The 101863-nt window shown below is 35.1% G+C and overlaps 2 protein-coding genes across 2 annotated transcripts; one reads left to right on the top strand and one right to left on the bottom strand.

Moving 5' to 3' along the window:
* The first annotated feature begins 28548 nt into the window (after window positions 1-28548).
* LOC127730475 (polypeptide N-acetylgalactosaminyltransferase 5-like) lies at window positions 28549-51718 on the top strand. The gene is made up of 11 exons (XM_052238900.1): window positions 28549-28925; window positions 32177-32330; window positions 33833-33999; window positions 35513-35677; window positions 36135-36348; window positions 36771-36888; window positions 39330-39521; window positions 40961-41089; window positions 42960-43064; window positions 43255-43383; window positions 51433-51718. The coding sequence occupies exons 1-11, from the start codon at window positions 28640-28642 to the stop codon at window positions 51571-51573; spliced, it is 1800 nt and encodes a 599-aa protein (XP_052094860.1). The 5' UTR covers window positions 28549-28639; the 3' UTR covers window positions 51574-51718.
* A 10615-nt stretch (window positions 51719-62333) lies between these two features.
* Window positions 62334-86098, bottom strand: LOC127730468 (uncharacterized). The gene is made up of 5 exons (XM_052238892.1): window positions 85985-86098; window positions 69931-69960; window positions 68867-69179; window positions 66590-66685; window positions 62334-65232 (listed from the first exon to the last, which is right to left on the bottom strand). Exons 1-5 carry the CDS (start codon window positions 86009-86011, stop codon window positions 63035-63037), a joined length of 2664 nt encoding a protein of 887 aa, XP_052094852.1. The 5' UTR covers window positions 86012-86098; the 3' UTR covers window positions 62334-63034.
* Between the last annotated feature and the right edge of the window lie 15765 nt (window positions 86099-101863).

Raw genomic sequence — 101863 nt, 5'->3', positions numbered from 1 at the left:
TCGTTGCTAGCTTTGGTGCCTGTATGTCACCTTGCTATTGATCTGTACCATATCATTTCAAAGATGCCTGTAGGTCACCCTGATGCTAATATGTAACATATCATATCAAAGGTACGAGAGGTCACATTGTTATTGATCCGTAGCATACCCATTCAAAGGTGCTTAAATGTCACCTAGTGGTTGATATGTACCATTATATAAATAACACATAGCTGAGAGGGTGATGGGGCAGATTGTTTCCCCGAGAAAACATTGTCAACTGAGGCGAAGCTTAAGTCACCCTGTTATCTTACATATCCTATCATCGGTGCCTGTACATCACCATGTTATTTTCCATAGCATATATATTATAGGTGTCTGTAGGTCACCCTGTAATTATACATGTCCTACCATAGATGAAAGTAGGTCATCATGTTATTTTCCATACCGGTATTATATTATAGGTGCCTGTAGGTTACCCTGTTATTTTACATATCCTTTCATAGGTGCCTGTAGGTCACCATGGTATTGATCCATATCGTATTATAGGTGTCTATAGGTCACCCTGTTATCTTTTTTACCTATCATAGGTGCCTGTAAGTCACGATGGTATTTATCCATATCGTATTACTAGATTCAACCTGCATGCACCTATGATACAGATCTATATGGTGATTGGATCTGAAGTCTCCTATAATGCGCAAAAGTATAGATAAATATCAGTGTGACCTGCAGGCACATATGATAGGCTATGGTATAGATAAAAGAATGTGTGATCTTCAGGCACCGATTATAGCCTATGTTGCATATACATAGCAGTGTGACCACCTGCAAGCTCCCATGATGGGCTTTGGTAAAGATCTATGAGGATACGACCTGCATGCACTTATGATTCAGATCTATGATGACGAGACGTAAAGTCTCATATGATGGGCTATTTTTCAGATACATATCAGTGTGACCTGCAGGTACCTATAAAAGGCTTATGTTACATATGAATAAAAGTATGACCTGAAGGCAATGATGGTAGTGATAAATTTGGTGTGACCTGCAGGCACCTATGATAGGATATGGTACTTAAAATAGCGGTGTGACCTACAGGCACCTATGATTGGATATGGTAAATAAAATAAAACCTGTGTGACCTACAGGTACATATGATAGGCTATGGTATAAATAAATAGCAGTGTAACCTGCAGGCTCCTACAAAATGCTTAGGTACAGACATATGGCGATGTGACCTGTAGGCCCATATGATAGACTATGGTGCAGATCTATAGTGGCCTGACCTACTTGCACCTTTGATAGACCCAAGATAGACTATGGCACATATCTATGGTGATGTGACCTTGTAGGCACATATGCTAGGCTATGGTACAGATAAAATGTTGTATGACCTGCAGGCACCTATGAAAGGATATGGTGCAGATCTATGGTGATGTGACCTGCAGGCACCTTTGAGAGACTATGATACAGATCTATGGTAATGTGATCTGCAGGCACCTAAGATTGACTATAGAACAGATAAATATTAGGGTGACTTGCAGGCACCTATGATAGTCTATGGTACACATAAAAAGTTGTATGACCTGCAGTCACATATAGACTATGGTACAGATAAAACGCTCTGAGACCTGCAGGTACCTATGATAGTCTTTGTTGCAGATATATGGTGATGTGACCAGCAGGCACCTAAAATAGGCTATGGTACAGATAAATAGCAGTGTGACCTACAGGCACCCATGATAGGATATAGTGCAGATATGTAGTGAAGTGACTGACAGGCACCAATGATAGACTATGGTGCAGATATATGGTGATGTGACCTGCAGGCACCTATAATAGGCTAAGGTACAAATAGATAGCAGTGTGACCTGCAGGCACCTATTATAGTCTATGGTACAGATAAATATGATAGGATATAGTGCAGATCTGTAGTGAAGTGACCAACGGCACCTATGATAGGCTTTGTTGCAGATATATGGTGATGTGACCTGCAGGCACATATGATGGGTGATGGAACAGATAAAAAGCTGCGAGACTAGCAGGCACCCATGATAGGCTTTGATCTATGGTGATGTGTTCTGCATGCATCTATGATAGGATATGGTACAGATAAATAGCAGTGTGACCTGAAGGCTTCTATGATAGGCTATGGTGCAGATCATAAGTGAAATGACCTACAGGCACCTATGATAACTGCGAGTACTCTCAGATCTGTACTGATTGGTTTTTGTTTTGTTATTTGCATGTACAAGTACCCATCCACGTCCACTTTGTGTTTTTGTTAGATCATGATGTATTTCTATTTGTATCCATCTGATGAGTTAAGGGCAGACGATACAGTTACAGGGGAGGTAATGACGTTGCTAACGTAAAATGTTATTTTCGCGACGTCAAACTGTGACATATCGGGAAAAGATGCATTTGTCTACTGCTTTTTGTGATTTAAATTGATTTAACCTGAAAATGAGTACATATAGACCCCTCTTTTTTAAAATGGCATTAGTTTGGTTACGTTTGAAGATAATTTGTACCAATTTAATGAAAAAGTTAAAATTTACATTTTTTTTTTAATTTGATTAATATACCGCAAAAATGCCGTTTTTTCCTAAAATCCGGAAACTTTGTTTTAACAATTAATCATTTCCAAAGAACTGTTGAACATATTAAGACCATATTTATGTAAAGAAGATTTTCATAATGTTTCTATAAAAATCCGCTTGTGTTTATCTGTGGAAATAAAAAAATTAGGTGTGTCTATCCAAAGGATAGAAATGTCCAAAAAAAACGAAATTTTGAGTAAAAGTCTAACATTTCTACCTCTGTTATCTCTTTAAGTAGCACATGAAGGTATATTTGAATTGCTAAGATGAAAAATAGCTTGTATGCAAATTTTCGTAAAAAATCATCATCGGATCGAAACTGTATCGTACGCCTTGAAGCCTTTTTCAACTAATTTGTATAGTCTGTTCTTATGTTGTACTGTTACACCACTGTCCCAGGTTAGGGGAGAGTTCGCGCCTTCAAACTAATTCTGTATGTGCCTTTCCCAAGTCAGGAACCGGTAATTCAGTGGTTGTCATTTGTTGCTGTGTTACATATTTGTTTTTCGTTCATTTTCTCGTTTGAATTGTTTTACATTTGTCATTTTGGAGCCTTTTATAGCTTACTATGGGGTTTGGGCTTTGCTCATTGTTAAAGGTCGTAAGGGGACCTATAGTTGTTAATTTCTGTGGCATTGGGTGTCATTGGGTCTATTGTGGAGAGTTGTCTCATTGGCAATCATACAACATCTTCCTTTTATATATATAGTTCAAATCTATAGTGATGTGCCCTGCAAGCACCTACCATACACATATATATATATATATGAAAGTGTGACCTGCAGGCACCTTTAATATCATATAGTGCAGATCTATGGAGATGTGACCTGCAGGCACATTTTATACAGATACATTTTGGTGTGACCTACAGGCACCTATAGTATTGTTTATGATTATACGCGTAGGTATATGCAGCACTACTTTTTAATAAGTGGCGACTGGCAGTAACCCTTCATATTAGCTTTTATCCTCGTGCTGTACGCACCTGTCACCTAACCTGTACGTTCCGCCTCTGTCAGGCGCACCACCTAACGGTGTATTTGGAATTTGCTTTATACACGAGTCATAATCACACCTGAACTTCGTCATTATACAGGGATTTACACTACTAAATTCAATCATTGACCAAAAAAATATATCTACAAGTAGTTTCCGATTGTAGAAAGAAAACCAGAACGGATTCAAACACAACGAGTTTGAAAGCAGAGAAAACTGTGCACCTCATAATCAGCATGACTTTATCAAAATTAATGACTATACGAATGCTAAAAATCCAGGCTGAAAATAAGGCGAATTTACTTTAAATCAGTCACAGACCCGTGATGTCGAGGGTGTGTTCTAGTCTGATTAAAATTATTTGCAACTTTCATGCACAGTTGTTATGGGACTATTTGTCTTTAATTAAAAATGATTTGCACCTTTCATGCACAGTTGTTATGGGACTATTTGTCTTTAATTAAAAATGATTTGCACCTTTCATGCACAGTTGTTATGTGACTATTTGTCTATAATAAAAAATGATTTGCACATTTCATGCACAGTCTACACAGTTGTTATGTAGAGTTGTTATGGGATTATTTGTCTTTAATTAAAAATGATTTGCACCTTTCATGCACAGTTGTTATGGGACTATTTGTCTTTAATTAAAAATGATTTGCACCTTTCATGCACAGTTGTTATGCGATTATTTGTCTTTAATTAAAAATGATTTGCACCTTTCATGCACAGTTGTTATGGGACTATTTATCTTTAATTAAAAATGATTTGCACCTTCCATGCACAATTGTTATGGGATTATTTGTCTATAATTAAAAATGATTTGCACCTTTCATGCTTAGTTGTTATGGGACTATTTTTCTTTATTTAAAAATGATTTGCACCTTTCATGCTTATTTGTTATGAGACTATTTGTCTTTAATTAAAAATGATTTGCACCTATCATGCACAGTTGTTATGCGACTATCTGTCTTTAATTAAAAATGATTTGCACCTTTCATGCACAGTTGTTATGGGATTATTTGTCTTTAATTAAAAATGATTTCCATCTTTCATGCACAGTTGTTATGGGATTATTTGTCTTTAATTAAAAATGATTTGCACCTTTCATGCACATTTGTTATGGGACTATTTGTCTTTAATTAAAAATGATTTGCACCTTTCATGCACAGTCTACACAGTTGTTATGTAGATTTGTTATGGGACTATTTGTCTTTAATTAAAAATGATTTGCACCTTTCATGCACAATTGTTATGGGATTATTTGTCTATAATCAAAAATGATTTGCATCTTTCATGCACAATTGTTATGGGATTATTTGTCTTTAATTAAAAATGATTTGCACCTTTCATGCACAGTTGTTATGGGACATGGGACTATTTTTCTTTATTTAAAAATGATTTGCACCTTTCATGCACAGTTGTTATGCGATTATTTGTCTTTAATTAAAAATGATTTGCACCTTTCATGCACAGTTGTTATGGGACTATTTGTCTTTAATTAAAAATGATTTGCACCTTCCATGCACAATTGTTATGGGATTATTTGTCTATAATTAAAAATGATTTGCACCTTTCATGCTTAGTTGTTATGGGACTATTTTTCTTTATTTAAAAATGATTTGCACCTTTCATGCTTATTTGTTATGAGACTATTTGTCTTTAATTAAAAATGATTTGCACCTATCATGCACAGTTGTTATGCGACTATCTGTCTTTAATTAAAAATGATTTGCACCTTTCATGCACAGTTGTTATGGGATTATTTGTCTTTAATTAAAAATGATTTCCATCTTTCATGCACAGTTGTTATGGGATTATTTGTCTTTAATTAAAAATGATTTACACCTTTCATGCACATTTGTTATGGGACTATTTGTCTTTAATTAAAAATGATTTGCACCTTTCATGCACAGTCTACACAGTTGTTATGTAGATTTGTTATGGGACTATTTGTCTTTAATTAAAAATGATTTGCACCTTTCATGCACAATTGTTATGGGATTATTTGTCTATAATCAAAAATGATTTGCATCTTTCATGCACAATTGTTATGGGATTATTTGTCTTTAATTAAAAATGATTTGCACCTTTCATGCACAGTTGTTATGGGACATGGGACTATTTTTCTTTATTTAAAAATGATTTGCACCTTTCCTGCACAATTGTTATTGGATTATTTGTCTTTAATTTAAAATAATTTGCACCTTTCATGCACAACTGTTATGGGGCCATTTGTCTTTAATTAAAAATGATTTGCACCTTTCATGCTTAGTTGTTATGGGACTATTTTTCTTTATTTAAAAATGATTTGCACCTTTCATGCTTATTTGTTATGAGACTATTTGTCTTTAATTAAAAATGATTTGCACCTATCATGCACAGTTGTTATGCGACTATCTGTCTTTAATTAAAAATGATTTGCACCTTTCATGCACAGTTGTTATGGGATTATTTGTCTTTAATTAAAAATGATTTCCATCTTTCATGCACAGTTGTTATGGGATTATTTGTCTTTAATTAAAAATGATTTGCACCTTTCATGCACATTTGTTATGGGACTATTTGTCTTTAATTAAAAATGATTTGCACCTTTCATGCACAGTCTACACAGTTGTTATGTAGATTTGTTATGGGACTATTTGTCTTTAATTAAAAATGATTTGCACCTTTCATGCACAATTGTTATGGGATTATTTGTCTATAATCAAAAATGATTTGCATCTTTCATGCACAATTGTTATGGGATTATTTGTCTTTAATTAAAAATGATTTGCACCTTTCATGCACAGTTGTTATGGGACATGGGACTATTTTTCTTTATTTAAAAATGATTTGCACCTTTCCTGCACAATTGTTATGGGATTATTTGTCTATAATTAAAAATGATTTGCACCTTTCATGCTTAGTTGTTATGGGACTATTTTTCTTTATTTAAAAATGATTTGCACCTTTCATGCTTATTTGTTATGAGACTATTTGTCTTTAATTAAAAATGATTTGCACCTATCATGCACAGTTGTTATGGGATTATTTGTCTTTAATTAAAAATGATTTGCACCTTTCATGCACAGTTGTTATGGGACTATATGTCTTTAATTAAAAATGATTTGCACCTTTCATGCACAATTGTTATGGGACTATTTGTCTTTAATTAAAAATGATTTGCACCTTCCATGCACAGTTGTTATGCGATTATTTGTCTTTAATTAAAAATGATTTGCACCTTTCATGCACAGTTGTTATGGGACTATTTGTCTTTAATTAAAAATGATTTGCACCTTCCATGCACAATTGTTATGGGATTATTTGTCTATAATTAAAAATGATTTGCACCTTTCATGCTTAGTTGTTATGGGACTATTTTTCTTTATTTAAAAATGATTTGCACCTTTCATGCTTATTTGTTATGAGACTATTTGTCTTTATTTAAAAATGATTTGCACCTATCATGCACAGTTGTTATGCGACTATCTGTCTTTAATTAAAAATGATTTGCACCTTTCATGCACAGTTGTTATGGGATTATTTGTCTTTAATTAAAAATGATTTCCATCTTTCATGCACAGTTGTTATAGGATTGTTTGTCTTTAATTAAAAATGATTTGCACCTTTCATGCACATTTGTTATGGGACTATTTGTCTTTAATTAAAAATGATTTGCACCTTTCATGCACAGTCTACACAGTTGTTATGTAGATTTGTTATGGGACTATTTGTCTTTAATTAAAAATGATTTGCACCTTTCATGCACAATTGTTATGGGATTATTTGTCTATAATCAAAAATGATTTGCATCTTTCATGCACAATTGTTATGGGATTATTTGTCTTTAATTAAAAATGATTTGCACCTTTCATGCACAGTTGTTATGGGACATGGGACTATTTTTCTTTATTTAAAAATGATTTGCACCTTTCATGCACAGTTGTTATGCGATTATTTGTCTTTAATTAAAAATGATTTGCACCTTTCATGCAAAGTTGTTATGGGACTATTTGTCTTTAATTAAAAATGATTTGCACCTTCCATGCACAATTGTTATGGGATTATTTGTCTATAATTAAAAATGATTTGCACCTTTCATGCTTAGTTGTTATGGGACTATTTTTCTTTATTTAAAAATGATTTGCACCTTTCATGCTTATTTGTTATGAGACTATTTGTCTTTAATTAAAAATGATTTGCACCTATCATGCACAGTTGTTATGCGACTATCTGTCTATAATTAAAAATGATTTGCACCTTTCATGCACAGTTGTTATGGGATTATTTGTCTTTAATTAAAAATGATTTCCATCTTTCATGCACAGTTGTTATGGGATTATTTGTCTTTAATTAAAAATGATTTGCACCTTTCATGCACATTTGTTATGGGACTATTTGTCTTTAATTAAAAATGATTTGCACCTTTCATGCACAGTCTACACAGTTGTTATGTAGATATGTTATGGGACTATTTGTCTTTAATTAAAAATGATTTGCACCTTTCATGCACAATTGTTATGGGATTATTTGTCTATAATCAAAAATGATTTGCATCTTTCATGCACAATTGTTATGGGATTATTTGTCTTTAATTAAAAATGATTTGCACCTTTCATGCACAGTTGTTATGGGACATGGGACTATTTTTCTTTATTTAAAAATGATTTGCACCTTTCCTGCACAATTGTTATGGGATTATTTGTCTTTAATTTAAAATGATTTGCACCTTTCATGCACAACTGTTATGGGACCATTTGTCTTTAATTAAAAATGATTTGCACCTTTAATGCTTAGTTGTTATGAGACTATTTGTCTTTAATTAAAAATGATTTGCAACTTTCATGCACAGTTGTTATAGGACTATGTGTCTTTAATTAAAAATGATTTGCAACTTTCATGCACAATTGTTATGGGACTATTTGTCTTTAATTAAAAATGATTTGCACCTTTCATGCACAGTTGTGATGGGACTATTTGTCTTTAATCAAAAATTAATTGCCGCGTGACTATGGAACGCCATGACTATTTTCTGATGTTGATTGTTAACTATGTTCGGTGCTTTATGCATTACGTTCAGTAGTATATATATTTTGTTCAGTAGTTTTCATATTATGTTCAGTAGTTTTGACATTATGTTCAGTAGTTTTGACATTATGTTCGGTGCTTTGGTTATTATGTTCAGTAGCTTTATTATTATACGCAGTGGTATTTGAATTATGTTCGGTACTTCTGACGTTATATTCAGTGCATTTTTCATTATGTTCAGTACCATCGACATTATGTTTAGTAGATTCAATATTATTTGCAACACATTATGTATTACCTTCAGTGGTCCCGGTTTCTTTATATTCGGTAGATTATTCATTATGTTCAGTAAAAGCATCAGTATTATACTCGGTTCAATGAACTATATGTTCAGTAGTTGTATCATCATTATGATGATGCAGTGAAAGTCGGGAAATCAATAACGGAAATTTTCAGAAAAAAAACGAACGCGGATATTTTCGACGGACGTTTTCTTCATGGACACTTTTACAGGATCAGGAATGAAAATGGAAAAAATGGAAGCAGTATTAAATTGGTTTGGTTTACGTTGACACGTTGGCAATTTTCACAAGGAAAAAAAAATACTCCTGACTTAATTTGTAAGATGTCATGATTGATTGATTGTTTGTTGTTTTCTGAACGTACAGTGGCAAATATTTCACGCATATTTATGACGGAGAGAAGAATTTTCAAACAAGAAATAAGAAGTTGCATGCGTTATCGTTGATACACCATGACCTTAGAGAGACGACAAAAAGACAAACAGCAAATAAATAAAATATAAAAACATATTCTATAGCTTTTGTATTCCTAGTAGGTAACCTTTTTGTTGGTTGGTTGTAGCATATTAATCTCATGCACCGACTTTTAAGAGACCACGAAAAATCTCCTTGCAGATACTCCTGTAGTATTCTGCATCCTACCCCGCGCTTAAATATCAGATATTTATTTGAAATAACCCAAGATAAATGAGGTTGTGGATGAGGTTCACAGAATAGAGAAAGTTGATTCATAAATATGACCATATCAATGATAATTCATGGTAACACGGATTAGCCTCGAACCTGTATCTGGATATTGTCAATCTATTCCTCTTCATTCTGGCTATCTTTGGTGGATCTAGAGACTAAATACAGAAATATGTTTTTAAACGCTCTGTTCATGAACAGATATTAAGTTATTGGTTTGGGAAGTTACTAGTCTCTTATTAAACAAAAGGGGTCATGTTTTATGCATTACTTAAAAATAATAAGAGCCATAACTGTACAGAAATGATGAAAATTTGCACATAATTAAAGTTTTGCACTTTGTATTTTGATATTCATTACCTGTCTAATAGACAGTCTATGGTAATCATATTTACACTTAGACCTAGTTAGTTTTTGTGTATACAGCTTGAATTTGGAAGATTAAAAATCTTAATAAATGATTTTAAAATGACAATCATACTGATACTCAATGTTCATTTTTTGTAGCACTTTGTACAATATTTCATTCTATACCCTTGCATACCAGCATACATTTCAATGTAGCTCTTTGAATGTATGAAATTTATGACTAGTTGTTTTCTGGTTTTTCTGCTACTGCAGAGCTTTTTGCTGTCATTTTTGTCTGAACTCTATCACGAACTGTTTTATCTTTGTTGTAATAATTTCTGACACAATGCAGGAGAAGAATGTAAGATTATCTTTGTCTGCAATAGTGGACGAAATAGTACGTCAAGATTTGTTTTCTCGTGCAAGATCGTGATTTTCGAGGAAAATATCGAATGTACATAATTTGCATGGTAACATCAATTAACCAGTTCTGATTACGACCAGTTCAACATTTCATTCCATATCAATAATAAATTCGGTATGCAGAAAAAGTTTAGTTATTCTGTTTATCATTTAATTCTGTAATCACTTTTTTTTTAAACCTTTTTCCAAAGTTTTAAACATTTTTTTAAAGCACCCCTTTATTCTCTATACTTTATTTTTTGCCCACCTTCTCTTTTTTTGGGGTGTAGGGGCATTATTCTCTATTCTGTAAACCTCATCCACAACCTCATATATCTTGGGTAATTTCAAATAAATATCTGATATTTAAGCGCCTATTAGAGGGATAGGATGCAGAATACAATAAGAATATCCAGAAGGAGATTTTTCGTGGTCTCTTAAAAGTCGGTAAGTCGGTGCATGAGATTAGTATGCTACAACCAACCAATAAAAAGGGTTACCTACTAGGAATACAAAAGCTATAGAATATGTTTTTATATATTTTTTGCTGTTCGTCTTTTTGTCGTCTCTCTATAGTCATGGTGTATCAACGACAATGCATGCAACTTCTTATTTTTTGTTTAAAAATTCTTCTCTCCGTCATAAATATGCGTGAAATATTTGCCACTATACGTTCAGAAAACAACAATCAATCAATCATGACATCTTACAAATTAAGTCAGGAGTAATTTTTTCCTTGTGAAAATTGCCAACGTGGGAACGTAAAACAAACCAATTTAATACTGCTTCCATTTCTTCCATTTTCATTCCATCCCGTAAAAGTGTCCATGAAGAAAATGTCCGTCAAAAATGTCCTCGTTCGTTTTTTTTCCCGATAATTTCCGTTATTGATTTCCCAATTTTTAATGCATCATCATAATGATACAACTACTGAACATATAGTCCATTTAACCGAGTATAATACTGATGCTTTTACTGAACATAATGAATAATCCACCGAATAAAAAGAAACCGGGACCACTGAATGTAATACATAATATACTGCAAATAATATTGAATCTACTGAACATAATGTCGAAAGTACTGAACATAATGCAAAATGCACTGAATATAACGTCAGAAGCACCGAACATGATTTAAATACCACTACATATAACAATGAAACTACTGAACATAATAACCAAAGCACCGAACATAATGTCAAAACTACTGAACATAATGTCAAAACTACTGAACAGAATATGAAAACTACTGAACCTAATATAAATACTACTGAACATAATGCATAAAGCATCGAACATATTAAACAATCAACATCAGAAGACAGTCATGGCGTTCCATACGTGACCTTTCATGCTTTAAGTTAGATGCTATGGGACTATTTGTCTTTAATTAAAAATGATTTGCATCTTTCATGCACAGTTGTTACATGTATGGGACTATTTGTCTTTCATAAAAAAAAATATAACGATATCTATTATCTCCGTATTATAATAATTTGTAAATAAATAAGTATATTCGATAGAAAAATCTTAAATTATAAGGTTGAAATAAATTTTTGATTGCAACAGAAACACACATATATACAAACAATACAAATGTCACGTCTTTGCCATTTTTACCGCCTTAAATACATTTAATTAAATTTATTTAATTTCAACTGGATATCTGCCTGTAAACAAAATGAATATAAATTATGGATGTATATTAGTGTTAGGTTTGTTGAGAATGAAAATGCCAAGATACGAGACAAAGTCGGTAGTTTTAAACGTGTTCAACTTTCTTTAAAGGGAATGCATGTTTAGTGAAGACAAAGTATGAAAGTTTTTATCAAACTTCGTATTGGTAAGTTTGGTTTCAGATTTATTTAGAGTTATAAATGTTATCAAAATCTTATTTTATCACAGTTTAATTCTATATCATTCTTCAGTAACTATGTTCAAACCAATTCAAGATATAGAAATTGTACACATCGGACAGTGGTCGTGGGATAAAACATCGGACAGTGGTCGTGGGATAAAGGTAAGTTATATATAAATACTTATGGACAATGGAAACGTAATTGCAGAAGAAAAAAAATACAAAAATTTAATTTTGCAGCTCGATATAATATACATTATATATGTTCAGAAACCATCGATAAAACTTCAGTCCAAGTAGTATGAAAGGGCCGATTCTGCCGCAATCGCATTTTTAAGGGGAAATCTAGCATAGGAACCCCAACCCCAAACATAAAATGCAAACGCAATACGTTTCAATTAGCCTAAGGGTAAAAACAAGAATGTCTTTCAGTTTAGCACAAAACCCAAACACCTTAGAAGGATGTAATCCTAGGGTAAATACAAATATGTCTTTCGTACAAAAGATGGAGGAACTCAGAAGTCCACAAATCGTAGACAACGATTTTATGAACGATAATGTTTTCGAGGAAAAGGCAAAGGATCAGAGCCTGGAAACCCTGAAATGGAAGGAACTCTCAACCGGTGTGATCTATAAAATCCTGGAAGTGGTGGAAGTAGATGGTAAGTTTGGAAAGAGTAAGATCCTCACCTTGAAAAACAGAGAAGGAGAAACGAATAGGGTGTGGGCCTGCAGTGGACTGAACAGAGACAGGACCCATGGTAGGAGCCTTCGTGAGAAGTACAGGCTTTAAAGTCAGCAAAAAGACCAAGCAGGAGTACTTCTCTTACGACCTTGTGAGAAATTAAGTCCAAAAAAAAAAATAATGGGCCGGGTGGGGTACAAAAAATTTTTCCGATCCGACATTTCTGCCGGATTGGAAAAGTTTTTTTTTTTTATGCTTGAAACGGAGCACATCATGAAGTGAAGCGGAATGGAGCACATCGTGAAACGATGTGTGGAGTGAAGTGTAACGGAATGATGTGTGACGTTTTTTACGGCGCATGCGCATTTGATACGCACAAGATTTTAGTAATGCCCTTATTGTATAGCCAGTACGTCAATAGTCCTTTTTACGCGGGCTTTAAGACGTTATCGTTTTGCAGTGTTGCTAACTGCCTTTGTGACGTTGTTTTGTTTGGATTATACAGAAATGAACGAAGAAGACTGGAAGGTATTTTGTACAATCATGGATGATTTCAGAAACTACGTATGCAACGCTTATCCTAGCGATCAGGAATTGAACGAGTACTGGACAAAACTCGAGCGCTTTGCTGAGCAATCAGCGAAAATATCGAAATGTGAAAAAGAGAGGAAAAAAAATGCACAGAAACGAACGAAGCAGGAAGAAAGGGAAATGTTCAAACGAAAATTGATGGAAAGTTACCAAGAACAAGAAGATGATGATTTAACAGAATTACCGCCTGATTTGCGAAATGAAAAGGACTGTATCACTAGAATTAAAAATCTACAGAAGAAAATCGATCACACAAGACGAAATGTACTGTTCTATACGTTCGGACAAGGAGAAACTATTTTTGTTTTGAAACAAAAATTGAAGCTACATAAGGATGAGTTGTGTCCCTACTTCGCAAAGCACGAACTTGTGTATTCTGCTAGTTATATTTATAAACTGGTCAAATTTTACCAGATTGCTGATCTACATCAGAAAATATTGAAATGTAACTTACCAGTAAGAGACATTTTCAAACATCTCGACATGTTACATGAAATATGTATTGAACTTGAATGGTGACTTTTGATTAAATCAATACATGAATATCTCGGTCCTTTTAAGGACCACCCACATTATTAAAAAAGAGTCTAAATCTTGTATCACAGGTTTTTTTTTTTTTACAGCGTGAAAATAGTATTACGGTGTGAGACTTTTTATAGCGGGAAAGTAGTATTACGGCGTGAGACTTTTACGGCGGGAAAAGAGTATAACGGCGTGAGACTTTTTATGGCGGCAACAGAGTATTACGGCGTGAGACTTTTTATAGCGGGAAAAGAGTATTACGGCGTGAGACATTTACGGCGGGAAAAGAGTATAACGGCGTGAGACTTTTTATAGCGGGAAAAGAGTATAACGGCGTGAGACTTTTACGGCGGGAAAATAGTATTACAGCGTGATACTTTTTATAGCGGGAAAAGAGTATTACGGCGTGAGACTTTTACGGCGGGAAAATAGTATTACAGCGTGAGACCTTTTATAGCGGGAAAGTAGTATTACGGCGTGATACTTTTTATTGCGTGAAAGTAGTATTACGGCGTGAGACTTTTTACCCATTGGAAAGCCTTTTTTGGGGATTAGGAAGCACACTTCGAAAGCTCCTCACTGAAACTGGATAGGGGTTGTCGCAGCTGATCTTTCTCATTGTAGTAGTTCTTGAGGCAGGTAACGATCTTCCCAAACTCAGCATTATCGATCTGTTCATCGTCAGCCAAAGCAGTACTGATACGTTGTTCGACCAAGGATTTTGTGGACTGTACCAATCGCAAGGTGTCGCGGTGTTTCTTCTTCTTTTTTATTATACGCCTTGAGATCAGTGTGAGTACCATCACGGCAGTGGCACTCAAGCAAGCTAGGGATCCTAGGGGAAGGGAGGCTATAGCACCTATACCGGTCAAAGCTGAACCCATGGTGCAGCTGGTCAACATCAAACTGGCTACGGAACACGCACCCTGTAATATAGACACTACTTTGTCGAGTCGTTTATAGTTGTTTAAGGTACGTTGATACTTATGAATATCCGCGTTGAGTTGATCTTCCATACATTCGACTCTGGTCTGTCGGTATCCAGAATCTAAATCATCCATTTATTTATAGGAGCATACCGAGGAGGGGAATATTTTTGAAGGGGCTGTTAGCACCTAAGATTAGACCAGCTCCGTCGTGGAATTGCTGACCACGCTTCAAGTAGAGTCCATCACCATAGGTGATCCGGGCGTTTGAAGGTTTGAGGTAGAGACCGTTGCCACTAGGTTTCACGGTGCAAACGCATCCACCACGTTTCAGGTACAATCCAGACCCTAAGGCCTTGTTGACGGCTACACCACCAAGACCACTCAAGGCTCCAACACCCAAGGCGGGTAGAATGGTTTTTGCTAACATGGGGAGTGCCCTCATTGCCAGCCCCGCCAACATGGGTAGGAAGCCACCCACCTTCTGCATGTTTTCCTTTAATTGGGTCGCACTCAACTCTAGGACCATGCCACCAGTACCCTTCTGTAGGAGCTTGGCGATCTTTTGAACCTGGCGGGTGGTGAGCAACATCTTGTGTTCACCTTGCAGGTTTGCGTGGGACAAACGAATGGAGACCGGACAACCTTTTTTGGCAGCCCGTTGTAGTTTATCAGCTTGACCTTTTGTCAAACTCAAACCATGTTCGTGATAAGTCATTTATTTATACCTCACGAAGATGAAAGCGGATGGTGAGATGTTCACCCCTGAAATCGATGGGCCTACCATCTTGATCGGTGAGATACGTTTGCATGCGATTGATGGTTCGCAAGGTCACCGGCAAGTATACTAGATTCTTTGGGGTTTGAATGATCTTCATACCAGGACCGTCTGCGGGAAAAAAGCTGTAGATGGTAGACTGCTGTGTACCATTTACATAACTTCCATGGATGATATCACTATTCACCAGAATGCTGTTGATGCTGATGATATTTACAATGTGTTCCCCTTCCGTATAGCCGTTTGTGATCATATCGAACGTGTAAATCTGCCGCTCGAATCCCAAGACGGTGTTGATGCTATTGACAACGTTGAAGTCTACTTGATAGTGTCTGGCGAGGGTCAGCGTTGCTCTTAGGGTTGCCCGGTTGGCATCGATGATGATCTTCGTTTTGTGTTTGTTGAGCCGCAGCCGCCGCTGGATCTCATTGTTGATGTCTTCGATGTCATAGGAACCTGTGCTTAGTGCGATGGGAAACCAGTTGGTACCATCGTCGGGGGAGTAGCGGAAGGAATTGTTACCTGTATGAATGTTGGGGATGGAGTTATAGGTTTCCAGGTTTACTAATGCCATTTCGTAGGTCTTAGATTCCTTGAGTTGTAGTGGGGGGTTGAACCGGGTAAGGATTTGGTTATCGTTTCCAGAGACGATGAAGGAAAACCCATGCTTTGGGTCGGTGTTATTAGCAATTTGCTGCAACAATGTGTTATCCATTTATTTATGGTAGACCATTGTCACATATTTTTGCTTCCACTCTTCGATACCGTCATACTGCTCCTTGAGTTGTTTACTAGCCTTCACTACGATCGCATAGACTTCGGCGGGGTGACTGGCAAAGAGGAGTTGTAGGTGAATTTTATCCATTTACTTTTAGTACACAACGTTCATCTTTTGACCATCGGATTCAAACTGTAGGATTCTGTCGGAAATGACAAGTGCAAACGCCTCGGTGTTGGCTGGAACATTACGGGCGAATTCGGCTCTGATCTGAATATCCACCGTGGATTCTTTGAGACGCTCAGACTGATGACTCACATCAATCACAAACAAGGGGTACAAGTCGATGAAATCGGAGGGATTAATCCCACCATTACTGAGGAGACTGTCCATGTTATGGAATTTCTTTCTGAAGTCGGAGGCCTCTTTGAACACTCTGGCGATCCTATTTTCGTTGAAAGCTGCATTATAGTCGACTGCTGGATAACGTTCAGCGTTGAGGGTGACATGGATATTTCGCAATCGACAGTGATCGAACACGGCAGCATTATGGGTTTGGTCACCACTTTTGTCGGTTTGGAAGGCAACAATGATATATCTAGGCTTTTCGCGACCACTCTTGGCAGCTAGGCGCCAGTTAAACTGTGAGGCTTGGGGAACGGCTATGGAATCACACTGTCTCATGCGAAATCCACAGTGGATCTTGGATTTACTTTGGATGGTTTTGTACAGTTGCATCTTATTTTCGTCTGAGGGGGTGATGTGAGGGACGAACCACGATAGTTTATTCAGGACGATCTTTGCCGGATCGTTGACGGCAGCTGCTCTCAAAATGGCATTAGCATTTGAATCGCGAACGAGTGAGAGTTCGTGTCTGAACCCGTACACTATTTTGTTGTAATCATCTGCGAATCCAAAAATATGTTTTAGGGGGATGGCAAACGAAAACGATCCTTTGTTGGTGGGCTTGGTGATAATGTATCCATGGCGGGCTGCAAATCCAGTGTTCTCAGCCTCAGCATCGATGGAAGAATCCTTATACCACAGTTGGTTGAGACCCTGCGATTTGGAGAAGTCGTCGGGGTAGGTTAATATTCCCAGCATAGTGGTGGCAATGCCGGGGTCGTTAATATGTTCGATCTGCTGACCGGAAAGCCTGTAACTGATGCTCTTGAAGAGATACATGATACCATTATGGGTGAGCGACACAAGATCGCCATCGGCATATGCTGTGTCATCATTCTTGAGAAGTCGACCTTCTACCACGAGATAACTTTCGGCGGGGTGTAGGAACAAATCCTGGGTTTCGATGTTGATTCGGATTTCAGCACCGGGATTGTTCAGCTGGGCACCGGCTTGTGGTTCGTATTCTCGAACCTGATATTCCTGGAGACTTTCGTCGAAGGTCAACCCTTCGGTGATTGTAAGAATGTTAGACATAATGTATTTATTTATAGCGTTGGACGAAGTCGTGGATGGTTTTGATACCAGAGCCGGAGATTAGATTGTTTAACCGAACTTGCTCTGGCTTTTTGCGTTGAACACTAGGCTGTTGAGGGGTTTTACTGCGTTTTCTGGGGCGGGTCACTTTATCAACCACATGGTCGACGGCTTTGGAAGCCCCTTTTTCAACACCTTTCAAGGCTGCATTGGTGGCAGCGTTCATGGCCTTACTTCCTAGGGTTTGTGCGGCAGAGGAAGTAAACATGCGTCCAGCCAAACTGGCGATTGTGTCAAACAGTCCTTTACCACCGTAGGCGTACTTTCGAGCGTAACCTTTCTTGATTTGCAACATTTATTTATAGGATGCTACGATGCAGTGCCTTATATTCCTCGATGCTGATATGTCTACCCCTTTTCATAGCATCGATAATCGACACAATTTCGTTGCGCACACCATTGTTTCCTGCTCGGTATGCTGCAGCACACAGTTCCAAGCGATCGAGAAGCTGCTTGAAGTTGGAAGGAAGAAACACGGTTTGCAGCCCACTGCCAAACTTATCCTTCTTGTAGATGTGGGATACGATTTCCTTCCACTTGTAACTCTTATTCGCCTTCGGGGTTCTCGAGAGGGTGGAATTGCCTTGATACATGGCACCGGAACTTTTCAGGATCTCTGCATAGTCGTAAAGGTCGTCGGGCTCAAACGATTCTGGTTTCTTTTTCACCATGAGTTCCCAGAGGCCAAGGGTTCCTTTGTACCTCACACCATCTACGAAAATATCATCATCGTCAAAAGTAACTGGTGAGCTTCCGATGAAGATACCATCGTTTTCAGATCGCAATCCAAAGGTATGGTCGGCGGAAGGAGTCATACTGAGTTGCAAATACTGCTGTGCTCGAGGTCCGAGGACGGTGTCTGTAGGTGGTGCGATGGGTAGTGGGTCGGCAAACTCGGGCGGTGGAGGAGGGAGGGCTGGCACTGCTGCAGGTAAATCTTCGATTGTTTTGGTGATTTTTGAAGCTGCTTCCCGCTGAGCCTCAACCACAGGCTTGAACACCCTGGAAAGGTCTCGGCTGAGTCCAATCTTGTCGAGACGATGCTGCATATTACTGGCTTGAATGCTCCGCTTAGTTTCATGCAACTCCTTTGCGAGCGCCTCACGCTGCTTAGGGTCGGTAATCTTGATAAACGTCATTTATTTATAGGAGCGAACGCTGTTGAACGCCCCTAAGCGTTGGTGTGAACGCCTCTAAGCGTTGGTGTGAACGCCCCTAAGCGTTGGTGTGAACGCCCTTAAGCGTTGGTGTGAACGCCCTTAAGCGTTGGTGTGAACGCCCCGAAGCGTTGGTTCGAACGTCCATACGCGATAAATTGCACATGAAGGTATTACACAGCTGATACGGATCCCTTTTCTTCGAAAGATTCAAGTGTCTTAGGCAAAGGTCTTTACGCGATAAATTGCACATGAAGGTATTACACAGCTGATACGGATCCCTTTTCTTCGAAAGATTCAAGTGTCTTAGGCAGAGGTCTTTACGCGGTTGGCATGGGTTTGTGCACTGGTGGCCTCGAATCGTCTTGGCAGGGCATTGGGGTTGTGGGGGACGCTGCACCTTACCATACAGACGGTCAGAGTTCCATGCGTCGAAATCACCTCTACTGCTATCGATCGGGCGGATGATCGTGCGACCGCATTTCCAACACATACTTGTCATATCGACCGAGTCCCACTCGTGCTTGCATTCAGGGGGTGGTCGTGAGGGCTTGGGAGCATTCTCAAACTCCCGATCCAAGTCCCGTTGATTCTCCAGGAAAAATTCCTGCAAGTAATCCATTTTTTTATTTTATACCTCATAGAACTCTTCTAATTTGCATCGGTATTTTCCTGCTGACTTGGGGCTTGTAAGATCGATGGTTACAAATCCATAGGGTTGGGACCAGCAATGCTTACACAGAGCGTCAAATTGTTCCTTGGTAAGATCGTTGCAGTGATCGCGCCGAATATGGTCGAGATTCTTTGCGTCCTGCTGGAAGAGGCAGAGGAAGTTTGCATTTTCTCGGATCGATTGTCGGGGTAGTTTGAAGTAGTTCTGACACAGGTAGAAACAATCGACGTTGTTGTGGCGACCGCGCACGTAGTAGTCTTCACACGTGTTCTGTTTGCTCAGCATCAAGTCGTCGAACACCATGAGGTTTTTTCGGCTGGGATCAAGTTCCTGGGGGTCTGGTACATCGCTCCCTTGCTCGAAGAAAAAAGTGTTGATACCACTCGGGTGTCGTGGTGGTGGTAAGGCGTCGACCACATCGATCAACGAGTAGGGTGAATTGCTCTTACACTGTAGGAGGTCTCGGATATCTTCCTTAGGGAAGCCTTTTCCCAGCGCTTGCTGCAACAGCTGGTAGATGGGCTGGTGAAGCGATTTTCCGAAGACGTACAATCGATCGTAGTCGAGCCATCCATCGCGCAGGAGTAGGTTGTTCAACAGCGTTGTTTTACCACAGTCCGACTTCCCAATGATCAACCCTCTGATCGACCGCTGCGGTAGGAGGTAGTGATTGCTCCTCTTGGGGGCGTTGGCACTGTAGGAAATGTCTTCGACGTTCATTTATTTAAATAAAATAACGATGATCTTCTGCGTGAAATGTCGTAGGAAGACGGACACAGTTAACCCTGGTGAAACAAATACCATCAACGGGCGACGGAGGAAGGTTGGCAACTGCAAGGTGTGCGGTGCCAAGAAGTCTCAGTTTGTTGCTACAACCGGTGCAGGGTTCATGAACAAACTAATCAACGGATTACCCATGGAAATGCATCTGCCCGGACACAACTTTACCGGGCCAGGGACTAAACTTAGCAAGCGACTACTCCCCGATGGCACCCCGAAGGCTTGGTCAAAACCCATTAATCGAGTTGACCAGGCTGCCTATCACCACGATCTCTGTTATGCCCAGCATAAGGATACCGCTTCACGCAACTCCATCTGTGACAAAGCTATGCTAGCCTCGCTTAACACCATTCCCAACCCTACCACACGCGAACGCATGGACCGCAGCATCGTCGGACCCATCATCGGTACCAAAGCTCGATTCGGTCTGGGTATTAAAAAAAAAAGTTCGCTGGACTGATGATTTAGCTGAGGAGTTGCACAAACCAGTTCGACGTAAGTTTCAGAAACGCCGTGTGGTAGTGGGTGGTGTGGATGAGACCTGGGCGGCCGACCTTGTTGATATGAGTGCCTTTTCCAGGGACAACAAGGGAAATAAGTTCATCCTGAGCATCATCGATGTCTTCTCCAAATATGGCTGGTTGATACCACTCAAAAACAAGAAGGGGGTGACGGTGCGGGATGCCTTTCAAGCGGTGTTCAAGGAGCGTATGCCCAAGAAGCTTTGGACAGACAAAGGCACTGAGTTTTACAACAAGGATGTAAATCAGCTGCTTCAAAAGCATGATATTGAGCTCTACTCCACCGAAAATGAGGAGAAGTCGAGTGTGGTTGAGCGCTGGAATCGCACCATGAAAGAGCAAATGTTCAAATATTTCTCGGCCAACTCTACACGCACCTACATCAATGTTTTTGATAATCTTGTTCGCCAGTACAATACCACCAAGCACCGATCCATCAAAATGACCCCTGTCGCCGCAAGTCACAAGGAGCATGAAAACAAGGTGTATTGGAACCTTTATGGCAGCATACCTCCCATGAAACCACCACGATTTCGTGTTGGCGACAAAGTCCGAATCACCAAGAAGAAAGGTACATTCGAGAAGGGATACACACCCCGCTGGACCGAGGAAGTATTCACCATTTCCCTAGTGTTGAACACTCAGCCGCCCACCTATCGCCTCAAGGATTTTAGTGGTGAGGAAATTCAGGGATCCTTCTATGAGCCCGAACTTCAAAAAACTGATCAAAACATCTACCGCATAGAGAAGATCCTCCGCAGGCGAACCAAGAACGGGATTAATGAGGTGTTTGTGAAGTGGAAGGGTTATCCTAAGAATTTTAACTCGTGGGTCCCACAATCAGATCTACAATAATCCTCAACAACCTTTCCGGTCTCAACCTTGAGACTGGAAAGATTTGGAAAACTAAGCATGCTTCAATTCGACAAAAACCCTCAATGCATCCAAATCCGACTGTAGACGATCGTAAAGGGCTTTGGTGACGGGTTCATTGTCAGTTTCTGGGAGTGGGAGATTCAGCACGTGAAACTTTTGCATATCCAGCTCAGCGTTTATCTTACCACCGTTGGTTAAGGCACATTTTGACTTATCGACTTTACTATCTTTTAGAGTCATCACCTTTTTTGTGAGTTCTCCGATTGATGAGTCATACTCCTTTTGCATTCGCTTGATGGTCCTCTGCATTTGTTTACACTCAGAATCTAATTTATCAATATCTTTCATACCATCTTTCAACTCTTGGGTTACCCACCGTTTTGTCACAGCATCCGAGCTGTCCTTGGGATGTCCTAGGCTAGTAATGCGATTGTCGTTCATATCCAAATCCTGCAGCATTCGCCAAAGGGATGCGCGCTTTCTTGCATGAGATCCAAACTTATCCATTTATTTATAGAGTGAGAAGACCGCGTCCTCTAGCGACTTCCCCGCCGACAGCATATTCAACACGTTCAAACAAAAGTGGCCACACACCACCGAGCCTCGCTGCTGTAATTCATCGGTGCTATATCGAATTTCAGGCTGTAAGTAGTTCACCATCTCGTCAGGCGGTGGCAATCCATAGGAGTCAAAGTAATACTTTACCGGCCCACGTTTATACCAGCAGGTCCAATGCGTTCCAGGACCTTCCCAGCTATCGTGATTCAAGATTCCACATTCGATGCGGCGCGGGCTGGGTGGTAGGGTATCTCGCATGAATACCCCTCTGAAACATGGGATTCCTAGGTCCTTGGTGGCTTTCACAAGGTCTACATTCGAAAGAGGTTTATTGGGAAGGGTTATGTTGTGCACGCGAATGATGCTCATTTATCTAGGTATGGGCCAAGTGCGGGATGGGCATCCGCACCCGTCAGAGTCTGCTAAGTGCCCTTACCCGTGAGTTATTCGATAGTGGCCGTGCGAGAGGGTGCTGATGCCGTCGGGGAGGATGTGACGCTTATCATCTTTGGCGGAAAGAGCGATTTTGTTGATCTCCTGCGCGTAGATCTGATGGAGATGGCTCCGGAGGATATTCATCGGTCGATGGATCTCTTGCAGGGTGTCCAGGCATCGCTTGTAGTCCTCGAAGGCGATGCTGCGCTTGATGACGCTCTTCGTGACTCCCTTCGCCTTCTTGGTGGCCTTACCGTCATCCATCCTGAAGGCGTATAGCTTCGCCCGGAGCCCCACGAAATCGGTCATGGTCTTACCGCCGCACTCGTCCTTGAACATCCCGAGGACCTTCTTATTCTTGCCGGTGGGGATGCCAGAGGGATGCTCAGGAGGATAGTTGGAAGTGTCGAATTTAGCCTCAACGTGCGGGGTGATATCCTGGTAGAAATCGTCGGTCTGGATCTCATAGGCCAAGCTGTCGGTGTCAGTGACGAGCAGCCGGGCCTTACTGCCGTAGGTCTTCCTCACGAATCCGTAGTGGAAGTCGTACATCAGGAGCTTCGAGATATCTAAGATGCAGGCTCCAAGGTAGATCGGCTTATCAAACTTCAGCTTGGTCTTCTTCATGTGGACGGCTGCTAGATTCTCGGTGAAGACGACGCGGCGATCGAAGTTGGGCTTGGCCACGAGCTTCAGGGCCTGCTTCTCGGTGGTGACCAGCCTAACGTCTACCCGCTTTCGGATATTCTCAATGGTCTTGCCAAAGACGGAGTTGACCATCAGCTTGAAGAAGTCTTTTTCGGAGTCGGTCTTGGCCTTGGCGCGAAGAGCAGTATTCAGATCCACGTAGTGCTTGAGCCATGGGGATTGTCTGAATCTGATGATACGACGGCATTTCGTAAGCTTCATCCCCATCTCCAGATACATCTTGAGATTTCTGTAGTGGAGGGTATACTTTTCGCGCTTGCCTAGATGGGGCACAAGCTTACGCACCTTACCGATCTCCACGTTCTCGGGCGCGAGAGGGTAGTCATTGTGGGCGTCGTGAAGATCCTGCGGATATTCGAGATCGCATTCTACCATGGCGCCATATTCATGGTCGTCGGGATAGCTCAGGATCTCGTCGATCTCCTCCGGCTCCACCCACTCAAAGTCCCCCGTGGGAAGAGGCTGCGCCATCGCCCACCCGTAAAGATTATTGGCATCGAGGTAGGTGAGATACTTGGTGGGCTGGGAGCGATCGTAGGTCTCCATGTAGGGGTTGTTGGCCTTACCTTGACGATGAGAGATCATGGCCACCCCTCCCCTTGTCCCGCTCTCGAACATCATCAGCATATCTGGATCGGAAAGAAGCTCCAATCTAACCCCGGTGGTTTTTAGCATGGCATCGAAGGATAGCCCGGGGGAGGAGAAGTAGTGGACAGGATCGAGTCCATAGTTGGCCATGCAGATATCCCTAAAATTCTCGAAGATGTCGACTAGCAGTAGCACGTCAGTCTCGAGATAGAGGTCGTGATAATCGCGTAGGGTCTTGCACTCGAAGGTCTCCCAGACTCTCTGAGCGTGTGCGTAATCCTTATCACTGATATGCTCTCCGGAGAGCGTGCTGAAGAAGGCTTCTTTAGGTGGGAGCTGAGTCTCTTCCAGCTTGGCTGGTCCATCCATATAATCGTAGGGAAATACCCCCTTCCGAATCATCAGCTCGTGGCGATCGCTGAATCTCGTCTTCACGGTCGCGAATTGGTAGGGGGTGAGATTCTTAGCTAGGGTATCCAGGCTGTTGAGCATAAACCTACACGAGTCGATGAACCTCATCTCCAGATCACCCACCTGCTTGGAGAAGCTGATGTACTTCTCGTCGGTATTGGGGATGCAGTTGATTTTACCCTCAGTGTGGCCAAGCTCCTTGACAAAGATGTGGGCGTCGTACCCGCTCAAATTATGGAAGAGGATGGGGACGTGCTTCGGAAGCTGGAAATCCAGATTGCACTGGTTGTGCGCTGCGCCGCGATATTTCCCGGTGAGATGGTCGTGGTCCCGGACCTTATCCTCTCCCAATTCGTCTCCGCAAATGTAGCAGTGCGTGCTTTCTGCGAAGCTCACCTTATCGTCGTCAGTCAGCTCCATGGGCTTATTCTCCTTGTATAGCTTGGCGATGGCCTGCACTTCTTCCTCCACGCACTGCACGAATTTCTTTGCCGCATCCTCCCCGCAGTAGACGACCGGATCCTTGTAGTCTCCGTGAGCATATTTCACGTGATAGCAGAAGCCTGAAGGTCGCTGAAGCTGGTAGGCATTCGTGTAGGAGTGGGATGGATCCGGCTGGCAGGTGTCGAGCTTCTCTGTGAAGCACTCGAAATCCGCGTAGATCGCGAAGGGGACTCTCATCATCTTTTTGATACTATGGAAGGCTATGGTGGTCCCCTCTTCCGGCATCTCGATCCTGACTGCATCTTTCTTGCTGCAATATTCCATATGCTCGTCCAAGATATTCTGCCTGGAGAAGTGGGAAAGGCATCTGCGACAGAAGAAAAGCTCATGACCGTGCTCAGAGATTTGAGAGCTCAAGAGTCGTGAGAGGCTCTTGATCCAGCAGTAATGCTGCTTACCTTCGCGAGTCAAGAAGAGGAGATCTACGTGGGTGGGGCCCGTATTCTTAGATATCCTGAGGGGGTAAATCTGAAGATCCTCTTCCTCATCCTCACCCTTCTTTACGCCGTTGAAGCCATAGACGTTGACGTTGATTGCGGGATTCTGCCTCTCAAATTTATCGATCGCCCTGAGCGAGACTGGGAAGTCGATGCCTTCGAATTTTAGCTCTTCTTCCCATTTCTTGTACTGCGATACGCGGTTGGTGGATTTCTGGTCGACTTCCTCATGGTGAAGGGCTGCCAGCACTGCCCACTGGAGGCAGCGATCATCCTCATTTTTCACATTGACGATCGCCTTCTTTTTCACGAGAGCCAATGGGGTTGATATGAAGGAGCCCCCCTTGAGTGGCTTGAATTGGTTGAGGTGGATTTCTAGCTTCTCGACGCTGCTGAAAGTCCACCCGCTCCCTTCCCGCATGTACTTTGCCATATTTTCCTTGACCTTCTCCATCATGAAGGCAATCTCCAATTCGAGGTCGTCAGATTCCGTGATCATTGTCGTGCGTGATCTGAAGGTAGGGGTGATGTAGGTATTTTCTCCGGTCGCGAGGTTGGTCTTCACCAGCTCTGCTAGAAGCACTAAGTGCACCTTCAATCCCTTCTTTTGAACGAGTGCATTCGAGATGGCGCTGGTGATGGTGCTCCGACTTACCTTCAGAAAAGTGGTCATATCGTGCGGCTTCGCGGGTTCGATGACGACCGTGCCAAATACGCCATTCAGAGCTTCCCGCCTATCGATGACCTTGATCTCATCCTCGACTGGAGCGTTTTTGATGTCCTCTTCCACCAGCTGGATCAGATCGTCTCTCTTGAGCTGAGAGTACTTGGTGAGGCCACGATTCTTTGCTAGCGCTTTGAGCTGCTTCTTGCTGAAGACTTCCTGGCGGGCAAATTTATGGGTGGTTTTCTCCTCGATGAGCTTCACCAAGGCCTCCTTGTTCTTCCTACTGACCCCCCTCAGACCCTCATCCCTAGCTATTTGACGGAGGGTCTTCATGGTCTCTTTTACCACCATCTTACCCTCGACTGGGATGGTCTCCTCCTCCTCCTGCTGGCTTGGTTGCTTGCTATGTCTCCAGCAGAGACCATCCTTCCCGGGCTTGCTCTTGCAGAACTGACCCTTCTTCCTCTTGAGCGGAACATTGCAAGTGGTCTTCTGCTCCCCTAGTTGATGATGCTCAAATCGCGACTTAGTGGATTGTGAACCGCATTTTTGACACTGCTCGGTATGCTCATCCATCTGCACTATGTTTGGAGCATTGCAGCACTGCTGCTGCCTTTGGGGGGTTGGGGTGCTATCCTCCAAATCTTCTTCATTCTCCAGAAAGAAATCCATCATATTTCTTTCGGATGTCATATCTTTATTTATTTTAATCTGTGACATCCTTTCCTTTAAGGTATCCTTATCCCCACTATCCTCTGGAGCGACTTTTCTACCATCGAATACATATGCCATTCTTGTATTTATCCTATGCTCAATAGGGATGCCGTCCGTTTGCATTTGGCCGTCGGGGCTGGGGGTCCTATGCAGGATTTCCCCTTGAAAATGCGATTGCGGCAGAATCGGCCTTTTCATACTACTAGTCCATAATATCAAATCCACGGAAATTTGTTTTCGTTTTCGTTTTGCTTTGGATTCTCGAACTGTGGTGCACAATCAGAATTAAAAAAAAAACATTCAGCTGTTGCATTTCACAAGAGCCTATTATTATCAAATGACTCCATAATGTCAGAGGGGATGACTTTAGATATGATTATCAAATGACTCCATAATGTCAGAGGGGATGACTTTAGATATGATTATCAAATGACTCCATAATGTCAGAGGGGATGACTTTAGATATGATTATCAAATGACTCCATAATGTCAGAGGGGATGACTTTAGATATGATTATCAAATGACTCCATAATGTCAGAGGGGATGCTTTAGATATGATTATCAAATGACTCCATAATGTCAGATGGGATGACTTTAGACGTGTTTTAAGCCGGAAAACGTTGTTCAATAATTTTGATGGAAAGAAAACTCCTTTTTTATTTTCATTTTCTGATCGTCTATTATTGAGTTGACTATGTACGGACAATCGTAAATATGCATATCTGTCGCGTGGAACTAAATGTGCATCATGCCATAATTCTTATTTATGTCAATGATCTGGACGATTTTATGTTCAGCCATGTGATGGCAACAAACATATATTATTTTTAAACCGTAATTATAATAATATTTTTCGAAAATCAAACTGAATTGCAACATTTATATTTCTTTATTCTGGATAATAGAAAAAAGCAGTTACAAACATTAAATTAAGTCATAAGTCATCAGGCAGTTAGTTTTCTAGTTTAAATTGCATTTTACATTTCGAAGCCTTTTATAGCTTACTATGCGGTATGGGTTTTTGCTATTTGTTGAAGGTCGTACGGTGACCAATAGTTGTTAACTTCTACGTCATTTGGTCTCTGGTGGGGAGGTGTCTCATAGGCAATCTTAACCCATCTTAAAAACATGTTTTACTTCAAATTGTTTATCTTGAAACTCCGGATGTGAAGCAGACAGTGAAAACATTTATTTACTGAACATGATATAAATGTTGCATCTTTTAATGTAAAAATGAGAAGATTGGGTACGATTGCCAATAAGACAACTATCTCCCAAAGACCAAATGAAGTAGATTTAATCAATAACAGGCCACCGTTCGGCCTTCAAAAGTGAACAAAACCTACACTGTATAGAAAGCTATACAAATGTAAGTGTATTTTCTACATGTATTGTTTTCTATGTTTTTCTCTTTGGGAATGGTGTCAATTATATATATGCATATATATTTTCTATGTACGCAATGTGTATACATTGTAGTAGTATGTATATATTTCGTATTTGCATTTAATTTTGAATAAATGACATTGTAGTTGTTTACCTTGCACACATTTGATACTCTTTGTGTTATTCCTTCTAATTTATTTTTTAGGATTATGCCAGGAAAGGATAGTTCATTTAAGTGTTACATCACTCGTGTTCTTTCCTTCGTAAAGTAAACAATTTAATTCATTGCTTTGATTTGCAATTCAGTTACATGATGCGGAGATCTGAAAAGCGGTTTCTGATAAACTTTACGTGTTTATTTTGTTTAATTTGGATATGTGTCACATTCTTAATCAGTAAAAAATACAACTTACTTTTAAGTCAAACATGGATGGAAAGAAGCGCAAACTATTTCAATGTTAAAACTCTACGAAATATGTCGAACAGATCTGAACGTTTGGATTATATCAAAGAAAAAGCTGGATTCAAACATCAGTTAGCAGATCAAGTAAACATCCCTTATAGATGGGCTACAAACTACAGTAACTCCACAGTGGGTAGGTAATACATATGAGACAGTTATGTTTTTTTTTAAATCAATACATTTTTGTGTGTTTTACTATATATATATATATATATATGATACATTTAAAAGTAAACTAAATTGGTAATATCAGAAATAATAGTTTCCTCTGTCCCTTATTAAGAAAAGCTGTTCCAAATGTCGCAATTTTGTACACGAAGAAAAAAGCAGTGTGTTATTTGAGAATAAGTTTCACTCGTTGCCAAATATAAGTGGAAGTTTGTCTCGATGCTTTCTGTAGATCTTTTTGCCTTTTAATTTTTTTACGGGTGAATTTGAAATTCAAAAGGTACTGAACACACTGAAAACGATTTAGTACAGATCTAGACTGACCATACCAGGGGTGTCCGAACAGCATTCGTAAATATAGTTTTATAAATATCTTAAAATTATCTGAAAAAGTTGACCGCGTATTTCCTCTATACTTGTTTCATGTGCTTGTACTTTGTTAAAAAAGGAAGAATGATTCCTCGTGGAATTTGCACATAAAAGATTTGCGACATTTTTACAAATATTTGTTAGATCAAAATTTGATTCATACCCTTCTTGAAGACAACTTTGATAACTTGTTGCATTCTACATTTTTGGAAAGCTAATCGTGTATGAAGTGACGTGTAAAGCACGAAATATAATAATTTGTTAAGAAATTACTAAGATACTTCTGTTAAAACGTTTGTCTTTGTTTTGTATGTTCTTATCATTTATCTGTAGATTTTGAATTAATACTCAAAGTCCGACAAAAACTAAATAGTATATTAACACTTTCTGTACAGGGTCATGTCCAGAATCTTTTATACCAGGGGTTAAGATAAAAAAGAAAAGGTTACAATGAGGGTGTATAGAAGCAGTAGATAGGTGTCAAATAATATTCTCCCGATGGTACCCTGGGGTATAGGAAAAGGTGCAAGTTTTTCCATTTGAGGGGTATAGCTCATCGTGCAAGGAGCGTCAGCTTTACTGTGTTTGATACTTTTAAAATACAAAGTCATGTTTACGGTTTGAATCCGATGCCTTGTGGAGGAAGAGTATGGTGATCTCTGCACGTTAAAAAAACACCTGTAACAACTCTTTGAAGTGGAAATCAGTATGTACATAAAGTGTAAAGTTGTAAACCCGAAGTATCTTGACTGAAAGTACTCTCGAGCCCCTACCCATCCCGCTAATTATATAAATCTGCGTCTGTTTAAGTTTGATTAAATATTTTGAAGAAATAGTAGAAAGTTGTCAAAACAGCATCAATAATCGTAAAATCAAGATATTATACTTTGAATTTTAGTAAAAATTTGTAGGTTCTTCTTGAAAAATATGTAGTTAGTCCCAGATTTTTCCATTCGGACTTGTCATATCGGGTCAGCTCAAGATGACCGTTTTTAAAGACAAAACTTTGTTTTTAGTGTATGCATACAGAACATTGTAAGTCTCTTAAGGTCATGTGTTCATTTTAACAACTCTGCAATTGCTGGTTGTCAATGTGATATGCACCCCATACTAGCTACAATATTTTATGGTGAAATCTGCATTGTACTGTGAACTGAAACCTGCGCATCAGGATGAGCGAGTGGTTAGACGACCGAGAAGAAGGATTATACAATCTATTTATAATGATTATAGCTACTGACTCGCTATGCACTCTTTGCTTAACCAAAATGAAAGAGGTAATACTACATGATCATTATGAAATTAATAAATAAAAAAAAGTTACAGAATAGGTTTGAAATGATAACCAAGCAGCAATTTATAATTTGTAACAACACCAGCAGCTCAATAAAACTGCAAGTATGGCAGTGACAAACACAAAATAACGGCTAGTCGCCAGACACAGCAGACCATTCCAGATCTTTTTTTAAGTTGAACTTCGGATTTTGGTTTGGTTCATGTAGTTTAATTTTGTATGTAGTGTTTTGTGGACGATTGTTTTACTTATGAGGAGTCGATTAATGATTTTGGCCGTGTTTGATTTTTGTAGATCTTTTCTTTCCTGTGGTTTGAGTTATTAACATTTCTCGTTGTCTACTTTATTTTTCAAGATAAATAGCTAAAAATGCAAAGTGGAACGGTAATTAAAGGGCAATAACTCCCATAAGGAGTCATTAACATTTCAGTCAAGTTGATTTATTTTTAGATGCATCGATTATCAAAGTTCCTCCCTGTCTATTCATCTTTTTTAAAGAAAAACTTGTCTTTAAAGGAAAATAACTCCTAGAAGAAGTCGACTATCGATTTGGCTTATTTATAGCACTTGTCTAACTGATTGTTTTAAGTTATTCCATCAACTATAGTTTTCCTGATTATAAAAAACAAATAAGAAACCCAAATCTTTTCATGACAATAACTCCTACATGTATAAGGAATCAATCGACTTATTTCTGCCATGTTTGACTTATTTGTAGTTTCTGTCCTGCTGGTCAGTTTTGCTATTTAAATTTAAGTGAATGGACGACGACGGACGCCAAGAGATAACAATAGCAGTTCGCGCTGGCCATTTGAGCCAGGTGAGCTTAACAGCAATACAGTATGCTCTCAGCATAAGGCCGACAGAATTGTTATTTGAACAACTTAAACAATTGAAAACAGAAGATGTTTTTCAATATCAAAATATGCTATTCACTCTATGAATCCATCTCACATGTAATTTCATTTTCCTGTTTTGTATAATTCTATAGTACATAAATACTAAGAAAGAAAAGTCCTTACTATTGTCATTTGCCTTGTTTGATTCTCAAGCCGTTTAAATATGTGTTGTTTCAAAAAGAAGATATACTTCTTTTTCGAAAAGAAAATCGAGCACACGCAAAGAATAGGTAAGCCCAAATCATAACCTCATAGTTTGAATAACATAAAAAATGAAGATAGTTCAATGAGACTGCAACCCAAGCAAACGACACGAATCTCAAAATACATCTAGTTTAAGAGGTCAACATACGTTTTTCCATAATAGACGAAAGTCTACACAATATGTCAAAGTGTGAAAGTCTAGAAATGTCGTGACAGATACTATCAGGGATCTACCACCGACATTAAATTCCCTAAATTAATAAACATAAGACATAACTAAAGACAACCACATACGAGATCTTGTAATAGGAACATAAACATCAACTTTTTTCTATTAAATCTTGAGTGTGTTATGACTTAACAGTGATTTTTACGCATAATAATTTAGTAATTTATTAACAACATGTATTCGGAGTTTTAATTGTATACAATTTTTATATTATTTTTAAGGATATAAAGGTGAAGGTGTAAGTGTTGATGTAAGCCGTCTGTCACCTGAACAGAAACAGAGATATGACGACGGATGGAAGAAAAATGCTTTCAATCAATATGCTAGTGACATAATACCAGTTAATCGATACGTCGGAGATCACAGGCACGATTTGTAAGACAAAAATACGTATAATACCGTATTCATGTGCATGGCACGTTTAATAACTTTAAACAGGTTCGCTTGATTTTAAAAGCTCGGAAAGCCAATAATATGTGTTCGAGAGCATAGAAATATTAAGGTTATATACTGTTAGCAAATTCGTCTCAAGTTAAAATGAATCATTCCGAATAAAAAAGGTAGTGAATAAATGATACTATCCGATCTGTCATCAAGGACAAATTCCTTAAACGACAAAAACTTTAAGATATTACAAAAACAACCGGCGATGTTACGCGTGTGGGGAAATGAATTTTCTAGATGAGTATAACTGTATAACTGTTACATGTGGAAGTTCAAACTAGTTTTTTTTATATTTCAACCCTTATCTTTATAATCCTATAAGTGGAAGTTAAAAAAAAGTGTACAATAAAAATCAGGTACTTCTATAATAATGAACTCATCATAGATACCAGGATAAAAATTTGGTACTCCAGACGTGCGTTTCGCTTACAAAAGACTCATCAGTGACGCTCGAATCAAAAAAGTAAAAACGGCTAAAATAACTGTACGACAGATCACAAACACGTAAGTGCAAGCAACGCAAAAATAAATTATACGATATCGTATATCAAGCAATGCTCACAGTTGCTTTTTACAAGCTTAAGGCACTTAATCTGCTGATATGAAATAATGCTTTCCAACAGTATCGGCGGGTGTAATTCGGAGTGGATTTCATACAGCAAAGAAGCAAAAGAGACATGGACAATATAAATTGAATCTTCTGCAATACCCAGAGTAAATCTGTTTATAATTTTATGGCAGAAAAAAAAAAAAAAAAAAAAAATATTAACATGTTTCAAACTATAATTAAGCGAAATGATGTTAATATAAAAAGAACACCTGACGCAATGGTTGGACAACACCAATATAATTTTAACCCTAAGCAAAAAGTTATTAAGCCAAAATCAAATATCTACAAAACTAAAGTCAAAAATTATTTGCTTTGCAGATAACTTAGCGTAAACAAATAAATTTCTGATTTTATCAAATTCGCGCATATAAAATCATATTTTTTGTCAATAATAAAATTGAGAATGGAAATGGGGAATATGTCAAAGAGACAACAACCCGACCAAAGAGCAGATAACAGCCGAATCTATATATTTATGATATATAATCAAGGAAATATTTTGACCAATTCATGATATTATCTATATACCTAGCTATTTTAAAAGATATAAGCAGTGAAAGTGATACGTTCGTTGCCATTGAGACGTCACTGCAAATACGTGCATGTCTAACAAACTGAGAAATGTACACTCCATAAGAAAGAAACATCAAAATTTCATCATCAATGAGAGAAAAAAATAACAAAAAGAATAAAAACTCGTCACGTTTGTTAAAAAAAAGGGAGAAGTGCCAGGGAATGAGGATAAAAAAAAAACATTAGTTAAAACCAACAAACAAACATTGAATAACATAAATTATCTTTTGTAGTTTGATTATACTTGCAGGTGTAGAAAGATGGTTTATAAGGAAAATTTACCAGAAGCATCAGTTGTAATCATATTCCATAACGAGGCTTGGAGTGTCTTATGGAGAACTGTATACAGTATATTAAACACATCACCTTCACATCTATTGAAGGACATCTTCCTAGTTGATGATGCCTCAACACAAGGTTAATATGATACTTAAAGAGTAAATATGAATAGAAGGGGTGATACTTGTAGAATAAATGTTATTGGAAGGATATGCATATATATGTGGGGTATTCACCAAACAGCAACCCAACGAAACAAATACACATCAAGGGGACAACGCGGTCTTCAACAACAGACAAGTACATGTATGTATACCATAAAGGTTAAACTCTCTTTACGTCTGGCATAGATCATTAAGGGGATGACACATGTTTTTTTCGATAGTTAACAAGCTGCTCTTTCTCCCTCTCATATCTGTATTATTTAAAGTAGCACAACCGTCTAATTCAGAACAATTTGGGTGATTGTATTTGAATAATTATAATTTTATAATTTTGAAGAAGTATCATGTTAAAGAAGAGATTGTCAGTAACCATTTCCAGAAGAGTTGGTAAACCCAAAATTACATGCCAAATTGTTGACCTAAATTATTATTTACACTATTTTTTGTTCTAAGATTAGCATTGTCAGCTTTTGAGATGTTCCATATATGTCTATTTCATCTACAAATAATTGAATGCGTTTGGTCCGTTAGAATTACTTCCCTTTGTTTACACTCGTAGCCTTTGTTGCCGAAATTACTTTGTTAACAAATGTTAACACTATGTCGATGTTCATGCGTGATACACATAGTAGAATCCTGGGGTTCCTAGAAAGTTGAAATTAAAAGAAAAACAATAATCATTGTTTGGGTTGAGAATTATAAAGAGTAAACACATTTTCTAGAGGTTATTAATCAATGTGTTAACTGGGCCTCTGACTTACAAACTTCCCATACCCTCTGACTTTGATTTAGTTTGTGATTCAGCGTCATGATTTACACTTCAATAACTTCTAGATTTTTTTTTTTAAATGCTACAAAAATGTCTCACATATTTGCTATACGATCCTGTTAAAAAAAATATTTATTTTGAATATTATTGATTTTGAAGGTACTTGGTTCGAATAAAAGGTCTATAGGTCATAATGTAAGAAAACTACGACACGGTTTTAGCGCTAGTTTCAGGTGCTTATTTATGCAAAATAAAACTTCTAAATATGGCACCTATTTAAGAATGTCCTTATTTGTAATACGAGTAACAGTTTAAGCAGTAGCTCATTTTCTTGTAATACCTCATCTGTCTTTATATCTCTGCAGATGACAAAGGTCTAGCATTTAAAACATAAACAGCTGCAGATTGACGTGCTACTTTAATTTATTATTTTACTGAATCGTCTATTATCATTGTCATTTAAATTATATATTTTTTTCTCGTTTTTTTATTGGTCGAAACGAAAGGATTACATTGAGAATATAAAAAAAAACATTTGTTACCCGCTGAGCCATGTGTTAGAGCAGACATTTACCCTCGTATTAACCAATAAGTTTAAAGCTGCCGTTTGGGTATGAAGTATAATAAGGACATCAATTGAATAAGACGATCCTCGTTGTAGCCAATCAAGAACCTTTATTATTATATTCCTATTAAGAATGTGAAAATTCTATTTTAGGACATCTACATCAGAGGCTAACCAAAGAAGTTGATAAATTTTGTAATGTTCATCTGCTTCGAACTGGTGTCAGATCAGGCTTAATCAAAGCTCGATTATTGGGCTTTTCACATGTCAACACAACAGTTGCCATATTTTTAGACTCTCACTGTGAATGTTCGGATGGTATGTAATATTTCATAAACAAGATGGTGATTATTTTTGTCATTTTATGTAGATATTTTATTTACTTTGATAACGATATTCCCATTTCAAAAATGATAATTTATTTACTTTGATAACGATATTCCCATTTCAAAAATCCTATATGTATTTTTTTAAATGCCTTTCCCACGTTGGCATTTACTTGGCGTAAAATAAACATTCTTTCTCAATGTGTCTGTGAAAACTTTAACAATTTATACACATGATTTAGTTAAGTGTTGATAAGGAATGCCTACCTTGAGTGCTTAGAGTAATTCTATAACATTACTCCGAGATAAAATGAGAGTTTACTTTCAACCTATTGTATTTGCTCAAGGCATACCAAAAAGAATTTTTCAACAGTATCCTTCCCCACAAAATAAAATGTGATTAAAGTTAATATACATTGAACATGTTAAATATATTGTATTTGTTTTAGGCTGGCTGGAACCTCTTTTAGATAAGATAGAAAATTGTAACAGAACAGTTGCTGTTCCCTTAGCTGATGAAATCTCAGCAGAAACATTTCAGTTTAATCCGGTAAACATAGAATATATGCACATGGGAGGATTTGACTTCGATTTAAATTTTAACTGGAGACCTGTACCTCAAGAAGAATTGAAGAGGAGAACCAGTATTATAGACTCTGTAAAGTACTCATCCTCCTTTAAAGATAGTCATATATTATTTAGGGGAAAATATATTTGATAACTGAAAGGTTTTTCGAAAATGCAAGATATTAATGATTGTTAACCATAATCTTTTAGGTATATACATTTTGCTTACAAAGATTTGAAATGAAGATGAAAAGCAGACTAACTTGACTGTGATTAAAATTACAAACATTAAATATTCTATTACTTTTTCTAACTTTGCAAATTTTTGTGGTTTTGCCTTCAAACTATTTTGATTCGAGCGCCACTGATGAGTCTTGTGATGCCGAAAAACGTGTCTGGCGTACCAAATTATAAGCCTGGTACAGTTTTATCTTTGATGGGTGTGTGGTTTATAATCGTTAAAGACAAACAGTTCTGACATTTTGTCATTATTTAACAAATCTAATTATCATTTTCAGAACTCCAACGTTCCTTGGGTGTTGTTTTGCAATTAGTGTGGATTTCTTCAAACATTTAGGAACATACGACCCAGGCTTCCAGATATGGGGGTCAGAAAATTTAGAACTATCTTTCAAGGTATGTTTTATATGAATAATTAAAATACACAGTAATTTATAATATCAAAAGGAACATACAAATTCAGTCAATATATGTATAAAGCATTCTTTTAGACCACCGTGCCGTAGTTGTCTATTAAACTTATCATTTTTCAGAAATCACTAGATTGGTCAATCTGTATGCAGTAAAGAAGACAAAGGTGATAAATTTTCTATGTGTACGTATATTAACAAAGTGCTTCATCTTGAACAAAAATTGAAAAATTATTTGTTTAAATCTGAAATATTGGAGTTTAACATAATCAATATACGCTGTTTTCAAACCCAAAAATCTACTATGGACTCAAAAGAAATAATCTGATATTACATTCCTCAATTTACAGATTTCACGAAGTATTCTCATAAAATTAAGTCGAAAGTATGTGTGAGTGTCCATTTAGTATTTAAAACGTCTGACCTTCAGAAGTGAAAACAATTTTAAATAGACTAAGTGTTGTCTACGGCTAACCATTTAGCTGATTAATTGTAGGAAGGTCCGAATATTGAAAATTACAAAAGTTTACCGGCAAATCAGACAGACCTTTTCCCTTCAAATAGATTTGATATACATATATATTAAAATAAAGTATAATGAGATTAAATTTTAAAATGATCATCGTGGTACTTAATTGGAAAATCAATTGTCCGGTACAGTGCACATAAAGTTTAAGCTTCTTTTTTCTAACCTGTAACACGAAAAGGCATTTGCGCTCCAGACACTGTGGACATTTTCGCTTTAAACTTTGATACACCTGTACTAAATTACCCGGACATTTGCACTTGTTAACTATAAAAGGGTATCTGTACTATCAATTGTGAACGATCATAGAGAAAACGGACAACATATTTTTTACATGTACGACAAATTTAGTGTGATTGTATTATGTAAAAGACACTTTTATAGATGGAAGATACTTAAATTATTCCAGCAGCTTTATACCTTGATGAATTTTAAAACGGAAACTATATTCGTCTAGTGTTCATCCGTTTACATGGAAAGTCTATCATCATGATTGGTATTAAAGATTTATTTCAATACATACGCCTTCTTGAAGTATTGTCGTTTTCGTTCGGATCGGGCATGGTGGCGAAATACTCAGTCGTTTGGACTCTCTAAGGAACATGTGATGTAGAAAACTGGTAACATACAACATGTACAATTTTCGAGCTGTCGTTTCTTCCAGATAAGAATGTTGAAGATTCCGTTATAGATGATATGATGACTGAAGCTCCCCAATAATCTTGATGTTATCAAATTTGCAGATTATATAACAGAAATTACGTAACCGTTGACTAAAACTCAGATGCTATGTTGATAAAGAGCAAACGTCCTACAGAAAAGGGCAAATGTCTTAAGTATTGAAGCGTGAATGTTCATTAAAAAAGCACAAGTATCTCGCCGTCAGGATATAATTGATAATTTGATAAAAAAAAAAAAACAATTCAATTTTACAAAATCAATTAGCATGACATCACACATGTATGTCTATTAGCTTGGAGCAAAATCCAATTCAAAAGTTAGCACAATGTGCACATTGCTGAACTCAATGTTAAGCTGCAGAAGTCTTGTGTAATTGCAGTTCGACTGCTATCTCATTGATGTTCATTGGCATTTCGTTTTATTTAGATATCTATGCAAAAGAAAGCTTTATTTTTGTTTTTATAAAATTATTACAACAATTTCGAGGATAACGACAAACTGTAATTCAAGGTAAATAAGAAAAAAAGCAAAAGGAACTTGCATTTGGACAGAGATACATTTGTAACTGTGAATGTCCGAACAGACAACATAACTAGGTTGCCAATATTTATGACCACTAATCTAAGACAATGAGTGTTACATGTAGATGGTAAAGAATGAATATCAAAGCGATCAAATGTAGATACGGAGCAAATTCCATAGGAACGATAAACAATGAAAAGATGTAGCTTAAATATCATTATGATAACAACCCAATAGTAAAAAGGTCTAAAGGTCAATGTGCGATGCACATGTGCACACATCATATCTTTTGGATACATTGAAGTTATTTCAGTTTTAAAAAAAGTTCAATTTGAGAAAAAGGGAAAAGCATTTAGTACCCATTTTACAAGTTTAAAGGTGTGCATTAGACTGATAAATCTGTTTCAAATATGATCGATGTAGTAACAAACCTGGGACCTAAGACAGCATCTGCCAGTTTAAACGTATGCTTTAAGAAATCCGAATTTAAATGGTTAAACCTTATATATGTGTCATCTGTACTATTATTTGTCTGTTTGTCTTTTTATTTTTGGCCATGGCGTTGTCAGTTTGTTTTCGATCTATGAGTTTGACTGTCCCTCTGGTATCTTTCGTCCCTCTTTTATATACATAAAAATGATTTTTTCCTGTGCATACTTAAACTCAGTTTTGTATTGACCTGTGTTTTTACAATGTAGACCTGGATGTGTGGTGGATCACTGGAAATTATTCCCTGTTCTCACATTGGTCATATGTTCCGGAATACCATGCCATATTCCTGGGGTGATAATGGCATGCAAATATTGATAAAAAACAGTCTCCGATTGGCTGAAGTTTGGATGGATGACTTTAAAAGGTTTTATCATGACAGAATATTTTATAACATAAAAGTAAGTAAGCATAAAAAAATCTACAAATTAGAATATGGTGATTTGAATAAGGACAGAAAATTCTTACATGCACTTGACATAACCGCCGGCAAAATACAAATGTGACAGAGATTGTATTGCTGGTCTCCACTTTGAAGTCACAGAGAGAACTCTAATGCAGAAAAAAGGTCTAACCTCCCTAATGGTACAATGCGGTCTCTAGAACCTGATTGTGTGTTAGTGTGTTTGTGTACGTGTCACCAAACGTGTTTGCTCTCTGATTCTGAACACCTTTTCCTCAAATGTATGATCCGTAGCTATCGCGGCTGTTTGATGCCTTAGTATGCCTATGATCATATCTATTACTTAATTGTGTTATAATAAACAACTGCTTCTGCCTCTGAATTCATTTAAGTAAATATTATGATAAAAAATAAAATGTATTACCGATTCAATGTTCAAAGAAAATTCAATCATTTTCCGTAAAATAAAAACCACCCGTGTTCAATAACATAGTATTTATCTTTTCGAATCATATCCACTTACTTTGCAAATAGGCGTTTGTCAAGGAATAACTTAATAGTTTTTTCGTTTCAGAATATGTTATGATAAATTGAAGTTCAATTTTGTGGTTATTATTCTTTTTGTTTAGTATTTCCAATTTAGAATTGGCATGTAAAGCTAAATGGTAAAAATATAAATATCAACTCCACTTTTTCATATATTTTTCATAAAGATGTTTTAGATGTTTATTTCAAAATACAGCTCAGCCGCAGTAACTGCGTAACAAGAGCGACAATATATACATGTTTGTATATAGCAGCGCAGTTTACTTAATCCTTCATGTTATTTGTTTTCGTTTTTATTATAATTTTAAAAAAATGCTCACTTAAAGCTTAATAAAAAAGACCATAATCTTAAAGCGCTCAATCCATTTTCTTTTGCAATTTAATTATTCATTTGTTTTCATTTTTATTTTCATTTAAGAATAAGTACTCATTCAAAATCAAAACTTTTACAGTCTTATGCTTTTTTCGATTTTTTTTCATGTTGTTTTTTTTTTTTACTAAAACAACATCCATTACCTAAAGCAACAACTATTCGATCCTTCTTTTTTGGCATTCAAGAAATATGTATTTCATAAATGTGAGCATTCCAGGAAGGCATACTTAAATGGGATCTGTGTTAAATATTTGAACAATTATTTGCCAAAAAATAAACTTGATATTGTGTAACAAAGCGTGGTGAAAAGTCAGCTTACAGAAATATCATATACACTCTATAGCCATGTCAATTACCTGTATGGTTATTAATTACATCATACATGTCATACTCAGCGAAATATGTACAGGCGTTATAATCAATTGGGGGGAAAATATTGATAACTTAGACATTTACGTTAAAGGACATTATTTTTATATCTAAGAAATTATATATTGAAAGTTATTGCATTTTTGTAGTTTGATATCGGTGACATTACAGACCGTAAAAAATTAAGAAGGTCTCTTAAGTGTCACAGTTTTGACTGGTATTTGAAAAACGTGTATCCAGGATTATTTCTTCCATATAACAGTCAGGCCACAGGACATGTAAGTATCACACATATGATAAAACATTGGTTTTATTTATTACCTAGCCCTACGGGTGCCATCTACAAAAAATAACTGGTGTTAGTAACTTTCGTTTTCTGCGTGATAACAGACATATTCCAACCAATCTGTCTTCGAATTCCATGCGATATTGATTCTGCAAATACTGTAATCAGTATGAAGATTAAGACCCATATGTGGTTTCTTGTTTATCATAAAGCTATTCAAATTTCTCAGAAAAATATACCTCATAGCAATTAAAATGATTGTACAGTACTAATTGTACTTTTCTCAAGCATACTAGCTTGACAACATCAGACTAAGGAATATGAAACCAATGCCTAAAACAGCGTCATAATAGCGTTCAATCTGAAACAATGCCAACCATATCAAATGAAGACGCTTCTTCTACTATTGTAATGTGACTACAAATGTAAATGGAGCAAATGTTTGATCTTAAGGTATCTAGACTGACCCTTTTGAAAGCTGAGAAAATTTAATTAAGATTTTTTTATACAAACATGTACGTATTACGCTCACTGTCGTATGCATGAATTTTTTAAGACAAGACAAGACAAGACAAGACAAGACAAGACAAGACAAGACAAGACAAGACAAGACAAGACAAGACAAGACAAGACAAGACAAGACAAGACAAGACAAGACAAGACAAGACAAGACAAGACAAGACAAGACAAGACAAGACAAGACAAGACAAGACAAGACAAGACAAGACAAGACAAGACAAGACAAGACAAGACAAGACAAGACAAGACAAGACAAGACAAGACAAGACAAGACAAGACTAGACTTATTTAAGTCTCACCTCTTCATTTTATAAAACATTGAAAATAGTTAATAACACATAATCATTAAACATACAAGAGCCACATTACCTACACTATTTAATTAGCAATATAAAATACAACTTATTTTCAATAAAATGTCATTGCAGATTTTAGCAGTATAAAAGTAAATGTGAATAAAAATATAAAGGAGTAGGTCCAGTAAGACCCCTTTTTGGCCCCAAAATATAGCAGTTTTACAAAATTGTTAAAATGTAAACTTTAAGTTATTTATTGGTAAGAAGAATGTTTCTGCTACATAAATATGGGCTGTTTTTGACAATAAAATGCACATATATCGGGTACTAGCATCCTTTACTCAGGCTAAATTACTGAAATCTTCACAATTTTAGCATTTTAGTTAAATTTTAGACGGTTTCCGTCTAAAATGAAAGTGGCCGCACTTGTGTTCATTCTTAATATTGAAATGCAAGTTGTATTTGATGATAATACATAACATATATAAAGGTTGAGGATGAACACGGATGCGGCCACTTTCATTTTTGACAAAAACCATCTAAAAAGTGACATTTTTGGCATATTTGATATATTTTTCATATTTAAGCTTGAATCGGAGCTTTTGTAATGACTAAATCAGTTAAAATCTTTCACATAAACTAATAGAATCAACTGAAATAGACACTTTAGTGTTCAAAAAGTGTCCAAAATCCTCGTCATATGAACCTGAAATTTGAGGCCAAAATCGGCCCTTACCGGACCTACTCCTTTATCGTCATCATTCATTACAAGTGTTGGTAAAACAAATTTTTTTTCAACTAAAAGACCTTCATACCTTCCAATCTCAATTTGCAAAGAAAGCAGTACCACTTCTAAATTTTTCAAATGCTCTTCTGTATTTTCCAGGTATGTTTTCAATAATTATTTTTCTTCGTAAAATTCACTATGATAATCAAAATTTTATCCGGCTTTCAATTGTCATACATTGTCTGTGTTGATTCGGAGCTTAAAACAACTAAATATCTTTTGATCTATTTTTTGTTTTTGTTTGTTTCTTTTATAAACAGATACGCAATGCAGCTACTGAATTGTGTATAGAATCTCCAGTGATGGGCTTTATGATGTACAGAGAAGTTAATCTTAAGCCATGTAGCGATTACGCGTTCAATCAGGTATACTTGTTTCGGTATAAAATCATTTAATTTTGAAAGAACTTAAAAAAATGGTAGTTATTCGCTAATTAATAACTGAATGTCTTCGTTAAATAAATGATGTAACCTAATGTCATACTTTATTCTTTTTTTTTTTTAATCTACATAAGGTAATACGGATGTGTAAATTATTGTATTTTGTTCACTTCAGCACTGGACGTTAACAGAGGACAACACAATTAGACGAGATGAGGGATGCCTTGGTTATCAGGGACTTCACTCTTTTGTAGTCATGCCATGTAACCCTCTCGCCTCACAGATTAAATGGACATATTCACAAGTATAGTCATTTGTTTCTTGCATAAAATATAACAGTTAAAACTCACAAACACACAAAAATACACAAAACTTAATCGTATTTAAGTCTAGTTAACAATGCAACGAATCAAGCGAAGTTTGTGCTAAATGTCAACGAGAAAAACAAAACAAATATGTATGTCTGAAGTTGTCCATCAACCAAACTTAAACAAAATGACACTATTGACCATAATAGCGTAAGAATTTATTGTTCATTTTCCTATTTGTTATTAATTTAAATAGTTTTGTAACCATTTCAAAATGTCTTCCACTAATTCGCACAAAAGGAGTCCCCGAATTTTCTATGATATAAAATAGATGTCTCATTAGACCCAAGTATTGGGTGTTATTCAGGATGTTTATAAATGTGCATTTAAAACTTATTCAACCACATCTGAGTATAAAAAGGAAAAATTAAGCATTTCTTCCAAAGAAACGACAAATAAAAATGTGTAGAATAATTCTATAAATGTATACAATGCACGTAAATATGACCCAACGATATTTATGTAATACGAATAAAGACCATAAAAGGGCAATCCCACAGTTAAACTCATTGAAAATTATATTAAATAACCTGGTTTTATGGTGTCTTCAATCTATTCAAACATTTGAAAAATATATATTCAACCTATGCCTACAAACAAAATTCAATAGGTGTTGTTATAACGATTGATAATAAATTACAGTCAGTATTTTTTAGCCTTAAAAAATACTCATTTAGAATAAGAAACAACAGTTAAATACTTGTAAAATTATGCTGTAGTAAAAATATGAAATTTGAAGATAAAAATAGTCAAAATAATGCAATAGAACACTTCTATATGGAAAAAAAATGTGTTGTTCTAAATACAAAATAAAAAATAAACCTAAACAAATATAAATCAAAAAAGTAAAAATAAAGTAAAAATATATTTTATTTGTGAATTTATTAATATACAAGATTTGTTCACTTATGACATGTTGCCGAGTCTCGAAGCTAAAAAGTGCATTAAATCTAATTTATGTCTTCTATTTAAATTTAAATTTTATTTTGAAAAGTTGCTTAATTATCTTTTTGGTAATAACATAAAGACAAATTGGCTTTTTAATTACTAGTTTTGAGAGTTCTTTGATGAAGTATGATTTCTACGTGTTTGAAACATAATTCCCTATTGAATTTTACAATTATTTAAAAAAGAATAGTGCACTAATATTTTTGTCAAATAAGTTCTACATTGCCAAATTCAATACACAGAGAATTACATTTTGGTAAGCACATATGAGTAGCGGCATTATTATATCAATGTACATAAAAGTATGAACGGTAATACGTCAGACGGCTCCTGAAACTTTCAGATTTTGAGAGGCCAGATATGTACTTTCTAGAATATATGATATTCACAACAAATAATATGTCCGTTTATCAGACTATTTAAGCTGCATATATGTATACAGTAGTTTTCATGTAATATACCAAATCTCAATATTAAAGTGATATGTTTTTCTAAAAAAAAAACCCACTAAAGTATATGTATATATATATATATATGTCTTTTGTATGATGTAATACTAATAGTGAACGTTGTAAATTTGTATTTAATTCACGTGTAAGTATTGATAATTTACGAAATATGTGCTTTGGTATATTACAATACATGGAAATGCTGAATATATCACTATTGTAATAAGAAGTAACACAACCATATACAAAAACACAATTATTTCAATTATACTGAACTGTGAATTAAATACACTTTTCAATGTAAAGCAGATTTTAGATAGTGCTTAACACTCCTTACTTTCATGCATTTCTACATCGGATCTGTGTTTTTGTTAGAAGTATTTCTGCTTTGCATAGATCTGATGAGTAAAGCCCTTTTCAAGTAATTTTTATAGTTTGTTCTTATGTTGTACTGATACATGTAAACCACTGTGCCAGGTTAGGGGAAGGTTGGCGCCTTCAAATTAGTTTAACCCCGCCACATTCTGTATGTGCCTGTCCCAAGTCAGAAGCCTGCAATTCAGTGATTGTCGTTTGTTGCTGTATATCATATTTGTTTTTCGTTCATTATTTTGTGCATAAATCAGGCGTTAGATTTCTCTTTTGAATTGTTTTACATTTGTCATTTCGGGGCCTTTATAGCTGACTATGTAGTATGGGTATTATTCACTGTTGAAGACCGTACGGTAACCCATAGCTGTTAACTTCTATGTCATTTGGTCTCTGGTGGACAGTTGTCACATTGGCAATTATGCCCCTTTTTTATTTTATATTTGACGTAATTCTACTTAAAATATCAACAAATATGTTCATCATATATTGTATGGTATCCACGTGATACTGGTATACATGTATATAATATGTTTATAAACGAAAATCCTTAATTTTCATTGTTTTATTATGTTACTTCTTAATACAATGAGATCGGCAACACATAGAGTTGCCTCCATTTTCACTATCACAAGTATCAACAATAGTTTTGAGTACACTTAAACGCTAGTTTTAAACTGGTTGTAGATTAATTTTCCCCAAATCATTTTTTGTTTTCATAACAATTAATCTTTTACATTCTATTCAACCTATTCCAACTTTTTTTCATATCATTTTATACCTAAATTTCAAAATGTTGGCATCGGTTAAAGGCATAGGTTTTATAGAGGTTTGCGAGATTTTCAACCTTTTAGAAGAAACGCCAGATTCGTCAACTAATTCAATAAACCCTGTATATAAATAAAATGATAAAAATAAGACAAAGAAATAAAACTATTATTGGAATTTTGGTAATGAAATGAATGCCCTGCTTCAGAGAGAAAAAAAATGTGTATGATAACGCTTTCCTTGGGGGAAAAAATAATTGTACAATGTTAAATTGGTACGTAAATGTATTTCTTTTTTAAGAAATGTCCTGGAAGTCTCATTGAAGTGCAGGAAGTTTTAGATGGATTTAAGGAAAACATGGACGATTCACATTGTAATTTAACATGTCACCATTCTTCCAAGTGTACTTCTCTTCTACCGTATTTTGTTTTTTGTATAAAATATAAACTGTAGCATGAATGGAACTACTACGTGCAGAAACAGTAATTAAAACTTCACATTTAAACAGATAAGTTATACAATTAACAAAATTCAAAAGCGAGTTAAAAAGTGCTTGGAAGAAAAATGTCCAAGTATCACTCTGCAATGTCTTCAAATCATATCTACTAATCGAAACTGTTAGATACTGACATATGATATGAAAGAATACTATCACTTGTTTATTACAATTACTAAAATCTAGTGAATTGTTACAAGTAATTTAGCTCAAACTAAAATACCTTAGTGATCCAACTCACCTTAAACCGAAAAATTTATTAACAGCGGGTTCAAAAACCGCATGATGATATGTCCATTACTGCTTCCTGTAATTAAACCATGTTATAATGCATTTGTCAAATGTCACATTAATTAAGATGATTTATTTTGTCAAATTTCACTTTATGTTTATTTTAATTTTGTATTAATATTTTAAAGTCTATCACGTTTGTTATCTCCAACATGTCTATTCGGGAAGAAGAAAATAAGGTTCTATTTTTTTTTTAAATATCAACAAATATTTTCATCATATATTGTATGGTATCCACGTGATACTGGTATACATGTATATATGTTTATAAACAAAAATCCTTAATTTTCATTGTTTTATTATGTTACTTCTTAATACAATGAGATCGGCAACACATAGAGTTGCCTTCATTTTCACTATCACAAGTATCAACAATAGTTTTGAGTACACTTAAACTGGTTGTAGATTAATTTTCCCCTAATTATTTTTTGTTTTCATAACAATTAATCTTTTATATTCTATTCAACCTATTCCAACAATTTTTCATATCATTTTATACCTTTCTTTCTTTCTTTATTCTCAATAAACCATATACATAGGTATAGAGAAGACATTTATGTACAGTATTTACAATAAGACAGAACAAACAAGACAATTGATAAGACAATGTATGAAATAAATTTTAGCCAGGAGCACATATACCTGTGTTGATAATCTTTATAAATTTACAAAGTTTAATCAGTTTTGATTTGTGTTTTGAAGACATAATCTGCTTGTATTTTACAATATTTGCATTTTTAAAATAATAATGTGACATACAATGTTTCCTGTTTTCTTCAAAGTATTTACATTCTAATATGTAATGAAATTCATCACCAATGTCATTTTTATTACATAGAAGACACAGTCTATTATTTCTAACTATATTGTTCCATCTACCCTGTTCAATAGGGAGCTTGTGATTTGTGGTCCTAAATCTACACAAATCAATAGATAGTTTGTTCCCAAGAATTTCAAAATAATCTTCTTTTCCAAAAAAATCTTTAAAAAGTTTATAATTAAGTGCTTTTGGTGAGTTTTCAAGCAGAGAATGCCAGACTTGTACAAACTGATCTTTAAGTCTGAGCTTGATGAATGAAACTAACCATTTGCAATTTATAAATGATTGTGTTTCCCATACATTTGGGATACCACATTCATTTAAAATAGTCTTTACTCTGTTTAACCATGAAAAATTCACATTGTCATTAATAGACATGTGATAACACAATTTATATAAAGTATATGATAGTTTCGTCACTTTACCAGAATTTAATTTCCCCCAAAATGAGATCAATCTAGTTTTTATGTCCAAGTCTATAGGATATTTTCCAAGCTCCCATAAATCATGTAAGAGGGTGTTGATGTTTTCAGACCTAATAATAATTTACAAAATTTCAGTTGTACCCTTTCAATTATGTCATTATTTCCAATACCCCATACTTCACAACCGTACAGTAATATTGGTTTCACCATTTTATCAAATAAGTCCAACTGACTACATATAGAAAGATTATGAAGACGACCTAGTCTTAACACTTCGTAAAGAGCCTTAGTGGCCTTTTCTACGTTAAATTGTTTTGTTTTATTAAAATTGCCTGTTCTTGTTAGAATAATGCCCAAGTAGTTAAATTCATCAACGATATCCAGTTTTTTTCCATTAAAGAAAAATTGAAAATTACATGATGGTCGTCTCCTTGAAAAAACTACGACCTTTGTTTTATCAACATTTACTTTTAGCCTCCATACATCTGTGTAATCTAGAAAACAATCTAATAGTTTTTGGAGTTCAGTTGCGGATTCGGCCATCAACACAGTATCATCAGCATACAGAATAATAAAAAGTTTTAAAAATATGTCAAGTTTTTCTTCAAGCTCTGTTGACACTGATTTAAGGCCCTCTATATTACATGTTTGCAAAAATGAATCAAGATCATTTAAAAATAGAGAAAAAAGAAAAGGCGATAAATTTTCGCCTTGTCTAACCCCGTTACTACATGGGAAAAAATCAGACATGGAATTGTTATATGAAATACACGACTTAGTACCTTGATACATATTAACAATTACATTATAAATACATCCATTCATATTATTCAAAAGCATTTTGTACCACAGTGCGTCTCGCCAAATCGTGTCAAACGCTTTTTCAAAGTCGACGAATGCACAAAATAATTTTTTCTTTTTTAATTTTAAAATTTCAAACAATGAATGAATTACAAATAAATTATCAATTGTTGAATAACCCTTTCTAAAACCACATTGGTTTTCGTTTAAAATCATAAATTCTTCAGAGAAAAGATCTAGTCGCTCGCATAAAATTGCGGTAAAAAGTTTCCCCATACAACTCAAAATGGTAATAGGTCTAAAATTTTTGGGGTCCAACTTGCTACCTTTATTTTTATAAACAGGCTTAATGTAACCAATTAACCAACTGCCAGGAATAGTACCAGTGCGAAATATAACGTTAAATAATTTTTCGTATAATTCAATGAATAAGCCAGATGTCGACTTGATATATTCATTTATTATATGATCATCCCCAAATGCTTTATCATTTTTCAGGTTTTTAATTCCCTTAAGAATTTCGTCTTTTGAAATTCTCGTGTTTAAATTTTCGTTAAGTCTGTCAACATCATTCGGATTTAGAGTTGGAATATTTGTATTTTCTTCATCATCTGGGGCCGCGTTCAAGTTTTTGAAAAAATCGAACAATTTAGTAATAGGGATGTCGGGTTGGTCTCTTTTTTTTCTACTGTTCAACAATTTCCAATACTCTTTTGAGTTATTGGATCTCAATACGTTTATTTTTTTAGCCATTTTGTTTCTATGTGCAATAATTGCTTTATCTAAAGTTTTTTTGTATTGTTTCGCCGAAGATTTCATAATTTGGCAGTTTTGTTCTGATCTATTGTTTTTAAATTTTCTTTTGAGCTTGCGATAATTTTGGCGAGCAAATTTACAGTCACTGTCAAACCATTCTTTATCAAATTTTACTGGCTTGTTTTTAGATTTCTTTGAACCACTAGTTTTAGTAACCCCAAATGTTGCCTTGGCAGAGTCCAAAAATAAGTCACACATGTTATCTACAATCATGTTCAATTCATTTTTTTCAAAAATCGCATGATGATATGTCCATTACTGCTACCTGTAATTAAACCATGTTATAATGCATTTGTCAAATGTCACATGAATTTAGATGATTTATTTTGTCAAATTTCACTTTATGTTTATTTTAATTTTGTATTAATATTTTAAAGTCTATCACGTTTGTTATCTCAAACATGTCTATTCGGGAAGGAGAAAATAAGGTTCTTTTTTTTTTAAATATTAACAAATATTTTCATCATATATTGTATGGTATCCACGTGATACTGGTATACATGTATATGTTTATAAACATGTCTATTCGGGAAGGAGAAAATAAGGTCCTATTTTTTTAAATATCAACAAATATTTTTATTTCCCCACAATAAAAAAGACACTAAATACAGATCGGAGAATACACGAAGTAAACTGTTTTCTTATATTCCGGCAAACCTTATCATTAACCATCAGGATAACCGTTGTTTAGAACTGTCTACTGATAGGACAACAGTTATATTATCTTTATAACCGACCGGAGGTCTAACTACGACATATCAGCGGAGATATTTTCTTAAAGGATTGCACATTAAATTTTACCTATGTTGTTATATAGCAAGATGTTTTTTTTCTCGGAAATCATATTTTACGAGCAAATTCTGATATTCTGTACTTAAAATGTTCATTTTTATTAATAGAATGGTTCTTTTTCCAATATTATCCATACAATATCTGACAATTTTACACAACCTGTAACTAGAAAAAAGTTCCTTGTTGATTACTTTCATCGTAACTGTTAAGCTCTCGACAGCATCATCTTTATAGTCTTTCATACAAATATGTTTATTGTAACGGATATGACAACCGAATTAAAAACATAAAAAAGATTTTTAGTTTGCTGTATATTCAAAACCTGACCATAAAAATTTTGTGATTAACAAATAGGCTAAATGCATCGCTGTGCACTTCTTGTTGCCCGTCAAAGAAATTTTTTTATTTAAATAAAATCAAAAATATAAAGACTAGGTCTTCAACATACCAAAAAGTTGATCCTAGAAATAAGAAGAGGGGGTATAATCACCAATAAGACAACACTCCACCAGAGACCGAATGACATAAAAGTTAACAAGTATAGGTCACCGCACGGCCTTCAACAAGGAGCAAAACCCATATCGCATAGTAAGCTATAAAGGCCCCGAAATGAAAAATGTAAAACAATTCATACGAGAAAACTAACAGCCTGATTTATGTAAAAAAAAACAATGAACGAAAAACAAATATGATATACAGCAACAAACGACGACCACTGAATTACAGACTCCTGACTTGGAACAGGCAAATACAGAATGTGGCGGGGTCAAACATGTTTGCGGGCGGCCAACCCTCCCTTAACCTGGGACAGTGGTGTAACAGCACAACATATGAACTAACTATAAAAATCAGTTGATAAAGGGCTTAACTCATCAGATCGGTACAAAGCAGAAAAACAAATATCAAAAACACAGACAGGACGTGGCAGGGTATTGATACATCACCACAATAATCAATAAACAATATACAGATCGGAGAATACACGCAGTAAACTGTTTTCTTATATTCAGGCAAACTACATCATTAGCCACCAGGATAACCGTTGTTTAGAACTGTCTACTGATAGGACAACAGTTAATGTGAAACCTTGTAACGGTGGAAGTGAACAAGTATGGGCCTGGCCTCGTCGGACGCTTAAGAAAAGGTCGTGATTCGAACTGATAGTAGACCATTTACGTTAACATCAACCAAACATATGGGCACTAGATACACGTAGCAGTCTTCTATTTGTTATTAATACAATGGACACTTGTGAACTATAAACAATCATAAAACTCATTTATTTACATTGCTGAATCTTTTTGCTTGTTGGTTTATACAGTGGATTAATTTAAAACAAATATTCACTGAAAATTGATTTAATTGTTTTTTAAACCCTTTACACGAGTAACCCTCATTCTTACGAACAGAAAGACCGACAAACCTTGTTGCATATATAAGGACACCGCAGATACAAATATCTTATTTTAGGAGGGGACAAAGATTGTTTGGAAAAACACTCTGATTCAAACGAAATTGTTTGTCGTTTTCTGAAACTGATGATATACACAAAATAACTGATGACGATAAATCCAGAAAAGCGCTTCGATCACTTAAAACGCATACAGTGTTATCATTATTTATATTTTTTGATTATGAGTCAGACTTCAAAAAGACGCTTCTCAGGAGAACTAAGCATTACCCTTTAACATTACAGTCTGCTCTTTAGACGAAGTCCTCTCACTGAACAATTCAGTTTGTTAACTATATAGATCTCTAGATCAACATGGTCAACAAATTTGAATTATTAATTTCGAAGACTTCATCTGTATATTTTAATGTTCTAGCTTCTTGCATTTAGCAGACTCGTCTGGAGGATTTGTTTTTTGATAATACCAATGCAGTTTCTTCATACGAACAAAGGGAAGGCAACGAGAAGAATTGAAAAGTTTGTTCCAAATTCCGACTGCCTGGTAAAAACAGAACGTAACAAATGTGTAAACAACCAACAAGATATCAAAACAATGATTTGCACTTCTTTGTCACCATTTCGCAGAGCTACTTAGTAAAAAATGACTGATTCAAATTAAATAGGCAGATATCATGGGAATTATTAAAATGATAGGATGGTAACTCTTGCCGTTTTTAAAATTCTGAATTAAATAAAAAAAAATATATGATTCCAATGGGAATATGGCTTTACCTTGAAAGTTGACTTGTTTCCTATGGAGGATAATCTCTAATTAGAATTAAAAACCGCAATGGAAGAAGGTATTACCTATGGGAGAACACTAATTCCAATGGGAAATACAAAAATTGGTCTCACAAAGATCTTTTAACTAAAAATGGTTCAAGTCTTGTTTATTTTATCTTTTATAGATTTTAATAGTTAAAGTGATATAAATTATTATTCATTTTGTGCTAAATTAACATTGATTAGATATATCAATAAAATTGATGATATAGAAATTAAATACACAGGGGCGAATACATAGTCGTTTGGGGTACACAAAGAGATCTTCTCGTGAAGGGGGGGAATGCCACGCTTTCTGCATATGAGTGCCCTTTAACACCCCTTTCAGGGACCCGTCGTTGGTCCATTGCAAGGCAAATGATTGCCATGTCCGAATGTCGTCCTTTTCCAGAGCAAGTCTAAATATCCCGCTTTTCATTGTTGTCTTCCCATTTCGTATATATCTGTTTTAATTTTTTAACTCCAAATATTTGCCATTGGACGTTCAGCCGAAAACAGTCGTTGTTCAGTGTATAATATTAAAAAATAAATTTCTAAAAATATATTGCAAATTGTTTTTCAATGCAAAGTATGCCTCTATGTCATCAGTGTAAAAGGTATGTCTCTGTTGATTGATGTCCGTTCGCTATTGCTATTACTATTGCACGAGGATAATAACTTTATATATTAAAACAAATGGATTTCCTCTCTAATTCAGTTCAGCAGAATATATTATTCTACATTGCTGGTAAACAACAATACGGAATAAGGGGTCAGCATCCATATTCCTTTTCATTTGGCCCAAGAATCGCACGTTCTGGACAGTCATTATAATCACTCAGACACTTTCTGCCTGCAATTCCTTTGTTCAGAAAATCGAGAGCTTCATTAACGGATAATTTTTCTTTTGTTTTATCTTAACCAATTATTACCATGGGATTTGTTTTAATAATAAAATATAAACAATGAAATGTACTTAGATTGTGGTTTACCATCTACGTCGTCTGGTCTGCTAAGTACCGAATGTGACCTATTCTCGAATATGATTGTTTTGCCGAATGTGAATTCTCATTGCTATTAGACGTGTCTCGGTATTTATACGTCCACCATTCATGTATTTAGTTATGACGATCTATGATGTTTCTTTCGTAAGTCTGGTTGAATATTGTGTTATGTCTTATCGTTTGCGGTTTTAATTCTATTTCTATTTTCTATATGTATGTAACAGTTAAGATAATTAATCAGCTAGTTCATTTATATGATTTTTAGTTTAAAGCAACTATATAGTTAGAAAATACAAATAATTACACCATTACTAACACAATTCTATATTAATATTCTTGTAATGGTTAGAAAATACATAAAATAACACCATTACAAACTTAATCCCAATTTTATATTCTATTTTTATAAATTTACCTGTGACGTCACTTTTTGAGCCGTTGATACATGATTGTGACGCACAGTTCATAATTCCATTGTGTTGTACTCGTTTAATGTGAATTAATGGAAGTTTGTCCGTTTTAATTCTGTGGTTTACATGTTGTAATGTACTATTATATTATTTATTTATGTATTTGTCTGTCCTGATTGTTTTTGCGTTTATTTGTACTGTATTCCTGGCACGTAATGTTGTCATTTTAGCGGTATTTTTAACATTGTCATATAAGCGGGAGGTTTGTCTAGCCATAAAGCCAGGTTCAACCCACCATTTTATTCGTAAAATGTCCCGTACCAAGTCAGGAATATGGCAGTTGTTATCAAATAGTCCGTTTCTATGTATGTTAGCGTTTGTTTTTGTAGCAGTTCAATGTTTCTGTTGTTCCGTTGTTTTCCTCTTATAGTTGATGTGTTTCCCTCGGTTTTGGTTTGTGACCCGGATTTGTTTTCGCTTTATCGATTTATGACTATTGAACAGCGGTATACTACTGATGCCTTTATTTATAATGATTTGTTTGTTTGTTGTTTCATTAATTGAGGTTGATTGTCTGAATGGAAACGGGAAATGTGCCAAACAGACAGTAAGCCGACCAAAGTGCAAAAAACAGCCCTAGGCCACCAATAGTTCTTCACAACGCAGCAAGAAAATCCCGCACCCGGAGGCGTGCTTCAGCTGGCCCCTGATGAATAATTATACTAGTTCAGCAAAATGGACGCCACACTAAACTCCGAAACATACAAATGAACTAATAATTCAAAAAAAACAGACAAGACTAACAAAGGCTGACTTGTGATTGGCGAAAACATGCAGCGGGATTAAACATGTTTTGTGATATCTCAACCCTCCCCTATACCTCTTGTCAATGTGGAATAAACAAACACACAGCAACACCCATAGTAAAACTTAGTTTAAAAGAATTCCGAGTCCGATTTCTAGAATAGGTAACAGAAGAAACTAAGCAAAATGACAATGTTTAACATAAATTAACAAAGGACTACTATATATATAGCAGTTATCGACATGCCAGCTCCAGAGCTCAACTAAACTGATCGAAAGATTATGTCTTCATCAAATGAAAATCAAGAACAATTCCTCCCGTAAGGGGTTTAGTATCATGCCATCATAAATTATACGAGAAGAGCATAATCCGTATCATACCAACAACTGGTTTTAGAATAAAGACCCTTTGAGTGAATCAATATTGATTTCTTACGTATAATTCAACTATTTAAGGCATTTTCTCAATGTTGATATGTTTAAAATGTTTTCTGAATTTTATGCTATTCACCCAATTAAAATGAATTTAGAAATCTCTTAAAAAGCGCCAAAGAAGAACGTTTTATTTTGATATATTTTCAACCATACTATCATTCTATATGTGCCTGTCCCAAGTTAAGAGCCTGTTTGTCATATTTGTTTTTCGTAAAGTGTTTGATTATAAATAAGGCTGTTAGCATTCTCCATTGAATTGTTTCATATTTTTCATGTCGGTGCCTTTTATAGCCGACTATACGGTTTGGGTTTTTCTCATTGTCGAAGGGCATACGGTTGCATATAATTGCTTACATCCACTTCATTTGAACTTTGGTGGATAGTTGTCTCATTGGCAATCATACCACATTTCCTTAATTTTATAGCAATGCATGGATGATTTTTAACTAGATTGCTTATGTCTCAACATCTTGTACTTTTTCGGTTTTTTATTAGCATTTATTTATTACAATTGAACTGTGTCCTTTTGATCTCGAGATAGAAGATTGCAGCATTAAATAAATTATGCGATAAAAGAGGGACGAAAGATACCAGAGGGACAGTCAAACTTATAGATCGAAAACAAACTGACAACGCCATGGCCAAAAATAAAAAGACAAACAGAAAAATAATAGTACAGATGACACAACACAGAAAACTAAAGACTAAGCAACACGAACCCCACCAAAAACTGGGGGTGATCTCAGGTGCTCCGGAAGGGTAAGCAGATCCTGCTCCACATGTGGCACCCGTCGTGTTGCTTATGTTATTACAAATCCGGTAAATAGTCTTATTCGGTATGTCACATTCGTGAAAAGGGAAGGGTATTGTAGTTACGACATAAGGAACATATCCGATATCATCTGTGAAACGGTTATTCCATAACCGTCAACCAACTCGTGATGGCGTCCATAAAATTTACGAAGGGATGTTTTCAACTTCACCATTTGGAACTCTTGGTTTAATAGCTTCCTTGTGAGCAGTAATCCTCTATCAAGGAAATCATGATAGGAAATACAAGCCCGGGAATATCGTATCAATTGGGAGATATATACTCCGTATGCAGGCGCTGCTGGAATGTTGCTACATAGAAATGGAAAGTTCACAATTGGGAAGCTGAAATCATCTCTTTTGTCGTAAAGTTTTGTTTTCATCCGACCCTCATTGTCAATTTCTAGATGTAAGTCAAGATATGAGGCAGATTTAACTGCATCTGTAGTATCCTTTATCTCTAGTTCGATGGGATAGATTCGTTCAACATATTTACCAAATTTTGTATTATTTAGTGAAAGAACATCATCTATATAGTGGAACGTAAAGTTAAAGGATATTGCTAACTTCTTATCTTTCTTCCTAAGAAGTTCCTGTATGAAGTCAGCCTCATAATAATAAAGAAACAAGTCGGCAAGAAGAGGGGCACAATTGGTTCCCATTGGAATTCCGACAGTCTGCTGAAAAACACATCCTCCAAACGTAACAAATATGTTGTCAATCAAGAAATCAAGCATCTTGATAATGTCAGTTTCAGATAATTTTTGTTTTAATCAGAGTGATTCTTAGTAGGATTTATCCCTCCCCAGGACAAGATAATTGTATCTACGTTCGCAATTCTTTTTAATGAAACAAAGTAATACAAACTCTTTCAATTTGTCTTTAAGTTTGGAATGGGGAATACTTGTGTAAAGTGTAGAAAAGTCAAATGTTTTAATACTATTGCAAGATGAGAGAGTCTTAGATTGTATGTACTCTAAAAGATCTTTGGAACTTCTTAGTATCAACATCTGATTCACGCCACCTCTAGAATAGGCAGTTTCACAATAACTTTGGAGACCGGCTTTGATTGCTGATAAAATAGATGTTAATAATTTAGAAAGAGGTGTCGTCGAGCACTTGGAAGACCCAGCAATATACCGTTGTTTGTAAGGACACTTATGTAGTTTAGGTATCCAATACAGTGATGGAAGATCCAGTTCTTCATCTTTGGTTGAAATTCCAAAGGAACATAGAACAGACCTATAATTATCCAGGATTTCCTCTTTGGTAAGTGTCGTGAGGATATATGTTGAGTTTCCAAGTGAATTGTCAATACCTAATTCATTTATCAAGCAGTTTATGTAATGATATTTACACACAAAAACGATGTTGTTTGGGGCTTTATCTGCGGGGACAACAACATATTTGTCATGGAGGTAGGACAAGTGTTTTGCAACATTTAGGTCTTTAAAAATTGACGTAGCGTAGGTATTGATAGGCCCATTTAGTTTCTTAATTCGGATTTGTATCAACGACCTCACAGCCTTAAACCATTCGGAAAGAGTATCTACGTCTTCTTTCTCGCGTTTAGCCCATTGCCTGGCATAATCCTCGACTGAATCCATCAGTATTTTGAAGTTGTATTTCCAATTGATGGATTTAGGTTCACGATATTTCGGACCTTTGAATACTAGTAACAAATTTCGCATGGAAGTGTTATTGACAATGTTGAGGTCTCCGGTAATAACGTGGCCAGCCGGATTATATGTGAATTGGGAACTAGCACAGTTGCAATCATGAGGTTAAGACTTGAAGTCGTCAATGTTGAGATCCTGCAAAACGTGTTTGTAATTGAAAATTTTAGTTGTAATTGGTTTGGTATAGGTATAAGAAATTATTGGTACAGACTGATCTTTAAAATAAGGAGGTATTTTCGACTGAACTAATTTATGATGAAGGATATTGCCTAAGTTGACGCCATCGAGACCTTTGTTGGCAAAGGAAAGTTTAAGAAAAGATCTTTTCTTTTTTTCATCTTTTCCAAAGCGAACTGGTTTGAAAAGTCTGTGACTTGCAATATCCGAAATGATAGCTGTAAGTTTGTATTGGTGTGAATGGTTTGAATGTTATCTGTTCCTAACTGGCCCGTTGAACGCAAAATTTCATACTCTACTTAAAACTATCTTCTTTTCGTTGAACTTAAAAGATCTATAACAACTAACATAAAACAATAGACACAAAGCACCGATATAGAGTATCACCAGCTTAGAAGTCAGTAATATTGTGTTGATATGAAATCTTTGATGAGTTTTAATAGAAAGAAATTATTAATTCTCTTAAAACCCTGCAAATAAACATTATACAATATGCAAAATAATGATTAACCAGCTTTCAAGATACAAGATCGATATGTGGAGACATTAATTAATGAACCAATTAACAAATGCCATCTTGCAAGATTAGTAAAAAAGATATACCTAAAGAACATGAAGAAGCTAGATTTCATGGTCAACATATACAAATATCACCTAAAGCTAAACATATTCAATCTCTACATTTTTTATGGCTACATAGAGTCAAGATAACGAGTTTTTATTTGTATTTTGGCATTTGATTTGCAGATTTTCTGTAGTGTTAAATCTTTTTTGTGATACCTATTATCTTGCTGGTATTGTAAAAAATATTGTTAAGGAACCAAGCAAAAGTATCGACAACAGATATGTAAATAATACACTGCACATCGATAAAATAATTGATACTTAGATACTTAACATAACCTGGCATGAAAATACATATATTGCTGTTACGAAATTTGTGAAATTATTTTAATTATTTTAATTATTGAAGAATATATCTCTCTCATGCAAAGCTCTAATTCCTTGCTCGGCTTTAATAATACTTTATAGACTTTTTGGTTTTATCAGCTCTTGAATTTTCTAAAAAGTTTTGAGTTTTCAAATATTTTGACAAATATTTTCGCCCTAGTATAGAACACGAAATGGAAGTTCATATATTGTATTATTTGCTGATAAAGCAATATTCAATATAATATAATAGTGACTCATAAAAATAAAAACGAAATAAAATACATTGATATATTAATTACTTGCACCAATTTTGATAAAACAATTCTACTAACACTCGCTGCATGAAAATCTACTTGTGACACTGCATTCTAGTATTCTGCATACTTGGTGCAGGGAATTCGGCCTTCAATAATGAGCAAAACACAGATTGGATTCTCTGAGAGTCTTCCGACCGATTAAGCGGTTAACTGGTATGAAAGTTGATAACAAAATCAATGTCTACAGTAATTTGTAATGAATTAATGGATACTAGTATATGAAGTGATGTATCAAAGTTTATCGTCAGATCCTTCCCTAAATCATTTTCTATTGTTTATGTCTTAATGTTAATAATTTTCAGTAACGCTTAGTTTGCATTTCAGGTATGTTTATTTTCTGTAAATTTACTGTTTACAAAATGCCCGTTTTGCGTAGCAAATTATACGCCTATTGTTTTTGATGAGTTTTTACAACCACTGGGTCGATAGTGGACGTCTCCTCCCCGAGGGTATCACCAACCCAGTAGTCAGAACTTTTGTGTTGACATGAAATATTATTGATATATCAATTTTCTGTAAATGCACTGTTTATGAAATGTTGAATTGTTTGTAACACTAAGGTTTTTCTACACCCAGGCATAGATTGCCTTAGCCGTATTTGATACAAATGTACTGAATTTTCGGTTTTAAGGCATTCCAATCTCGTAACTGATTTGGCCTTCCAGATGTTTTATTTCGAGCGCCACTGGTGAGTCTTGTGCGTCTGGGGAACGAAATTATACGCCTTGTATCTTTGATGAGTTTCAACAAACACTGGGTCGATGCCACTGCTGGTGGATCTTTTGTGTTGACATTAACTATTACTGAAATGCTTATTTTCTGTAAATTTACTGTTTATGAAATGTGGAATCATTCGAAACAATATGGTTTTTCAACCCCTAAGTATAGATGCCTACGCCGCATAAGCCCTGTTTTGAACAATTTTTAAATTTTGTTTGGTTTTTAATGCTCTTCAATATGTAATTGGTTTGGTCTTCCAACTGTTATGATTCGAGTGCCACTGATGAATCTTGCGTAGACAAAAAGCGCATCTGGCGTACGAAATGATATACCTAGTATCTTGGATGAGATTTTACAACCACTCAGTCGATACTACTGCTGGTGGACGTTTTGTCCTCGAGGTTATCACAAGTGTTAAGTCCAGTAGTCAGCACGTTTGTGTTGACATGAACTTACATTAATGTGTTCAGTTTATATAAAAGTAAGGAGATGTGGTATGATTGCCAATGAGACAAATATCCACCAACGTTCAAATGAAGTGGATGTAAGCAATTATAGGCAACCGTACGGCCTGCAACAATGAGAAAAACCCATACCGTATAGTCGGCTATAAAAGGCCCCGACGTGAAAAATATGAAACAATTCAATTGAGAAAACTAACGGCATAATTTTTAACAAAACAATTTACGAAAAACAAATATGACCAACGACAACCACTGAACTTCAGGCTCCTGACTTGGGACAGGCACATAAAGAATGTGGCGGGGTTAAACATGTTTGTGAGCGCTCAACCCTCCCCTTACCTTGAACAGTGGTGTTACAGCACAACATGTACATTTACGGTTTGTGACATGTTAGATTATTCGAAACACTAAGGTTTTTCTACCCTAGGCATAGATTGCCATGACCATTTTGGCCACAACCTTTCAAGATGCTGGTTTTTTAATGCTCTTTAATTTCGCAATTGATTTGGCCCTTTAACTGTCTTGATTCGAAATGAGTTTTGTGTAAACGAAACGTGTGTCTGGCGTACCAAATTATGCCTGTTTTCTTTGATGTTGTTTTTGTGTAGTAGTGTCGATGAATAAAACAGAAATTTAGTAACTTAATCATATTCGGGAATGAGCGTTGTTGGTTCAATGAAATTCATCTTCATGTCATCTTTTAAATGGATCTTAACCTAGAGGGAAGTTGCTAAAGTGAAATATTAAAAAAATACTTTTCTTTTTTCCTTATTATCTTAAGGCATTGGCATAGTTCTGGAGTAATCATTCAGCTGTTGCATCCAAAGTACTGCTCGATTCCAACATTTCCCGACCGGCTTCAGTGACGTCTTCCTATGATATATTGGAGTAAAGAAAGGCAACGTCAAGCCAGACAAGAACAGAGAGGAATCACTCCTGCCTACATTATCAACAGTATTCAAATGTGGCCTTGTTCATATACATATACATCTGTTCTCATTCGATGAAAAGTTGAGAGTGGGGTTAGAGGCTTATTTGTTTTTCTTTCTGACAACAGGAAGTGTGTTCATGTCTGTCTTTCTATTTATAAATTAGGCCGTTAGTTTTCTGAATTGAATTGTTCATATATATTTTTATGTCGGGGCCTTTTATAGCCGGGTTTTTCTCATTGCTAAAGGCCGTGCCGTTGCCTCTAATTGCTTACATCTACTTGATTTGAACTTTGGTGAATAGTTGTCTCATTGGCAATCATACCACATCTCCCTATTTTTATAAGAAGAGTTTTTAAAATGATATTGTCTATATGTATATATATATATATATATATATGTATAGCTATGCCAAGACAATCCTTAAAAGCATAAAGTTGGAGGAAAGCAAGACGATACAGCAATTTGAAAACTTATTTTGTTTCTTTTTAATTTTTAGTAATATATGTATATAATTATTCATTTTTGTGTGTGTGTTATTCTGACGTGTTTATACAAAAATTCGTGTACTGTAAATCTGTTTAAAAATAGTTTTATATAATGAACACTGTGTTTACATTACATTTGTTCTCACCTCTACGTCATTTTTAAATACCTGTACTGAAGAATTGGTCACACGAGTAAACTAGAATAATTCAAATGTATATTGAATATTGAAAAAGTTATTCGTATACCATCTAAGTGCTACGATGAATAATGTGGCTTTTGAACATTGATTTTTATCGAGCAAAAGCCTATTTATTTCTCTGAAAATTTAACAGTTATTACATTTAACTTAAGATTCCGTGAGATATATGTATATCTTATTGTAACTCGTTATTTAGACTATCGTCATATATAAGATTGGCGTTGTGTTATTTAAACAATAGAAGTTGTATTATTTTTAGGGAAAAAAGGAAACGAATAAGTGAATATGCAATGAGAAAAAAGAAAATCAAATATCAGGGAAAACTACTGTTGAAAATATCATACATTTATTTTAAAAGAAATTAATATTAGTCATAAAAGGTTACATACATATTTTTTTACTACAACAAAACATTCACTATAGAAGAATGATCTAATCCATTATCTGGTCTTGGAAACATTTTTTACAATTACAATTGTTTCAAAGCAATATTTTCTGTACTACGTTTTTACTGTTAAACGAATTGCACAAAAATGCTTAAATATTATTGCAATACATATTTCCATGAAGTCCCACCACAATGGAAATTTCGGTTCTAATTTACCTAAACTTACTCAAGCTTAATATACTACGCTTAAACATTTCAAAATTCTCTATGTGCGTGTTACCTGACTTGTGTGGTATCAATTAAAAAGCGAAAACACACTAAGATGTGTTCGATAACTCTGCAATAATTATTTATTCAAAAATATTTATTGAACAGTGAAGGCATTTCACTTTGTTCGCTTTTAGCATTTGTATGACATTATACAAACTTCTGCGTTTACCTCACTTTCCCACAATCTGTAAAACTTATCAATATTCGAGTACTTTCCATGTAATTATTTGTTGCAATGTATGTCTCATGTCATAGAAGATTCAATGACTTTAGATAGAAAAGGATAATGAAAATGTATGACCGTTGTAAGATTTAAATGTAACTTCATTCAACTATTTTCACCAGAGAGTGTATAGATTATAGTATTTAACCTTAAATCCCTGCCCTCTTGTTCTTGAAGTAATTAACAACATCGTTCCATGCCAAGCTCTTTAAATCAAGGTTTTGAGTTTTCATTTGTTGAGATGTCTGAAGTGCATTTTGTCGCACTAACTGATGACCAATTATATTTTGTGTTGATTGTCTTTTGAGAAGGTGTTGAATAAATATATTCATCGTCGTAGATGAAGGAACAGGATTCGTTGTACCTGTGGTACCAGTGGTACCAGGTGTAGTACTAGTAGCTGTTGTAGGACTTACGGTAGTAGTAGTAGTAGTAGTAGTACTTGTTGGTTGTGTTACGTTTGGCTTTTTGCCAAGTTCGATCAATATTTCTGCAAGCAAGGCGTCTATTTCTTCGTCAGATTCATCGCTATCGTCCTCTTCACTTTCATTTACTTTGACTTTGAATGCTTTTATTGTTTGATTTTGTATTGCATACAAGAAATTTAAAGTTGAATTTTTTTCGTTTGACTCATCGCTTTCATCCGATTCGTCACTCTCTTCTGTTGCATTTACCTTATTGATTTTCATATAAGAGAGCGATGTATTTGCTTTCAGTGAGGCTAATCTTAGTGCCTGCAATTGCTTAAATGCCTTTCTCGTTGAGGAATCTTTTTTCCCGAGACTGTTGACGACCATCTTATCAAAATGAAGAAATTTATTCGAAGATTTTGATTTTCTTGCCTTTTTCAATCTTCTGTTGGCTTTTTTCTTCTTTAAAAATTTCAAGAGTTTCATAGCCTGTGAAGCTTTAGCTGCATTGTAATTACTTATTGTATTTCCTATCTGATTTGCAGGGTTTGCGGTTGTTGTTGCTGTCTGTGGTGGTGGTGATTGGCCTATCAACTGTAATATCTGCATCATTTGTTTATTTGTTTGTACACTTTGTGATGTTTCAGCAGTTTGTGATCCAAGCATGAGCATATTCATCAGCTGTTGTTGGTTTTTCATTTGATTGTATAGCATTGGATTTGCTGCCGCAGCATTGACAACATTACTTATTGGCTGCATTTGAGGTATCGTTGTGCTTGTTAATGGGAAGTACTGTTGTACTGGCCTTGCAGCGTTTGTCTTCTTTTTACCAAGAAGTAATTGCAAACGTTTTAATTTAGGAGCAAGTTTATTATTTGGATCTATGTTCCCTGCTATAAAACCGGGCATTACTGGAGTAGTAGTGGCTATATTGTTTGAATTTATTTTCAAATTAAACATACCACCCCCAGGCAATTGATGTTGCAAATTCACCTCACCCATGGGAATACTTTTTCTAAGCTGTGGAGATGGTGCTGGCACGGGAATCATCAGTTGAGATGCAATAGATTCTGCAATCATTGCCGTAAGTGGATCTAAAGTTGTTGTCTCTCTAAAACCATGAGATTTACTTTGACTAGCACCTAATAAAATATTGTTAGCCTGCAACGAATTCAATGTTTTCATGGTTTCCGAGTTGGCAAATCCTTGTAATTGACCCATCGCAGACATGAGAGTTGACTGTTGTGATTGTAAAACTGGAGACGATTGCCCTCTCTTTAAAGATTGAAATATCGTATGTCTGTTTGATTTTTTAGCCTGGTTGGATATCATCTGTTTTACGTCCATAATATGATTAGTCGAATGCCATTTGGTGTCCAATAATGTATTAGTGTGTGTTTGTGGGTTATAAAACAGACTCAATAATGGTTCAGTCGTAGAGGTAGGCGAGACTGTTGTACTGGTGGGACTTGGTGTTGTATTTGATTTGTTCATTAAATTATTAATTATTTCTTGTAGAAGGACAGCAAGCGCTTCTTCTTCCGAGCTTTCGCTATCATTGTCATCATCAGAATCGTCGTCGCCGAGTAAGGTTCTAGTTAAATTTTGAATTAAGCTGTTGTTCAATAATTTTGCTAGTTCAATTTCGTCACTTTCGTCGGAATCATCATCATCGTTTTGTTTTGCAATCATTGATCTTACTGTGGGAACTAAATGGTTTGGTACTTTAAATTTTCTAACTGCTTGTGAAGTTGAATTTTTCACAGATTCGTCGCTGTCGTCATCATCTTCTTCTGAAGAATCGTCTTCGAATACTTCACATCTGTCATCCTCAAAACATCTCATCCAAACTTGCATACTTTTCTCTAATGCTGCTTGATACTGACAGACAGCTGGTTCACAGCAAGGTTTGTTTACATCTCTGAAGCAGGTCATACCTGTTAAGAAGAGAGGTGATCAAACACAAGTTCTAGAAATGAGGAATTCAGTTATTTCTATCTGATAACCTATAATAATGCCATACTTACTATATTACGTTATCTTAATCACTTTGACCAATAAAAATACATTAAAACTGGTAGTTGCAACTATTTGCACATATGAATATTTTACCCAATTCTTATTTAACATAGAAGTGTTCCAATTTATCAGTAATAGATTGTGAAACCATAAAAAAGGAAGTGGTTGTAAAGCGATTCATTTCAATTTTGAATATTACACATGACAAAATTCTTTGCTGTGAATCTTATTAATTAATACGTTAGATTTACAAATTCCGAAAATAAAACTGATACTTTGGACCCAATATATTTTTATGTCTGAAACATAGCTCATATACGATGTGAAGCAAAAGCTGTTTACGCTTCCAGATTACCCCCGATTTTTGGTTCGTGTCACTCAGTCTTTTGGATTTCTATGTTGTGTTCGTAGACAGTTTGTTGTTTGTATTTAAGTCGTATTCGTTTTTTGCCATGGCATTGTCAGTTCGTTTTCGACTAATGAATTTGAATATTCCTTTGGTATCTTCCGCCTTTCTTTCATAATACATTGATAAGACACACAGGTAACTGTCCCCAGCTATTGAAGACATACCTATTTATGTATGGCAAATACATAAACTGTAGGCAAATACATGTCTATATTACATAAAACACTTTCAGGTAATATATTGAAAACATGTCGAACCAAACAACCATCAGGTGAAGTAAACATCACATTTACAAATTTATATCCGAGTCTAAAAGTAATTTCAGAGAGATATAATTGTATTGATATCTTCATATTCATTTCATGATCTTTTCCTCAATATTGACACATATGGACAACTTCAAGCTAGAATCTATGACAAACATGATGATTTCAACTTTCCATTTGTCAACTTCTCATTTTTCAGAAGTATAATACCCTCCACTTCATCGTATGCCGTTTAAATATCTCAATCGCTACGCTCGTGCATGCTCACTCTACACGGACTACATTACCTGGGGTGTGCACCTTACACGAAAAAAAACTGCCCTTACTACGTTTTGTTGAAGAACGACTGAAAATCGATACTCCATAACTTTAACGGTCACCATCACGAATTGGTTGACCGATATGATATGTCCGTGTCTTACCTCACTTGCTACATGTTTCTGCTATCTTAGGTCTTATGATACCAAAATAGTCGCCTAATCTGTCATTTGTCGGTTAGTTCTATTCCCGGTTGTGGTATTTTGACTAAGTGTACGTATAGCATGAGACGCTTACCTTAAAATATTGTCCTTATTATGAATATATATTAACATTACATACCAACTTCACAGGCACAGAAGTCATTACATCGTTCTCCAAGCTGCGCTCTGGAGTTGGAACATGTTCCATTTCTTGCAGTTCTAGATCTGTATGGACCTGAAAATTATATGTCTTTGTTTACTTTGTTAACTGTTATACATATATATATATATATATATTCTAATATGCGTCGCTGATTCCTCATTATGCAGTTGAACTAGTAATAGGGTTTTCTGATTAAAGAAGATCTCATGCATATCCATGAAATACTTGCCACGTGATGTTAAGCAAATATACTCAAAGAAAAATATCTCATTGAAATGAATAAATATTATGGTAGGCAATAAACACGTTAACCAATGGAGAACTGAGATCAAATGAATCAGACGTGAGAGAAATTATCTTTCAATACTTTCAATCATGCTATTTTTGAAGAAGAAGAAAAGTTAATCAAGTACGTGAACCCTGTCTAGAAGAAAAACAATGTATCTAAATACATCCTGCCCGGTGATGAAACCCATGACCTTCCGCGCTACCAAAAATATGATTGATTCGATATGGAATATATCTTCGACATAAAAAGAATTAACCTTGCATCTAAAGTAGCTATACACAGTTCGAAGTGTTATTTCGCATTTTGGCCCAGTGGATTTTTCAAATATAAAAGTAAATGACATTTAGATTCATTTTCAGGCATCTGATGACTAATAAAACCTTAACAGTGGGTTTATATAAACATCAATATTATTTTTTACATGTTTTATAGGTTATTTCTGTTTGACGGTCCGTATTATCATATCCAGACCGGCCAATGTACATGTACACATATGACACAAACAGTAAGCTTGTAAGAAAGCAAGGAAAAGGGGAAGGTAAAATTTATGAGGATAAATTCTAATTTTATTTCCTAAATGTGAATTGCTTCATAATGATAAACCCGATCATGACGGTTTGTACGCTATAATTTTATAATAATTGATCTATTTTTTCACAATCTTTATTTTACATGATGATTGTTAGCCTGGAAATCGAAACATTAATACGGCTGCATATATTCCATAGTGCAAGTATGTGTGCATCAAAATTAACGATTCACGCTGACAGAACATATTATTCAATTGGCAAGATTATGTTTTCAGTTCTACCAGACCAGGATATTCATTTCCTAAATCCTCCAGGCCCCAGGAAAATCAAATGCTCGGCTCCTTATAGGGTGAATTAAACATCAATACAAAGGTGGGCGAGTCAGGGTAAAAAGTAAATTACGTCATATCGAAACCTATACCAGACCAAAAAAAAACTTTTCTATTTAAAAGTTTTGCCAAATGAAGTAACTCCGATGTCTTGCTAATTAATAATAACATATTCGATCAAAATATCGGGCAATCAGGAAGTTACCACATGACCGATCCTAATATCACATAAACTCTGCAATTAAAAAGTTACCAGCAACTGTTACTATCATTCTGGCTAGGGTAATGTACAGCGTGTCGTATTTGTACCTACCAATTATTCTAACGCCTCACAGGTCTTTCTGACGTACCGGAAAAGTTTATGTGATGTAATTTGTTTACCCCGGTCAACTATTGTAACCGTTAAAACAATGGAAATGTCTCTTACAACCTTAATAGTTAAACAATTTTTCATAAAGATGAAACAGATCACCTACATACCATTAAAAGAGTTGTTGACCGCGTTCTTTGGCGTACAGAAGGCATGACATTATACTGACACAAGGATATGATTTGTTTCCACGTGGCTGTGTAATGATACATTCCGCTCAGTCAAACGAACGAGTCCCCTCAGCGAGGATCTCATTGTCGGAAGAGAAAAGTCCAGATGAATTTATTAAAACAGATACATTTGCTAGTTCAATAACGAAAAATGTTATAATATAAACATAAACGACAACTGAAATAGATGTTGCGTAACACTCCGTTAAAAGAATTGAGTTTGTTACCTTTTGCGAATACTTCAAATATAGTTCATACGGAAGTCTTTAATCGAGAGAATAGTTTCATATTGATAAAGATACATAATACATTAGACTACGAGATGTCGACTGTTTGAATAAAATCATATCTAGTAGTCTACAAAATACATCACCGCCATCAAAGAGTGCATGAAAATGCAAGAGCAAGGGGATTCAAATTCCTTCATAATTCCAGAAGAAATCATGTTATCGCAGGACAACGATGCAGACAGTGAGGCTTATCTAATGCAGTTACAAGTATTACATTTAAACCAACGATTAAATAAATAAATATATATATATATATTCAAGCACGTTATTCTTACCTGTTGCATCAAATACTTCTGACATCACAAGAACTTGTTTGTTTAGATCTCGACAGCAAGATCCCAATGGACAATCTGCTGATGTTCTACAAAAGTTAGGAGGTAGTGTTGTAAGTAGAGGTGTTGTTGTTATAGTTGTAGATTCTGTTGTTGTACCTGTTGTAGTCGTCTGGCCAGATGTCGCTGCAGTCGATAAAGAGGTTCCGGGTGATATTATATGATAAAACATCGGATTAATGACTATTGGAGGTCGCGTTGTTTGTTGATAGGTGACAAATGGATTATATATATTTGGATCAAACAGGACTGCCGACTGAAATATACATAAAGAGAAAACAAATAAATTATTGTATCATCGTATGAAAAATGATTTTTCATACTTATACTTTGGAAAACTGTTTAATGCAAAGGTACACTATAAAAGGGAAATTTAAAATGTCGAAATTCTTTTGCAAACGACTAATCATAGTGAAAGGTGTTCATGTTAAAATTATATGGAAACAAAAACTTGTCTCAACTTAAAAACGACAAGACAGCGCTCACTGCATATCAGACAGTACAAAAAAGACAAAACAATCAAGAACAGAAATAAAGAAAGAAAACACTTGCATGTCTTTAATCATGATGGATTCAACCATCAAACAAATAGGCAATGTACAATGACACTTAAAATTGCGTAAAATGATAAAGAGAAAAAAGTAGTATTACATTTTCCCGACTTTAGGCTGGCCTTTTGTGTACAACCAATGCAGGTGAAGGAAGTCAACTTAGAAGCACTCTGATTGGATTTAAGGGTATAATATAAGGAAGTCAACTTAGAGGCACTGTGATTGGATTTAAGGGTATAATATAAGGAAGTCAACTTAGAGGCACTGTGATTGGTTTAAGGGTATAATATATATATTTTCTTATTTAATTTATAAATAACTGCAATGTGTATATTTACAATATAAATTTGGAAACACATTGAAATATGTTCTTGAAAATTATTCGAAAAGGCTTCCAAACCAACAAACGCACTGATGAATAGAAAATAATTAGAAATTTAAGATATTAACACTTACCAATGATCCTGTTATCACAGATAGTAGTACCTATTAACACAAATAAAATATAATATCAGAGAAAATGTATAATACTGTCATTTATGTTAATAAATTCAATTATTAAACAATCATATTCCAACTTTGTTATTTGCATTAAATTTTTAAAAATAGTGATATTGCTGTTATAGTATACAAAATCATCCAGCTTAAGCAACAATATTCCGACTTATCAAAAGTCCTAACTCTCCCCGAATCACTGCAGATATAGTATGATAGCAGCGGTGTTTAGCGAAATACACCATTCTATAAACTTTTCATATTGCGAAAAAATAGAGAGGGATGTATATATATATATATATATAGAAGTCTATAAAAAGGACCAACCAGAAAATTTACTATGTACCGGATCGTCTAGAATAGACGATACTGTGCAGATAAGGAAAAAAATTATATAAGTCTAGAGATTTGCACAACGATACTAATATAAGATGGTATTATACGAAGATGTTGTTAATAAATCGTGTTGACAAATATTTCGGCTTAACAAATAGCCTTCTTCGGTGTCAATTATTTTAACAATACTGATAATATGTATAAAAATAGCTCAATAATACAGGTAAGTTTTGGTCTATTGATTTAATCCAAAATCCTGAACATCATAATATAAAACAAAACTCAATACTCAAATATACGTGACTGTGTATATTTACAACCCAAAATGAGTGAAAAATAAAACTTAGTATTTTTTATTGATGCCGTTTGGATGATGTACATTTAGTTCCTTTATCCAAAAGCTTTCCCGAACCTGTCGCTGGGCATCACTCCAGTGAATGTTCTGTTCAATCACTAGGATCTTCATGCGGTTAAAGTCATCAAGTGTGTGACCAGACTGTCTGAAATGCTGAGAAACTGGGAGAAGTGGCTTCTTAGAGATATCACTCCTATGTCCATTGAGGCGTTTGTGGAAAGGCTGCTTTGACTCACCAACATATTGGAGGCCACAAACCGAACATTCTAGAATGTAAATAACATTCATACTTTTGCAGTTAACATTGCAAAATATCTTATAGTTATTTTCGGTTGCCTTACTGTGAAAAGTTGATGAGTGATGCATCTGTAGGCAGCATTTGCAGCGTTTTTCATCACACGAACGATATTCTCCAGAAGTACTTCTATTATCAGACACTTCAGCCCGCACCAGCAGGTTACGCAGACTATTGGGTTGCCTAAAAGCTATCATGGGAGGCTCGGGAAAAATCTTGGATAGTTTGGAATTCTTTTCAACTGTTTTCCAATGCTCACGAATGACACCGAAGCTGTTTTTGAGAGATGGGTGGTAAGTAAGAACACATGGAGTCCTTTTATTTTTCTTTTTATATTTGTATTCTAACAGTTTACTCCTTGGAATAGTTTCCGCTTTCTGAAAGCCTTTTTGGATAGTTTTGTGTTTGTAGCCCCTTCTCTTCAAGCGGGTTTCGAGTTGACGTAGTTGTTTTTTAGTTGTTTCTGAGTTGGAACATATTCGCTTGACTCTGAGTGCCTGACTGTACGGGATGCTCTTAGTACAATGAGCAGGATGGCAACTTTTAGGGACAGATATTGGTGAGTGTCAGTAGGCTTAGAATATAGATCAGTGGATATGATGCCATCTGTGAGCAAGCTGGAGGTATCGAGGAAGGTGATTTTGGATTTAGATTTTGCATGAGTAAATTTGATACTTGGATGTATGTTGTTGGCATGAGTGATGAATGTATCTAAATCCTCGTCACTTTTATTCCATTTCATATCCACATCATCTATAAATCTAAAGCAGGAAAACGGTTTTTCGATGGAAGATTCAAGGAGTTGTTTTTCTAATTTGCCCATAAATATGTTGGCATATGATGGAGCCATTTTGGTGCCCATAGCAGTTCCATTAACTTGCAGATAATGGTCTCCATCAAAAGTGAAGTTGTCGTTTTTGATAACCAGCGTGAGCATTTTGACCAGGCATTCAGTAGGTGGATATTTCACTGGTCGGGAATTCCAAACTTCTTTACATCAAAGATACTACCGATTATCTTAGAAAATTGCAGGCCTTAAATCCACTCCCCTCCGACACTTGTCTCTATGGACGTCACCTCCCTCTACACGAATATTCCACATGCAGATGGCATTGATGCATGTAAAGAAGTTTGGAATTCCCGACCAGTGAAATATCCACCTACTGAATGCCTGGTCAAAATGCTCACGCTGGTACTCAAAAACAACAACTTCACTTTTGATGGAGACCATTATCTGCAAGTTAATGGAACTGCTATGGGCACCAAAATGGCTCCATCATATGCCAACATATTTATGGGCAAATTAGAAAAACAACTCCTTGAATCTTCCATCGAAGAACCGTTTTCCTGCTTTAGATTTATAGATGATGTGGATATGAAATGGAATAAAAGTGACGAGGATTTAGATAAATTCATCACTCATGCCAACAACATACATCCAAGTATCAAATTTACTCATGCGAAATCTAAATCCAAAATCACCTTCCTCGATACCTCCAGCTTGCTCACAGATGGCATCATATCCACTGATCTATATTCTAAGCCTACTGACACTCACCAATATCTGTCCCCTAAAAGTTGCCATCCTGCTCATTGTACTAAGTGCATCCCGTACAGTCAGGCACTCAGAGTCAAGCGAATATGTTCCAACTCAGAAACAACTAAAAAACAACTACGTCAACTCGAAACCCGCTTGAAGAGAAGGGGCTACAAACACAAAACTATCCAAAAAGGCTTTCAGAAAGCGGAAACTATTCCAAGGAGTAAACTGTTAGAATACAAATATAAAAAGAAAAATAAAAGGACTCCATGTGTTCTTACTTACCACCCATCTCTCAAAAACAGCTTCGGTGTCATTCGTGAGCATTGGAAAACAGTTGAAAAGAATTCCAAACTATCCAAGATTTTTCCCGAGCCTCCCATGATAGCTTTTAGGCAACCCAATAGTCTGCGTAACCTGCTGGTGCGGGCTGAAGAGTCTGATATCAGAAGTACTTCTGGAGAATGTCGTTCGTGTGATGAAAAACGCTGCAAATGCTGCCTACAGATGCATCACTCATCAACTTTTCACAGTAAGGCAACCGAAAATAACTATAAGATATTTTGCAATGTTAACTGCAAAAGTATGAATGTTATTTACATTCTAGAATGTTCGGTTTGTGGCCTCCAATATGTTGGTGAGTCAAAGCAGCCTTTCCACAAACGCCTCAATGGCCATAGGAGTGATATCTCTAAGAAGCCACTTCTCCCAGTTTCTCAGCATTTCAGACAGTCTGGTCACACACTTGATGACTTTAACCGCATGAAGATCCTAGTGATTGAACAGAACATTCACTGGAGTGATGCCCAGCGACAGGTTCGGGAAAGCTTTTGGATAAAGGAACTAAATGTACATCATCCAAACGGCATCAATAAAAAATACTAAGTTTTATTTTTCACTCATTTTGGGTTGTAAATATACACAGTCACGTATATTTGAGTATTGAGTTTTGTTTTATATTATGATGTTCAGGATTTTGGATTAAATCAATAGACCAAAACTTACCTGTATTATTGAGCTATTTTTATACATATTATCAGTATTGTTAAAATAATTGACACCGAAGAAGGCTATTTGTTAAGCCGAAATATTTGTCAACACGATTTATTAACAACATCTTCGTATAATACCATCTTATATTAGTATCGTTGTGCAACTCTCTAGACTTATATATATATATATATATATATATATATATATACAAGTCTAAATTGAAAACAACGTTCAAACCTATGATTGCGTTGGACAAAAACCGCAATTTTATATATATATTGATTCTACCACTACATCGAGTGTAATACGATATTTATCCACTCGAGACAGTTAATTTTTCAAATTTAAAACGCGAGGCTCGCCGAGCGTTTTAGATATTTAAAATTTAACTATCGTATTACACGAGATTTGGTGGTGGAATCTGTTTCTCTAATGATTTTCAAACAATACGCAGGCAAATTTATTCCTTCTTTTCGAATGATCTGCAAAAAGGTGTGTTCTTTCTATGTGACGTCATCAGGCATGGTCGCCTTACGTCATCAGGCATGGTCGCCTTTTTCATGCCGTCACAATAGGAAATTCAGGGGAAAGCAATAAAATTCGACGTCATAATCGGATTTTAACCAATGAAGAACTGAGATCAAACGAACCACACGTTGATTAAATTTTTGTTATACAATGGATGCAGAAAGGGATAAATTGACGAAGAATTAGAGAAATATAGATATATTACGGATTACAAATGTGTCGAGTTTTGTGATTGGATAACAACACAGAGAAGTCAGTATATATTCAGGAAAGTGCCGGGGTACCCCAATTAGAACCTCAACAACGTCATCATAACGAACGTTACTATGTGACGTAGTCTTAAGCTATATAGAACACTTAAAAATAAGTGTTCAAAACAACACCAATATTAAAAAAGAGGGAACTATGTGTGTTTCTTCTTTGTATCGATCTGACGAGTTAAGCCCTTTTCAACTGGTTTTATAGTTTGTTCTTATGTTGTACTGTTACACCACTGTCCCAGGTTAGGGGAGGGTTGGCGCTACCCTGCCACGTTCTGTATTTGACTGTCCCAAGTCAGGAGCCTGTAATTCAATGGTTGTCGTTTGTTGTTGTATGTACCTGTCCCAAGTCAGGAACCTGTAATTCAATGGTTGTTTTTCATTCATTGTTTTGTACATGAATCAGGTCGTTAGTTTTCTCGTTTGAATTGGTTTACATTTGTCATTTCGGTGCCTTTTATAACTGACTTTGCGGTATGGGTTTTTCTCATTGTTGAAGACCGTACGGTTGTTAACTTCTATGTCATTTGGTCTCTGGTGGAGAGTTGTCTCATTAGCAATTATACCACATCTTATTATTTTTATAATAAATATAAGTATCTATGAATATTTCGGATAACAGATATCCTTCATCAGTATGATAATGATGATGTAAAAGGAATCATATCAATACATTCTGATTTAACTTAAACAATCTTTAACGTCATACAATTTAAAACCCAAACCATGTCTGTATAACTATAAAATTTGACGCAGGTTATGTATTTACTACAGAGATTGCATAGATATGCATCCCAAAAGTATAGTAATGTGCAATATGAGCTGGTATAATACTAAAATTTCACAAGTGACGAAAGTTAACATATTACAAAAGAGAGCGTAGATATACATCCCAAACGAATAGCACTGTACAATTTGAACTGGTATAATTCTACAATTTCAAAGTTGACGAGGGTGAAGTAATTACAACAGAGGCTACGTATTTTTATATATTATATACACACACACACACACTAAAGAAAATGCAATGAAATTAACAATACTTGGAAGCACAGCTTAAACTATCGTAATTTTTTAATACTTTCCATTTCTTATACTTGACTGGAGCACTATTTTTCTACCGTTATACAAAGTATGCTTATACAATATCTATAAGTTATATCTACAATATTTATCTAGACTAATTACCAGGTCAAACTTCGCCAACTGATTTTCCAACAACAAGTAGTCTCAGTAAAAATAGGAAAAGTCAAACAGACAAAGAGTCAGCAAAACACTACATAAAAACGTGTGCAACACGAATCCTATCATAAACCAAGGTAAGCCAAGTGCTTCGAAAGGTTCGACATTTCCAGACCACTAGTGTAGCACGTCCCATTCATGAGAAGTAAAATTCCTGTAATAAGTCGTATCGTTGTTGACTTAAGTTTTTTTTTTTTTTTTTTTTTTTTTTTTTTTTTTTGAAACATTGATAATCAATTTTCAAGGAATTTCAAGAAACTTGATGGAAAGTTTCTCTATAACCAAAATATACAATCGATATTGAAATTTATATTTTGTTTATTTCTCTGTATTTTATTGATAAACGGAGGAGATAAGTTGTTTGTAACCTTACTTAACTTTGGTAACAGCATCCCTAGAGAAGATATTTTCACAGTAACATTGATGCCTGATTTTGATTGCTGATAAAAAAAGGTTGGAGCATTTTCAGAACAAGACACATAACGTTGTTTGTAGAGACATCGGTGTACTCTGGTATCCAGAAGATTGATACACAAGTTCTTCGTAATTTGAGGAAATTCCAAAATGGAACATAAAACAGTCATTTGCTTGTATGCAATAGTATATGCTTGTCTTCTAAATATAATTTGTCAATACCTTATTCTCCCAGACGTATGTATTATGTGGGTTACATATACATTTTTTTGTAAAAACAATATTGCTAAAGGCTTTGTTTGCAGGAAAATAACATATTCGCCATGGAGGTAAGACAAATGTATAACAATATTTCATTCATTGAATTTAATCGTAGCATAAATATCCATCGACCGGTAAACGAATTATCAGCTTTGTCTATTAATAAAATTTTCTACATTCTCTTTTCCGTATTAATGTAAAGGCGAGACATATCTCTGTGTCAACATTTTATGTGTTTTATTATATTCGTCTTTAATATCATTCATATCTGAGAACATTCACATTATTATTACATATTATTATGTTTATGTACAAAAAATATAAATATCAATATACTTAATATTATTCATGTCCGAGAACGTTCACACTATTATAACATATTATTATGTTTATGTACAAAAAAAAAATATCCGAGGTATGTTGTAATGTTTATTGTTATGAAATATGACCTGCACGAATGAATTTAGTCGCTCCGTTAAACCATAAACGACACAGAATACCTATATCTATCAATGTCGTGACCATAAATTATTATTGTTTGCCGTTATGGCTCTGTTTTTTATGTTAATCTATTCAACTGGACACGTAAGAATCAATATTTGGCCGAAAAATGTCAATTTTATGAGTACTTCCTTACTAAGCTAAATATGAACATAAATATGATAGCATGGTCGTCGCAAAATACACATTATTGAGGTTGAGATTAAAGTTTATGCAATTTATTGGACTTCTTCTAGCATATATTAAGAATTTCACTACTGTACAGAAAATCATAGAAGTTCTGTATCTTTTAAATTGTCCAATTTTTGCAATTTACATTATGAAATGGATCTTGATATTTATATCATTAACGGGAAGCTTAATACCAAATTTATGATAAAAGAGGTGATTTTTCATTTCCTATTGTTAATTATCCATTCCTAGATGGTGACGTTCCCTTGTCACCATCTTATGGTATTTAATCTCAACTTGTACGATTCGCTCGTGTATGTAACAACGTATAGATTTTAGCGAAAGAAATCTATGTTTTACTGAAAAATTATTACACCAGGGTTTTCGATATCACAAAGTAGTCAAAACATTTACTAAATTTTATCATCTGTACAAGGACATCATTCGTAAATATAAATCAACATGCAGACATCTTATACGTTCAGGTATTTCACATCCAATTTTTTATGGTAATATTCTTTACAGAGCACAAAAATGTCGGCATTCACCTCTAAAGCTAACAAAACCTTTAAACAGACTTATTAAGAATGGATATAGTTACGATACTGTTGTCAGGTCATTAAAGATGGCATATTTTGACTTTAATATTGATTCACTTATAGGGTCTTTGCATTGGAAATAAACACATTTATTCTAAAACCAGTTGTTGGCATGATACGGGTTATGTTCTTCTCATATATTTTATGATGGTATGATACTAAACCCCTAACGGGAGGGATTGTGCTTGATATTCATATGATGAAGACATAATCTTTCAATCAGTTTAATTGAGGTCTGGAGCAGGCATGTCAGTAACTGCTAGTAGTCCTTTGTTAATTTATGTATCATTGCCATTTTGTTTAGTTTCTTTTGTTACCTATTCTGACATCGGACTCGGGCTTCTTTTAAACTGAGTTTTACTGTGCGTATTGCTGTGTGTTTGTTTTTTCTACATTGGCTAGAGGTATAGAGGGAGGGTTGAGATCTCAAAAACATGTTTCACCTCGCCGCATTTTTGCGCCTGTCCCAAGTCAAGAGCCTCTGGCCTTTGTTAGTCTTGTAGGATTTTTAATTTTAGGTTCTTTTATATATTTCGGAGTTTAGTATGACGTCCATTATTACTGAACTAGTACATATTTTTGTTTAGGGGCCAGCTGAAGCACGCCTCCGGGTGCCGGAAATTTCTGCTGTATTGAAGACCCATTGGTGGCCTTCGGCTGTTGTCTGCTCTTTGGTCGGGTTGTTGTCTCTTTGACACATTCCCCATTTCCATTCTCAATTTTACGTATAAAGATAAAATTATAGAGCAAAGCACTGAATCAACTACGGGTTATCATTTTAAGTTCGGATGGGGTTTACAGGCTTGAAAATAATGGGCAAAAAATGCAGAATAAAGGCAAAGAAATAAAGAATTGACAAAAATAGGCAAAAAAGTTAAGAATAGAGATAGTGCATTGTTGAAATATAAAGAAAAGAAAATAATGGTCAAAAATAGAAAAGAGAAAAATTGTCTAAAAAGTTTTTTTTAAACCCAGACCCTCATATCTCTAGATCAAGAGATAGTTAACAGAAATAATTGTTAAAAGTTAATTATGTCAAAAGAGTAACAAAACATGGAACCGTCGTAAATTTGAAATGGAAATTATCAGATGTACAAAAAAGTTTCAGGTAAAGACACCTACCATTGAATTTTTTGATAGTTTTAAATATTATAAAAAGTGACGCAAGAAATATGGATAGATCTAGAAGAAGAAAATACGATTTCATGTAACGTTTCGTGATCGTTGATAAGTCAAGAAAGAGTAAATGTGGTCGGTACTGTGGCTATCATCAAAACTAGTAATTCACCTTTAAATAAACAGATAACCAATATATATTCAAACAAACGAATCGTTAAAACTCCAAAATAAACCGAGACAGAGTAAGCGTCTCCTACTATGCATGCACCAACTGTCGATTAAATCTCGGATCAGTTCAAATTTCAAAATAGGGGTCGGTATCTTAAGATATAAGACCGCGAAATCGTATGCTTTATTTACTATTGAATAAAATATGTCCACGAATGAGACATATGAATAAATAGGTCAAACTTACATCTTCAAGGCCCAAACCTAACATTTTTTTTGCAGAATACAATCTTTCACAAAAATCGAAATAAAATACACATGTGTCTCATTTGTATGTCTTAAAATTGTCACTTCTTTTTCACGAATAATGATCATTCTTTAATTTATTAATTGCTTGCTGGAATAACAAATATTACATTACGATACATCATCATTTATTATGGAAAAACAAAAATGTATTTACAAAAATACCGAACTCCAAGATAAATGCAAGAAGGGGGAAGTCTATAAAACCTGTCAGAATTAAACGCGCGACTATATTAACCAACGCAACAAATGGAAACAGCTGTCATGTTCCTGACTTGGTATATGAATTTTCCGAAGAAAATGGTGGATTAAACCTGATTTTATACCAAGCTAAACCTCCAACTTATACATTGTATGACAGTTGTTTATTGTTTCGATTTATTGACAAAATTAGGTATTGTTATAATTAGGAAAGAAATTCAACAGAGACTGAAATGTTAAGAGAATATCAAGGAGGGGATCAAAAACTATAAGTCAGAGAAAGACAGAAAACTCCATGTTTTAACAGGACGTAAACAACAAAACAAAAACACATTATATAACAATAATTCGGAAACTGAAATTGGTGAATTTCTCACGTTTAATTCAAATGGTAGTCTAAAAAACCCATGCAATTATCTTCATGATAAATCTTTAAAATATGAATAAAAGGCGATGTAAAGTATGCATGTACGTCAATGAGACAGTAACCCAACGACACTAATTACCAAAAGACATCAAGAGGGCAACGAACAACATAAAAAGCATCTCTGCTTCATTTTTGAAGTTATTAAAGACTTAAAGACAGTCATCAAATAAACTTAAGTTTATCTGCGATATTCACATTGCAGTATACAATTTTGCTATTTATAGGCTTTTCATTGAACCACTGAATGTTTGTGGTGACATAAATGGTTCATTAAAGAAACCACTTTTTTATTGGCTGAATATACACGTCAGATAAATATAGGTCTATAATTTTTAATATGTAAATATACATGTATATAATTGATTTCTATGACATACGTAAAAGGTTTGATATAACGTCGACCGTGTTCATGTTTTATTTTATTGTAGCGATTTCCTGAACACTGTTATTTGGGGCCGTTTTGTTATTTTATCAACAATAAAACATCATACCGTATAAAATAAAAATCTTAATATGTATAATAAGTAGTGTTATAAGATCCGCTTTGGTTTTTTTATAAAGATATTGACATATTCTAACATCATTTTAAATTCATTTTCATTATTTACAATTGTCTATTAAATAAATATAGCATTTATCTCTGCACGTTTGATTAAAAGACAGCCTTTATAAATATTCTAAATGTTCTGTGTTTGTGTAAAAAAAGAACGCATTTCAAGACATGCAAAACCAACATCAATTAGTTTATATTTACAAAACATATAATCTTTGTTGTCTTTATTTTTAGATGAATACTTGAATATTACCGTGACTTGGGCTGATATGCATAAAACTACTTAAGTTACGATTTGTTCCGAACGAACGGATTTTCTACATGTCCTACGATAAATTAGTACTACAATTGGATATCTTAACTTAAGTGGTTTTAGATCTCTAGTTTAAGAAATCTAATCTCGCATTAATACTATAATCGTCAAATTAAAATTGAAAATTTTTAGCCATAAATGATCATATGTAATTTAGTTCAATATTAAAATATTTCTATAAAAATATGTAAAAGAAACCAATCGAAATGTTATCAGAACCAGCATTACCTACATGTAGCTGTAGTACTGCGAATTTTAGTCAACATTATACTGTTTAGAAAACATGACTGCTGGTGAAAAAATTACAGGCAATTTGCCACTGTCGTATTATACAGAGGATTAAATGAGAAAATGTAAACCCTATATTAGGATAAAAGTCAGTTTATCACACTAAAATTGGTACCGTTAATGTTATTTTATCATAGACTTTCATTTATCTTGGTAAGATCCATTCACATAAAAGATATTCAAGCGTTGCATTCGAGGCATATGATTCCCTTTTACTGCAACAATATTTCAACATTTTCTTAACAGTATAATGATTTGTAAAACTTTTAATATAGTTTAAGACTATAAAATCAAATAATCAAAAATATGCATTTCCTTTTCTATTTCAGTGTATGTTCATTATGACCTATATTGATAAAATGGGTCAAACGTATTGTACTAACTTATATTTCTGTAATTTGAATCAATCATTGTTTCTATAAAAAAAAATATATCTGTTATGTCCACTATGAAATATGATTGTCAAAGACATACATAAAAATCGTCCGAAAATGTCAAACATGACCATTATGTCAATACATTATTTCCTCCTTATATCCTGACTGGACAGTCGACAAAAGACTTTAAATTTTACACATAGCTACAAGTATGACTTTTTAAGTTAAAACCATAACTTTAGTACTTTCTCCCTTTAACTTATTTTGTATTTTGATTTTATGATGTTTGACACCGTTTTTTGCCATGCTATATCTTTCATCATGAAGACATTTTAATTGGATGGACAAAAAATTAATAAGAACTAAAATCAAAGATATTTGACTATATTTGACTGATATATATGTTTTAACCAGAGTTTTTAATACTAATCATCCCATCAAAAATGTCGAGGAAATATGTGTTTGGAGCAAGGCTATATACAAATTACAGAAATATAAGTCTTTTTTCATATATGTTATGATGGTATGATACTAAACCCCTAACGGGAAGGATTGTGCCTGATATTCATATGATGAAGACATAATCTTTCAATCAGTTTAATTGAAGTCTGGAGCTGGCATGTCAGTTAACTGCTAGTAGTCTGTTGTTATTTATGTATTATTGTCATTTTGTTAATTTTCTTTGGTTACATCTTCTGACATCAGACTCGGACTTCTCTTGAACTGAATTTTAATGTGCGTATTGTTATGCGTTTACTTTTCTACATTGGCTAGAGGTATAGGGGGAGGGTTGAGATCTCATAAACATGTTTAACCCCGTCGCATTTTGCGCCTGTCCCAAGTCAGGAGCCTCTAGCCTTTGTTAGTCTTGTATTATTTTTAATTTTAGTTTCTTGTGTACAATTTGGAGTTTAGTATGGCGTTCATTATCACTGAACTAGTATATATATTTGTTTAGGGGCCAGCTGAAGGACGCCTCCGGATGCGGGAATTTCTCGCTGCATTGAAGACCTGTTGGTGACCTTCTGCTGTTGTCTGTTCTATGGTCGGGTTGTTGTCTCTTTGACACATTCCCCATTTCCATTCTCAATTTTATAACATTTACCGAAGTCGGCAGTCATTGACAGTTGAATGTAAGTTTCACGATAACTGGTAAAGGAAAATAAAAATCCTTTGCACATGCACATCTTTATTATCTTTATATGTTCATTTATTGTATAAAAGCAGATGCTTTGTAGACTATTTGTAAGAGTTTGGCAGACAAACTCAGTTCCTATATTAGACATTTACACAAACCTGATTGAACATTGGATATTTCCATGATTATTTGTGGGGAGAAAAGTAATAACTTGAGTGTCACATTGTATTATTTCATTTGGTAATACTGGTATCAATTAAGTCAATAAATTACTTCCATATTTTATTTGTTTATTTCAGGAGCCAATAATATCTCTTATAATACACCTACGTTCAACGTTATTCTGAAAAATGCATAAGATGGCCACAAGAAAAAAAATCTCGAAATAGCAACACTTTTGATTGAAAGGATAATTGTTATTTGTTAATGTGGTGAAAATCGCTTGAAATATATTGATGGATTCTTTCCTGATTAAAGTCCAAAATATTTTACCAATTTTCCGATATTTATCCTTTGAAGGAAACAGATACTGCGGATGTAAACAAAAACTACTTCTACGTCAATAAAAAATGGATGAACAAAAATGCTCCGACAAAAAATCGAGAACATCTTATTAATTGGTACTAAACCTATACCGTAGTGACAAAAGAATAAAAACACAGGCGATTTAGAAATTACTTGTCTTTCAAAGGTTTCTATAAAATGTCAACCCCAAAAAAGTAATGTTAAACCCCAAAAATTGTCTTTTCATTTTCCATGTCCTAGTATGCAAATATCAGTTTTCTATATAATCAGCTTAGAGACAGCCAGCTTTCTAGAGAAGATGTTGCTTTTGTGGCGTGGCACTCTCTCTACATGAGGCAATGGATTTTACGTCCCCATTCTGACCAGACGTGGCTGCGTATTTATGCATCCCGCACAGCCAAACGGACGCCCTACTTTGGCAAGTGTTTTACCGCCGACGGGAAGAAGACACCATATTTCTATAACCAAGTCATCCTTGGGAGCGAAATGTTCACAGCATTTACATAATATTTCTGAACAAAATTAGTAGGACTTAATTTCTAGAATTTGAAATTTAAAGTGAAAAGTATTATTTTTTTCAAATTTAATTGATTTTTTAACGGAAATATGTATATGTATATGTATATGTTTTTCGATACTTCGACGGATGGGATTTAATGAGCTCTAAATGAATACAACATTTCATAATTCTTATATGATTTGCATACTAGTATTAGGGAATACGTTTAAATGATTGGTCGAGAAGGCTTCCGGTAGTAGCTCTTGAGTTTATATTTATTTTTGGATAGAACTACTTTTTGTAACCAATGTAAACAAGATGGCGGCGATAGAAACACAAACCGGCTCGACTGACGTTAAAAATATTTATTTTCACTTCGCGTTCATCGTTAAGGATGTTCGCTCCTCTTGTTTTTGAATTTTTGTCAGATATTCGGAATCCTCTGGTTTTATCCATCTAGTACCCATTTAAAATTTTGGCCATTAAGCCCTACTTTTCTTTTCATAATTTTATTACATATAGTTTTAAAAGTCATATTTGAAAATCTTATAAAAACCTTGTTATTTTTTCATAGTTTTTGAAAGAAAATGCTGCCAATGTTAATTTCATGAAAAGTCTAGAGAGAATCATTTCCCGCCAAATTTTCAATGGCTTATATCTCAAAAACAAGCACACGGACCTATCATTCTGTTTTCTTCTTTTTAAGTTCCGTTATAAATAAACTATCAATTCATAACAGTCTTTTAAAAAGCTTGTCATTTTGAAACAGAGTAGCAAACATCCTTAAATGAAGTAATATAAACAAAATATTCATTTAAATGATAATAAGATATTGATTAATCAGATAGCAAATCTCATAGAGTACATTTTTTTTTGCCGTAACCAAAAAATATATATCGTCGTGCGCCAGGCCAATTCAATGACAATAATAAACACTTCACGTGTGAAAGAGGTTACGAGTGGGGAAATTAAATTCCTTATTTCCAATTTTAAAGAATTATAAGGAATAATTGCCTTTTTAAAGGAATTTATTGGTGTATAAACTGGACCAAGTCACTCACAAACATATCATAAAAGTCGAGTGAATTGGTCCAATTTATGCACCAATATATTCCTTTATAAAGGCGTTTAATCCTTCAATAAAAATCCAAAATATCGCCCGAAAGTGTATGGTTTGATTTACTTACAGAACACAAAGGAATGTACCACAAACGACCAAAATTCAGTCACAATTGAATAAAACCAAATTTGAAGCAATGCAACAACAGAAATACATCATATTTCGATCAAATGGAAAAAGGAAGAACATTTTTTATCAATTCACGACGGAAGATTAATGCACGCACATGGAAACAATAAAAAAAGATTAAAAAAAATACTAGCATACATCATTGCAGAGTGAAACTAAAATCTTTTCAATCCTGTGTTAGAATGTTCCAATGTAACTTTTTAAGTAAAATTGGACAAATCATTGACTCATTTACTGTAGATAGATGAAACATGGCAAATATGTTATCGAAGTGAGTCCCTAATATTACTGATATAAAAAGAAGATGTGGTATACTTGCCAATGAAACAACTATCCACCAAAAAAATTAACATTCAGTGGCTATATCAGGGAAAACTCAAAATCAAACTCGGACTCATGCTCTAACTCGATATTAAGGGTGAAAAAACTAATAACAGGAGATTCGAACTTTGACTTGACAAAAAAATGTAACATGAATTTCAAATCGAAGTGGACATCGAAATCAAAATTTACACTTTAAGAGACAGCAAGTGCCAATTTCTAAACTAAGTGGGCTACAAGGGTACTCATGACTCACTTCTCTTAAATTTTTTTCATAAATAATTAGTAAAAAAAGATTGTTGATAGGCTTAAAATTTGCTAAGAGTATACTGAGACGATCTTAAGTTTATTATCAACGTTTGATATACCCGATTGATAAGATTAAAACTCTGAGAGTGCCACGAGAAAGATAAGAGTACCCTTAAGGGCTAATCATTCTTAGATCACTTCTGGATATACTCTTAGCAAATTATAAGATCTTGAGATCATCTAATGCACTAATAAAACTAGGCCTACAGGCAAGTAGGAGTTACCTACTCTATTAAAAACAATTCATTCAGACCATTAAATAAATTGTAAATTTACATGATATGAATTAATTTATCATTCTGATTTCTGATTTCGGAGAGATTTTACGATTGCTGAAGTATGAGAGAACTTCACGTCATTCGGACTCTGATTTTTTAATCTATTTTGTTTTTAGATGAGCAAATAGCTTTACAAGACGGGAAGGCGTCTTTAAGTTTAGTTGCTTTCATGCAGCATAGAATCTATTCTTGAAGTGTATGGAATATATACATGACCAACAAATAGTTACTATCCAAACTTTCCTGTTATTATTATGATACAAATCCAGAAAAAAAAGTGTTCTTTGTTGAAATGTAATACTACATATTTCTATTAGCACTTAATATCACCCTAAAGTAAAAAAGCATGTACAAGTAATCATTTTTTTAAATAGACCATTAACCTAAACATTTTTAAAATGTGTGACATGCATTTATAGAATTAATTTAATTACGTTATAAATACATACCAGTAATATGAAAAAATGACCCGTCATGACCGTTTCCTGATTAGAAAATAAACAACGAAAATACCAAGAGCCAAACACTAAAGTCGTAGTATTGCTTTCTCAGCACATGGTCTATCGTTGGTGTGTATTCACAAACAAACATCAAGTCCAAGCAATTATCCTTTTATTACAAGTAATAATTATACGATGACGGTAAATGATTAGCAAGGACAAGAGTTCTGACACTTAAGGTAAATTTTGGACAAGTAACGAAGTAAATACAATATTAACGGCGTGCACCTGTCATTGCCTTGTTAATATCGATTGATCCTCTATCTATATCATCTTATTCATTAAATATACCTAAATTTGAAAACACTTATTTAAGGAAATACATCAAGATTTTTTAAATACTAAAACATAAATATCACATTTTTTTTTTACATTTCGAATACAGCCATATAAATTTCAATCGTATTTGCTAACAGTAGGTGGAATATAGAACATCCTTGTCTTGCGAAGTGATAAATTCCATCCATTTTTAAGATCCAAATATTATTACGTTTCTGATTACGGGTATTGCAAACATTTCAGTAAATATGAATAAACCATAAACATGAGGCTAACGTCAGGTAAACTCTTCCAGATTAAATACAGGCTTTGAGCGTTTTTGATGAAGTTAAATAATGAAAAGGACTTCGAATGCATCAAATTTATAACATGTTATTTTCATTTTATCCAGATGGAACTTGATACATTTGAATTTGTTCACAATATTCGCCACAGGACGTTTGCACTTTTCAATAGGACATTTTCGCTGCAATTTTCAGGACATTTGAACTCTATATAAATGAGTCAGGTATATATGTTAAAAAATTATATTCAAGTGCCTGTCAAGTTATTAATGACTGAATCTTTTGCCAACATACTTGTGTCAGTACACTTCAAATTCCTCATAACAACCATGACTTCTAAACAATGATGAAAGAGTTCCTCGGACTTTCCAGGCAAAAGAAATAAACGAAAATTATAGATGTAAGAGTTCCTCGGATTTTCCAGGCAAAAGAGATAAGCATTGATTGTAGATGGAAGAGTTCCTGTGACTTTCCAGGCAAAAGAGATAAACAAAAATTACAGATGGAAGAGTTCCTGGGACTTTCCAGACAAAAGAAATAAACAATGATTGTAGATGGAGGAGTTCCTCGGACTTTCCATGGCAGGCAAAAGAGATAAACGATGATTGTAGATGGAAAGTATTCCTCGGACTTTCCAGGCAAAAGAGATAACCAATGATTGTAGATGGACAGTATTTCTCGGACTTTCCAGGCAAATGAGATAAACAACGATTGTAGATGGAAGAGTTCCTCGGACTTTCCAGGCAACAGAGATAAACAATGATTGTAGATGGAAGAGTTCCTGGGACTTTCCAGGCAAAAGAGATACACAACGATTGTAAATGGAATAGTTCTCGGACTTTCCAGGCAAAAATATGAGCACAGGACGAGTTCAGTTTCAATTTTTAATTTCATGATTTATCGTATAAATCTGTTTAGAGAATTTATGGCAACATTTGAATGTTCCATCCATAAAATTCTAAAACATTCCACATACACTCTTAAATTTGTTGTATATGTACAAAATAATAATTCCGTTTACAGGTAAACTTTGATAGATTAAAAGAGCAAAATTTTGTAAAAGTGTATCAAAGTCTGAGTTACAGGTAAAAAAAAGCGCAAATGTCCTTTCGTGTTACAGGTAATAAAAGCGCAAATGTCCTTTCGTGTTACAGGTAAAAAAAAGAACAAATGTCCGTTTGTGTTACAGGTGAAAAAGCGCAAATGTCCTTTTGTGTTGCAGATAAAAAAGCGCAAATGTCCTTTTGTGTTACATGTAAAAAAGCGCAAATGTCCTTTTGTGTTACAGGAAAAAGAGCAGTGAAACAAGTATTGTTTACTTTTTACACACTGTGACTTGGATGGATAGTTGTCTCATTGGCACTCATACCACATCTTCTTATTCATATTTATTATTTTAAGAACATTTAAAGTTGATCACTGTACTATGAAAATTTACTCTGTACGCCTTAGAATGTATATATGCAAAGATTTATAACTACGTCCTTGATATATGAAACAAATGCAGTTGAGTCCTTGCCAATATCAAAGGGACATTAGCTGTCAAATTCATGATCACCAATTTGACTTAAATTATCATATGTATTCATAACATACTAAAACTAGATTTGACTAAGTACCCATATCCCAATAGCGTGAGGTAGAATCACTACACAACTGTGCTCTTTTATTGCTTATGCTAGCATATATAATTTACTTTGTCGTGTGTGTGCTTACTTTTATGTGGGTTTTCTCTATTTTTAATGTTCAAGCATGAAAGTGTTGTGTTGTCGTATATGTTTGTATGTACTCGGTTAAAAGCTTATGTTTTGAGGCAATTAAAATATTCTATAGCAAAAGCATCCTTCACATTCCATCTATACCCAACAACATAAAAGACATGGATGTATATATCTTGTCTGGTACAATTCCAGTCATCAGTAAAATTCATAAAATGGCATTGGGAACATATACTAGTATATCACAAGGCGACTCCATAGAAAGACAAATCATAACATTAACAGCCATAAAGGACAGTTGGTTCACGAAAATCCTATTATCGCAAATCTTGATACTACGTCTATCTACTACAAAAGTATTTTTATTTATATCAACATCTAATTACAAATTGGTCAATTTCTCAGTGTTCTGGCAAGCATTCAGATGTCCGTTTGCCAAAGACATTCAGCGTCTACCAAACAAGCTTCGACTCCTAACTGGTATACATTTATTCTCCAATGTAACCAGGTTAACGTCAAACAAATTTGTCTCTTATGCGGATAGATCATTCACGTACTACTCTTACCTCAGCGGAGGACCATCACTTGACTGAACTCTCGCAAATTATTAATAACTGCGAGCTCTACGCAAACTATAGAATACTTGGGAATTAGTACTGAACGAAATTTAGATACTAGTGCATTACTCTGCGACTGTCAATGCAATTGTGAATGCTCAGACTTAGTTTATCTTATCTAACAGAATACACAAAATGTACATTAAGTTAGAAGAAAACTCTGTTTTGAAACGAGTTTCATACATAAATGTAAAACTGACTTTCAAATTTCGCCGAATGCCTAAGCCCTTTCTTTGTTTGACAAGTGGAGGAACTTTTAAAATTCAATCGCATATACTGTCGGGCAGAAAGAAATGAACGTAAGAAAATTCCAGCAATCAAAGTGTGAGAAATAAGCTAAAAAAAACGCTGAGAATAAGATGGATTAAAGTCCAAATAGCTTTTTGGTGTTCGATTGATGTAGTTGTTGTCGGATGTCCCTTTAGATAAAACTTATTATTTGACGTACCGTCCATTCAGAACATTGAAGAAATATACATTTCTTGTGAATGAAGTGTCAACAGGATTACATAAATGCCTTGTTGAAGAGAAGAAGGCGCAGTTAGAGTATTCTTTCACATTATTTGTGTCTGCTGTGCTGTGTTGTAATATCTGTAATGTCTCGTTTTATGAGTACCACCAGGATAAGATACCAACCCCATGTGATAAATAGGAAAATTGCAAGCCAATCCTAGTACATGTATCAAACAGTTAAGGGTTTACCCTCAGAAATAACAGTCCCAACAGTGAATTTTCATGTGCATCTGATGTAAATCAGGAGCACGAACTCGTCAACTAGTAGATTTGATTGAGGAGAGAATTATATAAACTATAAAGAGACATGGGAAGGTTATGATATATCTGTCGGCCGGGACATGTCATTTAATTAAAAAAAAACTGGCAAATTCATAAGATTACGAAATAACAGCTATTGAACAACGAATGACTTTCTAACTGAATATAAAAAAGCAATACATATAGTTGGAAAGTATAATACACAGGCAAAGATTAAAATAGAAAATTGCCCAATCTTATCAATACAACAGTAGAATATAAATACAGGACAAACAAATCCATCCAGCTGTACAATAGAGGATACCACTTTAACAAAACAAATAACATATATCAACGAGACAATCTGGAGTCTAAATAACAAGTTGGGAACAAATTAAGTGGAAACAAGTCATTTCTACTTCAGAAGTAGAACAGAAAGACCCCATCGGATAAAAGAATCAATAGAAATAGCATTAAATCAGAAAGACAGTGAAATTATGAAGTTTATTTATATCAAAAAAGCTTTTACGTGACTCATATGAAGAGTGATATATAACTATACCTGATAATAGAATCCTACATAATCTAGTGAAAGAAGAACTAAATATGAAAATAAGAAGACGTGGCATGATTGCCAATGAGACAACTCTCCACAAGAGACCAAAATGACACAGAAATTAACAACTATAGGTCACTGTACAACCTTCAACAATGAGTATAACCCATACCGCATAGTAAGCAATAAAAGGCCCATGAAATGACAAAGGTTAAACAATTCAAACGAGAAAACTAACGGCCTGATTAATGTACAAAATAATGAACGAAAACCAAATATGATATACATCAACAAACGACAACCAATGAATTACAGGCTCCTGACTTGGGACAGGAACATACTGAATGTGGCGGGGTTAAACATGTAAGAGGGCGCCTAACCCTCCCCTAACCTGGGACAGTGGTGTAACAGTACAACATATGAACAAACTATAAAAATCAGTTGAAAAGGGCTTAGCTCATCAGATCGATACAAATCAAAAACAAGTAACCAAAACACGGAGTGGACGTGGCAGGGTACTTATACATCCCCACAACAAAAAGACTTTAAGTACAGATCTGAGAGTACTCGCAGTTACTGACAGCTAGTTCAAAGCCAATAACAACTAATAAAAAATATCATGCATCTTGGACTAAAATATCAATCAGTACACATCCAACATCCAATGGATTTAGTGTAAAGACGTCATTAACAGTCAGAGAAAAACATGACCTTGTGCAATGCCAAGATACAGGTATCGACAGATTGTAGAGCTATGAATGTGCATATGTATATGAAAATAATATTTAGTCTGATTTGAATTTACAGATAACAAAATCAATATTAAATCCAATAAAAACAATATTCAAAGATCTAATTATAGTGTTGAATTAGTAACCTTTTAGAATAAGTTTATTTAAAGGATCGATCAGTTTACCCGGGTCGTATCTAAATTTCCGGGCTCGGTAAACAACATCTCCGTAAAAATAAGGATGTGCTATCCAGTTAAAAATAAGTTTTCTACAGGTACAACCAAACTTCCAAACCAAATCTTTATATCTATGGAAGAATTTAGTAAAGGTTTTAAGTAATTTGTGGTAACGAAATCCCTGACTTAATAATTTACCAACAGTACAAGAACAAGTCTCCTAATAAAGGGGGGGGGGGGGGGGGGGGGGGCTCGGTGGCCGAGTGGTCTAAGTAGTTACTACTGTAATCACTAGCCAGTCAACACTGAGGTTGTGAGTTCGAACCCGGTCGTGCGGGTGCACTCGACTCCAATCTTTATTGACCAGGATTGTCAGTTTTCCTATCGAAGGTCGGTGGTTTTCTCCGGGCACTCCGGCTTCCTCCACCAATAAAAACTGGCCGCCACGAAATAGCCCAAAAGTGGTGCTTAAAAGTGGCGTTAAAACACCAAAAATCAAAAATCAAAATCAAACCTATTAAAGGGGCGCAATTGGTACCCATTGGAATACCTACAACCTGTCGATAAACTTTATTGGCGAAACGTACATAAATATCATAAAGGAGAAAAATGACAGCTTCAATCATCCCATCACATCTCCAGTATGAATATCTAGCCTATTTTCCTTTCTCATTAGAGAAGAAGGCTTTAAATGAGTTGCAGCAAATATATTTGTATTCAGATTTACCAAACGACCATTTAATTAAATAGGAAAACTTTTGTTTGATAAAATTATATGGAAGTGTAGTGTTAATAATTGAAAAGTCAAAACTGACAACAGAATCAAAAGGACCATCAAGATTTTAATTTATATAAATCATCCAAAGATTTTTTTACACTCCAAAAATAGTTAATTCCACTATTTTCATATGTTTTATTACAAAAGTTAAGTTCTTTCATAGTAGTTAAGGAACTAGTTAAAAGCACTGAAAGATTAGTTGTAGAACACTTACTAGAGGCCGAGATGAAACGATATTTTACTGCTTTTTTGTGTAGTTTAGGTTACCAATACATAGTAGGGACCTTCAAATGTTCAGAAGAGGACTTAAGCTGTGATGTAGTTACGATATGATTGTTTACTATATGACTCTCTGTCGAGCGCACGGACTTAAGTGTAGAAGAATACCACCACCACATTGTTGGTTGCTTTGTCGGCCGGTACAAACACACTTTGCGAGTTCTTGAAGTTTGTTTCTTATTCTAGAAATTGGCGTATTATGTACTCTTTTATTTATTTCTAAATTATTTTCAAAATCTGATATGCGAATATCGACATCTTTCATACATTTATTCAAATAATAATCAAGAGATTTTTTATCAGATTTTTCCCGTTTAAACTAATTTTTACAATACGACGAAAGAGCGTCATTTGTGACTTTTCCAACTTATTTTAGAAGGAGGACGATATTTCTGTCCTTTTTTCAAAAAGTTTTTTATTTCTAGGTTTTGAACGATATTGAGGTCCCCTGTAATAGCATGGCCATAGGAATCATATATAAAATTCGACGATCCACAGTCTCAAGTTCATCTTCGCTAGCCAAGGGTTACGATCCACTTCCCTCCTCTTCACCCTTGGCAGATTAAGCCAACATTTGTGATAACAATGTTGCGCCATCTATCGGTAGAATTAAGTCACGCCCATTCCGAATACATTATTCTTGACCAATGGTAGCACTTGAACTCTTCAATTTGGAGGTAAAAACACGGTAGCGTCTATACTCTACACACTTGGTAAAGCAGGAAACGAAAATATACGTTGACATTCATGCATTTGTGCAAGAAACATACACAGGAACTTCTATTAGTTGATTAAAAACATTCAAATTGTCACTAAATATGGTCCTATGTTTAGGGATGTAAAGACTTGTTGCACAATAAGCACGTGGCAATTGTTTACATACACTTTCTACATTTACACGTGATTATGTTATAGGCGCTTTTTGATTGGATGCAGCAAGTTTCGACTGCAACCAATGAAAATTATTACCTTGTGTCTCCGAAATTATATCTCAATCCGCCAAGGGTGGAGAGGAGGGAAGTGGATCGTAACCCTTGGCTAGCGAAGATGTCTCAAGTTAGAGGACTATTATTTTCTACACTGAAGTCTGATGTTACTGACGTATAATTAAGTATAATATCAATATAATAAAGTTAAGCTACTGCTTGGATTTTTGTATGTACTAGAACACACCATGACTGAATTAAAGTACCTATACCTTATTTCTAGCTTGAATTTTGAGTATTCGTATTGTCATCTGATAAAGTCATGCTAATTGTAACGGGCACAGTTTTCTCTGTTTTCAAATTCTTTCTGTTTGAACCCGTCCTGATTTTCTTACTACGATAAACTTACTATAAACTTAATTTTATTTTTAACTAACTTACCAAATTAATAGTGGTATTGAGGTGGAAGAAAACAAATTTGTTAAATAGTGTACTATATTGTGCCATATATCAAACTAATTCGTTTGGATTATGTTCACTTGTTTTTGTTTATATGTCTTTTTGATCGAGTTAAGCTATTTCAATTGATATTTTATAGTGTGTCTTTTTATGTTGTATTGTTACACTACTGTTTCAGGTTAGGATGAAGGTTGGCACCTGTTCAATAAAGGCAACAGTAGTATACCGCTATTCGAAACGTTTAAACCCGATGCATTTGTATGCACCTGTCCTAAGTCAGGAGACTGTTGTTCAGTGGTTGTCGTTTGTTGGTGTGGTTCATAAGTGTTTCTCGTTTCTCGTTTTTATATGGATTAGACCGTTGGCTTTCCTGTTTGAATTGTCATTTTGGGGTCCTTTATAGCTTGCTGTTCGGTGTGAGCCAAGGCTCCGTGTTGAACGCCGTACTTTGACCTAAAATTGTTTACCTTTTACACAATGTGACTTGGATGGAGAGTTGTCTCATTGGCACTCATACCACATCTTCTTATTTATATATAGTGTAACAGATATAAAACAACTACTGGAAGAATTCCCGGTTCTCCTGATAAAGAAGGGATTTACAGAAGGTAACATGTAACTACAACAACCGTAAAACTACATGTGACACTATTGGTATCGGTATCGGATTCGACCAAGAAATTGTTAATTATTGGTAATATTAAATATTAGTAAAACAAAAGGGCCTGGAATGGTGTAATTTTTAAACAACACCATTGTCCTATATTAGTTATATATAAAGTTAAATAAAACCCATTATCCAATAGGCCAGAGGTAGAGTACAGAGAAACAGACAAACAGACAAACAGACAAATTGAAGACAAAATACCGAATCTGGTTATATTGTGGGTAAGTTGTGCAGATCAGGGAGTACATATCTGCAAAACTCACAATTTTTCTTTTTACCAATATAAATTTAATAACCAATATAATAAACTAAACCCTGATGCCTCTAAAAAGGAAAAGCCCATGGTCTTAGTCTTATAAACTTCTGGACTTAACAAATGAAACAACAGAAGACTCAACTGACAAATTAAACACAGTTTTTAATGAAGATAAGCAGGTAACTGATAAAACTGAAAGGTGCTGTGGCTGTAACTAGGAAGATCCTTTGAAAGAAATTTCTAGAAATAAGAAGGTAATCTGGTTCTCCTGTGATAAATGCAGTAATTGGTGTCATATGCGCAGGATATACCAACAAAGAAGCACACAGAATTGTGGATGACAGAATAATGTTTTTATGTGAATTCTGTATCCCATGGAGATACCGATACTTTGTCAATCCACAAAGATATTAAAAAAGAAAAATGGAGAAACAAGAAGGAAGAGCGACAGAGAGAAGTGCATAAATGCTAAGATAGAAAAACTAGTAGAAATTACCAAAACTCTATTGATTAAAGAAAAATATATCAGATATTAAGATCAATACTCAAGAGACTACAATAGAAAATGAAAAAGTTGATACAAAGTCCATACTCAGTATTGACAATATAAGTGTAGAAGATACGACAACACTTAGGGACAGAACTAAACAAATTACAAATATTAGTAAATAAAGTTTATTCTGCATACAGCTTACCTCACGTTGGAATAGCAGTACATCCGAAGAACAGAAAAGATAGCAAGACCATATTGGACAACTGGTCAATTGGACAACTGAAAATTTACGTGAGACATCAAACATTCATACGCCACGATTTAAAAAAAGAGAGTACAATAGTTAAAAATTCTCCCTCGGATGCTCGCAGTATCTTTTCTCTAGCAAACAATGTTTAATAACACTTTCGTATGCCAACATGTTAACAGAACCAAAATATAAGGACACAAGAAACTGTTTACCAGTAGTCAAACTAACATTCAAAGACCTTGACTCAACCCAAACGGCTTTACAATCACATGGCTTTTATGTACCAGATACAGACAAAAGAAAAAAGTTTGAGCCAGATAGAAAATCTAAAGTGATAAGGAGCGTCAACTGCAATAGATTAAGTCATATTGCAAGAATCTGCTCACAAAAGCATACACGCAGTCATTACGCCGAAGTGGAGTGCAACAACCGATTTTGTTCGACAGCTTCTAAGTGTGTCAACTGTGGTGACCACCAAGGTGCCCTAAGTATCTGCAAATATTAAGGAGGTTAAACATACAAAATACACTAACATCTGAAGACCATAAGGATGAAGATCCTCCTTGTTAATGAACAATCTATAAAGACGGCATACAAGGATATTGTAAATTATGTGAATACATATCATATTGATGCTGTTTGTTTGAATGACACTTTTCAAGATTTACAGACGAAGTTATTTTTTTTTAAATGGAAGGTCTTTGAAAAACTGAGATTAGGAAAGAAAGAAGAGGACTGGAAAGGAGTAGGCCCGGTAAGACCCCTTTTTGGCCCTAAAATATAGCAATTTCACCAATTTGTTGAGATGTAAACTTTTAGCTATTTTTGGGAAAGTAGAATACTTTTGTTCCATAAATATGGGCTGTTTTTGACAATACAATGCACATACATCAAGTACTAGCATCATAAATTCATGCAAAATTACTGAAATCCTCACAATTGTAGCATTTGTGCTAATTTTAAGACGGTTTTTGTCTAAAATGGAAATGGCCGCATTTGTGTTTAGTCTTAATATTTAAATGTATGTTGTATTTGATGATTATACATAATATATATAAAGGTTGAGACTGAACACGAATGCGGCCACTTACATTTTAGACAAAAACCATCTGAAAAGTGACGTTTTATGGCATATTTGATAGATTTTTCATATTTAACCTTGAATTTGAGCGTCATGTTGAAATCTTTAACATAAACTAATTGAATTGACTGAAGTAGACACTTAAGTGTTTAAAAAATGTCAAGAATCTTTCATCAGATGTACTTAGAATTTTAGGCCAAAACTAGCCCTTACTGGACCTTCTCCTTTGCGTAAGAGAAAACAACACAAGATTTGTGGTTATCGAAACAGACCAATACCGGTATTACAGCACAGTATATGTATCAGTAGCCATCTTAAAGGCATAAAGTTTTCTCTTACATACCGCCAGAAAGACATGACCAAATTGAAATATTATGCTCAAAAATAGAAGATGTGATAAATAGTGTACCTGTTATAATAGCACGAGACCTCGACGCCAAAAGCCAAGAATGGAGGAACACTAAATCAAACAAAGTCGGTGACATTATAGAAAATACGAATATGTTGACAAAGCAAATATAATCTGCGTAAATGATGGCTAACCGACAAGAAAGAATTCAGAGTCAGTCATAGATATTATAAGTTAAACTAATGCTTCCAACATAATTCAATCAGTTTTGACACATTTACACATGCAGACCAACAATTTGCTGATTTTTTAAACCGCATGCGAAAATTTCATGTTAGCCATGGAACTAATAATGAACATCATATGGCAAAAAGGGGAAAAACCAAATGAATGGCAAAATGCAGATGTAAAATTTCAGAGAAAACCTGGAAAAACTAGCTACTATTCCACATCTTCGTATAGACCAATCAGCCTAACATGTATCATATGAAAGCTGATGGAAAGAGTCATTTTAGAAAGAATAGTGGCATATATTGAGGGTCACAGGTTGATTGATTTAAACCAAGAAGGGTTCAGAAAAAATCGTTCAACTACAAATGCGCTACTCCGGCTGGTCCAAACGATAGTTGATGGTTAAAATATTAGCTTGGTTGGTCGACTTAGAGAAGGCCTATGATTCAATATGGCGTGAGGGTTGATGGTGGAGCTCCATAAGCTCGGTATTCAGTGATAAATCTGGACATGGATATCAACAGCTTCTTCACAGACAGAATAGCCAGATGTATTTTAAGCAATTGTAATGAGAAACAATTTGAGATAAAAATTGACTTACCTCAAGGATCAGTATTATTACCTACACTATTAAACATATTCATAGCAGACATAATTAATAACACCACATGACTAAACTGCAAGTTTGCAGACGTTGACATATTATGGCACAAAGGGACAAGGTATTAAGGAACCATCCAAAGAAAAGGCTATCAGTTGGCATAGGACTATCAAGAACATCAGGTAGAGAAGCAATTGATGTATATGCAAATATACAGCCTCTTGACCTATGGATGAAATAAATTTCAGTTCGGGAAATAGCAAAAATTCAGTCCGAAAACATAGTCAAGCCAATCAAACATTAGCTTGAAGAAATATTTATCAACAATGAGACGTGTGCACAGCAAGCGTCTCCATTTGGGAAGGCCATAAATCAAGTCATCGACTTGTTTGAAGGAACAAAGGTGGACATTAAATTTGTGGAGCCAGAGTTTACATACAACGCCGGTGCAGACCTTATGATGATGAATGTCCCAAGTTACTGGACTAGGTTATGAAGCTCACAGCATAGATCCTATTGATCATGGAGCACTGCATTGGCATAATCAGAGACCAGTTCACTGAAGTGAAAATACTTCCAGATAGTCAAACAGCTGTTGGCGTCCTGACTCTCAATTTGAAATCTACTAATAACATTGACACCATTACAGACATTGAGGAAGGCATTGGGACACTCCTGAAACACGACATATCCACATCCATATCTTGGATCCAACGCCATGCTAATTTAGTACAGGGAACGAGATAGTGGACCAGTGATGGCAAAGTAGATGGACCATAAGTGAAACTGGTACACAAATGAGCTGGTAACTATTTTTGGTAAGGTTGTCCAACTAGATTACCCAAATCCGGAAATAGGAAGAATTCTTTCAGGATTTAAAAGAACGGGCTATAGCAGGCTAAAAAAAGTACCGCCATCAAATTGGTCAATCCCTCACGCCATATTGCGAAAGTGGTGACGATGAAAATGCAGAACACTTCAACTGCACAAGATACCAACAAGAAAGAAAGAAAATGACGAGACAGTTGGACACATGGAACATCCCAACAGATATAAGAACACTACTGGCACTAACAACAAAAGAACAGCACATATTATATGAGAATATTTAGAAAGTACAGTACGATTTCCGAGATCTAGCAAGTCCTGAATCCCTATCCTGCACCTAAAAACTATTTCAAAGTACCGCGAGTTATAACTTATAGAAATAGAGCTACCGATTGAGATGAAACTAATAGTACCAAGTTGTGTTAATATGTTGACCTCAGAATCAGGATCAGGATGTAATCGTTTACTGAGATGGGTTACGCATGCCTTTATTGTGTTCAGTTATTCAAAAGAAAAGAATAACTTATTTGTCAACATTGAATAAACTGTTAACACAGAGATATGTCTCGCCTTTTTGTAATTTTGATAATGCAAATGTTGAAATTAAAATAGCAATACTTTAACATGTAAGTTATGCAAATATTCAAAGTCAATGAACCATGACTGAAGGTACATGGCTAAACAATCTCCATGGAAATGAGATGTGCCAATGCTAATACAACTGCATACCAAATACCCTTTACTTATCATAAGTCGTTCCCTTTAAACAAACCAAAACACAAACATTAACTTGTAAACTATGCAAAAGTTTCAAAGTCAATGAACCATAATGAGGGGCGGGGCCAAATATTCTCCACGGAAATGAGATGTGCTAATGCTTATACAACTGCATACCAATTAACAATGGCCTACCACTAATGGTTCTCCTTGAACTGACCTAATCACAAATTAACACATGTAAACTAAACAAAAGCTCAAAGTAAATAGACCATGACTGAGGGGACAAAAAAATCGTTGACCGATTCGGCCCACAAGAAATCCTTCATGTACATTGTACATTTAAAACAATGATTTGCATTTTCGTTTTGATTTACTAGTATGACATAAAATCAAAAAGACCTGAAAAAATCGCAATTACTACTACGTACAAGTCTCCGTCTATTTATATTTATGTTTATATCGGATCGAATGATTATTGGCAGTCTTCGGAGGTAACCTCGGTGGTTAATTAGATGGCGTCTAGACTAAAATATGCACGAAATGATGTTACATCATAACAACTCCTTTCATTGTTAAATGTGTCTGTAATCTGGATTTATGTTTGAGTATGTTATGAATCAAATATGAAAATTTAAGTCAAATCTGACTTTTACCGAGCGTTTAATACAACCTTTACAAAAATCGTAAATTAATCTTTCGGAATTAGCTCAGGAAGTACCCATTTCGAAAACATTAAGCAAGTGGGAGAGTAGTTCATATGGAGGGACGGATTTATTCGGGTTTGGAGATGAGATATGTTAATGCTACTGCATTCCAAATATCATTGACTTACCATTTGGGATTCCCTTTACCCTTGCCCAATCACAACTATAACAAGCTATTAAAACCACTAACAAAAACAGCACACAAGAATGTCGCCTCCTCGACTTCATGGAGGCGATAGAATAGCAGGAAGTAACATTTAATTTTAAGTTATTCATAGATGTAGCAAATTAAAAGTTTATCAACTAAGATAGTAAATACAAAACTGGCGGTAGGATGATAAAGAGCTTCTTATATGGTGGGAAAACACTTCCTATATTCGGAATTTTGGGTGCTCAATGCTCTTCAACTTATACTTTATTTGGCCTTTTTAACTTTCGAACATCACTGACGAGTCTTTTGTAGGCAAAACGCGCGTCTAGGAACATAATTTTAATCCTGATATCTATGAGTTTATTGAAGACCATATCTTGACCTCTTTTCTAAAGGTCTTTATTTGTTTTGTTTTTTTTTAAGGGGGGGAGGGGGGGGGTGTTGTTGCCTCTTTAATTTTTATCTCACTTTTTCCTAAATTCACTTTAAGCGAGTTGTAAATGAAATTACTGCCTTTTATCCCAACAGACTGACATTTAATAAGAATACATACATCTCATCTGATTATGTATTTCCCCAATATATGCACAGAAACTTTGTTATATTAGCCTCTGTCTCTGTTTTAATCATGTGAGGAATAATTTGAATACCAGAATGAATGTGTTGTCATGTTAAGCATACCCCACTTTTAATTCTAAGTAACATAATAAAATGTTAACACAGAGATATGTCTCGCCCATTTGTTATTTGGATAATGCTAATTTTGAAATTAAATTAACATGCAAGTTATGCAAATATTCAAAGTCAATGAACCATGACTGAAGGTACAGGGCTAAACAATCACCATGGGAATGAGATGTGCCAATGCTATTACAACTGCATACCAAATATCATTGACTTTTCATGAATCGTTCCTTTTAAACAAACCTAAACACAAACATTCACTTGTAAACTATGTAAAAGTTTCAAAGTCAATGAACCATAATGAGGGGAGGAGCTATATAAACCTCCATGGAAACGAAACTTGCAAAAACCAATACATTTGCATACCAAACATCATTGACTTAACATTAGTGGTTTATCTTAAACTGATCTAATAACAAACTAGTACATGTAAACTAAGCAAAAGGTTCAAAGTCAATAGACCATGACTGAGGGGTAAGGACCCAATATTCTCCATGGAAATGAGATGTGCTAATGCTTAAACAACTGCATACCAATTATCATTGACCTACTACTAACATTTCCCCTTAAACATACCTTATCGAAAACTAATACATGTAAACTAAACAAAAGTTTCAAAGTCAATAGTCAATGAATAGGGGGAGGAGCCAAATAATCTCCATGGAAATGAGATACGCCAATAATTATACAACTGCACACCAAATATCATTGACCTATCACTAGTTGTTCCCCATAAAGTGACCTAATCACAAATACATGAAAACTAATGAAAAGTTTCAAAGTCAATAGACCATGACTGAGGGGGGGGGGGCAAATAATCTCCATGGAAATGAGATGTGCCAATGCTTATACAACTGCATATCAAATATCATTGACCAACCATTAGTGGTTCACCATAAACTAGACATAATCACAAACTAATACATGTAAACTAAGCAAAGTTTCAAAGTCAATAGACCATGACTGAGGGGGCTGGGCCAAATAATCTCTCTAATAATAAATGAGATGTGCCAATGCTAATACAGCTGCATACCAAATATCATTGACCTACCACTAGTGATTCATCATAAAGTAGACATAATAACAAACTAATACATTATTGACGCCACCACGGTCGCCGGAAACAGCATACCTATGTCTCGCTTTTTGACTCCGTCAAGGCGAGACAAAAAATTAAGTAGGTGTCAGATAGATTCAAAAAGCTCTTGCATATTACATCTCATCAATGACAAGCTGCCAAAAATGAAGTCATTCTGT

The sequence above is a fragment of the Mytilus californianus genome, unplaced genomic scaffold (genome assembly GCF_021869535.1).
Source record: "Mytilus californianus isolate M0D057914Y unplaced genomic scaffold, xbMytCali1.0.p SCAF_2, whole genome shotgun sequence".
Lineage (NCBI taxonomy): Eukaryota > Metazoa > Mollusca > Bivalvia > Mytilida > Mytilidae > Mytilus > Mytilus californianus.
The sequence above is the reverse complement of the archived record's forward strand: the minus strand, read 5'-3'. Positions and strand labels throughout refer to the sequence as shown.

Excerpts from the sequence above, each read along its gene's own strand:
- LOC127730475 (XM_052238900.1), top strand. The coding sequence starts at position 28,640 with ATGATGCGGAGATCTGAAAAGCGGTTTCTGATAAACTTTACGTGTTTA. Across the intron at positions 36,349-36,770 it reads AGTATTATAGACTCTGTAAA|AACTCCAACGTTCCTTGGGT; the intron begins GTACTCATCCTC and ends TATCATTTTCAG. Across the intron at positions 41,090-42,959 it reads ACAGTCAGGCCACAGGACAT|ATACGCAATGCAGCTACTGA; the intron begins GTAAGTATCACA and ends TTTTATAAACAG.
- LOC127730468 (XM_052238892.1), bottom strand. The coding sequence starts at position 86,011 with ATGACGGGTCATTTTTTCATATTACTG. Across the intron at positions 66,686-68,866 it reads AGAAGTATTTGATGCAACAG|GTCCATACAGATCTAGAACT; the intron begins GTAAGAATAACG and ends TATAATTTTCAG. Across the intron at positions 65,233-66,589 it reads CTTCTGTGCCTGTGAAGTTG|GTATGACCTGCTTCAGAGAT; the intron begins GTATGTAATGTT and ends TCTTCTTAACAG.